At 40.5% G+C, this 144,179-nt stretch overlaps 3 protein-coding genes across 5 annotated transcripts; all 3 read right to left on the reverse strand.

Moving 5' to 3' along the window:
- Positions 1-7,909: 7,909 nt before the first annotated feature.
- Positions 7,910-36,944, reverse strand: FAM151B (family with sequence similarity 151 member B). 2 transcript variants are annotated; one of them, XM_080925255.1, is made up of 6 exons: positions 36,863-36,944; positions 32,979-33,104; positions 29,807-29,972; positions 27,331-27,548; positions 26,364-26,499; positions 7,910-8,382 (listed from the first exon to the last, which is right to left on the reverse strand). In XM_080925255.1, the coding sequence occupies exons 1-6, from the start codon at positions 36,885-36,887 to the stop codon at positions 8,229-8,231; spliced, it is 825 nt and encodes a 274-aa protein (XP_080781381.1). In that variant the 5' UTR covers positions 36,888-36,944; the 3' UTR covers positions 7,910-8,228. The 2 variants fall into 2 exon arrangements, with proteins under 2 accessions (XP_080781381.1, XP_080781382.1); XM_080925256.1 differs by lacking the exon at positions 36,863-36,944 and adding an exon at positions 36,299-36,380.
- Positions 36,945-39,785: 2,841 nt separating this feature from the next.
- Positions 39,786-81,387, reverse strand: ZFYVE16 (zinc finger FYVE-type containing 16). Of its 2 annotated transcripts, XM_080925249.1 has the most exons (18): positions 81,279-81,387; positions 72,243-72,351; positions 69,150-71,404; positions 67,820-67,916; positions 64,877-65,038; positions 62,438-62,580; positions 60,134-60,512; positions 58,529-58,651; positions 57,464-57,619; positions 56,594-56,818; positions 53,877-53,959; positions 52,693-52,797; positions 52,119-52,266; positions 49,203-49,283; positions 44,775-44,937; positions 43,678-43,783; positions 42,676-42,843; positions 39,786-41,226 (listed from the first exon to the last, which is right to left on the reverse strand). In XM_080925249.1, the coding sequence occupies exons 2-18, from the start codon at positions 72,310-72,312 to the stop codon at positions 41,065-41,067; spliced, it is 4,626 nt and encodes a 1,541-aa protein (XP_080781375.1). In that variant the 5' UTR covers positions 72,313-72,351; positions 81,279-81,387; the 3' UTR covers positions 39,786-41,064. The 2 variants fall into 2 exon arrangements, with proteins under 2 accessions (XP_080781375.1, XP_080781376.1); XM_080925250.1 differs by lacking the exon at positions 64,877-65,038.
- A 46,349-nt stretch (positions 81,388-127,736) lies between these two features.
- SPZ1 (spermatogenic leucine zipper 1) lies at positions 127,737-128,879 on the reverse strand (the record flags this gene model as incomplete). The annotated part of the gene is made up of 1 exon (XM_080924887.1): positions 127,737-128,879. One exon carries the CDS (start codon positions 128,877-128,879, stop codon positions 127,737-127,739), a length of 1,143 nt encoding a protein of 380 aa, XP_080781013.1.
- Between the last annotated feature and the right edge of the window lie 15,300 nt (positions 128,880-144,179).

Consider the following 144,179-nt stretch of genomic DNA (forward strand, 5'->3'; position numbering starts at 1 on the left):
TGAATTCCTTTCGCAGGTTTTAATATCACAAAGAGTGCTTGACCTCAGATGGTAAGGAGACAGTTTGGAAGGATATGTAAATAGAGTAATTCGTTATCAAGGTGGTATCAATAAAGATTTAAAATATCATTTTGACTAAGTTTTATTTCTCCTTCAAATACTAATAGCATTGCAACACAATTTCAAGGGAAATTGTTCCACACATGTACTTTAAATAACAGAAAAGAGTAATTTGTCATCTCAACATGAAAACACAATTTAACACCATTAAAACGGTGTTGAGCATCCCAAGAGTTTTTAACCTCTAGAAATCCTAAGCACACCTTAGATGCTCTGGTTGTTAGCGTCTAGTAGAGCTACTGCACCAGGCTTCTTCCTCCACTAAAGGGAATGAGTTGCTGGGCACCTATGATGAGGCACCAGTGTTTGCTACGGGAGTCTCTATATGAAATTCAAATATAAATGTGTAACACACACACACACGGATGTACATTACATACAAATAAATGTGAAACATACACACACATCTGGATGTACATTACATACAAATAGATGTTACAATTGCCGCAAAGTAATTTCATCAAGGAATGTTGCAGTAAGTATTAAAAAATAAAAATAATTAAGGTTTACTCTTTACCGGCCCTGTGGTCTCACCCCTCAGGCCCAATCCTGATACAGAGCCGCACACACTTCTGGTGCCTGGTCTGAGCTGCCACCATGGCCCAACTTGTCTGCGCAACTCCCTTCTCTGAAGGTTTTCCTCCGCCTGTCCTCTGCCTCTGTCCCGGGGTGTTTCTCTACCCCAAAATCCCACATAAGTACAACTCTTCAGCCCGACAGCTTTTCATACAGGTTTATATATTCAACTCTCAATCCACAAACACTCTACACAACAAGATTACATCAAATAGACAAAGATACAAACTGCCCTTCAATATAAGATATTAGACCTATTACATCCTTAATGTTCATAGCCATTTAATACCAGTCACTATCACCTGGATCTAGCTGGGCCTTTGGAACCTCCATTCTGCCATGACCTCCACCCTCTCTGTCCTTTGACCTCTCAGACCTCTCCTCTGTCCACCTCCCTTGCCCTGCCCAGTCACTGACTTCTTTATTTTATTAATTAAAATGGGAAAGTTCAGATGAAGTCACCTCTTCAGTATGTGACTAGGCAGCCCTTCTTGGGGAAGTGGAATTAACATTAAAATACAAACAGCTTCAGGGCAATCTACAAAGGAACACAGGGATACTCCTTAAACCAAATTAGAAAATTTGTATTACTGACCGGCAGCTGCATGGGGAACTTGCCCAAATCATGCAGCCCCCAGCCTCACCATTCTTTACCTTTTATGAACAACCCTACATCCTGCTTAGTAAGAACTATTAGCAGAAGCCAAAAAAACAAGGTCTGCCAACCATTCCCAGCAATGCTTTTCAAAGCCAACTCTCCATTCCTCCCTTCCTCCTTATCTTCCTCTTTCTCTCTCCTACTCCCTTTCTTCATCGTTCATTCTTTTGCACCCCACCTGCAACTCTCTGTAGAGTTTCCCTACATTTTTCCAGACTGACCTAAAACTTCTGGGCTCAAGTGAGCCACCAGCCTCAGACTACCAAGGAGCTGGGACCTCTGTGTTTGACTTAAAAGGTTGTTAATTTAATTTAATTTAATTTAATTCAAGGCTTAGTCCAATTGGAAGTCATGATTCTTAGTAGATTAATTGTGTTTATATCACCTTACTTAGTGCCAGTATTCTTTAGATCACATTTATTTTGTTTTGTTGAGATAGCTCAGGCTGGCCTTGAGTTGAAAACTCTCAAGCCTTAGCCTTTGAAATGAGGGAATAACAGGTATGTACTACCATATGTCTTAGTCAGGGTTTTATTGCTGTGAACAGACACCATGACCAATGCAAGTCTTATAAAGGACAACATTTAATCGGGGCTGGCTTACAGGTTCAGAGGTTCAGTTCATCATCAAAGCTGGAACATGGCAGGGTCCAGGCAGGCATGGTGCATGAGGAGCTGAGTTCTACATCTTCATCTGAAGGAAACCAGGAACAGTCTGGGCATCCTCAGGCACCTAGGAGGAGGATCTCCAAGCCCACCCCTACAGTGACACACTTCCTCCAACAAGGCCACACCTCCTAATAGTGCCACTGCCTTGGTGAAGCATATGCAAACCATCATACCACACCTGGCAACTATTTATTTTATTTTTATTTTTTGATAATTTCTTATCTACCCACAGCTGGCTTTTGGATCTATAGTCCAAGTTCCTAGGAGAGCCAGAGCACAGCAAATCTGTCAGATATGGTAGGCTTGCCTGTCAGCCTCCCTAGCTGACACCCTGTCTCTGTGAACCTTCTCTAAGAATCTACAATTCGAGGGAAGGAATGGAAAGCGTAGGCTTGGGAGGATGCACTGCAGATAACAGAAACCACTGAAGGATTCCACTATGCTGGGATGTAGGATTAAATCCACAGTGAGAAGCAGGCAGGGACGCAGCAGGTTCAGTGCATAGGATTAGGATAATCAACAACAAATAAATGAATAGACGGCTTCGGTTAATCACCAACTTGGTATAGTCTGTGTGTGTTGGAACTGCCAATGGGCCTGGATCATATGACTGGAAGACTATTCTGTGTCTACGACTGATCCAGCATTCTTTAGTCAACTGTGAAGGACCTGATTCTGAGGGTGGCATTCAAACCAAAATGTACACGTAAGAAGAGTTGCGGTTTGAATGGAAAATGTTTCCCATAGTCTCCTGTTCTGAACACTTGCTCTATAGGCTGGTGGCGCCATTTTGTGATGCTGGGACGTTTCCCAGGTGGGGTGTGGCTGGCAGAGAAGTCACGTGGCACACACTTTTGCAGGGGACAGTATGAGCCTTGGTTCTGGGTCACTGTCTACACCCTATTGGCTGTACAGGGGACAGCCACAGCCGTGTGGACCCACTGTCATACATCCCACCCCATGGTGGACTGAAACTCTCTCAGACCATGACGCCAAATAAAGCCTTTCCTCTCCCATTGTTCTGTGGGTGGTTTGTCTTGTTGATTCACAATGAATCAATGCAAGAAGATGAAAAATACAATAAAGAGTTTGCAAAACAGTTAAAAGAAAGTAAAAAGTGTAGTATTTAGGGGCTGGAGATATGGCTCGGCTGTTAAGAGCACTGACTGCTCTTCCAGAGGTCCTGAGTTCAATTCCCAGCAAACACATGGTAGCTCACAGCCATCTGTAATGGGATATGATGCCCTCTGAAGACAGAAATAGTGCAGTTATACATTAGATAAATAGATAGATAGATGATAGATAGATAGATAGATAGATAGATAGATAGATAGATAGATAGATTAAGATGTATTTAGCTTGAGAAGAGTATGTTGACATTGGCTGGCTGGCCTTATATACTGAAACAGATGATGATATGACTTAGCCTAGAGTCTTCTAAGTCTTCTAGTGCAATCAACATGACTAGAAAAGAAGCTACTAGAATATATCCCCCAGGGCTGCCAGTCTATGGAGAAGCTTGTCCTAGGGAGACAGAGGTGCCATTCCTGGAAACGTACAAAGAAGATGGCTGTGGGTCAGACACTCACAGGAGGGCCTCTTACTTCTAGAGTGCATAGGGGAAGTTGGATGTCGATTTTGGAATTTCAGTCACGTGCACAGACTTCTGCTTCGTTTTTTGTGCCCCCTCAGTGTTGGTTGGGATTGCACAGGTTTTGATTGGCCAGAAAAACATTTCAATCCAAATCAATTTTCTCAAATTGAAAAATGAGACCACTTACTAGCTGGTTCCTGCAATGTGGATCCTTACTGGGACCAAGAACTTGGAATAAAGGAATAGCTATTACTTCCACTGACACGTGGAAGCTGGTGGAGCAGTCTGGCAAGTGCAGATGTGAGTCTTCTTACAACAGGCAGCCATGATGGAGCAGTTTTAAGAACTACAAAATCAGCAGGAAAAAAGGTGGTGGAACAGAAGGACCTTGATGGGTAAAGCTCTTAAATTTCCATGGCCAGTGATAAAGTTATTTCAGTCTCACACAGGCTGGGGCACCAAAAGGTTGATGTACAACACAAGGAGTGTGTGTGTGTGTGTGTGTGTGTGTGTGTGTGTGTGTGTGTGATGCTGGGGATTGAACACAGGACCTTTCACACGCTATGGTTGTTTGAATGAGAAATACCCCCCACAGGCACAGTATTACAGTACTTTCTTCCTAGTTGGTGGTGCTGTTTGCTGGGTGATCGAACCTGCAGTCTTGCTGGCAAATGTCTGTCACCACAGGAGCTTTGAGGTTTGCCATTGAAGGTATGATGCTGCTGGCGGTCACTGTCATCATTTGCTGTCCCCATCAGGACTCTTGACTCTTTGGAGCTGTAAGCCAAAATACATCCTCCTCACATTGCCTTTGCTCATGGTGCCTATCACGGCAACGGAAGCGGAACCAACACACATTTGACAAGCTCTCTGTCCTGAGCCCACTTTTCCTTCTTTCCTAATCAGCCCTTGAGGAGGCAAGACTTTCATAGCCAAGTATCTTAATTAAAAATTTGAACTTTTAATATGTTCTTTCACTCAGAGAGAGAGAGAGAGAGAGAGAGAGAGAGAGAGGGAGGGAGGGAGGGAGGGAGGGAGGGAGGGAGGGAGGGAGGGAGAGAGAGAGAGAGAGAGAGCGCGCAAAGACCAGTCTTAATCTACAGCAGCAATGAAGCAGAGAAGGCTCAGGCTCCAGACATCAGGGACGAGTTCTCCAGCAAGCCGAGGCACAGGAACAAAGTCAATGGGAAGGCCCTGGGAGACTGACCGGCCCTTGCACACAGACTGTAATTGTGGACTGTGTGGGAAGTTTTATTGTCTAAGATTATGAAAAAATTTAAACTTGCAGTAGAGTCGACTAGGTTTAGACTTAGTGAAAGTTTTGTTCTTTCCAAACTGGTATGAAGGGCATCAGTGACACTCTGAGAAAGAAAGCTCCAGGTGGCTTTTCCCTGTCCTATGCCTGTCAGTCAGGCTCCGTGTTGGTCGCTCAAGTGCAAGCTTCTCTCCGCTCCTTAGTGGACTAGTTAAGGAGCCGCAGCCCCATGATCATTTCTACCGATTCTTGAGCCTCTTTCCCATCATCCTGCTTTGGGCCTTTAGTCCTCTTCTATGTGAATTCAGAGTCTCCTGGTTGGCTGTGCCTGCTTTCCTAACACTCCTAACACTTCTCTGCTTCCAAAGGGCTATATTCCGTGGAGAGTCCAAATGCCTCAGCGGCATCTCAAGGTTTCTTCTCAGCTGTCTGGGGCCTTCCCCACAACCGGGATGGAGTCTCAACATGGAGGCCACAGTGAAATGTTTGTAGAGTTTTGGTACATGGAGATAAAATGTTTGTTCTATTTCCTTGTAAGTAAGCCCCAGGAAACTGGCTAATGGGTATAAAGAAAAGAGACAGGCAAAGTAGAAGTGTAATATGTATGTAGCCACCATAACAGTAGCCCCAGTTCATCTGTGGGACATCAAACCCTAACAGAAGTCTTTCTTGGGCCAGCAGACTCATTTTCTCATTTTCTACAGAAAGAGATTGGGCCCATCTGAATCTTTCTTTTTAACACTCAACTATTCTTGCCCTTGCTCATGAACACATGACTCTTGTGACTCTCAAGACCTTGAAAGCTCCTCATAGGCAGGCTCACATCAAAACTAACAGGGAGAGGGGCACAGCACCTTTCTAGGAATTCACTAGATGCTGATCACTGGGAGAAAAAAGCTCAGGGAACTAAGATACCAAGCAAATCAACAAACTATTCCAAATTACTTTTAATAATAATGTCCCACTGGAGAAATCAAATCCCAATGGCTAATGAGTGGTTAGGGCACACTCACAGGACCAAAAGCAATTGTACATTTGAAAGGCTCTGAATTTTGGAACAATGAAACTTCTTATCAATGGCTCCTCTAAGGTGGGAGGGTCTTGTGAGTTGTGGGAATCAGAACTTAAAGGCTCTGGGACTAAGACACTGACACCCTAGGTCTGGGGAACGTGGACCAGTCAAGTACTCTGTGCTTGAACACCTTCCCAAAATTCTTCTGTGCATGTGAACAACCTTGTACAGAATGCTGTCCCATAATGCTGTTTTGTGACCCACAGCATCTTTCTATATTAGCAAAAGCTGAAAGGGCTGGCTTCTCAGTGCCTGTTAGCAACTGATGCACTTTTGTATACTGAGATCTGTAAAAATGCTATCAAAGTTGTTATGTATACCTTACAACACAGTAAAATGTACCGCTCAGTAATTCCTCCCCCCCATCCAAGCATGCATGGACATTTTCATGACTTCCCCAAACCGCACCACTGCCCATCCAATCCTCTACCCTGAGCATCCATCATTCTGACCTCTGCTGGGTGCTAGACTTTGTACAAATGGATCCACAGAGTGTGTACTCAGTTGTCCCGTTCCTCCTGCGCTGTGTTTACTATTATCCTGCCTGTGAATAGGCGGTTCACACTGTTTTGGGGCTGTGTAGTAAGACCATTATATTTAGCAGTTTCCTTGCTGATGGAAATGTGTTGTTTCTAATTAGGGGCTCAAGATATAACTGCCACCAACATTCTGTCAGAAGTCTTTTTCTGTGAACACAGGCACACACTCCCTTGACTTTACATTTACAGATAGAATGACTGGGTCCTAGGGCAGTTATCATCTTTATTAGATTCCTTTATTAAGACACCCCCCAACAAGTTGTCAGTCCTTACAGTGCCAGCCATTCTGAGACATACGCACTGTTCAATCACTGTACCTTAAATGGTCTTTCCTGGATGAGAGGTAATGCTGTCATAACCTTTCCAGAAAAAAACTTGCTTTGGGCATATAAACATTTTATTTTGTGGTGTTATCTGTTAGTTTTTGTCTCATTTTTAAATTCAGGCTTTTGGTTTGTGACCAGTGTATAGGAGTTCTTTGTATAAAAGAACAGTCCCTTGTCAGATATGTCTCAATGGTGCCTCTGTCTTCTTCTTCTTCTTCTTCTTCTTCTTTTTTTTTAAAAAACTTATTTTTATTTCATGTGTATGGTTGCTTTGAATGTATGCCTGTGTGCCACATGAGTGCAGTAGTTGAGGAGGCCAGAAGATGGCACCAGATCCTATAGATCTGGAGTTGCAGGTGATTGTGAGCCCCGAGTCCTAATTACAGAGCCATGTCTATGGTGTCTTCAATGAACAGTTTGTTAAAGTTGATTTATCTCTGTTTTCCTTCAGAGCCAGTGCTCCCTGCCCTCCTCAGGAGTCACAAGACCTCTCTACTCAAGTGCCTACTAGGCTCAGCTTTTAGGCCTAGGCCACGTGTGTTATTCAGTCATATGTGTGTGAAGCAGTGAGTCATCCCACACAAGTGACCATTCAGAACACACCCTGCAGCAGAACAAATCTTACAATTCCCTTTTATGTGATTTTGCTCCTTAGAACATCCCAAGTTCCTTTTGTGCCTTAATCTGAGTGGTAGCATCTTGAATGTCACTTAACCGTCATATACCATTGTTTTCTATTGTTTAAGTCTTTTAGGCCAGAAAGCTGTTTCAGCAGTGAAGCTTCTTGCTGCCAAGCCAACAAGCTGAGTTTGATCTCCAGGATGCATATGATGGAAGGAGAGAACCCATTCCTCCACACTGTCCTCTGACCTCCACACACTCACCATGATGACACACTTGCATATGCATACAACAAACAAACGCAGAAAAACTTCTCAAGAAAGTCGCTAAGGATTAGATAGAAAGAACTTCATTCTGGACAAATATATTGTACTTCTAATTTCATCCAAAAGTAGTTTATTTATTAATTTGGGTCTCTTTACAAAATTACTGTATGATGATTATAGAGACGTTATAAAGCTTTGAGACAGGGTATCACAATATAGCCCAGGCTGGCCTTGAATTCTTCATTTTCCTGTCTTAGTCCCCCGAGTCCCACATGCTACCATACCTATCTTGAACATTTTTTACTACAACTTTAAAACAATTTTATTGCAGTTGGTTAAAGCCATATACAGTTGGTTAAATGTACTACCACGAGACATTGTAAAGTCAGAGGAGGTGCACATAAGCATTCTGATTAAATAAATTCACCATAAACCAATAACTGCAATTAATACAGCCATCGATTGAGACCAAAGCAGCAAAGGATCATGAAACCAAAGAGAAAGTGATTTAGAAGATATTAAAAATTGTATTCTTAGACTTGGATTCCAATGGCTTGTTTAAATTCATAGCTTTGTGGTTCCAAAATATCATAGAAAACTTGGGTTTTATTAAAATAGTCTCGAATGTAAAGTAAATCTTCAGTGAGATAAATGTCATCTTTTCCAGTCCAAACAGTTAAGCTGTACCTGGATTAAAGCAGAAGTGAATAGGTAAAACGGAGAGACAAGAAACCGATGGAGAATCCCCCCACAGCTCCCAGCCCGCAGCACCAGCACCGTCTAACCACACTGCCCTGCTCCAGGCCTTCAGCAACATCAAAGTGGTCAGCAACAAAACAGATCCCCACTGCTGCTGTATAAATTATGTAATTTCTATATTTCAATTACTAGATGTTCAGTGGCTTAGAGACCCACACTGTAGCAGTGGAAATGAGTCATGTTTTGTAAAAGGAGCCGATGAAAGATTTTGCTGCTGATCAAAGACTCTGTTCCCCAAATAAAATTACGACTGTAAACCTGGGTCTGCTCAGTAGCCTGGTCAGACTGAGACGAAGTGCATGATGGGAAGAGACTGCAGAAGTGATTAAGTGTCACTGTCATTCCCAGCATGCAGTCACTAATGATGGCTCCACTATGCCTTTGAGGTCTTCTCATGAAGTGATAGGATGTCAAGAGATGTCATTAACCAGAGCAGGGTTGGTGAGAGCATCACTGCCAAGCCAGGAGACCTGAGCTCAATCCTAGAGACCCACTGGTGGAAGGAGAGAGAACCAACTCCTCCACAGTTGTCCTCTGACCTCTGCATGAACGTGTGAAGCAGGTGTGACCCTCACCACACGCAAAATACAAAAATAAAATGAAAAAAAAAAAAAAACAAAGGAGACGCCTTTAAAATAAGAATCTATTCAAAGTTTTACACGTGCTTTGTTTCCTTCTCACTGACATGGCTGTGGAGCTGTGTCTGGAAACGGGACACTCTCCAGGAACTGCACCCCCTCCCCCCAAAACTTGTGGGAATCCTGGAGAGAGCTCTAGGCCATTTCTGCTACTAATGACCACACAGGGTGAGTGAGGGGCGTGACTTGGTTAGGCTCCTGGGGAGATCTGAGCAGAAAGACACTCAGCAGAGGGAGAGGCTTCAGACATGGTTATCAGACGTGACGTGCAATGCACTGAGAATTTCAAAGGACAGTGCAGGTCACAGAAAACAAAGAGCAAACATTCACTTTTAATCCTATGTATTTTTTTCTCAGATGGAATTTATTAATTTATTTGGGTTCCATGGTAACGAACCTTATAACAAGACACAGATATGATCATTTAGGTTAGGAAAAGAATTTTCCAGGTCATTTCTGCCTCATTAAATAGCTCTCCATTTTATTAAAACTGAGATGTGATAATAAATAAGATTGTTAAAGGATATCTTAAAACTAGATTCATTTAAATCAATTCTCAGAATATATTTTTAAAAACATCTTTATTGTGAAAAAAATCACAGATGGTATATAAATCACAAATGTCGATTTTTTTAACCAACTATTTATAATTGAATGTCAATGTAACCAAAACACAAAGCAAGAAACTGGGTGGCCGGCACCTGGGGGCATCTGTGTGGCCCTGCTTTGTCACATCCTGTGCCTATATCCTCTTCTCTCAGCTGTTCTACATGATTATAACACTGCAGATTGGTCCCTAGCCTTCTCGCAGGAGATGGAGAAGTATTCTATATGTTCATAAAAGAAGAATTCATAGAGGAGGCAGAAAACAAGGAGAAGTATTTACACACTGAATTTTGGGACGCTCAGCTTCATACAACAAACATTAAAAGGCATGCAAGGTCAGGTAGGTCCTGCCCCCAGCAGTGGGGGGCCTCAGCACCCCAGTGTTTTCTAGGGGGCTCCTCCAGACTCTCCCCCAAATATCAAAGAAGTATCAACTCTAATTCATGCCATAGATCAAGAGATAGCTTCGGGATGTCTCTTGACTGACAGGGAGCAAGGACTTCTTGGTAGCAGATAAAATCTTTTCTAAAATCAATTAAAGTATAGGCCAAAAAGCCAGACCTAGTGAAATACTCCTAATAATGTATCATACTATACTGAAGTAGAACTATAAATAAGTAGCAAGAGAGACCACAGAAAGTAAGCAGACACTCAAATTAAATGTTGCACGTTTGTTATGAATTTACTCCTGAGGATGAAATTCATGACTTTTGTATCCTAGGCAAGCACTCTACTGGCATCCACAGCCCTAAAAACACACTTTTGAACGGACTGGAGGGAGCCAGTGAGACGTGGAAGGCAGTGGAAGTGACCAACAAAAAGAACACACAAAACACCACGATGCAATCTATAATAACATGTGCTAAGTCAAACAAACAAAGCTGTCAGAGCAATACATTTAGTAAATGTGGCTGTTTAAATAAGAACAGACCCGAGAGGCTCACATACCTGACTGTCTGGTTACCAGTTGGTGAGATTATTTAGGAAAGATTAGGTGTGGTCTTATTGGGAGACTCTCTCAAGGGAAAGTGGGCTTTAAGGTTTCAAAACCCATGCTGGGTACAGTTTCTCTCTCAGACCATGTTTTCTTGCCTGCATCCTGCCACAATGGTCATGGACTTATCCTCTAACACTGTAAGCAAGCTCCTGATTAAATGTTTTCTTTTATGTGTTGCCTTGGTCATGACATCTCTTCAAGCAACAGAATACTAAGATGGTAAAGTTACATAATGAAACAACATAAAAAAATCAGTTCATTTCTACACCGTGACAATAAATACAAAAAAAGAAAGTATTAAAATAATTCCAATTCAAGAGCATCATAGAGAAGGAAACAGGAATAAATTTGATACATGAAGTAGACTCTGTAGACTGAGGAAGATGAGAATAAATTAACACTGTTTATCTATCCTACTCAAAGAAACCAGCAAGGTCCTATCAATGTGCCTGTAATCATTGCTGCTCTGTTGCTGGGAAACAACACCATGTTCAAAAGTGGCGAGCTTGCTTAGGCGTACGGTCTAGAGGAACTAGAGCCCTTGCTTAGGCGTACGGTCTAGAGGAACTAGAGCCCGTCATGGTGCGGAGGGACAGCCACAGGTGGTAGACGCCAATGGAGCTTGACGTTAAGAGCTCACATTTCAACCACAAGCACAGAGCAGAGAGAATAAATTCAAAGTAGGACAAGGATTTATAATCTCAAAGCCTTCTTCAAGTGATGAACTTCCTTCATTAACTCTGCATCACCTAAACCTCCCTGAACATGCCCAAGACTTTTACAATTGTGAAGGGGAGAAATGAGAGCATGGTGAAGAAATACCAGGCCTAAGAAAGTTCAAAGCCTAGCAGGATCAAAACACCAGGCACATAGCTCCATGTCTGATATCTGGGCTTACAGAGCTTAGATGCCTCTGTCCCTGCAACAGGCATCTATCTTCTGGGCTAGTTCCACTCCCAGTGTGTGGCTCTTCTTGGTAGCTGTCTCGGGGGTCTAGCATTGCCAACATCTTGTAGTTTCTTGCTGTAATTCAGGCCCTACTTTCACAGGTTTGAGACTTTTCACAGCCTCTTGCCCTCTCTGGGCATTCACACACACAGATTCCAATCATAACCATGAGCATGAAACAGAGAAAAAACCCGATTAGAACTCTATAATCTCAACGCTCACATCTAGGGACATACTCCTCGCCAGGCCGCACCACCCAAACCTCCCACAAACAATACCAGCTGGAGACCAAGTGTTCAAGTACCTAAGCCTATGAGGGACACTTCTCACTCAAACCACTATAGTACCAATGATATTTTTATAGAAATAAGTCAACCTAAAGTTTAAATGGAACCATATAAAGATTTGGATGTCTAAAGACTCTCAAGCAAGAAGAAAAATATTGGAAGCATCACATTCTTGATTTAAACTCAAATTACAAAGCTGCAGTAATCAAAGCCACATGTTAATGTCATAAAAAGACATAGAACCATGAAACAGAGCAAGACAATTAAAAATAGGTCAAGAGATTTACTATTAAATATTAATATTCTTCTGTTTTAGAAAGTAGGAGTACTGACATTATTTCCTTACATGACAAAAGGCAGAGAGTATTAATGAAAGTGAGGCTGCTAAAAGCGACCAATCACTTAGATGGCTAAAGGTTTTCTTTCAAATAGTGTCTGACAGTAAAAGAGAAAGAGCTGCGGCTGCAGCATAATTCGAGTCTGCAGGGCTGGGAGCTCCCGAAGACTGACAGGACACACTCCAAGCACAGGGCAGAGAAAGAGAGTGGTCTTCAACATCTATGTGAATGTAAGACATTCAGAGTGTTTCCCATCTTAACAAATGCAAAGGTGACAACCAGCAGTGTAAACATCCAACAAGAAGTGTTGTAAGGAAGAAAAGGAAGGAATTACTAAGCCATAAGCCAGAGAAATAAATCCAGTCCAAGATCCTACTTAAAGAATTATCATCTAGTCTAGGAATGGGGAGATAAGATAGCCCAGTAGGTGAAAGGTGGCTTGTTTGAGACAGGGTCTCCCTATGCGGCCCTGAACAGGGACGCCCAGCACTCATGTAGGAGAACCTGATGACATAAGCATACTCAGCATGGGGTGGGGGAACAAACCACATCAGGGGGGCTAGCCAGCCTACCCAATCATAAGCACCGGTTCACTGAGAGACACCGACTCAGAAAATGTGGCAGAGAGTGCCTGAGGAAGACACACCATCACTCTCTGGCCTGCGGGTACATCTGCACCACACAGGTACACTTATGAAGATGTACACATGCATACACCACATGTGCAAACTACCTAGTGTAACCAAGAAACTAGTGCCAAAGCTCACTACATTAAGGGACTGAAGACGTGTAGGAAACTGAGACAGTAACTGACTATTTCAGTCAGCTGTAGCTAAATAATTTTAAATACACTGGCAAGATGAACACTTTTCTAAAAAGATGTAATTTCTGAAACTTGGCTTCTAAAGCCATTGAAACAGAAACAAATCAATTTCTAAACAATAAATAGAAAGGTTATTCAAGTTCAGCTTCCCCCAAAGCCTCAGGTTTAGAACATTTCACATGCAGGCCACGTTAATGTTATTTTCCATATCTCTGAATACATAAGAAAGTATGTATTTTATGAAATGCAGAGGACTCTCGTATCTAAAACTGGGGAACCAACTCACGCAGATGAACACAGAGCTGGCACTGAGGCACACATGGCAGGACTGATATGCAATCTCCACATGGGGAAGTGATGGGAGTGTAAAGCCGTGAGAAATAACACATACACATCCTATTAGTAAGCACAGAGGGAAAGACGACACTTGGTGAGGGCAGCCTGGACGGACCCTGCTGTGCAGACCTGGTTGGCCTCAAATGCATAACGATCTACCTGCCTCCGCTGGCCTGCTGGGACTAGAGACGTGTGCCACCACACATGGCCATGCCTGCTTCCGTAGGACCTGAAAAGGCACTTGAGAAAGCTGAACACCCACTGGAAATCGGATGCTTGTTTAGACTGGCATCTTTGAAGGATTTGAAAAGCCTCCACATTAACAATGCCCACGACCACTAATAATCGGACGCTTTTCTCAAATTCTCCTCATGGGCATTATGTCATCATGTGAGAGACTTTTTCTCCTGAGGCGTCCTGTGCAGTACAGAACACACTCAAGACTTCTGTCACAAGATGCCTCCTAGAATCCCTGCTACACACAGAAGTTTGGAGAACCTAGATGTCCTCAGGCATTATCTGCTCCAGAGTTAGCTTTTCCCCTAACTGTGAACCCTTGTTTTGGAAATACTAAACAGCATGCCCTAAAAAAGGGGGAAAGAAATGACAGCTCAAAAGGGAGAGAAAATACTGTTTAAAAAGACTATACCTTTTTTTGCTTTGAAAACTTGAAAACCAACTGAAAGCCATTTAAAATGATAAAAGTACTAGAAGATTTGGACCTAAGCATGTAGAAATAAAAGACCTTCCCATACATAGCTAGTGAACATTACATATACACCATATATAGGAAAGGCATAACAACAGCAAAGGACTAATTCAAAACAGTAACTCTAGGGGCTGCCGTGAAGCCTCAGGGGTTAAGGGCATGAATTGTCCTGGCAGAGAAGCGGGTTTCCGACACCCTTGCCTGCACACTCTGCAATACTCACACATGTGTGCTCCCATGTTCCCACGGTCCCTTGAGTGAACAGACACAGACACACACAGTCTTTAAAAACTCTTTTAGAACACCAGTTCATCAGTAATACAGACCATAAACAAATACAATAGGGATTTGTTAGTTTTTGGAGCTGGGAAGTGAGCTAAGGGCCTCACCCATGCAGCACTCACCAACCGATGGAGGTGATATCATGATCAGGTTTTGTTGTTTTAGCAACTTAGATAAATACCTCAAGGCTTTTGCTCTAATTTAAAATAAATAATAAATTTCCCACTTCTTCCTATCTCAAGCAGTACAAGGCCATTGGAGCTGCAACAATGACAAGGTTGTATAATCTCTATAATTAGAAGTTCGGGGATGAAGATGGCTCAATTAGCCTGCACAATGACAGTCACTGGATAATATCCAAAGCAGTGGCTCTGAACCTGTGGGTCAAGTCCCCTTTGGGAGTCAGGTGATCCTTTCACTGGAGTCACATGTCAGATATCCTGAATATCTGATATTTATATTAAAATTCATAACAATAGCAAGATTACAGTTAAGAAGTTGCACAAAATAATTTTATGGTTGTAGCCATCACAACATAAGGAACCCCATTAAAGGATTACAGCATTAGGAAGGTTGAGAATCACAGGTCCATAGTTTAATTTTACTTAGTTTCGACTCCCTGGCTATCCAAAGACACGCATGTCTTCCAGTTCCCACCTGTACCAGACCCGATCACACACAGCCCGACACCCCAGCTTGACCCCCCCCCCAGGTATTTTGACACAACCAGCTTCACAGGATCACAGGCTCACAGGAAGGAAAGGTTCCAACCATAGACAGGTAGGCAGATGACACCAGAGATAATCAGATAGCAAGAGGCAAGCACAAGAACATAAGCAACAGAAACCAATTTGATTTGGCATTATCAGAACCAAATTCTCCCACCACAGCAAATCCTGAATACCCCAACACAGCTATAAAACAAGATTCAGATATAAACCATCATTTCATGAAGATGATAGAGGACTTTAATAAGAACATAAATAAAGCCCCTAAAGAAATGCATGAGAACACAAGTAAACAAGTAGAAGTCTTTAAAGAGGAAATGCATAAATCCCTTAAAGAAATATGGCAGAACATACTCAAACAGGTGAAAGAATGGAACAAAACCATCCAGGATCAAACAGGTGAAGGACTTGAACAAAACCATCCAGGATCTAAAAATGGAAATAGAATCATTAAAGAAAACAAAAGGGAGACAGCCATGGAGATGGAAAATCTAGGAAGAGAACAGGAGTTACAGATGCAAACATCACCAACAGAATCCAAGAGATAGAAGAGACAATCTCAGTGGCAGAAAATACCATAGAAGACATCATCATAACAGTCAAGGAAAATACAAAAAGCAAAAAGCACCTTTATCTCAAAGCATTCAAGAAATCCGGAAAACAATGAAAGGACCAAACTTGAGAATAATAGGTATAGAAGAGAGTGAATATTACCAACTCAAAGGGCCAGCAAGCATTTTCAAGAAAATTATAGGAAAAAAAGTCCTTAACCTAAAGAAAGAGATGCCCATAAACATACATACAAGAAGCCTACATAACACCAAACAGATGGGACCAGAAATGAAATCCCTTCCTTCACACAATTAAAACACCAAATGCACAGAACAAAGAAAGAATATTAAAAGCAGTAAGGGAAAAAAGGTCAAGTGACAGAAAAAGAGAGATCCATCAGAAATATAGCAGACTTGTCAACAGAGATTCTAAAAGCCAGAAGATCTTGGGCAGATGTAATACAGACCCTAAGAGAACAAAAATGCCAGCTCAGGATACAATACCCAGAAAAACTCTCAATTACCATAGATGGAGAAACCAAGGTATTCCAAGAAAAAAACAAATGTAAACAATATCTTTCCACAATATGGAAATATGTGGAAAGACATTGAGGATATGAGGATAATATGGAGGATAATAAAAGGAAAAGCTCAACAAGGAGGGAAAGTACACTCAAGAAAAAGCAAAAAAAAAAAAAGATTCTTTTCACAAAAGAAAAACCTAGAAGAAGAGAAACACACAAATACAAATCCATCTCTAACAACAAAAATAAGATGAAACAACAATCACTGGTCCCTAATATCTCTCAACACCCATGGGCTCGATTCCCCATTAAAAAGACATACACTAACAGACTGAACACATAAACAGGACGCAGCATTTTGCTGCATATAAGAAACACACCTCAGGACAAAGATGGGCACTACCTCAAAGTAAAAGGGGAAACAATTTTTTTCCATGCAAATGGTCCCAAGAAACAAGCCAGAACAGCTATTCAAATATCCAAAAAAAAAAAAAAAAAAGACTTTCAATTAAAAGTTATCAAAAAACAATGGGGAAGGACACCACATACTCAAAGAAAACCATGATGGACTCTCAATTCTGAACATCTATGCTCCAAATGAAAGGGCACCCACATTTGTAAAAGACATGTTTGTTACTGAAGCTCAGAGCACACAGTGAACCTCACACAATAATAGTAGGAAATTTCAACACCCCACTGTCACCAAGGGACAGATCATGGAAACAGAACTAAACAGAGACACAGTGATACTAAAAGAAGTTACAAACCAAACGGATTTAACTAATATCTACAGAACATTTCACCCTAAAACAAAAGAATATACCTTTTTCTCAGCACCTCACGGTACCTCCTCAAAAATATAATCAAGCACAAAACAACCTAAACAGAGACAAGAACATTGGATTAATCCCACGTATTCTATGGGATCACCACAGACTAAGGCTGGTCTTCAATAACAACTAGAACAACATAAAGGCCACGTACTCGTGGAAGCTGAACCACTATCTACTCAATGACAACTTGGTCAGGAAAGAAACAGAGAAAGAAATTACAGACTTTTTAGAATTCAATGAAAATTAAGGAACAACATATGCAAACTGATATGACACAATGAAAGCACTGCTAAGGGAAAAACTCATAGCCTTGAGCACCTCCATAACAAAATTGGAGCAAGCGTACACTAGCAACTTAACAGCTCATCTGAAAGCCCTAGAACAAAAAGAAGCACATATACCCAAGAGGAGTAGACAGCAGGAAATAATCAAACTCAGGGCTGAAATCAACCAAGTAGAAACAAAAGGAACTATATAAAGAATGAGCGGGTTCTTTGAGAAAAATCAACAAGATAGATAAACCCTTAGCCATACTAACCTGATGGCACAGAGACAGTGTCCAAATTAACAAAAATCAGGAATCAAAAGGGAGACATAACAACAGACTGAGGAAATTCTAAAAGTCATCAGATCCAACTACATAAGCCTGTACTCAAAAACATGACAATTTTCTAGACAGATACCAACCCAGGTCCAAAGTTAAATCAGGATCAGAAAAACCATCTAAACAGTCCCACAACCCCTAAAGAAATAGAAGCAGTCATTAAGAATCTCCCCCGACCCCCACCAAAGAAAAGCAAGCCCAGGACCAGATGGGTTTAGTGCTGAATCAGAACACCTAACACCAATACTCTCTAAACTATTCCACAAACAGAAACAGAAGGAACACTACCCAATTCATTCATTCTATGAAGCCATTTACATTTATACCAAAACCAAAGATCCAACAAAGAGAGAACTTCAGGACAATTTCCCTTATGAATATCCATGCAAAAATACTTAAGAAAATTCTTGAATCAAGGACCCACCAAAAAGATCATCTATCAGGATCAAGTAGGCTTCATTCCAGTAATGCAGAGATGATTCAACACATGGAAATCCATCAACATAATCCACTATATAAATAAATTCAAAGAAAAAAAAACCCATATGATCATCTCATTAGATGCTGAGAAAGCCTATGACAAAATTCAACACCCTTTCATGGGTAAAAGTCTTTGAAAGATCAGGAATTCAAGGCCCATACCTAAACATAGTAAAAGCAATACACAGCAAACCAGTAGCCAACATCAATCTAAATGGAGAGAAACTTGAAGCAATCCCACTAAAATTAGGGACTAGACAAGGCTGCCCATTCTTTCCCTACCTATTCAATACAGTACTCAAAGTCCCAGCCAGAGCAATTAAACAACAGAAGGAGGTCAAAGGGATACATACTGTAAAGGAAGAAGTCAAAATATCACTATTTGCAGATGATATGATAGTATTCTTAAGTGACTCAAAAATTCCACCAGAGAACTTCTAGAACTTCTACAGGTGATAAACAACTTCAGCAAAGTGAATGGATATAAAATTAACTCAAACAAATCAGTAGCCTTCCTCTACTCAAAGGACAAACATGCTGAGAAAGAAATTAGGAAAAGGACATCCTTCACAACAGTCACAAAATATAAAATACCTTGGTGTGACTCTAAACAAGCAAGTGAAAGATCTGTATGACAAGAACTTCCAATCTCTGAAGAAAGAAATTGAAGAAGATTTCAGAAGATGGAGTGATCTCCCATGCTCATGGATTGGCAGGATTAATATAGTGTAAAACTGATCTTGCCAAATCAATCTACAGATTCAATGCAGTCCCCATCAAAATTCCAACTCAGTTCTTCATAGAGTTAGGATAATTTGCAAAGTCATTCAGAATAATAAAAAACCCAGGATAGGAAAAATTATCTTCAACCATAAATGAACTTCTGGGGGAATAACCATCCCCAACCTCAAGCTGTATTACAGAGCAATTGTGATAAAAAACTGTATGATATTGGTACAGAGACAGGCAATTAGATCAAAGGAATAGAATTGAAGACCCAGAAATGAATCCACACACCTATAGTCACTTGATCTTTGACAAAGGAACTAAAACATCCAGTGAAAAAAAGAGCATTTTCAACAAATGATGCTGGTCCAAACTGGTGGTCGACATGTAGAAGAGTGCCAATTGATCCATTCTTATCACCTTGTACACAGCTGAAGTCCAAGTGAATTAAGGATCTTCACAGAAAACCAGTTACACAGATTCTAATAGAAGATAAAGTGGGGAAAAATCTTCAAACACATGGGCATTGAAAAATTTCCTGAACATAACACCAACGGCTTATACTCCAAGATCAACAACAGACAAATGGGACCTCATAAAATTGAAGAGCTTATGTAATAAAGCAAAGGACTCAATAGGACCAAATGGCAACCCACAGATTGGGAAAAGATATTTATGAAACCTAAAACAATAAAGGGCTAATAACTAAGATTATCAAGAAGGTTGATTCCAGAGAACCAAATAAATAACCCTATTAAAAAGTGGAGTAAGAACTAAATAGAGAATTCTCAGCCAAGGAATCCCAAATGGCTGAGAAGCACTTAAAGAAGTATCTAACACCCTTAGTCATCAGGAAAATAAAACTCAAAACAACCCTGAGATTCCACCTCACACCAATCAGAATGGCTAAGATCAAAAATGCAGGTGACAGCAGATGTTGGTAAGGATATGGTAAAAGAGGAACATTCCATTGCTGATGGGATTGCAAGCTGGTACAACCACTTTGAAAATCAATCTGGTGGTTCCTGAGAAAACTGGAAATTGTTTTACCTGAGGACCCAGATATATCACTCCTGGGCATATACCTAAAAGATGCTCCAACATATAACAAGGACACATGCTCCACTACATTCATAGCAGCCTTATTTATAATAGGCAGAAACTGTAAACAATCTAGATGTCCCTCAACAAAAGAATAGATACAAAAAATGTGGTATATATACACAATAGAATACTCTATAGCCAGTAAAAACAATGACTTAATGAAACCACAGGCAAATAGAGGGAACTAGAAAATATCCTGAGTGAAGTAAACCAGACACAAAAGAACACACATGCTATGTACTCACCAATAAGTGGCTATTAGTCCCAAAGCCCACAATGCCCATAATACAACCCACAGAACAAATGGAGAAGGAAGACCAGGGTGTGAATTGTTCAGTCCTGCATTGTGGGAGGTGGAGGGAATGGGGGACCAGGGAGGGAAACAAGGGGGAGAAATAAGGGTGGCAGCTTCAGGATCTGGAGATGTGAGAGGGGTACAGAGGGTCAGGTAATTGAACAAAAGTTGTAGTAGGGGGATGAGGAACTGGGAATGGCCACCAGAGGGTCCTAAACACCAGGGACACTTGAGGCTCCCAGGACCCAATGGGGATGGCTTTAGCGGAAATATGCAGAAAAGGGGAGCTAGAACCTGTAGAGACCTCCTCCAGCAGATAGGCATGGCCCCGTTCAAGGGGTGGGGACACCCACCCATCTCGAAGTTTTTAACCCAGAAATGTTCCTGCCGGAGGAAGAACAGGGACAAAAATAAAATAGGGACTGAAGGGCCAACAAAAGACTGCCCCACCCAGGGACCCATCATTTCTGCAGACACCAAACCCAACCCTACTGCAGTGGATAAGAGGTGCTTGCTGACAGGAACCTAGTGTGGTGGGTCCTGAGAAAGTCTGGCCAGCAACTGACCAATGCAGAGGTGGATGCTTGGAGACAACTGTCAGACTGAGCTCAGTGAACCTGGTCGAGGAGCTAGTGGAAGGATCAGAGGAGAGAAGGGGGATTGCAACCCCATTAGAAGAACATAGGCTGGCCAGACCACCCAGTTCTCCCAGAGTCTGGACCACCAACCAAGGAGTGTACCTGAAGGGATCCATGGCTCCAGGTACATATGTAGCAAAGGTTGGCCTTGCCTGACAGCAACAGGAGGGGAGGCCCTTGGTCCCAGTGAGGTTTGATGTCCTATGGTAGTGGGATGCTAGAATGGTGGAACGCAAGAGTGTAGGTGGGTGGGGGAGCACTCTCAGACAGGCAAAAGGTAGGGGGGAGGGCGGATGTGAGATAGGGGACTGGTGGAGTGGGATAACATTTGAGATGTAAGCAAATGGAATGATTAATAAAAAAAATTTAAACTTATTTTGTGTCTAGAACAATGACAGTCATGGAATATATTTAATGTGTAATTGTACTAATTTTGTGTTACTTTTGTTAAGGCTGAAGAAAATATGCTATACAGTTTTCATAAGAGAAAAATCTAGGGTCTGAGAATGTAGTTCATTGGAAATCTAGGGTCTGAGAATGTAGTTCATTGGAGAAGTACTTTGTCTGGTATGGATTAAATACCCAGTACCTCCCTCCAGTCAAAGACACACACACACACACACACACACACACACACACACACACACACACACACACACCAAGTGTGTGAAGTGTATTTTAACGCCAACTGAAGATAGGTAAAGTATTTAAATGAAAACATATTTGTCTTTATTCACTAATGAAATGATACTGAATAAAATTCCAAATTGTCTTTTCATTGGTGATTAGTGTCCTTTTAGCTACTTGTTTTCAACTACTTCCTGTGACAAATACTCAGGGGATAAATTGAAGGAGAAAACTATTTGTATCCTATCACTAAAGGAGGCTTAGTTTCCACACTCTGCTAAGCCTCAAGCAACTTTATACACTGCATTTGAATTAGGGTTAAGGTTTTTCATACACAGTGCATTACATAAACTTACACATCCATGCATCATACATACATACAGATGTGTGCATTACACACACATACACATGTGTGCATCACACACACATATATATACATGCATCACACACACATGTGTGCATTACACACATGCACATGTGCGCCACACATACATCAACATGCATGTATTACATATGCATGCATCATACACTTATACATACATACATGCCTCACACACATATACATATGTGCATCACATACACATACATGTATCACACACACATGCACACATACACATGCAAAGGCCAAGAGAACTCCTTAGTAAAAATGACACAGTGGGGGCTGGAGAGATGGCTCAGCGGTTAAGAGCACCGACTGCTCTTCCAGAGGTCCTGAGTTCAAATCCCAGCAACCACATGGTGGCTCACAACCATCTGGAAAGAGATCTGATGCCTTCTTCTGGTGTGTCTGAAGACAGCTACAGTGTACTAATAAACAATAAATAAATAAATCTTTTTAAAAAATGACACAGTGGAAACAGCATGTAGTCCATGAACGTAAACGGATGAAATACAATGCAATTTCACACCCATGGGACACGGTGTCAAAATGACTGACAGACAGCTCAAATGAGAACCTAAGGTATATAGGATTATACTGACTTTTCCTCATCATTTAAAAGACTGTTCATATGCAAGCTTGTTCATACCACTTGAGAGCAACATTTTAAATGTTGGTAATTATGCTGTTCATGCCGCTAGAACTCATTACTTTAAAACCTACTTCTCAAACATTGTCTTTATGTGACATCATGGATTAACTGACTATTGATATTTCTCTAAGGCTTTATACTGATTCAGAATGAAGGATGAAAATAATCACTCATCGTTCTTGAAAATATTATCGCTATATTTTGTGAGACAGTTTACAATGGAAAAAAGACTCAAGCTTTAAAAATTATTAACTTACTCTATAGAATTGTCTAGGTAATTGAAATCACTTTAGGTGATGACTCTGCCATGTTTAAAACCATGGGGGGGGGGGGGGAGAGATGTTAATATATAATCTACCACTTTCAATTTGAAAGACTTACACTAAATATTTTTTAAATCTTCAGTTTCTGCATAACAGAAAAGAAATGTTTTTAAGTTCTTAAGAGTTCACAACAGAGCAGCCTCGCAATGTCTGTTGGTCCTTGCTAGACTGCACTTTAGGAGACCCATTTGGGTTATATTTAAAAGGCTTATTTCTGATTGTGGGCTCTCTGGCAGGTGTCTCTATGAATAGCAAGTTTTTCGGGAGATCAGACATGGCCTTTCAAAACCATCATGACAAATCAGTGGAAATGCTGCAAACTGCACACGGACGAAGCGCGGCCTTGGCCAGGTTTCCTCACAACCGTGGCTCTAACCTCACAGTGCTCCATGACCACTAAGTCTTCAGTACTGATGCACACAATTTGTTTATATTGTGAATGCTTCTCAAACAGGGATATAAGATGTTTTCAAAGGCTAGGGTTCTGTATAAGAATAAAAGTTTTACAATTTAATTTAGTGCCACAATTTAAATACTAATCTTTAAAAATTAATATAGTACGCTAGTTGACTTCAGAGTAATTCTTCAGCACTAATGAAAACAAAGAAAACTAGAAGCAGCATTAGTGATGTAATAAGAGTTAATAATAATGATGACGTGCCTGCCAAGAGAATGTCTGAAGCACTGCACACTGTAAAAATAATCATCTCAGGGCTCAAGAGATGGCTCAGTACTTAAGAACAGTATCTGCTCTTCCAGAGGATCCAGGTTCAATTCCCAGCACCCAGAAGGCAGCTCACTGGTGTCTCTAACTTCAGTTCCAGAGGATTCAACACCCTTACACAGACATACATGCAGGCAAAACACCAATGCACATAAAATCAAAAAAAAAAACTCCTCATTAGCAATACATCTTTTTTCTGCTTGTTAGTCAGGTTTGGTTTCAGCTGTCTGCAATGAAGACCCTGACTCATTATTGTCTGGTACCATCTCATGTCTCTCTTTTGCACACTGCCAGCTGTGACTACTCAAACAACTTCAAGTTTAATTCATCTATAAATATTTTATGACTCAGCTTTCTCATGCAAGAAGAAACATAGTTACTACAAGATCATTGTCATCTTTAATGTTCTTTACTTAACAGAATTATTTTAGAGATTTTTTTCCATATTAAAACCCCAAGCCTACAGCATGACCTATAACAAGTATTTAATCTTCCATTATGAGAGTATACAATAGTATATATTCAGCCAGTCTCCAGCTGGAGGAATTTGGAATGCTTTGAAACTCTGCTAGTCCTTCTCTATGCTTACTCAACTTCTCCTAAGTAGATAAGCCCTTATTGATCAAAATCCATGAGCCCACCCACTCTTCCCTTAAGGAAATAAATCAGTGTACATCTCTGGTTCACAACACAACATGCCTGCTTTCTCCAGTCTTTCCAGTCTGCTTAGGCATTAAACTGGGCTTTTTGACAGATGACTGTTAAAAAAAATTGTGTGTTAGAATTCTTTATATCTCTCTGACATGTATCATGCTATTATTGTTACCAGAATTTCTAATTCTTGTGCATTCAAATATAGCAAAATTATCTTTCACGGCTTCTGGATGTGTTACCATTAACATCAGAAAAGACTTCTGAAACAAAATTAAAAAGCTAGCCCAGGGGCTAGAGACACTGATCAGTGGTTAAGAACACTTGCTGCTCTTGCAGAGGACCCAGGTTCAATTCCCAGCCCATATGGTGGTTCACAATCATCTGTAACTCCAGTTCCAGGGAGTCCGATGCCTTCTTCTGACCTCTGTAAACACCAGGCATGCAGGCACTACACATGCACACATAGGTAAACAACAGTCGTACACATAAAATCAAATAACCCTTTTTAAAAGCCATCCTGGTCTGTTCTTCCTGCATTAACAATTCAATATCCACGTGTGTTTGGTGGAAACGTATTTGGCAAAAAGAATAATAAAGGCTGTAAGCATAGCCTTTCCCAGATAGTTAACTGCTTCTGAGCCAGTCACTAAACCTTTGCTTTGGAAGCTGTGATGCCAGCTTGTTCCTACTCTAAGTTCTGTGACATCTGGGCTTTCTACTGGCCCCAGAAAGTACTACCCAAACTGCCTTAATATTTGTATCCTTAGAGTATACTTCAACATTTAATATATGGTACAACTAAGTTAAATCTATTTACTTTAAGATTTTATTGTTAAGTATGTATATGTATGTATGTGTATTTGCAGGCATGTACAGATAAGTACACGTGCCCTCAGAGGTGTGATCCCCTGGAGCTGAGAGTCACCTGACATGGGTGCTGGGAACTGAACACAGGTCCTCTGCAAGAGCAGTGCATGCTCTTAGCCATGGGCCATCTCTCCAGTCCCCAAACTACTGTATTTTTATATTATTAGTATCAGTGTGTGTGTGTGTACATGGATACATGCCATGGCTCATGTATGAAGGATAGAGGACAGCACTGTGGGGTCAGTTCTCTCCTTCCACATTTACATGGGTTGCAAGGCACGCGAAGGCTTTCATGGCAAACACTGACTTGCTGAGTCACCTTGCCAACCCCAGTTAACTTCTCATGGATATCAAACAATTGAAATTTTGTGTGAAAAGGATTTCTGTAATGGTAGTGTTCAAAGGCAAACTAGCCTTTTTACTTACAACTGGAAGATGACCACCTTCACTGGGAACTACCGTGTGCACCAACCGGAGAGCGGGGGGTAACACCATGCTCTTAAGGCCTGCTGGGAAGGGGTCTGTGTGCTGACCTATCAGTTCTCATTCCTTCACTCTCTACCCACTGTCCTTTGATAATTAGTGTATTGTGGCCATTTATTCTGTTTGACACAGAGTCTCGTGTGGCCCAGGCTAGACTCCAAGTTCTTCTGTAGCTTAGGCTGACCTTGAATTCTTAATCCTTCTGCTTCTGTTCCCCAAATGCTGGGCTTGCACACACACACACACACACACACACACACACACACACACACACCAGCACACTCTGAAACTCCATGCCCTTCTCCCCACACCTTACACTGGCATGGTGATAAGTGCTGGGGTTGGTCTGCTAGTGCTATGTATTTAAATATAAACTGGCCCCCAAGTCACGGAGCTCCTCATGTGCACCACACTTTAATGTTAATCGGTTAATAAATGGTTAGAGACTGTGACTGGGCAGTCGGGAGAGAAAGGCAGAACTTGAGGATGAGTGGATGCCTTGAGAAGAGACCAGAGGAGGGGGAGAGGAAGGAGAGAGGGGACAAAGGAGGAGGGACTGCCATGAGAGGAGGTGGACCACAAGCACATGTCCAGGAGGTACAGCAAGTAAGGAGGGACATACGAACGGGATACAAGTTAGAACAGCTCACAACCTGCTCAATCCGGGCCTACAGCTTGTATAAAATAGCAGGATTATGTGTCTTTTATATGGGCTAGCTATAATAAATGATTCTTGTTACAGATGATTCATACCTGTTCGATTTCGTCAAAAGCCAGAGCAACTGAGAACATGACTGCCTCACTAAGGCTGCCCTGACAGGGAACGTGACAGGCTGGGTTAGCTTGCTGCATACGTGCTCCATCTCTTCCACCATCGACCAACTGTAGCCTGAAGTAGAGAGAAAGGAATGTGCATTTGTGATTGGAATCTTGGAAGTCAATTAACTAAAAACCAAACTACCCAGGAAAAGACATCTCTACAAGTAATTTACATATGAGTTCCTACTCCACACATTTTCCACTGAGCTCAGAGTGAATTAAAACACCACAGTACAAGGAAAATATTCATTGTATTTATGTATTTCATGATGCTGAGTGGAACCCATGGTCTTGGGCACGCTAAGTGAGTAGAATATCATTAAGCCACCCATGGTAGTTTGAATAGGAATGGCCCCTATAGACTCATGTGTTTGAATGCTTGGTCCATAGGGAGTGGTACTATTTGGAGGTGTGGCTATGGTGGAATGGGTGTGGCCTTGTTGGAGGAAGTGTGTCACTGTGGAGGCGGGCTTCAAGGTCTCCTATGCTCCAGCTACATCTCCTGTGGCCGTCTCTTCTGCTGCCTACAGATCAGGATGTAGAACTCTCAGCTCCTTCTCCAGCACCATGTCTGCCTCTCTATAATATTTCCTGCATGAAAATAATGGACTAAATCTCTGAACTGTAAGCCAGCCCCAGTGAAATGTTCTCCTTGGTCATGGTGTCTCTTCACAGCAATAGAAACTCCAAGACACCACTGAACAACAACGAATGTTCAGGGACAGAGCTGTGTTCTTCAGCCACATTTATGGAGCTCCTTCCTGCCTGAAAAGCTCTCATGTGCTTGAGCTAACATGTGAATTTGTTTTATTCCCTACTGAACAAATGAGTCCAGAATATTTCACACATTCACAAAGACCAATTTGCTATTTGCTCAAAGCAAATTGACTAGAATTATCACCTTCATTGACTTTCTCAGGATGCCACCCTGTGGTCCAACCCAAGGAAAAGGTCACGTCTGGAAAGAAGGCTGTCACGGTGTCTAGAAAGGCGTTGGCATCGACTACTCTGCTGCTCCCATTTGGCCCAGGAAGGACATCCGCATTCATCCACACAGGCCGCCGCAGGTACTGCTTCACACTGTCCAGGAACAGCATGGATGCTCTGACAGCTGCCAGACTGAGAAAGAGTTTGTCACCAGAAAGTCCTCCCACACTGAGCTCTTCCTGTTCTCAAATTCAACACCAAATACAAACACTCATATGGGAACAGAGGGGACGTCTAACAAGTACCCTACCTCAAAGTATTTATACTTCATTTCCATGAAAGGAACTTACAGATTTTACAATGATGTGAATAACGCCAGTCCCTATGGACCACACGGCCGGGTCACTAAGTGCAGTGACATGAACGTTCTCATGCCAGCCACACTCAGAAGTAGGAGGTGCAAGTGGGCACGCTCTGACAGGGCTCCTGCCACTCCTCTTCAGCCTTTGATAAGATTGACTCCAACACTCACCATCCTGCGGAAGGAAGGTCTCTTTCCTTCACGCATGATTAGGGAAACTTGGAGACATGCCTAGGAAGACTAAAACCATATCCTTGGGACTGCAGAGACTGCTCAGTGGTTAAGAGCATTAGCGGTTCTTCTAGAGACCCATGTTCAGTTCCCAGAACCCACATGGCAGCTCACAGGCATCTGTAGCTCTAGCTCCAGGGCTTCTGACACCTTCAAAAGACATTCATGCAGGTAAAGTACCAACAATCACAAAATAAAAAATAAATTTAAAAAATGTATTTCCTAAAGCTAGTACAAACTCGGATTTTTTTATATATTGTGAACATTTGCCTCATACTAACTTTGCAGTATGTTCTAATCTTCTGGTTTGTCTGTCTTCACCTGGGTCAAGCTTGTTCTCTGTCCTCAACCTGGCTCTGTTCAACTGTCCTGGGAGAACTGTCTTCTCTTCTCTCTGTGCTGTTCTCTCTTACATAACCTAGCTTCTCTCTCTTCTCATGAGAGTTGGGCATATCCTGTCCTGTCAAATCTTGATTTGTCACTTTGCCTCTTAATTAGACATTACTTTGGAATGCAGGTACTTCCTCTACAAAGTAACCTTACCTTCATTGTTTGGGCTTAAAGGTGTGTACTAAGAGTATGCTTTATTCCAGCCAGAAGGATGGACGCTGTATGAGAAAGAGGGGCATTCTGTATTCCAGCCAGAGAAGCCACATTGCTGCATTAAAATCCCTCTAGAACTCACCAGCTACAAAACTCTTTGGTCTCCAGATGATTCTGTGACTCAGTCCTCGTCCGTGTGGACTCCTGTACATCCAGGTTCTACAGTCACTCACCATGACCACGTGACAGGGTTAGTTAGTAGTCCTGCAAGCTTTTCTAGTCCTACTCACTATAAAGTCTTTCAAACGTTACCTATGTGTGTCATGTGGGTGCAAGAGTCTGCAGAGGCTGCTTTGCACTACCTGACATGGGCCCTGGGAGCTAAACACGTGTCCTCTGATAACTGCTGAGCTCCCTCCAGCCCAGAGATAACTTCACACTGAGGTATGATTCAAAGATGGGGTGAACTTGCCACCAAATCTAGGTCTGAATGGCAGTGGCCACTGGAGCTTGTGATTGTCTGTTCTGTACCCCATCAATTCCAGACATTATAGCTTCTTTATGGCCAAATGACGTAAAATATCTGTGACAGACACTGGAGGGAAATGACAGTTCTGCTCACATAGTCAGTTCCTGCAAAATAGTATTTTAAAGGATGCTTTGATTACTGAAGACGGTTTTAGACAGGTGTCTTTACTAATGTAAAGCATCAGAGAGAGTTTAGCCTGGTAGAGAAAAGCACCTTCAGTCTGACATTCTGGGCTGTGAGACATTCCTTTGCAAAAGTTAACTTTAGTCTTACAGGTCCTCAAGGAGCAATCATAGCAGGATGTCACTTTAAGTCTACTCTAGAAACACATAAAGGTCTAAATTTTCACTTCGGTTTGGATAAGGTATAAGAATAGGTAGTTGTCACTAAACAGGCATGTTCTCTCCCTACAGACTCATGTGAATGCTTGGCCCATGGGGAGTGGCACCACTAGGAGGTGTGGCCTTGTTGAAGAAAGTGTGTCACTGTAGGGATGGGTTTTGAGGTCTCCTATGCTCGAGCTATACGCAGTGTGGCACAGTCTCCGTGCTGCCTGTGGATCAAGACGTAGAACCGTGTCTGCCAGCACACCACCATGCTTCTTGTCAGATGGTAATGGACTGAACCTCTGAACCTGTAAGTCAGCCCCAATGAGATATTTTCCTATCTGACTCTTCGCAACAATAAAACCCTAACTAAGACAGTAGTCACAGACAGAGATGCATATTTTAACGTTCTCCCTGTGCATGAATTCTGTAGCAACATGAAGCATGTTTGAAAAAGTACCTCTTGAAGTCCAACTTGATGCCCTTGTTGCTCTTCATGACCTCAGCCAGCCACTCCTGAAGAGTGTTATCACTGCTTGTCTCAGGAGGATGGGCCATGATTGGCTGGCCATGCTCTGACCCATCACTAGGGAGAAGGACATCAGCCTCTATCATGTGAGCAGCACCTGCCCAAGTAAGAGAGCTTATATTACTGCAAACAAGGAACTTCAAGAGAAGCACCTCAGTGCCCATGTAAGAAAGAAACATGGAGCAACCGTAGAATGCCAGGCCCACATGCTATCCTTACATACCATGGCTTCTCAACCATTATCCTGCCTACAAATCTTTTCTAGCATCAAGCAAAGTGAACAAAGAAAGGGAAGAGACGTCTATTAAGTATTTGCTGGTAACAAGAATAGACTATTTGAGCAGAGAGAGTCCCTCAGAGCTGCTGCTTCCCTAGTAGTATGGGCAAGGCTCTGGTCCTACCTCTAGCACCACACACACACCCCTGGGCACACAGACACACAAAATCAGTCATAGACACATGCATGCATTATCCTCCTGATATTCAAATCCATGGACAGACACTGTTCATATCTGACATGCTACATAAAAATTAATGTCTTTGATTTAAAGCTCGGCTACTTTTCAAAGGCGGCTTGTTTTGTTGGAGAGGTTATCACTGTGTAGCCCAGGCTGGCCTCTAACTTGCAGCTGTGCTGCCCCAGCCTCCCAAGTGCAGAGACAGCAGGTGTACACCACCACCCTCAGCTTTGGATGTGTGCTACCAGGAGAGAAGCAGAAACAGACATCAGGCAGTGGATATTGTTCTAATAAACCCCTGAAATACAGCATCATCACTGGGATGTACGGAAGCCTTAAAAAGGTAAGGAAATTTTCATGGAAATAGACAAAGCAGCATGGACATTTTCTGTAACTTGAAAACTGACGTCATAATTTTTAAATTTAATTATATGTATTTATAAATATATTTATTTATATTATATAATAAATATTTTAATAATATTGTATATTATTTTATAATTTATGAAAATAGACATATACATTAATATATATACATATATATACACACATACGCATACATATCTGTGTGCATGCATGTGAATGCCACAGTGGCAGAAGACTGTGTGTAGGGCCTGGGTATCACATTTAGGCTGTCAGGCTTGGTTGCAAGACTATGCACATGCTGAGCGATGTTGGTGGCCCTATCTGTCTTATACAACACTATCACCTGTAGTAATGGTAGGAGATCAAGAGAACACCAAGTAAACGTGTGGAGCTGACACAGGCATTTTCGAGGGGATGCTCAAAGCGTCACCTGTGAGCACATGTAGCCTGGCACCTAGTAACACAGACATCTGGACCTTAACCTCGTACAGCCCATGAGAGCATCCACAAATGGCCAGCCTTGGGAAAAACAACTTACACAGTAAAGGTTACCCCTTGTCAACATGCGTGACAAGTGTTCATGGTCTGATGGTCAGTGTGGGGACGTGGCTCTTCTGGAAAGCTGTTGTAGCTGCACATCAACATTCACATGCAGGGTTTTAGGGATATGCTTTTAGCTCTTACATGGCAAGCAAAGGAATGAGAGCCTATGCTGGGTTCAAACCTGTGCAGGCATCCCACGGTGAAACTGCTCCCTCCCTGATTCTTGCAAAGAGGACTTTACCTCCTCCCTCTCAGGGGTACCATCCTATCTCTGGGAATCCACTCGCTGCTTTTCTTCAGTGTATTTCAATAAAATCTCTCCTTGTCTGTCCAGGTCTCTGATTTCTCTGACCACATGTGCTGCTGGCCTCCTATGTGCTAGTTCACAGGGCAAACAGTAAAGTAGCAGTAAAATAGCAACCACTCAAAGGTTTACTAGCTTATGAGTAGATAAAATGTGCTCCTTTGTGTACAAAAGGATGCAGCGGAGATCCATGCCAGCATATAGCAACCTCAGAACCACACTCATTAAAAGGAATACCAGGGACAAGGCAAGGCGGTGCATGGGGGTGGGGGGGGCAGTCTGACTGATGCCAATGCCTCTGTGGTAGGATAGCCAAGCCTGGACTGGGATGCAGCTCTGTAGTTCCCTCTTCTTGGGAGGCTGAGGTAAAAGACAGGGTTCAATCAGTCTAGACTACAGAGAAATGTTTAATGAGAAACAAAAAGATGAGCTGGCTAGCTAGAGGGTTCAGCAGATAAGAGCTCTGGACTCTCTCACAAAGAACTAGAGTTCAATTCCAAGCACGCACATGGCGGTTCACAATTGTCCATAGTTCCCGTCCCAAGGAATTTAACACTCTGTTCTGGCCTCTGGGCACCAGGCACACTCATGATGCACAGATACACAGATACACATGCAAACAAAACACTCACACACATAAAAATTAAGACTGAAAAGTGCAAAACAAGATAGAAAAGTAAAAAGAACACTGAGACACAGCTTAGTGGTGGTGCTCGCCCAGGATGCTCAAGGGCCTGGAGTCAACATCAGCACCGCAAAACACATGTTCTTGGAAAGAAGGCAGTCAGTATGAGGACAGCAGGTGCTCGGCTGTGCCAGGAACTGGAAAGCCAGCAAACACTAGCAGAACCAGGGCAGGCGAATATGAAGACATAAGCTAGCTTGCACAGGGTTTTCAGTTAACTAAGATGGTTTGAAGGCTTCAAAATAATAGCACCTACCCTTCACATGGAAGCTAGGACATGAAGCAGCGGTTTAGCAGATGAGTGTCAGACGGTTACTTGTTTCACCCTGACGCTAGGACAAATGGCACAGCTTAGTTGAGAGTGAAATGAGCCTAATAATCCCTAACTGCAGCAACCATCCCAGGTCCAAATTTTAGAACAGTCTGTTTCCAGAGCCAAGCGCCAGCAAGAGCATCCACACAGCTGCTGCCCACCCTCCAGGGGAACCACACACTCTCTTCTCTACTGACTCTGGCAGACTGGCTCCCAGTCCATCCAAATCACAGCTCAGGACATTCTGCTTGGATTTCAAAAAATATACTCAGTTAAATTGAAGTAGTTAGCTATGGTAGCTCATGCCTAGAATACTAGAACTTGGAAGGCTGAGAAAGGAGGATCACAAGTTTGAGGCCAGCCTGGCATTCATGTCAAAGAGTGTTTTAAAAGTAAAATAAAATAAGAAAACAGTTTATGTAGAAGCCACTTACTCTTCAGCGCCTCATTCATCTGAGACTTGTGGTTGGCTGCATGGTACCAGAGGATCTCAGCGCCATCTTCTGCCATGATCTGACTGTTCCTCAGGAAATATTTCAGTATATTTTCACTCCAGGATCCTAAAATAAAATTAGTTACATAAAAGAATACTGGTTTTGATGAGGGATTTTTTAAGGTAGATAGCATGATACTATGAGACAGAACAGTGGGAAATAGTTTGTATCCTGAGATAAATAAGCTACCTGTCATCTCAGATAGCCATTTTTAAGCGTGTGTGTGTGTGTGTGTGTGTGTGTGAAGAGCAGCTAGCATCTCATTAGCATAAGTGTCACAGGCATCTTCATTGCCCATTGTCTCACAGTGCACATCCCACCTCTAGAGCCACTCATCTGCTCTCTGTCCTTTGACCCACACTGCCTCCTCTCTCCTAGGAACGGCCAATGCTGTTATCTCTACGTCTATATAGTTGAAAATGTCAAGCTCTGCAAGTAACGAGATCATGCAATATTTTTTATTTCTGTGGCTAGCTTATTTCACTAAACACAATAATATCTTCTGGGCTCTTATGTGTAGCTCCTAGCAACGGCTTTATGAGAGTGGAAAACGATTCTGATAACACATACCATATCTTCTCTAGCCATTAGTCTGTCACTGTAGTCTCTTGGGTGGCTTCCATGCCTTGGATATTATGAATATTCACAGACATTCATTTACAAGGCACTGGTTTTCTTTCCATGGTTGTGTGCCCAGAGGGGGAAAATTCTGGGATTACAACATTAAATTGTTTGTTTGTTTTTTTAATAAAGGGCAAAAGATATAATAAGGTAGAAAAAAAAGCAAATTGAGCTAGGAAAAATAGATATATGAAACATAACATATGGTGTGATGTATGAATCTTCAACCTTCAGACCATGAGCGCTTGAACTCAGGGCAGCAGTCACAGATACTAGTAATGCATATGTCCGCCAGTTGCTTAGAGCAAACCAGGTTTCTCTAAGTCTTATTCAGTGCTTTGCCTAACCTCCTTGTGTGCAAAATATTCTGCCCTCTGCCAACTTTTGGCTTATATCTGCCTGGCAACAGTTAAAAGCCTAAAAAAAAATGCTATTACACATTAACCAATAAAATATCAGGAATAGTAGGGAGTTTGAGAGATGGCTGTGTGGTTACCAGTACTGGCTGCTCTTTCAGAGGACTTAGGTTTGATTCCCAGCACCACCATGAATTCTCATAGCCTTCTGTTAAGTCCATTTCCAGGGAATCAACTCCCTCTTCTAGCCTCCATGGGCACTGCATGCTTGTGAAGTACAGACTTTATATGAAAGCAAACACTCACATGTATAAAATAAAAGTGAAGAGTATATATCAGGGTAATTACTCTTTGGTCAGAAAACAGTGCTTCTTTCATTTTGAAATAATTCACTTTGATCCAAGTGTATGTATCTCTCGTAAGCATGGCATTACTTTTAAGATTTATTTTCCGTGTGCTTTGTTCACCACGTCTGTGCCTAATTGTCTGCAGAGACCAGAAGACAGCACCGGGTTCTAGAACTGGAGTCATGGACAGCTGTGAGCCACCAAATGGGTGCTGGGAACTAAACCCAGGTCCTCTGCAAGTGGTTGTAACTCCTGAGCAAACTTTCCAGCCCCAGTATGTTGGTAGTTTACACACCAGATTATAAATCACTCCTTTAGTCAGAAAACAAAGGATCAATAAAGATAATGTCTGACATCTTCAGCAAGTGCTTTCCATAAAGGAAGGAGAGTTGGCTGAACACAGGGAGTGTGCCTGCCCCCAGCACAGGGCCCTGTTCACATATGCTAAAGCATGCATGACCATATTGGAATATTCGATTTAGCCATTCTAGATGGCACATTAATTCTTAGTTGTGACAAATGCCAAGTAAAAAAACAATCAAATCACAATATACATTCATGGTAAAAAAAAACAAAAAACAAAAAAAAACCCACAATGGTTGTGGCTTTACACACTTGAATCACACATTTCAGGAGCAAAGAAAAATTAAGACAGCTACTGAGATGCCTTCAGCATCTTTGAGAACTTACGTTTTCTTTTTTAGATTTCATGAAAGTAAGGGCATAAGATATTATAATTTCAAATTGAATTTTGGGTTGTTAATCAGATATAGGGAGATATTTATATGAGTGTATAAATTTTAATAATGAAGTCCTTATAATTCTACAGAGAGAAAGGCCTTCTGAACATTTTTAACCCGGAATTGCTCTTGTCTAAAGAAAACACAGGAAAAAGAGTAGAGCAGAGACGTGACATGACTGAGATGTAGACGTTAAGGTGACGTAGCGAGAACTCAACCAATTATTCTGTCTTGAGAGGTGCAGAGAGAGACCCTGTGCACCAGGACCCAGGAAGGCAAGAACATTCAGCCACACCTGGAGAAAAGCAGTCTGTTAACAACAGGTGCTTTTAGCCCTTTGAGATTTGATTCAGACAAGAGAACTGAAAACAGCGGCCTGGTGGTAGGTGGCTTCGGCTCCAGTCAGGATGCCCCTTTCGTGTTAGATGTCCTTAAGCCACAGTTAGCTTGTTTCCTTTGTATAAGAAACACCTAAAGCACTAAGGCTTTTCTCTACACTGTGCACTAAGGAAGGGACTGCCATTGTGTTCAAGCGTGGTGTGCCTGAGTGTGAATATGCACGTGGAGACCAGAGGACAGTCACAGATGTAATTCTTTGAGAGCCTTCACCTCGTGTTTTGAGAAAGTGAGACTGGCTGACCTGGAGCTTAAGAAGACAACTCTGGGTGACTTGCTATCTACTTCCCCGAATCCGCCTGCTCCCATCTCCCCCAAGTGCGTTCCTGTACCAGGGTCCCTGATTTTCACACACGTTGTGTGGATGGAACTCTGGTCCTGAAGCCTGTAAAGCAAGCAGCTTTGCACATGAGCTCTCTCCAGCCCCTCCGTTGTGATTTCGACACCTCCCTCTCCCTCTTTGGTGGGTCTCATGGAAAGAAATACCTAAGAAATTGATGTTGAATTGGTTCACCGTGGGTTAGGAGGGGAAAAGACTCACCTTACCACATAAATATGCACCATAAACATTTACAGAAACTTTCTTAAAATCCACAGTACTAAGTATGAGGGAGGCCCCCAACCTTGGGACAACCCACTCTACTCCCTCTTTGGAGTTCGATAAATATAAGAACAAAAACGTTGGAGAAAGGTTTGGTCAGATCTGGGAGAGAGGCAAAGATGATCAACATGTAGTGTTTAAAACCTTCAAAGGGTTAACGCAACAAAAAAAAAAAAAAAAAAAAAAAATTAACGCGTACGTGTGTGTTAAAAGGCAGAAGGTAGGAAACTGCAGAGATGGTCCAGCTCTTCCAGAGATCCTGAGTTCAGTTAGTTCTCCAGCAACCACATGGTGGCTCTCAACAATCTGTAGTGTGATCCGATGCCCTCTTGTGGTGTTTCTGAAGATTGCTGCAGTGTTCTCATGTAAATAAATGAACAAAATCTTAAAAAAAAAAAAAAAAAAAAAGGCGGAAGGTCAAAGATAAATGGTAGTATATGTGGTATGTATATAAGACCTTTCTGGAAGGATCCACCCAAAAACATATACCAGGAGCCTGAGGAAAAATGGGCTGATGGTTGTGAAGGAGTATAGAATTTACGGAACCATTTTAAGCTTTTAATAACAAAAATGAATTTTCATTTTGTATTTAAACAATCGATTTACCCTAAATTGTTCCTATCTTTGTCACACGGAGGTACTGACACCGGCCTTGGTAAAATCACTCACCACTAGAACACTCCGCATCCCACAGATACTGACATTTACAACTCGAATAACCGGGAAAGGAGTAGGTGGTGCCCGCGGAACCCTCCATACTTACCCGGGCCCCCAGCACATGCTGCCATGGTGACGGACAGACGCCGCGGTCTGCGCAGGTGCACAGGGTTGGCACACACACGGGTTGTCTTACTGGCGGAAGCCAGATGACCTGACCGGAACCTCTGAGCTGGGGGGGGGGGGGGGGGGGGACACAAGAAGTGCGCATGCGCACCGCAACTGCTGAGCTTGGGGGAGGGAGGGAAGCGGGGATTGTGGCAAGAGAGGGTGTGGGTTGGGGGAGAGGACTGCGGGGCACATTTCCCACAATGCAGAGGTCCAGTTCTGTTGTTGAGCCACCCGTCCCAGGGTACCGCGGGCTGCAGAGCTAGAACACAGAGCTGACAGCACAAACAGAAGTGGTAGCCCAGCCCTTCAGAGGTTGAGCGGCATTTAGCCTCAGCCAAGCCTCCATAGTCTCTGGGTTTCTTCCAGTCCAGAGAGAAAACATTATAGCCCCGTTGCTTTATGGTCTTTCATTTTCTAATTGTCTCTTCACATTTAAATTTACTTTAGAAAAAGCATAAAGCACACACCTCTCACCTTAAGTAAGAGTTTATTACTAAAAACAAGTATGAGTGATAATCGTCCTGGAACACCAAATCGGTTGTCCCAAATATATTGCATAGTTTAGTGGAGTTTTTTCCTGCTTAAGAAAGTTATATATCATGGAAATTTTCAAGTACTTTGGTGGAACTATCAGGTATGCAGTTTACAGCAAAGTGAGGGCAGGTTTCGGTTGCTATTCGACGGTTCTTAGGTTTTAGGCTGGTGGTGTGCTAAGTTAACACATTCCAAAAGTTTTCACCTAGTCATAGGACATTAGGTCAAGGGAACTAAAAACTGCAAAAGATTTGATGCTAGAACTTCAACATGCCAACACGCCCTGGAAGTTCTAACCACTCACCTTGTCAGTAGGGAATTGTACTCCTAAGAATACAGGCAAGATTTCTAATGGATTCTTGTTCCTTTCTACAATTATGATCCTTCTTACCAATCGCTGAGTAAAAAATGCCCAGAAAGAAGCAACGGAACTTTTATAATCCTAAATATAAAGTCAAGTAATTAATGTGGTATGACCTCAAGATGCTACATTTGTGTAAGAAATGTCACTATGATAATGGTACGGATGAGGCTGGAAAATTAAAAATAAGTCACTGTGTATGTAAAGGAAATCACTGTCAGGGAAGTAGCTGTGCCCTGTGCTCACTGCAATGTTAACTCATAAAAGCAGTCAAAAGGGCTGGAGAGGTGGCTCTGTGGTTAGAGCACTGACTGCTCTTCCAGAGGTCCTGAGTTCAAATCCCAGCAACCACATGGTGACTCACAATCATCTGTAATGAGATCTGATGCCCTCTTCTGGTGTGTTTGAAGACAGCTACAGTGTACTCATAATAAATAAATAAATAAATAAATCTTAAAAAAGAAAAAGCAAGACAAAAAAATTAACCTAAGATTCACCATCAGATGAATAGACTAGATAAAATGTAGCACAGGCCCATAATAAAGTTCAGGGTTTGTTCGTACAGGAGACCCTGTCCTTTGTAACAAGGATGAAACTGTCATATGTTAGGTGAAGGAGGAGAGGCACAGGAAGACCAAGGCTGCATGATTTCACTTCTGTGCTGACCTTGACAAAACCAGTGGTTGCTGGAGCTGAAGGGCAGAGAGGAAGGGGGCACTGGGGAGATGTCAGGAACAACATTTCAGGTAGGAGAAATAAATTCAAGTGCTCTCTCACACAACATAGTAACTCCAGCAATCCCAATGTGCACTTTAAAAAAGAGAGGAATAAGACCTGCTGCTATTACCTCCGAATTTTACACAAGATAAAGATGACGACCTGCTGAGGGTTTGTGGTGGAAGAACAGGGTAGATCCTTGCAGGTGGGATCTGCACAATATTTAGGACCATAGTTTCCACTGCTTCTGTCTGAACAAAAGCATCTAAATTTCAGAAAGGAACAAAAAGTAACACTACTAGATTTTCATGTTTCTTTTTGCTGAATTGTGCATATCTTGAGTCAAACATTTTAAAGCTGTTCAACAAAATATAAAATCTAGAATGAGTCAGAAGTTTCTGTTTTATTTCAAGAAAGTCCTTTATCACTTGAATCATATTATCAAAATTACTCTATTAAGAAACTTCTATGAAACAACACAGAAACCTAGGTTGTCAGGAACCTACCCAACTGTCAAAGTAAAACTTTTGTTAATCAATCATAAGGTGTGGTATTTGGTCTCTCTACAGCATTCTTGGTGTTTCAGATTCCAGGCCCAATGCCCACTGTGCTGCAAGCTCCTCCTGAGGTACACATGGGCATCTGCCAGTCAGTTCTCACACTCACTCAAGGGTCATTTGTCCACCGCAGCAGTTAAAATGTTCCTATATGATAATTATCTGTTCCATACATCTAGCTCCAAAAGGAATTAACTTACTATTCAACTGATGAAACCTGATAATGGTCCTTTTTTATACATAGCACACATACACAGCTTACTCAATAGATATATAAAACAAGATATATTCTATCTCATATTTCAAAATGCAAGAGAAACTGAGTTGCATTAAAAGTCTTAAGACCATAAAAAGATCATTATAGATTGACTACAAAGAGCCAACCGATTTCTTCACGAAAAAGTCAAATTATGATCAAGTAAGTGTCTGCAGTCAGAAAGACTCATCTCCAAAGAATGCTGTTAAATGTGCCTCTAATGTTTTAGCCAATTTTTACTGACTGTAGACACTATGAAAACAAACTCAAAGTTACTCTATCACAGAAGACACTTCCACTATTTGGTAAGTTCAATACTGATAAAATGTGCAGCTAGACTACAAAGTACACAATCTACTGAAAAAGAAACAGAATATGTAAACAAAATGAGCTTGATAAATATCTTTATATCACATCATTTCACTACGTTTTGTCAGTCATACGTTGCCATTTTATTCACTATCTGTAACATTGCACATCACTTGTGGATATTCTCCTCAAATATTTGTCTTTGGCTGGTCCAAGTGTGATTCAGAGACTCATGTGACTGGATCTATAATTTGCAATGCTTTATAAATAATCTTTACACAGGGCTATTTAGTGTGGCCTCTTTTTCTTGATAAATACAATGTGTTTTTAATATAAAAATATACTTCACATAATAAAAAGGCATCAAAACAATGATTACATTTTATATAAGTTAAATGACACAGTTTTCTTCTGCTCCTTGAATTAAACAAGAAAGCTCTATCACACCTTTAACTTTATGTTAAGTTAAATATTCCATTATAAAAAATAACTAGCATAGGAAGAATTTAAAATATGCAAAAGTATTAAGTTTGCTGAAATTTACACTTCATACATTGATGTCAACCGTGGAAGGAAAGGAAACCTGATTTAGGTTCCAGTTATTGCTACACAGTGACTACTTCATGGGTCATCCGAAGAGTGTTAAATACAGTAGTGTGCTTTGTAAGGAGGGGAAATGCACTGTGATACAAAAATATTACCTATTTATATATTAGCAAAGATTTATAAACACATTCTAAATCATACGTTGCTATGGAAACAACAGACTTAAATAGAGAAGCAGAAAGTCCTGAAGCACCCGCAATTATTTTAATCAGGAAAAATGATATATTTCTATATATGCATATGCATATGTAATTTGAGAAGAAATAAAGGCAAAATTCTAATTTCAATCAAACAGAGTTTGCATGTAATCATGGAGGTAGGTCTCCATTCCATGTATACAAATACGTTATCAGCTTTATTCAAAGAATTGTAAATCTAGGATCTTGAAACTGATCTTCTTTACTGAAATACATTTTTAAACAAGCTTCAAAACCAGTATTCCCATTAGCATACACACAAAACAGGTGTCTCCTTCATTAAAATCATATATAAAGAGGTCTAACTAAGTGCAGATACTTTGGCTTAACATTTAAGTTACACAGTAAATACTATAAATTTTAAGTTAGAAGAAATATTTCTTCTTTGTTCTTTTAATAAGCATAAAGCTATAAAAATGGTGATTCCTTAAATTTTTAGGTACTTAAATATTATGCTAATGATTTTTAAAAATCATTCCTACCTAAAAAGCAAAAGTATGTATTTCAGTTACCAAGCATTTAGTGTTTGTGGCATTTCAGTTTCAGTGCTGGGATTCGTCTTAACAGATCAGTCTGCAACACAGCGCACAGCACATCCTCTCACTCAGAGAGGTTCTCTAAAATGAAGAACGTTAACTCGATCTCTAGCGGCATGCTGGAGTTGGAGGTCCTGCCGTGGATCACAGGGATCAGAGCACTGTCGAGATCGTTTAGGTAATGCTGAGGCAGAAGTTGGCCTTCACAGCCTGCCTGAAACTCAACCTGGAAAAAAAGAAATCTTGATAAGGTAACCCTAGAAAATTAGCCCTGTTATGTTGCTTGGCAGATAAATATGTAGTATTTTTGAATATTCAGCTTAAGAATATTAGTAAAATAATGTTATTTTCAAATATATATTCTCCCATTTCAAATATATGTATCTCCCAATACATAAATTATAACATTATAAATATTGTCACTACTTTATATTTCAGATTTCCTTTCAACTAAATACATATGTAAATAAGGTCTGAATGTAACTTAATTTGAATTAAAAATGAATTTAAAAAATCAACTTACCATGTTTCAAATAATTGCAGTACTGTTTTCTGAGATGTATGTGCAATTGGGTATATGTGTGCATGTGTGCATGCAGTTGTGCAGCTGCATTCACCTTTGTGCACAAGTCAAGTCATGCCACTAAAGTTTCCACTGAGGCTCCACCTTAAACAGATCATTGCAGCTACACTGAAAACAGCAAGGCCAGGGTCTTGCTCCTGTGCCCGCAGCAGTGGTCTACAGGCTACACTGTTGTACCCAGCTTTGAAACGAGTGCTGAAATGGGTACTGACGCTTGTGCGGCACATGCTTTACCTACTGAGCCACCTCACAAGCCCTGAAATACTATTTGACATTAAGATTTAATTTTACTGAAGTTAATATTTCTATACAGTTAATGATAAAGGAATTTACTCAGAGTTTACTCAAGTAATACTCATCCCGAGTTTCCTTGAAAAGGGGTTTTACAAAGAAGTAATGAAAACAAATGCCTCTTTTCAGGAGGAAGCAGGAGTAGAATACATCTTGCTGGAGAACCAAACTAACATATCAATTCCTGTTTAGAAAACCAATTCTAATGAAGAAATTTGCCTTGAAAATCTATACTTAATGTCAAAAGTTACAAAATATACCCAGCAAATATTCACTAGACATTCTGGGGAAGATAGACAGCTTTTCCACGTAAGAAGATCACTGTTAATTTGAGAGTCTCACTGCTAAACAGACACCGTAAACACATTAAGGTAACAGCACACACCCTGTTGAGCCATGCAAGCGGTGGAATGATGTGGTTTCTGCCACTGGAGCAGACAGCAGGGTAAGTGTTGATCATCCCTACCCACTTGAGGCTCCTTGTATAGTTATGCACATATTTTCATGCTTTCATGCCTTGGGTTCCATTACCAGCACCACAAAAACAAAAGAAAGAAAAAAAAGGAGGCTCTCTTTTCTCAAAGGGTTAGATAAAAATCTTGATTTTAGGAGCAGCAAGATGGCTCAGTGGACAAGTCTGACAATCTGAGCTGAGTCCCTCAAACTCAATGACAGCAGGAGAAAAACAACTCCCATGAGTTATTTTTGACTTCTACAAATATACTATGGCCCACACAACCCACATACAAGTATATTTTATCAATATAAATCTCAAAAGTACATCACAGAAGTACGTCTTACCATGTCAGTGTCAATGGAGACTCGGAGTCCAATTTTGTTCATTCTGTTACTGCTCAGAGTTCTCAGGTGAGGGCACAGGGCAGCACTACAAGCCATGGCAAGCTCTTTCGCAAACTGGTAACTACTTGATAAAATAGTTACATCTTGGTCCTTTAGGAAGCAGAACACCTGAGAATCAATCAAATTAGGAATTAAATCATGACTGTAATTAAAGTAACAAGTAAACTGAATTAAAACAAATAAAAAAATCCAACTACTGCTTTCAATTCAACTTTAATAAAATTCCAACATTAGATCTTTGAAATCAACAGCTGAGAGCATTCTGTATCTACAGCCTGAATATGTGTGATAAAAAATCTAAATCAAAGATTACAGATCATAGAGGTGGTCCAACTATTTTTGCCCCAAGTTGACTTGTGTCAATGAAACCCTTGTTAATTCAGTTCAGAACCAGCACAATAAGAACCCGACCAGACAGAAACAATGTTCACGCTCTGTAGCTGCTATGCCACTCCACATACGACACCAGAGGGTGACAGAACTGCCACTTGACTGCCGAGAGGACACAGGGCTGCAGTCTAAGAGGCTGTAGTCAGTACCTTCACAGTTCTTATTTCACAACAGAGAACGTGTCAAAATGGTTTTCTCACACAAGTGTCAATAAAATCTTTTATAGCAAAATAACAATATAAAAATGCCAATTTAGCCAGGTGTGGTAGGGACATAGATGATCCCAGTACCTGGAAGGCAGAAGCAGGTGGATCTCTGTGAGTTTGAGGCCAACCTGATCTATAAAGAGTTTCAGGACTACAAAGAAAAACCCTGTCTCAACAAACCAAAAATAAATAAGTTAATTAAAAAGTCAGTAATTATTAGCTGTCAGGAAATCTGTTTCAATGTGAAAAGTGTCATGGGCTGAGTATGCAGTATTTTCAAGTACACAGGACACACATGCACACTGTCCACACACAGCACATCAAGCAAAGAGACCTTTTTCTATACCTCAGTGCATTTCACAGTCTTCTCTTCAGTTTCAAAATCTGTTTCCAGTTTTATTTTTTCACTTGGAAATCCTTCTAATGATTTTCCATCTACTGAACTGATAACACTGTGTAATAAAGCAAAGTACAGTACAATTAGTATGATGGTGTTTGCTATGAAATTGATCATTAAATTTGGAAAATGAAAAAATAAAGTCAAAATTTTATAATTAAAGTAGCAACAAATATCTCAATTGTATATAAAATAATCATTTATCACAATTCCTTGATTATTATAATCTTTTTTTGTTATAATCTTTTTATCTGGTAAAATATATCTCCTTTTTCATATGTCCTGTTCAGACCTAGCTTTAATATACTGTAGTTTCCTAGAAGCATCTCACAAATTAAAAAGCAGTCTTCTGGAGTTCCATGTCACTGATCTGACAGGCTGCAGCCTACTGTGCAGACAGCTCTGAGTTTGATCCCCAGCACCACATAAACTGGATGTGGTTGGCACAGGCCTTTACACTAGCACTCAGGAGGCTCAAGCAGAACTTCAAGTTTAAGGCCATCCTGTCCACATATTGAATTCATGTCCAGCCTAAGCTACATGGCAAGACCTTATTTCAAAAATCTATTTTGGAATTGTTTCCTTGTTCTTTCTTCTAGACCCACAATCCATCTCCAAGACTGAGAGATTACAGGTAACTGAACAGAGGAGCAATAGTGGTAACTGCTAAGGCCTCTACTGATAACATCATTAAGTCTCACTACATTACAGGGAATTAACAAAACTCAATCACCAAAAGGAAACCTTATTTATTTGACAAATATGTGTACCATATATCAGAAAGTTTTGCCTTTCCTTAGTTCTGGACAAGCTACCTAGTTAATGTTTTAAAATCAGACCCTCCCTGCCAAGTTGATAGTTCATTATAGCTTCCTGCCCAAGAAAACTTACAAGTCTGATTAGTTACATGCTTAAAAACACATATTGTATTAATTGGAATATAAACATTAAAGTTAATATCATAATTCTATATTCATTTATTAAATATATCATTGTATTTAAGGGGTGTTTTTATCATCCCCTTCCATTAAGTAAGAAATTCCTACCCTTTGTTTTTCCTTTCTTCCGAATCCACCCAACAGATGTCCACATACTCTCTCAGGTCTACTGCATCGACTTTCCCACACTGAATTTTAAAGTCCTTTTGCTCTCGTAGAGCCAGCCGTAAGCCATCCATGGTCTCTGGAGTTATCTGTACCATTAAGCCATCTAGAAATGAGAGTTATGCTTCATACTGAGTTTGTCAAATTTCAGTATGTGTGCCAAGTAACAGAATTTATTATTAAAATATTTTTGGTTCAAGATACAAGTTTTTAATATCCTTTGTTAATCATTTAAATGACTCTTTTTCATTAGGAAAATAAAACTATTTCATAAAGCTAAGAATTATTTTAAGGCTCTGCAAATAAAGACAGTAAGTTAAGCTTTTTAATTACAGTAAAACAAAAATATCATGCCCCCATGATTAAGTAAAATTTATCCTAGAGATGCAAAGATGATTATACATATGCAAATCAATAAACACCACACCAACTGATGGACAAAACCTATCTATGCATTAATCATCTTTCAGAAGAAAACACTCGATAAAATTCAACATCCATTTATGAAAAAAAAAACTTAATAAATTAGGTCTGGAAGGCTTAGAAGGAATGTGGGGCAAGCCCAAAAGGGAAAGCGAGAGCATTCCTTTCACTACTCTTGGCAAGCACACTAGAGTGTTACTCAGACCCTAAGTTAGGAGGAGGTGAGAAAAGGATCCAAATAGGGAAGAAGGTAGTCTAATTGTTCATGTTTACAAACTGTATGAATCTGGCAAAAACCAGTTAGAATTGAACACAAAATCAAGATACAAAATAAGGAGCACTTGCTGACAAGTCAGACAGCAGTCCTTCTCACACCAATAACAAAAGGAAGACACTTAGTGAAGAAACCAGATGATTTCTGCAGAAAAATGACAAAATACCAATGAAAGACTTGAAGATACAAGAAAGTATAGACATGGCTATGTTCATGAGTTAAAAAAAGGATTGAAATGGTCAAAACACTGATGCTATCCAGAACAACTACAGATTCGAAATGGTCTCTATCTAGTTACCAATGGCGTTTCTACAAGGACAAGGAAAACAAACAAATTCCCAAATCCTAAAACTCTCAGGAGAGCATGAAAGATCTGGAATAGCTAAAATAATATAAAATAGTAAAAAGAGACTGATTGAGGTGCCTTAATACCTCATCACCCCCCACATACTACGAAACTATAAAATCCTAAGAACATTAAATACACACACACACTCACACCAGAGCAGAATAAATCACCCACTTAAGCAACCTGATTATTAACAAATGTGCCAAAACATTCACTGTAGAAAGACAAAAGGATAAACAACGTTTCAATTAACGAACAAAGTCTCAATAAATGGTGCTCTAAAATAAATGGTGCTCACTCACACTAGGTCCCCCTCTCTCACTATGTACAAAATCTTCTCAAAATAAACCAAAGGTCATGGGTAAGACCTTAAAATATGAACCTACTAAGAGAAAACACAGGGAAATTATTTAAAACTTATGCATGAACTGGACTTTCTCTGTGGCTCCTAGAATCCTAGTACTCAAGAGTCTAAGAAAGAATATACAAGTAAAAAGACAACCCAACGCATAAGTAACAGATGTACATCAAATTAAGCCTCTTCTGAGTAACAGAGGAAAGGAAGATTGCAGACTAAAACATGCGTATCAAGAAAGTACCAAGGAAGTACTGCCCCCAGCACTCTGGAAGCAGATGTGAGATAACAAGTTTGAGTCTAACCTTGACTACAAACTGAAACCTTGTCCAATAAAATCAAAAGTTGGTTAAAAAAATTCACAAATGATCTGATGACACTATTCTAAAGAAGGTCTAGAAGTGTCTAAGAAATATTTAGTAAAACTACAATGAGAAGCAGATAAAACAATCATATTTCTTCATTCAGGTCAGAATCATCATCCCACATAAAACAAACCAAATGCTGGGAATTGGCCTGGGCTTCAGCACATGCCAAGCCAGTGCTCTAGCATGAGCTACATTTCCAACCAGAAAAAGAAACTATTATACACTGTTGACAGAAATGCCATTATGGAAAATAGCATATGAGTTGTTCAATAAGCCAAAATTAGAAATACTTTATGTTCCAACTATTCATCTACTGGATGTACGTTGAATTAAATTAAATAACTAATCAGAGTTAAGCTGGACATGGTGGCAGAAGTCTGTGACCCCAACACTCAGAAGGCACAGGAAGAGGGCTGAGGATTTGAGCTTAGCCAGAGCTACCATAATGAGCCAATGCTAGCCTAAGATAGCAAGATCCTGTCTGAATGACCTCTAATGTTCTCCTCCAAGAGAAACAACAAAAATATAAAGAGAGTCAAAGATACTTCCACATCCTCTTATTTAGTGCTATCCTAAATAGCCACAATGTTAAATTAACCGAGGTGTTTAAACAGATGAATAAAAAACATGGTATAGAGAAATAATGTGATATTATTCAGTCAGAAAAAAAAAAACCTCTGAAATCCTGTCATTTATAGCAACATGGATAGAACTAGAGGCAAGACATTAAATTAAGTGCACAATCACAGAAGGAGAAACATCATTTGGTTCAAGTCACATGTGGGTGCTATATTAAAAGAGTTACTTTAACACACGAAAAGAGTTAGGGAGGATAGGAAGTACAGACAGAGATTAGATGACGGCTACCATAATACAAGTACACACCAAGAATGCTGCACATGTAGAAAGCCAACTAAAATTCACAATTCATACTTTAGAAAGAACGTGCAGAAGAATCTCAAGTTTGTTAGCTAACACAAAGAAATAACAGGGGTTTAAGTAGATGAAAATGGTGGTTACCCTGACTTGACCACTATACATTCTATATGTGTTCCAAATGATCAAAATACCCTCTATATAAATATCAACAACTATGTTACTTTAAAAATGAAAGGGGAGTCTACAATATGTAACATATAAACTACAAAGCAGTTAGAAAAAGACAGTCAATAGAACACAGGCTGTGAATGAGTATCTCACAAACAAGATAATGCATTCTACAAATGTGAATAAGATGTTCTACTTGCTAAGGGATAAGAAATATGACCCTATTCAGAAATATCTAAGAGACTCACCAAATTAAGTAGAGTAATAATACCGTGTCTGGAGACTATGTAGACTAGAGAGGAACATAACAGCCTAAGGGTAATGAGGATCCGAGCAATCACTTTGCAAAATCATTTAGAAAGTCTATGAAACTGAACATTTACCAATCTAATTGGCGCCAGAATTCCAACCCTAGATATATTATTAGCACTACTGTTTGCCATAAATAATGATCTAAAAATTCATCAGATGAACAAATTGTCACATATTCACAAATATTTAAAGGCACTGCAATTGAACAAGCTAAGGTTACAGAGTATGGATAAACTAGAAAGATAAACAAATTCCATTTGTAAATAATTCTCATTCTTAATAAGCATAATGAAGTAGCGTATTGTGTAAATATACAGCTTGAGGTTGGGGATGGTGATTCCACCAGAAGTTCTTTTATGGTTGAAGATAATTTTCCCTATCCTGGGTTTTTTATTATTCTGAATGACTTTGCAAATCTTTCTAACTCTATGAAGAACTGAGTTGGAATTTTGATGGGGACTGCATTAATCTGTAGATTGATTTGGCAAGATCAGTTTTACACTATATTAATCCTGCCAATCGATGAGCATGGGAGATCACTCCATCTTCTTCAGTTTCTTCAGAGACTTCAAGTTCTTGTCATACAGATCCTTCACTTGCTTGTTTAGAGTCACACCAAGGTATTTTATATTATTTGTGACTGTTGTGAAGGATATTGTTTCCCTAATTTCTTTCTCAGCCAGTTTGTCCTTTGAATAGAAGAAGGCTACTGATTTGTTTGAGTTAATTTAATATCTAGCCACTTTGCTGAAGGTGTTTATCAAGTTTAGGAGTTCCCTGGTGGAATTTTTGGGATGAGTCAAGTATACTATTATATCATCTGCAAGTAGTGATATTTTGACTTCTTCCTTTACAATTTGAATCCATTTGACCTCTTTTTGCTGTCTTACTGCTCTGGCTAATATTTCCAGTACTATATTGAATAGGTAGGCAGAGAGTGGGCAGTCTTTTCTAGTTCCTGATTTTAAGAGGATTGCTTCAAGTTTCTCTCCATTAATTTGATGTTGGCTACTGGTTTGCTGTGGAGTACTCTATCTGCATGTACACCTACCTGCGTACCAGAAGAGGGCACCAGATAGCACTATGGATGATTATGAGCTGGCATGTGGTTGCTGGGAATTGAACTTCTGGAAGAGCAGCTAATGCTCTTAACTGCTGAGTCATCTTTCCAGCCCCACAAATATATTTATTCAAGGTAAAGAAAAAAAAAACAACTTTATATTAAAACATATGAAGCTCATACCTTCAACTATGCTGGATTTTGCAAGAAATCCTGAAGATGTTTTCAGAGCACCATTGAATACCACAAAACTTGCACCTGTCACTGATAACAAATAAGTTATATTTTAATCTCTCCATCCTCTGCTGTATTTATTACTCAAAATGTAGTCTATGCATTTCAAATATCTGACAAATGTTATATTCATAACACATTAAAATAGAATAAGAATAAAAATTAAAACAAAATCACAACATTAGATAAAATATTGGACTACTGTATTATTTAAAATGTTTATGCTTTTGTTAATGAGGGTGTCATGAATCAAATTCACTGCGGGTGAACATAAAATACATAAGCCCCTATGAGGAGAGTGATTAAAGTACTTTCCTATGTGAGCATCAAGACCAGAGAATCCCTAGAACCCATGTAAATCCTGGATGGGTGTGATAGCCTTTGAAGGCAGAGGCAGACCCCTCAGACCAAGACAGCTAGTAAGACTAGCCATATCAACAAGCTCTGAGTTTTACTAAGAGACCCTGTGTGGTGGTCTGAATAGGAATGGCCCCCAAACTCATATGTGTGCGAATGCTTAGCCCATAGGAAATGGTACTATTAGGAGGTGTGGTGTTATTGGAGTAAATATGGCTTTGTTGAAAGAGATGCATCACTAACCAGGTGAGCATCGAGGTCTTATATGTTCAAGCTAGGCCTAGTGCAGCAGTCTCTTGCTGCCTACAGATCATGTAGAACTCTCAGTTTCTTCTCTAGCACCATGACTACCTACATGCCACTATGCTTCCTGTCATGATGACAATGGACTAAACCTCTGAAACTGAGAGCCAGATCCAATTAAATATTTTCCTTTGTAAGAGTTGTAGGGGTCATGGTGTCTCTTCACAACAATAAACCCTAACTAAGGCATCCTGCTTCCCAAGAGTTCTCCACATGCACACCTGTAGAAAGAGTATCTTGGGCATTGTTTGATCCATCACCTGTCAAAAAGCAATGGCTTAGGAAGGAAATAGGAGGTGGGACATCTGGGAGGCAGAAAGAATTCCGGGATAGAGCTAAGTATAGGAGATTCTCCTGAGAAGATGTGAGGAGACAAACTCATGGAACCTGTGCACAGGTAAACATCTACATGGTAGAATGTAGTTTAAAATAAATGGGATATTTTAAGTTTTATCTAGTCAGAAAAGAGTCTAGATACATGGCCAAAGCATTTGAGTCTGAGTCTTATTTCTGGGAGCCTGGAATTGGAAGGAAAAATTAGCACTAACTTCTACACACATGTTCCTACAGACATGCAAAACATGTTTGCATACACAAACACCACACAAATAAAAAACTGAAAAAGAAAGAATGAAATATAACACTTGACAGTAATTTCACCCCTAGAAACATAACATGCATGTATACAAGGTTATTCATAGCAGCATTTTTGTAAGTAGCTGAGGAATGGTAACTATGACAACGAGATAGTTAAATGATAGATGATTACCAAATGGAAAGTTACAGAGTGAAAGTTCTTCACTAACATAGAATAATCTCTGAGATGTATTAAAAAACAACTAAGCAAGGTGAACAATGGAACATGTGTCTCAAGTTCTCTGAAAGATGTATCTTGAGTGTATGTACACGGATGCCCCGTCCCTGAATGTGTATACTATATGAAGTCTCTGAAGAGACACACAAAACAGCAAACTGGTTTGTTGCCCTTTAACAGGATGCCTAAGTGGTTAAGGGGGTACTTTACTTCACCACAGCATAAATACAAATAGTTTTAATCTCACCACAGTGTAAATGTCCTATTGACAATAAAGACTTAAAACTCCATCAATTTACAGGCCATGAAGATGGAATACTCAGTAAAGAACTTATTATACAGGAATGAAAATATCAGTTCAGATTCTCAGCCTTTATGTAAAAGATTAAATGTGGTGCTCACAACTGTAATCCCAGCTGAGTTAGAAGCAGGAGGGTCCTGAGGGCTTACTAGTTAATAAGTCTAGGTGAACTGGAAGGCTCAAATTCAGCAAGACCCTAGCTAAAAAACCAAGGTAGCAAGAGAGTTGAAAACATCCTATGTAACTCTGATCTCCACATGTACATATGCACACATGCACAAGCACATACACAGATCTCTTAAATTTTAATGACAATAAGGTCAGTTAATGGTATGAGGCAAAGTTTAAAGTATAAAATCAAGTCTAAACCCTATCTATGCAACCTATATATTAATAAACAAGAAAATATATTAACATATCAACAGTGCCCTTGTTTTGCAAACCAGAAGAGGGCATTAGATTCCCTGGAGTTGCAGTTACAGGTAGCTGAGAGCAGGTAGGTACTGGGAACCAAACCCAGGCCTCTACAAGAGCAGAGAACACTCTTACGTTCTGAGCCGTCTCTTCAGCCTCCACTTCTTTTCATTGCTTTTCAAAATGTATTACAGATGGGTATACAACATTACCTTTACAATTGGAAGAAAAGGATCAACAGTGAGAACATCAGGCTATTTTAATGTTATCCTGTAATGATATGTTAATATTATGAGCTGCTTAGCTTTCACTCAACTTTCAATTTGTCAGGCTGTTCACCACAAGTCTGGAATGACAGCAGCTACTGTCCTGAGGTTCCTGTCCAAGAGGCTGCTACTCCATCACCTTCATCATTCTCCACCCCAGTCTCTTGGCTTTATAGTTCTTCACCTTGTCTACCCTGTGCCCTCCCAAGCAAAAGGAGCTGAGCAGAAGCTGAACAAATGTGAAAACATCTCACTCCAGAGAGAAATGACTGAAAGTCAGAAATTAAAACACAAAATAGAAACAATTTTCGATCTATTATGTATGCAAGCTGAAATGTTTAGCATAATGTAATAGGTAATTGGTGTCTGTTTTTCTTTAGAGGGCCTCTTGTGAGGGCATCGTAACTTACCTTTCCTTGGCTGACCAGTGGCACTGTTGGCCTGAGTCTGATAAACTCCGTCACTCTGTACACAGACCAGATGAGAATCTGCTTCTGTACTGAAACTAGCTCCAATACTGATGACATGCTCATTAGAAGAATTTATTACCTTCATTACCTGAGGGGGAAAACACCACACTGTTAAGAAACTTTTATACCTAGTCTAGAAGTAGTATTACTCATTAACTCATAATTACCAAGCATTGGTCTGAACAACTCCTTGAAAATTTAATACAGATAGATAGATAGATAGATAGATAGATAGATAGATAGATAGATAGATAGATAGACAGACAGACAGACAGACAGACAGACAGACAGACAGACAGTAAGTAGATAGGTAGGTATGGCAGGCAAGAGGTAAAAACCTCAATAAATAAAGCAATTTTAAAAAGAATGAAAAACTGAGTCAAACAAATTCTCTATTAACAAATTTTAAAAATATAAAAACACGTTGTTATGAATTAGAAATCCTGACTCAAAATAAACATAGAAACTCCTTTGTTCAAATATCTTTAGATCTGGACAGCACATGAATACTTACATCGCTATACTTTTTTCGAGGTATTTTTATACAGCTTTTCCCCATTTCCATATGAATCAACAGCTGATCGATGTTATGCAATGTATATTGGTAATTTCGAAGATCCTACATAAAATGACCAAAGTTCCATCAACATTTAGCCATCCACAAAACACTTCCATCAGCACCTACAGTTAAAGTCTTCTGACACAGTCCTATCAAAATGCTACACAGACACTTCCAGCTTGAATAACAAAACACCTCTCCTCAAGAAAACCCCACAAACGAATCCTTCCAACTACTTCTCAAAAGTAATAACAAATATTCTCAGAAAGAAGCTTACAGTGTTTGGAGACTACTCCCCTTTCCTGTTACAGCTCTCCCAAAGTAGAAGTCATTTCTGTATAAGTCCCACCAAAAGCTCCTATGTTAAAGTATTCACTTCCAGTGCTCTGTGGGGTGAGGTGGAATGTCTAGGAGCTAAGAAGGCCTCAGTAGCTGAGGCATGCCCTTGTAGGGACTATTAGGATTCCAGACTCTTTCTGTTTCTTTTTCCTTCCAAGTACTATGAGATGAGTAGCTTCTTCCACTAAGCACTCCCTCCAAATGCTACCACAGGCCTAGGACAACAGAGCCATGTGACCCTGACATGACTCTTTGGAAGCCATAGCAACAGAAAACTATTCTCTTCTCTTACAAGAGAGATTATCTCCCATGTTTTGAAAAAGTAACAGAAAACTGAGAGGCTTCAAGCTAGCTGTTGAAGATAATTTGAAAATAGATCTACTCAAACTTCCATATAACAACAGCATGGCAGGAAGGGAACCTCAGAGATCACCTTATCCATGTTTCCTACTACAAAGGAGAATGCCAAGATCAGAATTTGTTCAAATTCACAATGCTGGTTTACTTTACTAACACTTTTACTCAGCTTCATTAATTTCAGAGGTTTGCAAGGAAGTCTCCATTTACCTACTTCAATATGCAAGAACAAAACAGTACGGGGAATAAAAGGCAATCAAAATTAAGGACACCTAAATTAGGAGACACTGTATTCTAAAAAGCAGAGCTCATTTATGTTAAGTGGTTTAGGACTTAGAAATGTGCCTTCAAATACCAAATACTCCAAATAAAGTGGGTGAAATATACTAAGTAGACATCTGAAGAAACTGTATTTAAAACAACACAATAGTTCAGTTACTTACAACAAGTAAGTTCATAATAGTATGTCCTATTTCTCCAAAAAGAGGTTTCCTGCCTCTCACACTTGTTAGAGGAGCAGGATATGCTGCACATGAAAAAGAATAATTGGTTACTATCAACAACAGGAAGTCCAAAGTTTATTATTTTTATTTTCTTTTTTCTAACAAAAAGTACATACAAACATCACTTAGTCAGTTATCAGAGAAAAGTAAAAGATGCCTATGCAGCTGCTAGATACACTAACTGGAAAGCTCACACAGACTTCCTATTTATTCCTGTAACAAGCATGGGTGTCTACGCCTTACAGATAAAAAACTGAAACAAAGATAAAACACACTTACTCACTTACCTTTCCAGCTCCAACGCATTTAACTTTTTATCTTCTATAAAACCATTGTAAATAATATTACAGTCAGTCTATGAATACAGGAAACAGTCACTTCCTAACCATCTTGCCCTTATAATCTCCCCATTCCCTCTAGAGAAACATCCCTGGATCCTGAGGCATTTTGCAGATGTGTCCATTAGGACTTAGTGCCACAACCTGTATTTGACTGTGGTTTTCTGTAAGTGATTCTTTCAGTTTCCATGAGGTTTCCTTAAAGTGGCATCACTACAACACTTAACGGCAGACATAAGCACAAATATTCAGGGTGCAAGTAGGGGTCATTCTAGTTAATAAACTTTAATAAAATCCCCAATGGGAAAGAAAAATTACAATAATTGATTCAACCCCTACAAAGGTTTTCTAATTTAAAAAGAAATACAAAAGAAAAAGTAAAACTTAGCATTTTGGTCTTTCCTTTTGTGATGCTGGGAATTGAACCCGGGGGCCTTGTACATGCGAGGTTAGCAATATATAAGAGAAGTATAACCCTAGTCCCCAAACTCAAGACTTTAAAGAATTTACACTTAATATTAAGTTGTGGTAATTAAAAATGGTAATTAAAAAATTAAATTTTGACTTTGATGATAGGTGTCCCTTACTATTTAAGACAAGTATTTGATTCTATTATTTTAAAAATTACTTTAATCTCATATTTTGTGTGTAATCCTGAGAATTTGCAGCATTTTACTCTGAGCCAGTGTTTTCTCTATCCAGCCCAGTCTTTTGTTGCTGATAATAAAATTTGAATGTTGTTTTCATTGAAGATTAGGACAATATACTAGTTAGCCATCAACCACTGTGAGGCATATAATCCACAGGTGTGTAATTCAACAGAAGCAACTAAAAATAGTAAGAATGGTTTTCTTACAGTGAAGCTTAGAAGATCATGGAGCAATGAGGATCCTCTCACAGGAGTGCAGGGCTGAAACTGCAAAGCTGTAATAGTGAGGGGCTGGGTCATCAACATTAACTAACCTCAACAACTATGTCTTACAGTCTGCTAGACCTTAGACAGACCTGACACTCAAGTTAGTGGTGCTCATGCTGTTTAGATACAACTTGGATTCCTTAATGGAATCTATGGAACATTTAATAACAAAAGTTAAAGTCCCACAATTACGATGAAAAGAAATAGATTTCTTAGATCAGCAACCACCTATTTACACATCATTAGCCAACAAGCCACAGCCTGTTCAGTGTCTTCAGTATAATTACCCAATTTCAAGGGATGCCAATCACTCATAAAAAGACGAGGTTAGAAACTCAGCATTTGCATAAATCATGTCCTTTATAGTTTTCTTGACTTTAATACTAATTGTGCTTCTATCAGTCTAGACAATTTTCACAAGTGCTCATTCTAAGTAGAAATAACTTATTTTTCCCAACACTAAATTGTCTCTAAGATAATACATAATAAATTATTTAAATCAAGTTCCTCATAGTTAAATATAATTTGCTGCATGTAAAACAACAACAACAAAAAAAAAAAAAAAAAAAAAAAAACTACTTTTTAAAAAGCCAGGAATAAAGGTACAGCGTACCTTTATAAAGTGTAGCATTGGGAACAATTTTGAAATGACAAAAGTAGCCATCTATAAAAGTCTGACCATTATGATAGTGCCAGAATCTTAATCAATGTCTAAAGTAAGCACATAAACACACACACAAACTTATATGTAGGTGATGTATTGTATAGTACTTCTGCGTAATTAGGGAACTGTTCGGATGTAAAAGTTAAAGTGAGAGATGTAAAACTAAGGAAATGGAAACCACCATCTCTAAACCACTTCTCTAAAAGTCTTCATTCCTTGACTTCATCAGCAAGTGTTACAACAGTATTACACCTAAAGTCACCTGTTTGTGTGCAACCAGGGGGACACTAATTTGTCTAATAGGTAGTTAAAACAAAACTATCAAAACACATGATTTTATGAATACTTTAACAAAAGTAATAATGTGAAGAACGTTGTTTGCTTTGAAAGAGTCAAGCTTATAGCGTCCACAGTGAAGCAGGAGACTCGGGAGACTGAGGGCATCTGATCAGCTTCACAGTAAGTTTGAGGGCTGAGAGCGGCTTCTGTTAGGAAACCCTGTCTCAAGAAAATTAAATTTTAAGGTAAGTTATATAATTTATGAGCATCCTAATAGCTCATGAAACACCATCTTTGTCACACTAACTTGGTACAAGAGGACTGTCTTGAAAATTTAAAAATACACCAAATCAAAAGTAGTTCTATTAACCTAATAAAAATGACTTATTTCCCTGAATCTACTGCTTTATCTTCAGTATATTTGAAAATACAACATCTGCCTAGTTGTTTTCAAACTTACCTTTGTATTCTGCTCCCAATCTCAACATTAAACGCATAGGGAAAACCTTGGCCCAGGGAATCTCCAGCTTCTGGATAAGAATGCCACAGAGGAAAGGGTTCCGTGGGACTGGGAGATCGTCGAGTTTCTGAAAGGTAGGTGTGATAAACAGGAACCCTCCATGATCCTTGCTATTGAGAAAACTCTCAGTAAAGGTCAGATTGTCCAAGTTTTCTATGTACTTTCCTGAAAATAACATTATTAATAAAAATATTTTAAGTTGTGTACTATTATTCTGATGAAACATTTTGAGTCTGACTGTCCCAATAAACATTTTCTTAAAAAAAAGCAACACAAAGATCTTTGTAGTTCTTGTTGTATTTCTCCTCTTAAAGAAGCCTCTCTTTGGACTGGTAGAATAACATATCTCAAGAATGCCTAAGGACCTAGGTTCACTTCATGGCACCCCAAATATATTAAAAACGTAAAGTGGGGAGCTGAGCCCCTCCTGGGGATTGGGTTGGGGACTATTACAAAAATCTGAAAATGTTTCCAGTTACATCGTATCTTAATTTTTTTCTCCTTTGTGCATGGCAATAAGAAAAACTACTCTCCTCTCCAATGTAATATATATGTACTTAGATACATCTAGAAAACTAAGGAAGCAAAGGTATTTCCACTTATAAAATTAAAAAAACTACATACAGACATTCATCACATAAAAGTCTAGATTTAAAGCAATCAATGGTGGTTAAGCTCTTTGTAGAAACCATCAATTACTGCACAGAATAAACTATCAGTACAACTAGCAGAACTAAGATAAAGCCGTTAGCTACTTTTCTAGCCCTGAGTCTCAGCAGTTCAAAATAAAATAGTAAGAAAGTAATATACCTTTTAAAGCATCCTTATATATGGTGATGAATAGTCTAAAGATGTCCTTAGGAACTGTATCCTCATTTGGCAAACATAGCAACAGGATAATAATTTCTGCCTGTCCCAAGCCATGCATTCCATTGGTTGAGAAGCACCAATACTTATCTGAGGAATCTTGAGGAATAATGACATACAACTATAAATGTCAATTTTTATTCATTTAAAAACTAGAATTGCTTTTGTCTAAAGCACAGTTTACCCAATTTTTAAATTCTCTTGATGAAAAACCTTGAAGCACTTAGGATCCACTCATCCCAGCAGACAACAGTCCCAGTAAGCACTGGGGTAAAGGGTGCACTGACATGGGGGGCAGAGCCTGCAGAGCTGCGCTCGTTTCCGAGGGGAAACCATAGACGCGTAACTGAACAGTGGGTTATCTATGACTGAGAAGGATCTATGTCCTTATTTCCTTTAATTAGGTCACGTCACTGACACAGCATTTGAGAAGCAGAGTACAGAAGGCTGTGTCAGGTTTGAGGACTGCCTGATTGACATAGCAAGTTCCAGGCCAGCCACGGATAGGCACCGAGTCCTTGTGTCAAAAAAACAAAAAAAGGAAAAAGTCTTTATTGCTACCAAATTATGATTTCATTTGCCAAAGTTTAATTATCTAAAAGATAACGGGCAGCTATACACTCACTAAGCATCAAAATGTGCTTCAACTGGGCTGAGAAGGCAGAATGCTTGGCTCCTACCCAGGAGTGCCAACACTGAATCCCCAAGGGAGAGAGGGGGAAGGGGCGGGGTCCAGAGATGGGGGAGAAGCAGGAAAAGGGAGAAGGAAAATGAACAACACAAAACCAACACAGCTAAGCTGAGTGTGCTGCAATCCCAGCACTCAAAGACAGAGGCAGGAGAACCTCAAGTTGGAGGCCGACGGCTGCTTCGTCTGTATCACATTTGGCTGAGAAGAGTGTGTGCAAGGCTGTTTATTTTCCCCATTTGTCAAGACGCAACATGAAAATATCATCACTTTAGATACCTTTACTGCAAAATAATTAGAAAAAAAGAATCTCTACTTACAAAACACCAACTTGACATTCACAAGTAGGTTTGCATTTAGAACAAATGTGGCAGGAGGAAATCCTTCGCCTTCAAGAAGCAACATGATCTGCTCATGAGATGGATGTTCTTGTACTACAGGCACTAGACAGCAGGAATATATTAATCAGGACAAATAGCCTCTAAAATATGCTTGCAATAAAAATGTATAAATCTATCAAAAGAATTGAAAACAAAACCAAATATTTCTTTCTAACCACTAAATGCCTAGTGAATAGATACAACTCTTATATAGAGACACATTCAATTGCCATTTATGTATAAAAGTTTTGTACTTCTCAAGTTGTAAAACACTTTTTTAAAAGATTTATTTAATGTATGTGAGTACACTGAAGCTGTCTTCAGACACACCAGACAAGGGCATCAGATCCCATGACAGATGGTTGTGAATCACCACATGGTTGCTGGGATTTGAACTCGGGACCTCTGGAAGAACAATCAGTGCTCTTAACCACTGAGCCACCTCTCCATCCCAAACAAACACTTTTATCAAAAGTGGATTCTAGGGTCTGCAAAATGGCTCAATGGGTTAAATCACTTTTTATGCAAGCTTACCTATAGAAGGGAACAGCCCAGGCTCCCAAAGCTGTCCTCAGATCTCTACACTCACGCTGTGGCACACACCCACAGTCCCACACATCACACGTACATTACAGTGTATCCTAATGTCGGAAGAGTCTACATTCAAGTTCCCCATGCTGCTTGCTACCATATGCAGATCAGTGACATGTAGCCACAGCAAAACAAAATTTACAACCAGTCAGAAAATGTGCAGAATATTCCAAGAACAGAGCTTAAAACACTTTTGTCTCTAGAGGTAAGCTCACAAAATGTCTCCTACAGGCAACAGGTTATTAGTAAGCTTCTTTTCTCCACGTTGACATGCGTACAACTGTCCGTGTTGTTTCAGGGTGTAGTATAACGCTTAGGGCAACAGGCGACGCTGAGGGATGCTGAGGTTGGAGGAGTCACGGTAGACCTAGCTCATCCACTGTCTCTTCACGAAGAAATAGAGACCCGAGGAGATCAACTAACATGTTTAAGGTCATACATGGAAAGTAGCAGATGATGACCGAAAATTCCAAGTTTTGTCATTGAATTTAACGCTATTTCTTTCGGAATCATGCTTCTTTAAAAAAATAATAATAAAATACAAAAGCTCAAAAATAGAAACTCAAAATAGAAACATTTCTGATGAGTTTCCACATTGTGTTAAGACTTTAATTCATCCTAAATCAGAGACTCACATGCAATAAATGACTCAAAAATTCAAATCACTTTGGATTTGTTTTGTACAAATAAGACTTTCTATAAACTAAATTTATCACCCCTTACATATAGCATAACAAAAATGTTTTAACTTTAAAAATGCATTTTATACACTAGAGACAAAATTCATGTTCTTTTTAAAAGTTCTTTTCCTTAGAGCAGATATAGTAGCTCACACTGTCCTCTCACCATCCTGGTCTACACAGCGAGTTACATGGTACCACAAAGCTGCACAGAACTTGTCTTTAAAATGACAAACTAAGGATTCTTTCTCAATGTAAGTAGCTACTATCTTACCTGATCCATCCTCTCCAGATGTGGCCAGAAGGGGAGGCAAACCAACATCATCGTCTGGCAGAAGACTAATGTTATTGCAGACACATCTGGCAACACCACACAATAACCTGTAGTCTGAAACGTTAGCAATAGGCAAACCAGTATTAGCAGGGACAACAGTAGGAGTAGACGGTTCTTCATTGTCCACAAAAACATCATCTTCTAGTATGAAAGGGCCAGGCATGGGCAAGCCTTCAGTGCCTGTGCTCCCAGGCAGTCTTTCCACAGGTGCAGCTTGACTAACTGGACTCTGAATTATCTCACTTCTTATAATGTCTCCTATACCGCTGTTTGGTTTGCCCACCATAGGAGAATGGGCGTGATCCACTTTATTTATCATCTGTAAAGTTAGAATAAAAAAATTAACTCAGTCCACATTCTCTGTTCAAGAGTGAAATGTTGACCCCCATAACCAAAAATATTTTAACAAAAATAAAAGAAAGCAATATAGGCTTCTAAAGTTGAATTTCCCAAGAAATGAAGGCTATTTTGCTTGTTCCAGTTCAGAGTCTACCACATTAAGAAGCACAAAGGTTTAGTTAATGACCGTACCTACTACATCACAGTGACCAACTTAGCTCAACTCCAGGCTTTCTCCTCAGCCTGGAGGCACGGGGGAGAAGAAAAAGGAGGATAACAAATGAATGGCTAGGGAGCAGAGTAGGGAGGCCACAGTAGCAACCCTGGGGAAAGCTACTACCAAGTCATCTTCTAAGCCTCTTTCTCTTTCAGACTGTCCAGAGGAAACCTTAAGGGGGAAGAATTCATGACAACAATGTATTTACTGGTTTGTTTTGTTGGAACAGTGACTGAGAACAGGTGTGAGCTAAGGACTACGCCACCTTTCCTAACTCAGCCTATCTACAAAATCTACTCAACAACTTTCACTTGCAGATGGTATAGATCAATGACTTCTACTTATACCTGGTACAGCTGTGAAAATGCAAGCATAAATAGTATCACCAACAAATACTTTCCTGAATGTATAGAAACCATTAAGTTAATATTAATCTAAATTATGATTCTCAAGTTGCAGTCCAGAGAATGCTGAAGTCCACAACATCCTTTCAGAGGGTCAATGAGGTCCCAGATTTTCTTCATAAACCAACAGAATATATCACAACATACTACACATGGAAGCAAAACAATGCCACTCTCTACTGACTGAAGTGATCTGGGTTTTAAAGTATGATCTACTGGCTTATATAGTATAGATAGTTTATAAATAGTTTTACTTTTTAAAAACATATTTATTTATTTGTTTGTTAAGATTCATTTATTTATGTATTATATACAAGTACACTGTAGCTGTCTTTAGACACATCAGAAGAGGCATTAGGATCTCATAATAAATGGTTGTGAGCCACCATGTGGTTGCCGGGAACTGAACTCAGGACCTCTGGAAGAGCAGCCAGTGCTCTTAATTGCTGAACCATCTTACCAGCCCCTATTATTCTTAATTAATAAATATTTTGAAATTTTTTCTATCTTAGTTTTAAAAACAGTAATTATAAATACATGTAATCTACATAACCTATACTTTAGGGTTCTCTTTACATTTAAAGCTTATGAAGAGGTTCTGAGGTTTTTGTTTAAAAATTGAGAATCATTGCCTAAAACTAATATTTAAAGGGGTAAAAACCAGGGCGGGAGAGATGGCCTGCAACTACAAGTGCTTACTGCTCTTACAGAGGGCCAGAGTTTGATTACCAGCACTCACACCGGGCTCCAGCTCCAGTAAATCCAATGTGCTCCTCTGGCCTCTGTGGGTATCTGCACACACATGTATATACTCACAGAGACAGAACACATAAGTTAAAACTAAAATAAGGTTTTTATTTCAAAAAAATTAAAATCTATTAACAATGTCAGTCAAAGCATATCTCAGATTGACAGGAGCCAGGCTCCATAGTAAAGCAAGTATGAATACAGAAAAGCTATGTTCACACTGTAGCCCAGCCTGCGAAGTGGGCAATAGCACTATATCTTAAGAAAAGTTCACATCTTTATTACAAACACTTTACTGCAAAAAATGCTAATGGATAATATGAGTTGTTGGAAAACTGAGGCCAAGCAGACCTGTTCCAACAGCACTTCCTACAATCTCCATCTCAGAAATAATAGAGTTTGCAAGGTACTATAGAGGAAGCAAAATAAAGGAAAACAGGCATATATGTTTTTTCTAGGCAAATTCAAGGCATCCAAAGGAGAAGCACACTAATAATGAGGTGAGGAATTCTGATTTAACTGTGTTAGATTCCTTACTGTGGGTGCATCAGGTAGGACAGGACTAAAGTCATCAGGACATCTTTTACTTCCAGATGATAATTTCGTAGTATCTGCAACTTCACCATTCGGCAGTATGCCATCTGCAAACCATACTCTCTTCTGTTCTCTGGAACATGGTCCTAAGATGAGTTGGAAAGGTGAGTTGGGTTATTTGGCAATACAGTGGTATTACAACACCAAATATGTCTGTTAATGTTTTCAGAATCCTGCTATTCACCCACAAGTCCTATATTTTCAGAGAAGCCAAGGAAAATGGATTCTCTAATCCATATATCCTGAGAAGAATCCATGGCTATCTAATCCACACCAAGAGAGAGCACCAGAACAGTTGTGGCCACGGGAGTATGATGCTCTGAAAGGAAGGGAGAACCTTATACCTTATGGATAGTGGGGAAGATACAGGCTAAAACAAACCACCGAGGAAATGACTCAGAGTTTCTGAGGTTTCAGTCCAAAGAGGCTTAGCTCCATTTCCATGGCTTGTTACATGATGAGGAAGATACAGCAGGGCAGAGCTGTTCATCTCAGGGTACCCAGGAAGTGGACAAAGACACAGTAAGAAAAAAATAACAAAAATACTTTCCAGGGCCCACCCCAGTGACCTACTTCCTCCAACTAAACCCCACCTTCTAGCTTTTACCCCTCCTGAAAGGTCATGGAATTATGAAGCGAACAATAGATTAACTCACTAATTAGCCCAAAACCTTAAAAATCCAGTCACTTCCCTAAAGCCCCATTGTGAACAATGTACTGGGGACCAGGCCTTCAGCCTTTGGGGGCCACATTAGATTCAAACTGTAACAAGCAGTTACAGAGTACACCTTAAGGGTTGAGTAAGGTACAGGGTGAAGAACCGGACCAGGGTCTAGAAGAGAGGAAAATCACACACATAACAAGACAGAAGTCTGAAAAGAAGTATGAAACTGGATCACTTATATATTTAAGAGGTATTTTTGTATTTTCATTTAATATACAAATAGCAGCACTAGTTCTTACAATATGGGTCACAAACCTTACTAATATGTATTACCATTTCTCTCAAATCTGGAGGAAATGTTTGTTTAAAAGCAGGAAGACCTATTTTTGTGTTGCTAGACAAAAAAAGTTACAGGAATTAAAATTAGATTATTTTAGAAAAACATAAAAGCCTAAGTTTCATGTCTACTTTTTAAAATGGAGAAAAAAATGTAAAAGTTAGAATTAAGTACAAGTATTTATAACATAGGTGGGTATATTAAACAAGGTACCTCTCTTACATTTACAATAGTCTGACAATAATTTAGATTATCTATTCAAGAATATACAAATCACTTTAGACACAAAGTTATTACCATTAGGGTTAAAATACACAATTTCATTACTATATCTCTATTCAGATAGGATTATAAATAGAAAAACCACTGAGCAATAAGTGCCCCCCCAACTCAACTGTCAAAAGAATCAAATTTATCTTTAACTGATATTTACAGGTATTTTCTAAAATGTCACAGCCTTTGCTTCCAAACAATGTCTGCAAATATATACTGTCCTTGTATGAGACTGAAATGGCCATGAACTAGAACAAACCAGCAGATAATTCAAAGGTTGAAAAGAGATGTTATGATAGTGCATGTCTGTAATGTAGTGCAATGACTCATGGTAGGTTACTGGAGTTCAGAAGCTTGAACTAGCTTGAGACTTAAATATGAAAGACAAATACATAAACAACAGTTTGTTATTGTTACATACAATTATAGAGAAGTTTTTAAAGAAAGGGTTATTTACTGGTTAGCACTAGAAGCCAAGCCCCCATTCTATACTGTGCTCTTACATGTTAGGCTGGAAGTCTGGAAAGTACAAATCCTAACCTTGCCTTCTTGCTAACTGGCTGTGGTCAGAATATGTCAGGGGTAGGGACTGGTGGGAAAGAGAGGACAAATGCAGACAGGGATGAGATTCTTTGTGCCCTAATTTCTGCTAGGATTCCTGGAGCAGCAACACCAGCAGCACCAGCAGCACCAGCAGCACCAGCAGCACCAGCAGCAGTTATGTTACAAGCCCATGACTTTCAGCACTCCTAACATTAAGTCTAGAACTCTCCCTCAGTCATCTGAGCACCAGCTGTAAGAGACTCCTTAATGCTTCCAATATTTGCCATATGGCACTTTCCCAGAGGTCACAGAGCTTTAGCCACATAGTACTTTAGCCCCCAACACCATATCCTTTCATCCCCCAAATCCTAGTGGTGGTGGCTGCTTCCTGCAATTCTGCGAGTCTGAGACTCCTAAGCATATCTCCAGTCTCTGTCGTGCATGACTTGCAGAAGTCCCCCGACACATAAGTGATTTCTCTCTTTGGTTTAGATCCTGACTACTAGAGTATTTCTACTTAATTAGCTTATTCTTGGTGTACACCACAGCAGCTTACTCTGGTTACCTTCAGCATTTGGTTGTTTCAGTGCTGAGATGGGCAAAGCTGTAGGTGAAGGTGTACTGGATGTCTGGGTCTCCTGAAGTGGCTGGGCAGTGGCACATTCATTAGAATGATTAGACTTAAGACAAGGACCACCTGGACTCATCATCCTCTCAAATGCCTGAGCTATAAAGGGAAGAATAATATTAGCAACTCATGCTTTGAACTTCCTAGTAAGCTATAATAAATATTTGATTTTTCAAGTTATAAGGAGAAAGAAAGAAATAGCCAATTAAGAGAAAGTGGGACTTGGCAAAGATGTCCAAGTGACTAGTATTTAGTTGGCAGCACTCCACTTTGATAAGCTATAAATGAGTTGTTTCAATATTTTTAATTACAACTTGTTTGCTTGATATCCACTATAGAAAATCATCTTTATTAAATACAAGTGTCTGTTTTTTCCTTTTACTCCTAGGATCAACTAGCAAAATACCCTAGAGTAAATCTTTAAGACCTAAATGATTATTTCCTTAATCCTCACTTTAAAGTTCTTAATGGCTTTGTTTGTTTGTTTGTTTGTTTTGACAAGGTCTCTCTGTGCATCCCTGAATGCCCTGGAACTCAGGCTGTACACCGAGCTGGCTTGAATTTAAGAGATCTGCTTGCTTCTGCCTCTCAAATTCTGGGATTAACAATGTGCATCACCACCCCCAGCTTTTACGTTTTATGACTTTCTAACTAGAGAAAAACTTTAAGCTGTCTAAATGACAGGTCCTGTAGGCTCCACATTCCTAGCCTCATCTCTCAGTACAACCCACTGGCTCACTATGAGCAGAGACCTGAGCCTTTGGCCTTCAAGCTAAGCAAGTACAGCTGTTGCTGTCTGCTTTTCCCTCTGCCTAGACTGTTCTCTCCACAGGTTCTCACACAGACCCAATCTATTTCTTTCAAGTCTCTAGTCACATTTCATATTATCATAAAGCATTATTATGGCCATCAACTAATCAGTATCTTGGTACATTTTAACTTTAAATTTAGGGTATTATTACCATCTGATAGCCTCTCTGTTTACTATCCATTTATCTCCACATTAAAAAATTCCACTGTCAGCAGAACATCTATTTTGTTCTCAGCTGGAGTCCAGAATAGAGACTAGCACCTCAATACTACTAAGTAACGTTGCAGTAAGGAAAGGGAATGATCCTAGCAAGGGTATTTTCAGCACTTCTCCTGACTGAATGACTGTAAACCATCACTGCTTCCGTCTTCCTTACTGTCCTGGAATGACAGCGCTCCTCATCAGAAATCCTCCACTAGCTAGTGAAATCCACATACATGTTTACATTCTAGATCCAAATCTACCTGACAGTATTCACATGCTGTGAAAGCTCACGCAATCCCGGAAGCTTTCTCAACACCCACAATCTCTACTCCATGTTTTATTTCACCCCTTTACTAAATGCACCTCACAAACTTTGAGTCAACTTTTTCATGTCTCATAATACTGTTTACATGATCACTTCAGTCCATTTCTAGCCTATAGTTGACATTTTCTTGTAATATATAAATCATTGATAGTTTCCTAAAAGAAACTATGTAAGATACTGAAATACAACAAAACAGGTTATCTAATAAATTCACTCCACGACACATTCTTCTGTGTGCATATTGATGGGAATTAAACGTGTGGTCTTGTACATACTAGGCAAGCATTATACCACTGAGTAACATTTCCATTCCTCTACAGTATATCTTTGAGAAACAAAATCTCAGCATCCTACAAAGTCTCTTTAATAAGCATATCCTCCTTTCTCTCTCGCACTCTAGTTAGAACGTCTCTTCCAAAAATTTGATCCATTAACTCCAATAACTATGCCTTAATTTTAAGTAGGAACTTTTAGGTAGGAACTTGCTGTAAATCTGAATTCTAGCAAACTGCTTGGGCTGATAGCTATGGAAACAATGCAAAAAGAAAAACAATTATAAGCGTGTAGCTTCTTCATAAACAATGGCAATGACATAAAAATATTTTTAAATTATATTCTAATATCTTCCAGAGTATAGGTCAACAGCAGGGCTAGACCAGCTTACCTCAGGCTAATAGACTCACACCAGAGCTTTTTGGAGAATTGCTGAAAAAATTTATCTTCATTCAAAAGAGAAAAACAAATTATTATCAGGTATTTATTCTCCTGGCTAATAGGAGCTAGTTCACAGGCCTGGTCAAAAAAAAAGGGTCAAATAATTTTTGTTGGGAATTAAATGGTCAACAAATCTTTAAAAATGCAAGAACTACTCAAAAGAACAGACATGTATCTAGAGGTGAAAGCACACTATCACACACACACACACACACACACACACACACACACACACACCCTGTGGGAACTCAAGACCATCAAGACCACTGCTGAAAATGGGAACTAGCTAGAAAGCCAAGAAACAATTGGAAGCACACATATGTGACATTCTAAAACTAAGAAAAAAAGGGGAGACCAAAATGTGCACACAGCATGGTGTCCTGTGAGTTTATAAAATCCTGTGCAAGCCTTTATCTTCATTCTCATTTCAGGCAATTGTCTAACAGGTAATAACTAAGACCATGCCTTATAGCATTAATATATAATCCAATATGGTGGCTACTTTTATGACTGTCCCTATTAAGATGATGAGGGTGACAGTGAGGATGAAATAGTAGGCAGATGAATACAGCACTTAGGGACTTGGTACCTAATAAAGGGTAATCAACTGCCACCCCAGAGCCTGAGTGCTTCCTTTCCAGACTGGTAGTATTAATTGTGAGAGTAGAACAGAAAGAGAAACCAAGCCTTGGGATGTCCCACCTAAGCCAGATAAGTCAACACTAGGTCCTTGCCTTAAGAAAATAAAGAAGTTGATCTGTCACAATCGGGTTATTCTTAATGTACATTCATTTAATGGAAGAAAACATCTCAGGTTAATACTCACCTTTATTAATAGTCTCATAGCAGATTACACATACTCTTGCTTCCTTTTCCAGATACTGAAGCTTACATTTCCTGTTACAACAGACACCACAAAATACCTATAAAGAATAAAGTACGATATCTGTTTTTGTCTCACGCATATTTAAACCTAGTAGAGACAAGGAGATAGAAGCTCAAAACCTAATCAACTGAAACTTACTTTGTTTATTCTATGATCCATTTTTTTCTAATCACCACAGCCATAAATATAATTATTTAATGATCTTTAAGTACGAAAGTTAATCTTGACTGTCAAGGTTAAATGGAATGAGAAATATCTAGTTCTGGGTATGTTTATGAGTGTGTTTCAAGACTAGATTGGCAAACAGAATGACAACTAAGGGGAAAGACATACCCTGGATTTGACCAGCACTGCTCAATAGACTGAGGCCCTGATAAGCAAAAGTGGACAAGCTGTGTTCTTCCTGAACAAGTGTGTCTGCTGTTGCTGCCATCATTTGAGGACAACAAATCCAGCTCCTTCAGCCATGGCAATGACTCTCCAGGCAGATTCCAGGCCTTCAGCATCAGACAGGACTGCACAATTCATGGTCCACCACCTCCACCAAAGGCTTTTAGCTTCCTGAACTAAGCAGCTACAGCACTATCTGCCTCTATAACATGCAGGTAACCACTTTTGGAATAATCAGCCTCCTAACATCAAATTTAGCGAATCTCTTCATAATTGTGCGTACATGAATTTATATATAAAAATGTATTATAATTATTTTTCTAGAGAACTTGAATATGATATTTTTATTTATATGTTATCTCTGAAAAGAAAACATTTTAAACCAATTATGTTAACTGAAAGGCAATAAAACATTCTTCAATAAATGTCTATCATTTAAAAAGCTTCCTGTAGCAGTCCATTGTTAATAAGTTTGCCTACAATTTACAAGAACCTGGATTTCTTAAGTAGGAAACTATTTTGCTATGATAGAGTAGTTTGATCTGAAACCAACATGAAGAATACTAAATAAAAAGCATGCCAGTCTTTAAAGACAATTTCCTTAAAATTCATAGAGTGTCTTTACTATCAACTACAATCAGGACAGAAAGGCATGGTGTTCTTTATAAGCCACTGGCTCTCTAGTGTTTTCCTAGGCAATGATCAAGAAACTGGCTACAAATGGGTCCTACAGTTAAGTATTCGAGGACGAGAACTGAGGAGGATCCACTCAGCTCTTGGAACATCTAATTTATCTATGTTTGAGAGCACAGACACTTGAAAGGACAGAAAAGTAACCAGGACCACGGAAGAATAAACGGCCAGGGTTTCCATGACTTACTTTCCCACATGCTCGGCAGTGGTGTCGCCGTTTTGTAAAGGTGAATCTGACTTGGCAGTTCATACAGTTTGGAGCTTCTGAATCTGGAACCCATGTAGGTTGTTTCTGGCCCAAAACCAAGCCTTCTTTGCGTATATTTTCAGGCAGAGAATCCTTGTTTTCAGTTACAAAACTGGATCCACCTTCAAAATTACTTTCTATGTCAATGTAATTGGAGTTGAAGCTAACTTGAGAATCGGGTATAGGGTCTGCAGGGCAAGTGGATGCAGCAATAGCATTTGCTGTGCTTGGCTCGCTTTCCGGCACATCTAGAACATCTGGTTTACTCAGTTCCTTTGAACTCCTTGTTCCTGGTGGAAGACTAGGCAGCTGCTTAGGTCTAGCCCCTCCAACAGCTTGGGTGTTAATACTGGGGACTGGCAATTCATTCCTTATGTCAGACTGACTAGTAGACAACCCTCTTTCCGTTGGAATTGTGCTTTTTTCTCCTACAGAAAGACCACTGTTCTCTATTGTCTTTTCTTTATCTGTTGTTTCACAGATCACAACACCTCCGTTTTCACCAGCACCTCCTGCTTCAGCACTGAGTTGCCTACCACCAGCATTCTCATCATTTAATCCTTTCATATCTATCCGATTTATCTGCAACTGTGAACCATCTACATTTTCTCCAAAAGATATAGTGTTAGAATTCTGAGGACACTGTTCCTTCAGAAAAGCATCAAGTTCAGCATCGCTAATCAGTACGCCACTTCTCATGCTTTCATCGATCTTAAAGTAATCCAACTCTTGCCCATCCATATCACTGTCGGGAAAAGTGAGACCTTCACATCCACCGGGAGACTCTGGGACACTCGCAGCAGGGGGTGCCATTTGGGACAGAGCTGGTGCAGTAGAGCTGGTGTCCTCAGGGTACTCCAAAGACTCACTACCGATTATCATCTCTTCAGGTTCAACCTTTCCATCCCCTTTCTTTTCATTTGCTGGCTGAAGAAATATGCTCTTACACTTTTCCTTCTCCAGATCTGTCTCCCCATCTAAAACACTCTTCTTCACCTCTTCACGTACAGTCATTGCATCATTGTTCTGACCTCCAGACTCATTAGGAGGTAAAGTATCACCACACACATTATTGTCAATCAACGATCCACACAAAGACCCAGACAATGAAAGACAGGACAGTGAAGGGGACAGACCAACACATGAAACATGTAAAGATGAAGAAGAAACGTGGACTACATCATTATTAACTTTAAGGTCTAAATGTCCTGAGTCATCTGTTACAGTTTCTTTCATGAACACAGTGCTTCTATTTTCCTGGGAGGAAAAGTCAGGTAACTTGAAATCTTCATCTTTTGAAGCTGGGTCACTTGGGGATATCCCTTCATTTTTTGGAAGTTTGCAAGGCATAACAATTATGTTACCTCCTTCTTCTAAACACTCTGTATTATTGACTGCTACACCTACTTTCTCTTCTGCCAAACAGCCATCATCTTCTAACAGTTCACATGGCAGCCTCTTGTACTGTGGGCTATCTTTGGTATTAGACATTTCAGAACTTTGTTCAGTCAAAGCAGATGGCATGTCAAAATCAACTGTTTCAAACTCATTAGAAATCACTTTATCCTTTAAATTTTCTGTTCTACTATATTTATAAGAATCAGAAAGTGCCATGCCTACTTCTACACCCAATTCTTTGATACTGCTAACATCTCTGCTTTGTACACCAGCATTAATGTTATTCTGCTCTTCTCTGACAGCATTACTACCACAGTCCACCGATGAAACAGCGTGAGGATCTGAAACTGAAGACAGATCCAATCCAACCATAGCCTCTGAAACCAAAGATGAGTCTAATGTGATCAAAGCATCTGCAGGAGACTTAGAGTCATCTGGCAATAACTGTCTAATGTCCTCCTCACTGTTGGTGGCATGTACTAAGTTACCCGTGTCACTTATCAGGTCACAGACAGGCTTACTACATCGGCTCATACATGAAGGTTGGATCTCATCTGAAGTACTAGATTCCACAGAAGAAAGAAGATCAAGTCCCACTACATTCTTTTCACTCTGTCTCGAGGCTGACCCCTCGTGCATTTTTCCTTTGAGAAAAGTCTCACTTGCTTCACAGCATGTTCCTGAGGCACAACTACTGATGCATCTTTGGGCCTCTGACAGTAAAGCTGGCTGTGGAGAGGCCGAGCACTGGTTAAAAGCACACACATCCTGCACACCTTGGAAGTACTCTTGTTTATCTAGGGGGAAAAACAGAAACACAAAGTTACTCAGATGACCCAAATCAAATAAAGGTTATAAAGATATGCTTTTAGGACTTCAACTGTCCTAGCTTTACTTCTCAATGCAGTTGTCACAGGTGACAGACACATAATCAAAAACTCAGCTGCACCGTAAACCCCACCAGAAGAGGCTGACGAGCAGTCTTATCTTCAGCTGCATTTGTTCCATCACTGTCCCAATTAAATTCTGTAACTGGACGCAAGCTAGAGAGCCATCTGGGAAGGGGAACCTCAATTATGAAAACATCTCCCAAAGATCTATACGCCAGTCTGTGGAGCATCACTTTTACTTCGATTAACAGTTGATGAGAGAGGGCCCAACTCACTGTGGGTGGTGCTAGGTTGTAAAAAAAAAAAAAAAAAAGCCAGGAAGCATTACTCCTCCATGTTCTTTGCTTCCGTTTTTGCCTTGAGCTCCTGCTCTGACTTGCCTTCAAGATGAACTATAGACTATATACTGTGAGGTGAAACAAACCCTTTGGTCATGGTGTTTTTTCATAGCAATAGAAAACCAGCTAGGATAGCCCCCCATTTCCTAACTTCCTTGTGAGGAAATACCATGTCTTACAGTAGTGACATTTCATTTTACACAGCTCAATCAACTGGTTTTTAGCCTCATCAAGATTTTCTTCTAAGTTTATATCTACAAAGTAACTTTTATTTTTGACTATAAAAATAAGCTTAAAAATAACAGGCACATTTTTGAAAGAACACAACAATGTGACTAAGACTGAAATCAAATTTTGCTAAGGAGACATTTTAAGAGTCTAGTAGCAAAGTAGAAAAACCAACAAACCTGGGTTCTGCTCAAAATCATCGAGAAGTTTGTCCAAGTCACTGACAGCTGCTTTAAAGTAACTGTCCATCCTCCCTGTGTGCTTACTCAAAATGTAATTCTTTTATGTCTAGAAAATAAAAAGTGCAATATTATATTTACTTTCCTATCATACAAATATTAAACCATCCATTTCTATCAATACAACTTTCAAAGTAGAAACAAAAATAAAATTAAAGAATATTTCTTTTCCATAACTTAGATAGAAAAATGGTCTCTACATGAAAATGACATAAAAGTCAACCTTTACAACACAACATCTGTACACACAAGCCACTGTATGTGGGAGAAAGGTGATGTATGTACAAAGTATGAAAGTGGAGACCAAAGGAGGACAATGTGTATCTCTATCACTCTCTACTTATTGACTTAAGACAGGGTCTCTCATTGAACTGAAAGCCTACCATTTCAGCCAAATGGGCTGGCCAGCAAATTCCAAGGATCTACCTGCCCCACAAAGTTGAGAGTTATAGGTACACACAGCTATGTATAGCTTTACCATGTGTTTTGACAAGATCTGTGACTGTGAAGTAGCTGAGGCAGAAACTCAGGTAAGCTTGAGACTCTGCAAGAATCTACCAGTGAGCAACAACAGAAGGAAAGAATTCAAGTTAGGTGGCTCTTTCTCACTTAAAGAGACAAATGACCATCAAAATAATGAAAGGCATACAGAACTGAAAATAATTAAAATAAAATTTAAAGACCAAAAAGTCATAACATTAAATTCAAAACCAAAGCATCCCGTCAACTGGAGGGTTACTAGGGGACTATTACTCTAAGAATTAATCCTTCACTTATTTACAGAATACACTTCCAGATAATACAATAGTTATTAAGGGAATATTCTTTAGGTAAGAATGAATGAATGAATGAATGAATAAATAAATAAATAAACAAACAAACAAATAAATAGATAAATAAACAAACAAATAGATGCAGAAGGACTTAAACTTAAAAAAATCTTTTCATAGCTTCTAATGTAATAAATGGACTAAGCAACTGTTGCCAATGAGTGTTAAGGTTTCAGAGAAAAAGTCTGACAGGGAACTTCATAATGTTAGGGTTGGATAACTTCACTGCAATCCAGTGAGCAGTTTCACCATCAATCACGTGGAAGGACAACCTCACAGAGAACATGAGCCTGAATCTAGTCAAACCTGAAAAATGCACATTTGCAAGAAACCCAGTCATCTAAAGACAGCTAAAGGAGATTTGAAGAACAACAAAAACCAAAGCAAGCAACTATGTAAGTTAATACAAGAAACAGAAATAATGTTCTTCCAGCAGCCTATGGTGAATGACTAGTTAAATATAAAAGAAAAGAAGGACAGAAGGAAGGAAAGAAGGAAGGAAGGAAGGAAGGAAGGAAGGAAGAAAGGAAGGAAGGGGAAAAATTACTTTCAAATATTAGCAAGTACTGTTTTTTGAAAAGCACAATAAAGCAATGCAAATTTTGTAAAAATATATACAAACAAAAGGATAGAGATAATTAAAACATTCAAATGTTGCCTGGAATACAGAATGAACAGGAGTGAAAATAAGGTTTTTAAGAACTAACCATGATTGAGAGGCATGACCTAAGGCTTCAGATGATTCAGAAGTAGAGAGCACAGAGAGATATTAGAAGTACAGAGAAAAAGAACACAGATATAAAATAGAATGTAGAGGTCCAATCCTAGAACGAGTATAGTGTTCCTTCCATAGGGATAAAAAGCTTGAGAAAACTTCATTTGAAGACAATGTGAAAATTTTTTCCCAGAATTCATGAAAAACTCAATAAATAACAATATATTATACCACAATAAAAAAACAGAAATTCACATTTTTAAGTACATTATAGGCAAATAACTAACTCCAAAGATAGAGCAGCCAGAGAAAAAAAGGGTCATTTTCAAAGTTACAACAATTATGCTTATAACAAGATTAAACCAAAGTATATTTCAGAAGTATTCTCAGTAACAATATATGGCATCCTGATTCAGTAAATCCTGTTAGCTCTGGTTTCCACTGTCAAATACACGACTACACCATATGCACAGAAATGTACACAAAATACACACAGAAGGCAATGAAAGGAGTTTAAAGGAGACAAGGCAGGAAGTAAGGAGACGCCAAAGCATATTCTGAGAGAAAGAAGCATCTATGCAACAATGAAACAGGAACACAAACCACAGGGAAGGAACATATGGGGAACAACAGATGATCACAATGTCAACAGTGGAAATCTTCAAAAATTGAAGAGGCTTGAGGGACACAGTAAAAACAGTTCATTCATAAGACACACTAACAAGATTAAATGTATTTTTGTTAAAAAGAAGCAAAACTTGAAATCAACAGTTTAAACTTCCAATTTGGGAAACTATTGAACAAACTAAATTAGAAATACAAATAAACTGAAAACTAAAGAGTATTAGAATTATGGCTACAATCTACCTTATGAGACATTCATTTATGTATTGTGTTATATTTGTCTTTTGTTCTTTTTTAAAGTTATTTGTTTGGTTGATAGAGTCTCATTTAGCCCAGAATGCCCTTAACTCAATATATACCCAAAGATAACCTTGAACTCCTGACTCTCTTGCTTCTACCTCCCCAGTGCTCCTGTTACATACAGGTATACACCACGACTTGGAAGGAATGAGTTTAAGTGGTTTCATTCACAATTGCCAAAAGATGGAAGCAACCACAACCATGTGTCTTTGGTAGGCACATGGCAGAATAAATAAACTATGGTGCATATCACCATTTAGTGAAATCTGTTAGCAAGCTACAAGAGCACAGGAATGATCTCTAAACATGTGTGTCAATAAATAGAAGAATCTATATCTACTCTATCATCCAATTATGTAGCATTCTGGGAAAGTAATGCTACAGAGATAATGAACATACACCAGTGACTGCCAGTGTCTTGGAACTGGGGAGAGCTGGAGAGGGCTAAAGAATGCAGTAGATGTTCCATGGTGATAAAGTTACCTGTGTAATACTAACATGATGAACTGAAAGAATAAGCACTTAAAAATATCCATGTAAGTTTATAGCACAAAACACCTTTCAATGCACACCTGACTAAAGACAAAGACTTATAAAGTCAGGGATCCCAGAAGAAAATACTGAATGCACCAAGCGTCAAAACTTATTACAAATGGATGAAACAATGCCCTAACAGGGAATGGAGAAAAAGAAAAAATACTGACTTTTGGAAATAAATGTTTAAGACTAAAAGCGAAAACACAAGCAAAGTACTCTCCCTTCCTACAGCAACTACTTACTTTATGTCCATGCAGAATATTATTTAAGTAAATGTACTTACTACATTTACTGTATCCTCTGATACAGTAACATTCTGGAATTTAAACTTTCAAAGGAGGGGGCTAGTATTTTGTTCACTCACAGACTCAATGTCCTCCCCCCCCCATTTTTTGTTATTTTATATGTATAGGTGTTTTGCTGCACATATCTTTACGTACTACATGAATACCTGAAGAGGTATCATATGCCCCAGAACTGGAATGAGGCACCATGTGCTGGGAATTGAACCCAGGTCCTTTAAAAAGTAGCCAGTGCTCTTAACTGATCTCACCAGTCCCAAGTTCTGTGTCTTTATCAGTGCCCACTATTTGAGGTATGCTATCGAGTGAACACAAGAGTTTCCAGAGAAAAGCAACAGGATTGGTTATCATTCTGGCCTTAGATTTATCAACAGTAACAACAGAGCAAATAAACATGGGAGCCATGCCTCTAAAATTCTTAGTTACACATGAAGCCATCAAACAAATATGAGGGTTGAAATATTGTTTAGACATACTGAAAGATGTGTTTTACAAATTACAAATACTCAGGAGACTCCAAAGAAGGTAAAGACTTGAAATCTAGGAAACAAGCTATTCCATATCAGAGAGAAACAAAAGGAATGCATACAAGATCATAAAATGGTAGCCCAGGAAAACTGCAATATAGCAGACCAGAGACAGAAACATGGTGCGAGAGATCTTAGGAAAGATACTGCAAAACAATGACATTATTGGATATATTTGAATCTACTCAGAGGTGAATAGCATATCTTGTCTGAGGGGTTAAGAATCCCAAAGAATACAAAGTGTACATTAACAAAAAAGTGAGTTGGGAGTGGCACAAGCCTTTAATCCCATCACTCAGAAGGTAGAGGAAGGCAGAGTTCAACACCAGCCTGGTCAACAGAGCAAGTTCCAGGACAGCCAGGCCTACACAGAAAAATCCTATAATGAAAAACAAAAGAAACGAACAAAATATAAAATGCAGGAGAGGTAGAGAGATACAATAATTAAGGTTATTGTTATTCTAGGAAAGCAGTAATTACATAATGATATAAACACAGAATAACTCAAAGTTAACATGTAACTAGCTTAAGAATACCAGGGGAGAGAGTGTACACTGCAGTGCTTAAAGAGAGGGTGGATGCAGCAAATCTAACCCTATATCTATATCTATCTATCTCTATCTATCTCTATATCTATATCTATATCTATATCTATCTATCTATCTATCTATCTATCTATCTATCTATCTAAATATATATATATATATATATGTGCCTACACTAGAGTAGGGTCGCAGTGAAGAGGAGATACTAGACTACTAAATGTGCTACTTAAAGGTCTGGAGGTTAGAAAAAATTGAAGTCGTCAGACTCAAGCTGTTTGTCTCAGTTTTGAGAGAATTAGTCTTTACTGCCCTATGGCATCTAACTCTAGTAACAAATTAACTTCATTCCTAGACATTAAAAGTATTCTTTGTATCATCTATAGAAGAATTTAGAAATAGTTGCTGAATCATTCTCTGTGTTCTATGATTCAAACAGGAAGCCTAGACTTGAAGAGTCTACTCAACTCTGGAGAGTAGGATTCTGGGTAAGAGCAAGAAAGGGTAAGTGTGTTATTCATTATAAATAACACGTATCATTTAATTTTAATGTATGGTATGGTTCCCCACTCCTTCTGAAAAAGGATCTCATTGTACAGCCCTAATGGGCCTGGCACTTGCTATGTTTATCAGGCTAGCACTGACATTAGACATCTGCCTGCCTCTGCCTTCTGAATACTAGGATTAAAAGTAGATGTATCAGTCTACGTATCCCTTTGACAAAAATAAAACGAAATATAATGGTGAAAAATTGGCCAGGAGTGATGGCATATGCTTGTAATCCCAGTACTCACAAAACAGACAGGAAGATCATAAATTCAGAACAGCCAGTCTGACCTACATAGCAAATTCTAGGCTAGCCAGCACTATATAGTGAGACACTGTCTCACAAAACTAGTAAATGAATAAGTACATACAGTTTTCACTAGCAAAAGTCAGAAGACTTTAAAAGCAAACCAAAGATTCCATTAAAGGACATCTATTTGCAAAGTGTCTCAACATAACAAAACACTACTAAGCATAAGTATTTGAAGTGCCATAAATAACAGGAAACAATACAATTCAGCAATTAAACAGACTGTACTTTGTGGTTAATAACCTACTATAAATTAAAGAAACAAACAAAATATATGATACACTTTCTACATCTATCTTATGTATGATACACTAATGTTTATGTGGAGAAGCATTGATAAGATTTGCTTTTAATCTCATGCATATGAGAATGAGCTTTATTTAATTACTTCTATGTATTTATTCATGAGTGTGGCTGACAGAACTTCCAGCAGCTAATTCTGTCCTCCATCATGTGTGGAGGGGTCCAACCCTTCAGGCTGTCAGGCTTTGGCTGCAGGCTCCTTTACTCATTAAGTTCTCATGCAAGCCCAACAATGACTTGAGATAGTTTTACTAACTTGACCATTTAAATTCTCTTCAGATTTCCAAACAAATTTTCATAATATTTACTTTTAAAACGATTTAAAAAGTCTATTAATGGTTTTCTTTAAAAAAAAAAAAAAAAAGGTAACAACGAAGACGATGAGGACATGAAGAGAGACTGAGGTAAAAATTAAACTGAAAAATAGCTAAAGAACTAGAAGTCTTGGAGGCTGAAACAAGGAGAAGGCTGGCATTACTGACAGATTCCCACACTGGGGGGCTGGGTAGACCAATGGAGATACACTGACCATCACAGGCAACTCAAGCAGAAAGAAGGGAAACATTTTCTGGACTACCTTCAAGTACCTTGAGAATATCCTGGGGAAGATGTCCAAGAAGCTGTTGAATGTAAGGACCTAGAATACAGAGGATTCTGAGATAAAGATTTAGAAATTGGCAATGTAATGCTGTGAATGGAAGTGTACTGGCTGGTTTTGTGTCAACTTGACAAAAAAGCTTGAGTTATCATAGAGAGAGGAGCCTCAGTTGAGGAAATGTCTCCATGAGATCCAGCTGTAAGGCATTTTCTCAATGTGATCAAGCTGGGAGGACCCACCCATTGTGGGCTGGTAGACCTGGGTTCCATAAGAAAGCAGGCTGAGCAAGGCAGGGGAAGCAAGACAGTAAGTGACATCCCTCCATGGCCTCTGCATCAGCTCCTGCTTCCTGACCTGCTTGAGTTCCAGTCCTGACTTCCTTTGGTGATGAACAGCGATGTGAACATGTGAGCTGAATAAACCCTTTCCTCCTCAACTTGCTTCTTGGTCATGATGTTTTTTTGCAGGAATAGAAACCCTGACTAAGACAGGAAGTGACCTAGGAAAAGATACTGACTATAAAAGCCTGACATTAGACAACTAATGGTCCCCAAACCTGTCTGCATAAAACTATGTCCTGGGTTACACAGACTCTGTAGAACTATCCAAAATACAATGCTGAAAGAAAATCACAAAACTCTGTACAACATCAATCCATTTTCCACAAAAATTGTTAAAATAGTATTAGCAAAGGGGGAATATGGAGAAATACTAAATTAAATCTACTTCAGGGATATGTAATCCTTTCAATGCTAAATTATATAGCTTTACATCTTACTTTAAAAGACAAAAAAACATGTATTTTATAAATGGGGTAAAAAAAGATAATTTTATCATTTTCCTTAAAAATGATATAACTTATCCTTACAATATAAAAATAACAAAAATCTGTTAGAAGGTAACTGACACTCGACTATAAGTGGGTATAAAAATTGTATGGAAAGAGTAATATGATGATGAAGAAAATGTTCAATGTATATTAGAATAATTAGAATTTAAAAACATCCAATTTTTTTATATAATGAAGTATTTGATATTGGTATGAGTTCTAAGAAAGAATCTCAACAGCTGGGGAGAAACAATGGTACAGCCTCTCAGGCAAACATTGTAGAAATAGTAGAAAACAATATATAGTAATAGTGTGCAGTGGAGGAATCCCAACTCTCTCTTTAAACTCAAGAAACCAAAACTATTGAAAAATATGCAGAATCTTTACCAATGATTAGATGAAATATTTCAAACAACAGATCTGGGATACAACAGAAAATCATGAAAAGAATCCAAGTTAACTTCTATGTCTATCAAAATATATTTTAAAGAGGGAACATAGGTCTATGGCCTAGCAATTCACTAACACTGTGCTCAAGAACACAAGGAACTTTCAATGTTGCCAAGTTTGTAAGTAGGAAGTGCAACACGTGACTAGCTTCTTTAATAAAAAGTTAAATTCGTTTTCTCATGCTTTGCTGAGAAATCCTAAGTAGAGTCTTCCAGGTCTTCTAGCCACGTAACTATACAAAGACAGATTTTCTTTAAGTGCTTTAATCTAAACAGGACAGCACACCAAGATGAACTAAGAAAGGCAAGAATTCTGCTGTCTTCTGACTATGACAAGCATTAAAGTAATGTGCATCTTTAAACAATACCAAACCTAGTTTGGAATACAGTTGGCTTTCCATGGAGACATTTAGTTAGTGCACCGATGCTTTAACTTTTATCTTGCTTTATTTTTGAGACAGCAATTTACTGTGTACCCCAGGCTGGCCAATGGCTCAATCCTCCTGCCTCCATCATTTGCTGGAATTACAGTCATGACCCACCATGCTTCACTGTACTTCTATTTTTAAGTGAATATGTGAAAAAAAATAATTTTCTGAGTTTCAATTCCCAAAATAGCAAATATTCTGCATTAACAATTACTTTTTCCTCAATATTTTTCAACTTCAATCAGGATGGGGTACTATGTGAAATTGATATTATGGTTGGGGATTTAAAAAATTAGTTTTATCTATGAGGTAACTACTTTAAAAGACTGGTTTTGCTCATATAGTGTGTATAGTTTTTTTAAGTAGTAGGTATAAATGTAAGGCTTTTTAAAACCTGAGAAAGGCCAGCAACACCCGAATCATCTTAAGTTTAAAATGCAACAGGGGCAAACAGGACAAAGAAAAATGTCAAAATGTTAAGCGGCTGGTTACTTTTGCATGGTGGAATTGGTAACCATCTCATTCCTGATTTCTTCCTCTAATTTTTAAAATGCTTGCCACTAAATGTGTAGTTTAATATCAGAGAGAAAGAAGTTCCGTGAAAAAGCAGCCAGAGCTCTACTGAATCAAACCACTGAACTTTTTGCCAACTCAAGAAACGCCAAACTCAGACGTGTAAGTGACGGCACCGGATGACATCACCAAAATTACTCTTTGAATTAAAAAGATGAACTTAATATTCAATTTACAGGCCAGTTGTCTGACACGTCTAACCAAGAACTGGGGTCTGGAATGGAACAACTTGCAATCACGGTCGTACAAACAACAGGTTAGCCTTTAAAAAGTTAAGGTCATCTCTTCAGAGGCACCAAAGACAAGACAGCGAGCGAACACTGGGGCATCCGTGAGACCGAGGAGGAGGCGGCGGCGACAACCGGCGCTGCGGGGACTCCCGGGGTCCGGGACGGCCCGGCCCGGCCTACGATGGGGTCGGGTCTCCGCACAGAGCTCCGGGCGGCAGGCGGTCCCGGAGGAAGGCGAGGCCAGGCCGTCACAGCCCAGCGAGTCCGCGGCCGCCCCGCCCCTCCGCCCGCAGTTCGCTGAGGAGAGGCCGGTGGCGGCTCCGGGACTCTTACCTCCCCACACCCCGCCGAGCTCTCTGGGACTCGACGCGACGCCGCAGTGAGGCGTGAAGAACGACCGGGCCACGACACCCGGGACAACGCGACGCCTACCCAGATCTCGTCCCCTGTCGACCTACCACAGAAGGGCGCAGGCGCAGAAAATGCTTTACCCGCTGCCACGCCCCCTCTGGGAGCCTTGAGCTCTGCGCATGCGCGCTGCTCGGGTCCGAGCCGGGGCACAGGGGCGCGCCGGAAGTGGCTGAACAACTCAGCTCCCCGCTGCAATCCTGCGCTCGGACGTTCTGCTGCTGGCCTCAGAAGGCAACTCTTGCCGCGGCTCTACTTACTCCGCGTTCCGGTTTGCACCGGCCAAATCAAGCGGCGGACACCCTTTCACCTCCGGGCTGCTCCCAAATGCCCGTCCCAGCGCGAGTGGGGCGGCCGACCCCGCCCTGCTCTTCTGGCTGTACTTCTGCATTTCCAACCCCCTGTAGCCTCCAGTGCAGCTGCTGTCTAAAAACAGAAGCCAACTAACGTCTCAGGAGGAGATGCGGGCGGGACGCCACCCGTGTTCGGCCTTCATCATTTTCACCACAAGTTTTCTAAAATTCAAAGCGAAAGAAAATTGGTACCCCAACCTGCTTGGGACAGCTGGCGCGCCTAGGCGTCTATCTCTGTGATTGAGTTGTGCTCGGAGACTTCACAATCAGAACTCACAGCCTCAATTCAGTAATTGGCATCTATAGTTTATCTTTCAGAGATTCTGGATCTCTAGTTCTGGTGATTCTAAACTCTGAAGTGGAATTGTGTGATTTTTAGATCAAGATCAAAACTTTTCGTTGTGTAAAACGATAGACGTGTTCTGTGATAGACAATACAAGGGATGCCTTGCTTACATTAGCTAATTAACATTAAGAATAATTCCACAAAGTACAGTGCGTATTTTCTTTTATACGTTGGACACTGTTCACAGATAAAATGGGGCCGTCGTCTTTTTGGAACCCTTAATTCAGCAGGAGTTCGTACATACTAATTAAGGGCAAAAGTATTTATATAATACAGTGGAAGGACAAATAAGAGTTATTTTAAAATGAACAAAGCACCTACACTTTAAATAAAGTATATGCAAATCAATTCACAAGATAGCATAAACAGCACATTTTATTCATGTTCAAACTTAATAATAACAAAGCAGAAGCAGTGTATTCTCCATAAATCTACTTTATCAATTTGCTTAATTTATGGCTGAATTCCATTGGTGAAAATAATGTGGATATTCTCGTGCCCTGGTGTGGATATAAGTTAGGACACATAAGGATAGAAAGTAAGACTTCTGAAAGAACCTGCTTAGTAATCAGGTGCAGTAGCACAAGCCCCCCCCCCGCCCCCCATGTAAGGAGAAGCAAGGTGAAGACAGAACTTCCAGAGGAAAATGATGAGGACCTAAGAGGGAAAGCATCCTGTCTTTCTCGCCTGCCTCACTCCTATTATTGGAACTATGTTCTTTGATATTGGAACTATGAATCCAGCCCCCTCTTCTCCTTCCCCTTTCACTCCCTGAATTTGAACTCTGGTTCTGTCTTAGCTTGAGCTTTGGGGCTGAACTTGTGATAGAAATAGTGTGTAGCCTGAGACACCCATGTAGCACAATTGAATGGGAACGCCAGTGAATCCCTGATGTCCCCATTGACTAACTCCTTTTGGTGAATTGTTGGATTCTGTCCATGTTGGTATGACAGTGCCCTATGAATATGGCACATCAACGGCCTGCGGGCACACTTTTAAATGGACTTTCTGGGGCTGGAGAGGTGGCAGGTAGCAGCCCCGGCAGCTCTTCCAGAGGATCCAGATTCAAAACTCACATGGCAGCCCATAACAAACAGGGCAGAAAACACCATGGGCACACAAGCTGCAGAGACATATCACAGGCAAACAGGAAAAACCCTTCTAAAAGCTTACTTTGTGAACATAAAGTCTTGACAGCTATTCTCTGTGACTATTGCCTTAGAAATACCGGATTTCTTGTTTTTGTTCTGGTTCTTTTTGTTGTTTGTTTCTCAAGGTCTGATCTAAAATATCAGTAGTGCCGAGGTTAAACCAATGCTTCCAATGTACTCTCAAGAATGCTTTACAAATAGGTATCATTAATTGACCACCTACTGCTTTTTAGCGCTGATCTGTTAGATGAGACAAGCGTTTCCTAGGATAAATAAACACTCTCTCGCTCAGCTGTGAACAAGCCTAGAGCTCAGGAACCCTACCTGGACTTAAGAGTGCCTGCCTAAGCTCAGGAGCATGTATCTTCAGAGGGTTCTTTCTGAACAACACATTGAAGCGCACACTTCCTGCAAACAACCTATCTCTCTTTATACAGTAGAGGATTTTGCATCAGCTGCTTGGAAAATAGCTTTTCTTCAGCTCTTGCAGGGCAGTTATAAATTAACATACTTAGAGAAAATTCAAACACCCAAAATTTCATTGAGTGTGCATTGAAATCAATGACAAATAAACGAGTAAGAATAACATGAGGATTTCTTAATAAATCTTATTTCAAAAGAATCTGTGCCTTCTGGTTTCCACCTGTGTTGGGATTCTGTAAACCCTACCCCTCAGTTTCCTGGCAATAGCCAGGTATGTTCCGCCCCAGTGACCTGACACTATAAAAGGGGCTGCTTGCCTTCTCTCTCTCTTGGCCTCTTGAAGCCTTGCTCTCCCCCCTTTACCCCTCCTCTTCCCCTTCTCTCCCCCCCCTGTCTCCCTCCACGTGCTTATGGCCAGCCTCTACTCCTCTATTCTTCTCACCTCTCTCTCTCTCTCTCTCTCTCTCTCTCTCTCTCTCTCTCTCTCTCTCTCTCTCTGCCTCTACTGCCCTCTTAACTCCCCCATGACTTGAATAAACTCTATTCTGTACTATACCATTGTGTGGCTGGTCCCTCAGGGGAAGGGATTCCCAACATACCCCCCCCCAGAGGCATCTCCCTTGCCCCCAGGCTTTGCCACACCTCCATGGGCCATATCCCTCCCCCAACTCTCTTCATCCTTTTCCTAACATTGGTGCAGAAACCCTGGATGTCATCGTCATCTTTTAACAACATTGGTGCCCTGTTACTTTTAACAACAACCTGTGCCTGGAGTTGACCCGGTGCCAGAGCACTCTGTACATAGATAACACTGGAAGAGGGTCAGTCTCACAGGAAAACTAACACATCTGAGAGCACAAGTGAGACTACCAACTCAGCACAAATTCCTGCCCCAAGAGGAACATGGCCAGAGCTCTAAGGACATGGGAACAGAGAAGCAGTTCAGGACAGGATTGTTCTAGTTTCTGCCTGCAACTGGAGTTAATCTGGTGCCAGATCACTCTGTACATAGACCCTGCTGGGAGAGAGCTGGTCTCAGAGAAGTGCTGACACACCTGAGAGCACAGGTAAGACCAACACTTCTGCTCTGAGAGACCCAACTGGAGCCTTCAGGACACAGGAGTCAAGAAGCAATATGGAACAGGATCCTTCCAGTTTCTGTCCACACTCTGTGCCACAGCTCTCTCTACCCAGACCCTGCTGGTAGAGAACTGGTACCCAAGTAGTGCTGACACACAGGCTTACAGGAGGATCAAGTCACTGTCAGAGTCAGCATGACCACCTAACACCAGAGATAAGCAGATGGCAAGAGGCAAGTTAAGAACCTAAGCAACAGAAAGCAAGGCCATTTGGCATCATCAGAACCCTCTTCACACACCACAGCAAGTCCTGGATACACCAACACACCTGAAAAGCAAGATTCTGATTTTAAAATCACAACTCATGATAATGTTAGAGGGATTTAAGAAGGTCATAAATAACTCCCTTAAAGAAATACAGTACAACACAGGTAAAGAGAAGCCTTTTTAAAGAGGAAACACAAAAATCAATAACACAGATGAAGGAATTGAACAAAACCATCCAGGATCTAAAAATAAATAGAAACAATAAAGAAATCACATAAAAAGACAACCCTGGAGATAGAAAACCTAGGAAAGAGATCATGAGTCATAGACGAAAGCATCACCAACAAAATACAATAGATAGAAAAGATAATCTCAGGGGAAAAAGATACCATAGAAAACATTGACACAACAGTCAAAGAAAATGGGAAATGCAAAAATCTCCTAGCCCAAAACATCCAGGAAATCCAGGACACAATGAGAAGATCAAACCTGAGGATAATAGGCATAAAAGAAAGCAAAGATTCCCAACTTAAAGGGCCAGTAAATATCTTCAACAAAATTATAGAAGAAAACTCCCCTAACCTAAGGAAAGAGATACCCACAAATATACAAGAAGCCTACAGAACTCCAAAAAGATTGGATCAAAAAAGAAATTCCTTCTGTCACAAAATAGTCAAAACAGCAAATTCACAAAACAAAGAAGAAATATTAAAAGCAGTAAGGAAAAAAGGTCAAGTAACTTATAAAGGCAGACCTATTAGAATCACACAAGACATCTCAGCAGAGACAATGAAAGCTAGAAGATCCTGGGCAGATGTCATACAGATCCTAAGAGAACACAAATGCCAGCCCAGGTTACTATATCCAGCAAAACTATCAATTAACATTAATAGAGAAACCAAGATATTCCATGACAAAAACAAATTTACACAATATTTTCTACAACTTTATCTCTACAAAAGTTAATAAATGAAAAAATCCAAACCATGGAGGGAAACTATACCCTAGAAAAAGCAAGAACGTAATTTTCTTTCAACTAACCCAAAAGAAGATAGCCACACAAACATAATTTCAACTCTAACACAAATCATTGGTCCCTAATATATCTCACCACTGATAAACTCAATTCCCCAATAAAAGGACATACACTAACAGACTGGATATGTAAGGAGAACTCAACATTGTGCTGTATACAGAAAACACACCTCAGTGACAAAAACAGACACTACCTCAGACTAAAAGGCTAAAAAATACATTGCCAAGCAAATGGTCCCACAAAACAAGCTGGAGTAGCCATTCTAATATCAAGTAAAGTCAACTTTCAACCAAAAGTTATCAAAAAAAAAAAGAAAAGAAAAGAAAAGAAAAAGAAGGAAGAACACGTTATATTCATCAAAGGAAAAATACACCAAGATGAAATCTCAATTCTGAATATCTATGATCTAAATGCAAGGATACATGCATTCATAAAAAAAACTTTAATAAAGCTCAAAGCACACATTACAACTCACACAAGAATAGTGGGAGACTTCAACATCCCACTCTCATCAATGACAGATCATAGAAACAGAAACTAAACAGAGACACAGAAAAACTAACAGAAGTTATAAACCAATTGGATTTATCAGATATCCATAGAACATTTCATTCTATGACAAAATATATCTTCTTCTGAGCACCTCATGCTACCTCCTCCTAAATTGAACACATGATCAGTCACAAAACAGGCCTCAATGGATACAAGAAGATTGAAATTATCCCATGCATCCTAACAGATCACCATGGACTAACACTGGTCTTCAATAACAACAAAAACAACAGAAAGCCCACATACACATGGAAGCTGAACAAAATCAACTCAATGATAACTTGGTCAAGGAAGAAATAAAGAATGAAATTAAAGACTTTTTAAAATTGAATGTAAATAAGGAAACAACATACCAAAATTTATAGAACACAAAGAAAGCAGTACTACGAGGAAAACTAATAGCTCTGAGCACCTCCAAAAAGAAACTGAAGAGAGCATACACTAGCAGCTTGACAGCACATCTAAAAGCTCTAGAACAAATAGAAGCAAATACACCCAAGAGGAGTAGATGGCAGAAAATAACTAAACTCAGGACTGAAATCAAACAAGTAGAAACAAAAAGAACTATACAAAGAATAAACAAAACTAGGATTTGGTTCTTTGAAAAATCAACAAGATAGATAAACCCTTAGCCAGACTAACCAGAGTGCACAGAGACAATATTCAAGATAACAAAATCAGGAATGAAAAGGAAGACATAACAACAGAACCTGAGGAAATTCAAAAATTATCAGATCCTACTACAAAAGTCTATACTCAACAAAACTGGAAAATCTAGATAAAATTAATGATTTCCTAGACAGATACCAGGTACCAAAGTTAAATCCGGATAAGATAAACTATCTAAATAGTCCCATAACCCCTAAAGAAATAGAAGCAGTCATCAAAAGTATCCCAACCAAAAAAATCCCAGACCAGATGGGTTTAGTGCAGAATTCTATCAGACCTTCATAGAAAACCTAATATCAATACTCTCTAAACTATCCCCCCAAAAATCCAAGAACACGTCAAAACGATCATTTACCATGATCAAGTAGGCTTCATCTACCAGGGATGTAGGGATGGTTCAATATATAAAAATCCATCAATGTAATCCACTATATAAACAAACCCAGAAAAAAATCACATGATCATCTCACTAGATGCTGAGAAAGCATTTGACAATATTCAATACTCCTTCAAGTTAAAAGTTTTGGAAAGACCAGGAATTCAAGGCCCATACCCAAACATACTAAAAGCAATATACAGCAAACCAGTAGCCAACATCAAACTAAATGGAGAGAAACTTGAAGCAATTCCACTAAAATCAGGAACTAGATATAAAATTAACTCAAACAAATCAGTAGTCTTCCTCTACTAATAAGGTAAACATGCTGAGAAAGAAATTAGGGAAAGGACACCCTTCATAATAGTCACAAATAATATAAAATACATTGGTGTGACTCTAAACAAGCAAGTGAAAGATCTGTATGACAAGAACTTCAAGTCTCTGAAGAAAGAAATTGAAAAAGATCTCAGAAGATAGAGTGATCTCTCGTGCTCATGGATTGGAAGAATTAATATAGTAAAAATGGCCATCTTGCCAAATCAATCTATACATTCAATGAAATCCCCATCAAAACCCATTAAGTTCAATCAGTGTCTCCTGAATATGTATGGGTGCATGGGTCACCCATTGAAATATGGGAAATCTACCTTTGGCCACACACAGACAAGCATGATCCCCTTCCCCCAAATGCCCAAGCAACTACCAACTACCAATAGCTCCTCAGTAAGAGATGGGTCAGGCAACACCTCCCAGCCCAGGCAGGTTCAGTTGGATTGATCTTGTGCTGGTCTTATACAGCTGGTGTAAGATCCTAAGTGCAACAGGCATGTCATACACAGAAGTTTCCATCCTTCAGCCCTCCCCACCATGATCTAGCTCTTACATTCTTCCAACCTCTTGTCATTCCATGTTTCTTAAACATTGGTCAAGGGGGAGGAAAGTGTCTCATTTAGGGGCTGAGTACTGTTTCTTCTCAGCGCTTGGGCCATGCACACATCAGAACATTGCCTGTTGCCTGTTGCAGAGAGAAGCTTCTCTGGTCAAAGTCGAGAGCAGCCCAAGTCTATGGGTAGAAACAAATATGAAAAGCACGGTTTGACAGTGTGATCATTTAGCAAAATATCATATGAGTTATATCCTCGGGCCTATAACATCCTAAACCATGAACCTTCCAGCAGGATTACAGTACTGGGTATGACAACTTCTCCTCTGGGGCAGGCCTCAAATACAACCAGAAAGCAGTTAATTGCCCAGTAACAGTCTTACCTTGTCAGTAGCCCAATAATATAAGTTCTGAAAGCTTATAGTAACTGTGACATCACATCTTAGTTATATCATCTCTATACATGTATATATAACTCATCTGCATGATATTTATCCCCCAACCACCCTCCCTGATCTGCCTTCTCACCTCTTCCACTGGCTCCCTTCCTCTTACCAAATAGTCCCTTCTGTTTTCATGTATGTCTTTAGCCTAGACTATGGACACAGAGAAAATAAGTAATATTTCTCTTTCTGAGTCTGTCTTTTTTTTTTTCAGCTTAATATGTCCATCTTTAGTTCCATTAAATTTTCTGAAAATGGTATAATTTTGTTCTCTTTTATGGCTAACTAAAACTCCCATCTTGTCAATATACCACATTTTCTATATATCTGTTTTTCTTTAAAATTTTTTGTTACATTTATTTTACAGTTTTGTGTATGTGTGTAAGCAGGTGCATGGTGTGGGATGCACGTGTGTGTCAGAGGAGAGCTTGTGTAGCCCATGCTCTCTGTCTACCATGTAGATACCATGGACTTAACTTTAGACAATCAGGCTTGGTGGCAGATGACCTTACTCACTGAGCCATCTGTGGCTCCTGCGTATCTGCATACCATTCATCTGCTGATGAGTACTGTGTGTAAGTACACACATGGCAAAAGTGTGTGTAAGTGTGTATGTGTGTGTGTGTGTGTTGTAATTTAATGACAGCATCAAGAAGTACAACTTCACAATATAATTAAGTCATGAAGACAGATCTCTCACAGGTACAGTCAGCCCACACATACATTGTTTTCAATGCTTGAGTTTTTTTCCTCTTCTTCCTTCTGCCAAGTAAGAACATCAAGATTCAAAGAAGCAGGCCTTTATCAAATATTAAACATGCAGGCATCTTGTCTTTAGAAAGCTTCTCACTATAGCCAGTCAAATTCTCTTTCATCTTCTCTGTTAATTAAAATGAAGAAGAAACTTACACATGGACTACGGTATTAAATAAAACACCAATAACAAAAGAACCTGGCTTGGGTTCACATTACAGATACAAGTTCTCGAAGTGGCTTCCAAGTAAGCCTTGAACTTGTGATCCTCCTGCCTCAGCCTCCCCTGTAGGTTTATATTTTTTAAAAACCTAGTTTAATATTGGTACTTAAAAGCTTTAACCTCCCTTCTAGCCCACTACCCACCAGAGGTAGTGGAAAGAAAAAGTTAACAGGGCAAAGGAGGATATAGCTCTGTTTAGAAATAGTTCTTTGAAGCAAATCCAATTTGGGTTGTCAGGATGTCAGCAGCGGCTGCTGGATCCACTCACAAACACTTTTCATGAGTCAGCAACAGCTCTGCCAATTGGCGCCAGTTCTTGGAAGCAGCAAGAAGCTGCCAGAACACAACCAGATTTTTTTTTTTTTTTTTTTTTTTTTTTTTTTTGGCATTTCTCTCTATGAAGTCATGACAAAGGATGACCAACAAAAAATGGCAAGGTGAACCAATGCCACACAGCATTGTCAGCACAGATCAGTATCAGCAAAGCCCAGGAATGGCCACTAAAGAATGACAGGGTGAAACAATACCACACAGTGTTGTCCACTGTCTGTTGGGTTATATTTACACTGTTTCCAAGCATCACATCTCTCAAGCATCTACTCTAGCAAAGCATCACATGCCTTTTCTAGGCTGCTTTCAAGAAAACACTGTGTCTCTATTTTCACCAAAACACCCTCTCACATATCAGCTTCAGCAAAAACATCCTCCAACAAGACAGTTTCCAGAAAAATATCACATGACACAACCGGGTCTCCGAAGAAACCAGAAATTTCCATTCAACTCCCCAGTGTTGGGATTATAGGTATGTACTGCTGTGCCCCACTGAGAAAATACATTTCTGTTCTTTATAAATTACCTAGTGTCCAGGGTTCTATCATAGCACCACAAAAAGAGTAAGACCATGTTAATGCTTGGAAAACAGCTTCCAAAATCAAGGCCTCAGTGGCAGCCTTAGAAGTAAACTTTCTGTCTGACTTCTTCCTTCCTCTGTCTCGAAATTCTCTGCTCTCCTCAGGATGAGTCACAGAAACAGAATTCCTCTTCCCAAAGAGTAGATCACTTTGGGGGTTTAAATGAGAATGGCCCCCAATATGATTGAATGCTTGGCCCTAATTTGAAGAAGCTTAGAGGGTATGGCTTGTCACTCATCTGACTTTTGTTTTAGAGGTGTCCCTCAAAAACCTTCTGATGGTCAAGCAAAGAATCACCCGTTTCTTCCCTAGCCCCAGTTATTAATGCAAAAGTAATTAACATGTTGGTGACCATAAGAACTGTTTTAAAGAGGTATAGAAAATTTTGAAATGAAATTAACTAACATGTGAAATATGTTCTTCCTTTGTGTGGTGAATTCGTGAGTGATTATTTCTCCCATTTCTTTATTTCTAATTTTCTTTTTAATAAAGGTCTAATATTTTAACAAAGAAATGCTGCCTTTTTAAAATAAAAAGTGTGTGGGGGGTATATGAGCACATGTGCATTCAAATGTATTTGGGTTCATATGTATGTGCAGCTGCATGTCTACATATGTGTATTGAGACCCTAAGCTGATGCTGGATATTGTTTTAGTCAGGGTTTCTATTCCTGCACAAACATCATGACCAAGAAGCAAGTTGGGGAGGAAAGGCTTTATTCAGCTTATACTTCCACATGGCTGTTCATCACCAAAGGAAGTCAGGACTGGAACTCAAGCAGGTCAGGAAGCAGGAGCTGATGCAGAGGTCATGGAGGGATGTCACTTACTGGCTTGCTTCCCCTGGCTTGCTCAGCCTGCTTTCTTATAGAACCCAGGTCTACCAGCCCAGGGATGGCACCGCCCACAATGGGCTCCCTGCCCCCAAGTTGATGACTAGTTGAGAAAATGCCTTACAGCTGGATTTCATGGAGGCATTTCCACACCTGAAGCTTCTTTCTTTTTGATTAACTCCAGTTTGTGTCAAGTTGACACACAAAACCAGCCAGTACAGATATCATCTTCAATTGATTTCCATTTCATTTATTGAGGCAGGCTTTCTCACTGAACCTAAGCTCACCAATTCTGGCTCTTCCAGCAAGCCAGCTTGCCGTGGGGAGCTAGTGTCTCAGCCTCCCAAGTACTAAAATTAAAGGCATCTATCTACCCTACCTGCCAGGCTATGAATGGGTTCTGGGTATCTGAACTCCACAGGTTTGTGCAGTGAGTACTTTATTCACTGAGCCATCTTTCAGCCTCCAACACTCTCATAACAAGTATTTATTGCTTGAGGACTAGGGGTGAAGCTTAAGCAAGGAGCAAGAAATACAAAGATCAAATAAAAAATTATTAAATTCATAATTTATTTACCAATATCCTCACATTCATCTCTCAGTCTCTATATATGATTGTGTCGTAGAGTGCCAGAGCACATGGCCCGACTGGATGTATGAGCATTCTATCTTAGGGGTAACAGCCAGGCTCACTCATCCCCAAGGCTTAAGACACAGGTGTTCCTAGGAAGGAGATTCTTAGGGTTCTTTGCCAAATGCTTTTCATTCTCCTGACTTCTGGGACCATGATGACAGCATAGTTCTGTCCTCTTGTCACTGGTAGGGATACAAAATTGATCCAGGCAAGTCAACTGTGAGCATGAATGGGGTGTGTCGTTTCTAGGTTGGATTTTTTTTTTTTTTTTTTTTTTTTTTTACTCAACAAAGTAAGGTCATCCAGACTCTACTTTCCCCGTAGCACAACCATGAAGACCAGATGTGGCTGAAACCTCAAAAGCCTAAGGAACAGAGCAACAGGAAACTAGTCAGTTGTCACGTGCCTCGGGGACCCTGGAAAGTATTCAATGGTAGCCATTTAGCTTAGTTACTGCAGCAAAAAAAAGAAACCTTCGAGGTATCCCTTGAGATTTGAGGGTGGCTCTTTAGAAGGATATGCTGAGTCAGTATTCACATGAGTGTATCCATGGACACACTGTTTACTAGTGTGATATTTTCCCTCTCCAAGTAAATTACCAATGCTTTTAGTTATTATGACTTACAAATATATTTCATCATAAAGAAGTGCCTCAGAGAGACAGGTAAATTCTTCTATTGTGCACCATGTGAATCATTTATAAATGGAGAAATACACTATGTTCTAAATGTTTAAATCTCAAAATTCATATGATAAAATACTATTTTCAAGACTGGTGGTATTAGGAAGAAGGCTTTGGGGCATCATAGGATTAGGAGGGCTTTGCTTTCATAAAAGACATCATGGCAACATACAGTAATGAGTCATCCATGAAGGAAATGGGCCCTTGCTAGACCTTGCCAACACCTTGGTCTTGGATCTCCTGATATCTAAAACTGTGACAGATAAAATTTTAATATGTGGTATTTTGCTATAATTTTCTGAAAGGACTAAGACAACAAAGCTTACCACTCAGTTCCACTAAGCAATAGCTCATGGCCATAGATCGTATTTCATCTCTATAGATAGTCATTCATTCATTCATTCATATATATATATGTATATATATATTTTTTTCTCTATGTGTGTCTGTCTTTCTCTCTCCCCTCCCTCTCTTCCTCCCTTCCTCTCTCCCTCCCTCTCTCTCTCTCCCCCACCTCCCTTCTTCTCCCCCCACCCCATCCCTTCCTTCCTCTTCCCCCTCCTTCTCTCTCTTCCCTCCTCCTCTTTCTGGTTGAGAGGTTGAGAGTGTTGTCAGGAATCTAGTCCAGAGCTCACATATACTGTGTAAGCCTCATCAAATCTCATTTTTCATATCTTTTCATTGCTAGATTTTTAATGTGGATTTAAAAGATAGACAATCTTCAAAGTAGAAATAACAGCACAAAACACCCAGAGTCAACACCATCAATTCACTTTTGTTCCTTCAATATTTATTTATTTATTTATTTATTTATTTATTTATTTATTTATTTATAGAAATGAAGTTCACATAGGAAAAGGAAATGAAGCTTAACCATTCATTCACCAAGCGTTTCAGGAGAGTAAGTTTCTTTTTTCTCTTCTAAAAAGAACCCATGCTGGGGACGTGGCTCCATTAGCATGTCCCCAGCACCACATAAAACAAACAAGATTAAATCCCAGCATTTGAGAAGCAAGAGGATCAGAAGTTCAAGGTCATCCTCAGCCAGTTAGACTTCAAGGCTATTATTAGTCTTTGCCTCAAATTTTTTAATTAAAAAAAAAGAAAAGAGACCAGTGGTGAAGTAGTTGGTTTAACTATGTGAATATATTTACACTCACAATATTAAATGTGGACTCGAGAGATATCTCAGTGGTTACCATTCTTGCAGAAGACTCAGGTTCAGTTCGAAGCATCCACGTCAAGGTGACTCCCAACCTTCTGTAACTCCAGTTCCAAAGGATCAGATGCCCTCTGACTTCCAGAGGTACCTCCAGAGAAACTCATGCAGCCTTACATACATATAGACAGACAGACAGAATTTAAATATTAAATGTGTTTCTAACCCATAATACTAAATCATTTCTCGATTTTTTTGTAAATGTATCTAAGATCTTTGCCATTCTTTTTACTATTTCAAATGTTTAATACCATAAAATATCCTGTCATATCCTTTGCTACAATTATAGGAAAAAATGTAAATCGTCAAATATTAAATTTAAATAAGTTTACAAGTTAGTTATAATTCTGATGTTAGATTTCTGCTTTTTTATTTTTCTAGAATTCATAAAACAGTTTGAATGAAGGTCCTTTTCCAAATTCCTGAGTATGTGTGAGAGGGTGGGGGGATCTTACTATGTAGGGATATTGTCCTGGATAACCTAGAACTTACTCTATAGACCAGGCTGGCCTCAAACTCACAGAGATCTACCTGCCTCTGCCTCCCAAGTATTGGGATTAAAGATGTGTGCTTTTACCCGGCTCTTACTGAGTATTTTCATATATTAAAAGACAGCCATAATATAATTTTTCTACAAAATTGCAAAAATATAGATGTAGCATATTGGCATGCATGTGTGCAAGCCTTGTTTGGAAGCTGGCACAAGGAACCTCACCAGAGCTCAAATGCTACATGGAATCGGCCTTACCAGGCACCCAATCAGAGAAGAGGCAACATTTGGTCACCCAGCTCTACCACCAGGAGCCTTCGAAAGGGAGCCAGAGAGAGAAAACTGAAATTCCAGTCAGAGGAATGAAATCAGACACTCTACTTGCTAGTCACATTAATAATGACACTTTACAGGAACAAGCTCAAGCCACAGCTAAGTTGCTGTGGGGTCACCAGCAATAACAAACTTGAGCAGTCCTCTCTTTTCTACACACAGAGCAGCCATGCATATGGGTTATGCTTTTTTAAAAGTGTACACTAAATATGGAAAAGAAAAGCACCACCTACTCCTTCTAAGTTCTTGAGTGAAGGCTTTTCGAGAAGGTCTGCTGTGATGGGCCACTGTATAATGGGACCACACAGCACATTTCATTAGGTGACATTTGTTTCCTATTCAGGGTATCCCTATGCCTACTTCCCTCCTCATACAAGGACTCTCGGACAGGATTCCAGTCTTAATTCTGTTACTGTTCCTAAATCAGATTTTCTCCAGTGAATTGCTCTTAATTCAGTGGTGGCCGTGTTGTTTCTAATACAGGACAGAATTATTCTGTGTGATTTTCTTTCCTTCTTTCTTTCTTTCTTTCTTTTCTCTCTCTTAAAAGGGTAAATTTGGTGAAAGACTTAGGTAGATCAACAAGTGTGAGACTTAAACAATATATGTTTTCTTTCCACCATAATATCCAGAAGCTATGAGCGTTGCTGCCTAAGTCCAACCCCAACTTAGAAACCTACTTGCTTGCTTGTTTTAATGCCTATGGCTGCTATTCCAAAAGTCACCTCAAGATCCAACCTGGTTGAATCTGTTCCTGTAATTACACCTCAGCCTCAATGAGCAAAAGGAAGGATAGAAGTGTGGCATATATAGAAAGCATATGATTATATATGAGTATGTGGCACATACTCATAAACCGTCCCTTAAGGAAGGGTCTGAAGCTGGTACAGGACGCTCTTTGCTTAAACTTGCTGGCCTGAATTAAATCATAGGGTCATATGTCCATGAAAAGAAAATCGGGTGTATTCGCTACTTTTCTCTTCTCTGTGACAAGAGAGAAGACAAATCCAGCTTAAGGAAGGAAACATTTGTTTGGTCTCATGGATTGAGGGTGCGGTCCATTACAGCAGGGAAGGGCGTGGTAAATGGTGGGAGGAGCCTGCGCATGCGGTCCCTGTGTCAGTCAGCAGAGAGAGATGAAGGCTGGTGTTTAACTCTCTTCCTCCTTTCTGTTTGGTAGAGGGACCCCAGCCCATGGGATGGTACAATCCACATTCAGGGTGGGTCTTCCCACCTTCTTAAACCTTTCTAGAAATACTCTCTCGGATGCCATGTCTGCTGGGCGATCCTAAATCTTGTCGAGTTGGCAAGATTAACCAACATACTTCAGCACTGTATTTATTTTAGAAGAACCTGAACCCACCTGAAAATTTCAGGGTATCAGGAGGAAATGAAGCCTTTTCACATATCCTTTTTTTGAACCACGGTGCTACAGGGAGCTTCTCTTGCAGAAAACATAGGAATATTCTACCGAAACGCTTGAGCCTGTGTGGGATGGGTGCAAATCCCATAAGGCTGTCTTCTCAGTCTCACAGAATATACCGTTAAGGGTTACATCCAGGGACTACTCATCTATGAAGTCAAACAAAAACTCCCATACATTACCCACAATGCCTGCTCTTCAAGCCCATTTTCGTGAAAAATGTCTACTCGCCACTACCCCATTTGCTCACTTATTCACCCCCAATCCTCTGCCAAGTAGATTCTCATCACAGCTCTGCTTTCTTGCAGTGACTCCAAGAAGACAAATGATCTTGTGTCATTTTCCTTGGCTTTCTCAGCACCTGGTGAAAAGGAAACTTGAGACACCTTGTCCCGTGGGGCTTCACTGTGCCAAATGCACTTGCAGAATCCCTTTGTGAACCTTTGGAAGCTGCTCCTCCATTGAAACTCCTAAGGACAGACCTCCTCACAGGTCTCTTTCTCTTCCTTAGGATCTCCACACAGGTGAGTTCATCCACAGAAGCCTTCTGTTAGTATCACCATATGCAAATGGTTCCCAGGTCCCTCTTCTAAGCCTGGTCCATCGAATTAACAATCTCACAACAGCATACGGTGATTAGCACAGTATCGTCTGCAAAACTGAAACTCAACAGCTATCACTAACGGACAAACTTTCAAATCCTACTGAAAAGGTAAATGTACAGAGTTTACTTTCCTTGATAAACTTAGCATTGTTGTTCATAGTATGGAATCTAATAGTACATTATTCCCTGAGGGAGAAACAAAGCATTAGCAAAATCTCATCTCAAAAGCTCGGTGTTCTGTTTTGGATCCAGTCTGGTTCTTCCAGCATTCGATGTACTAGGGGACTGGATCATTTGCTCAAGGCGGGGACTATGCTGCCTTTTTCTGAACCATGACCCTCCCACCACACACACTGAGACCATGACCCTCCCACCACACACATTGAGACCATGACCCTCCCACCACACACATTGAAACCATGACCCTCCCACTACACACATTGAGACCATGGCCCTCCCACCACACACATTGAGACCATGACCCTCCCACTACACACATTGAGACCATGACCCTCCCACCACACACATTGAGACCATGACCCTCCCACCACACACATTGAGACCATGACCCTCCCACCACACACATTGAGACCATGACCCTCCCACCACACACATTGAGACCATGACCCTCCCACCACACACATTGAGACCATGACCCTCCCACCACACACATTGAGACCATGACCCTCCCACCACACACATTGAGACCATGACCCTCCCACCACACACATTGAGACTGTGAAGCTTTACTGACCTTGTCCCCAGTTAATCTCAGACCCTCAACCCTAGCTCTCACACTGTAATTACTTCCTAGGCTTTATATAATCTGCTTCTTCAGCCTTGCTCCTTGGAGTGCGACACCTCACTCATCTCTAGATAAGTTCACCTCGAGCCAGGAGGTTCCCTGTCATGCAGCCCACACTTGCTACAGAACCAGGTCTTCCTTTGCTGTGTCCTCTGTTTCACATGTGCTACTCCACCCTTTCCACTTCCTCCAGATGGTTTGTTCCCAAATCCCTTTCTCCATGAGATTGCCCAGTCCACCTTGGCTGCCAACCCTAGCGCTTTATATGCGTTATCCCAGCTTAATACATGTTCTCTTAGGCCTACAAATGGTCCTCCATATCCGGGAGTCCTACATCTATAGAATCATCATACAGCAGATTGAAAATAGACAGGAAAAATTTTCTTTAAATAAAATGTCTGACATAATAATAAAACAATAATGGAAGCATCAAACCAGAAAGTCTAGTTGCCATGACAACCACATTCCCAATTTGATGCTAAGGCTGGCAAAAACTCAAACTAGAGGAGAAAAAACAAAATGTCGTTTATTTATGGCATAAGAGATAAAAATTATGCATTCTAGAATCCAACAGTTTGTTTTGATTTTAACTGTGGTTCGTAACCTTCAAAGTTAACTCTTTCAGTTCTGCTCTTTTCCTATTTCTATTCCCAGAGCAAGAAACATAGGAATAACATTTAACCAAGACCAAGTACTGGGCTGGAGAGATGGCTCAGCAGTTAAGAGCACCGACTGCTCTTTGAGTGGTTTTAAGTTCAATTCCCAGCAACCACATGGTGGCTCACAACCATCTGTAATGGGATCCGATGCCCTCTTCTGATGTGTTTGAAGAAAGCAACAGTGCGTTTTATGTGAATACATGAAATAAATATTTTTTTTAAAAAATTCAAATACCAGAAAACAAATTAGAAGTTACCATCACTACACCAAGGCAGTTTGGGGGCAACCCAACAGGAAGATTAAATGATCAGACACTGGGAAGGTGTCTTGCACAGATCTGGGCTTGCATGCAGCCTAAGGAAAAGCACAGATTAGCACGTGTCCTTCTCACACTGATGCAGGCCACACCGAGCCTCTGTGAGCTGGGCTTCCCTGGTAGTCAAGTCTGACCCTGGAGTAGCCCACAGCTAAGCTCAGGCATTCACCAGCCCGGATCCCACACTGCAGAAAGAGCCTGATGCTGACGAGTGGTAGAAATGGAGGGTCTGTGTGGGTTTGAGTTCCTTATTTGGGTGAGGTGAACCAGACTGGAACTGTTGGCAGGAATTTGTCCTAAACAGCTTGCCTCTTTCCTTTTGCTCAGGAAGCCACTGGCCTTTCATGTTTGCAGAAGCATGTCACCCATCCATCTCCTAAAGTGATACACAGAATCCTAACAGCTGACCTCTATTACACAGCATTCTCAAGACTCAACTCTTGGTCTCCTTTCTCCCGTCCAGACTGCTGGGACCTCGAGTCACTTCTTTCTGTTTCTGCCACCGTGTTCGCCTTCCTTTCCTCTGTGGTGGCCTCTCAGCTGACCTTCAGCTTCTGTTCCTGTCTCTGTCAAACTCATTCTTCAGCCAGAAGCCAGGGTCATTGGATATACAAATGGGACCGTCTGACTCCTGTCTGAACCTGACAAGGGCCTGGCATAAACATCCAAACAGCTTGGATTTCCCAGAATCCACCACTCATCCTACAGTCAATTATTGAACAGTCCTTGCCCTGGCCTTGAACGGCAATGCGGACACATTTATTATGTATGTTAGTATAAAATATCTATTTTAGTCTTTTTACCATGCTGTAGGATGCAACTTCTGATTCTTATGCTTTTAAGATTTGTGCTTAGTTTTCATAATTCAATGAAGAAATTTTGGGCAGAATTTTCACCTGATAAGTTTTTAGGAGTAATTTTTACAAGATTTATTTTTAACGCTGTGGGTGTGTGTGTGTGTGTGTGTATGTGTGTGTGTGTGTGTGCATTTGTGCATGCAAGTGCTCAAGGAGGCCAGAAGAGGGAGTCAGATCCCCTAGATCTGGAGGTACAGGTAAACTGACTAACATGGGTATTTTTGGAACCAAACTTGAGACCTTTAGAAGAGCAGGAAGCATTTTCAACTGCGGTACTGTCCCTTTGGCCCCAGCAAATTTATTTTTACTATTTTTCTAAGTAACTCAATGTGCAGGGTTTCAGAATGTTGGCTGATAAACATTTAATGTAACTTTTAAGTATAATTTGCAACCAATAGATTTTGATACATACACCGATATATTTTATAGAATGTTTTTCTATAAGATATGGTTATTAGAATATTCCTGGAACTTAGAAATACTCCAAATTAGGGAACTTCTTGGGTTATCACACCAACTAAACTTTTAAAAAGGATTCTTAATATAGGTTCCTTTACATTTCAACACAAACTAGCTTTTTACAAAAACAGTCAACTCCTGGTGACAATCGGGTATATCTTGTTTTTCAGTATGGTTGCTGTTGTTGGGGGTTTTGCTGTTGTTGCTGTTCTGTATGGGGTTTTGTGGAGCCCTGGCTGGCTGGATTTATGATGGTCCTCCACGCTCTGCCTCTCAAGTGCTGGGATTAGAAATGTAAGCCACCATGCTAGGTCCAAGATATGTTGTTAATAGTACATATTCTTACATATGATACTGGATTGAGCCAATGCAACCTAGGTTAACAATGTAGTCATGTTGGATGATTCAGTGGTAGAGTACTTGCTTAGTATATTAAGGTCCTGGGTTTGAGCACTACAAGAAGGATGGGGGTGGCACACTCATGGTCATGAATAAAACACAGCACTCTGAGATGCTCTGACAGTGTTTTTGGGGAATTTTTTTTTCTTCCTACTGTTTGCTTTTTAATACGTGTTGCAGTCTCTTTGACTTTCAATGTTTAAGCAAGTAGCTAATTTGTCTTTCATTATCCAAAAACAGGTTTTTTGCTATGTACCAAATGTGTGTAAAATTTTAAATGTTAAAGTATCATGGTGCACTAAAGACGGTATAGCCACATTGAGATAAAAATAATATAATGTAATAATAACTTGCCCCCAGTTGCTTATGATTGGTAAATAAAAAATGCCAATAGCCAATAGCTGGGAAGGACAGATAGAGACTGGTTTTTGGAATTCCCCAGGCTTAGGAGGGGAGGGAGGAGGAGAGAATAGAGGAGGAGGAGGAGGGAGGGAGAAGGGAGAGGGAAGGAGACAGAGATGGAGACAGAGATGAAGACAGACCCACCATGCTGGGAGATATGAAAGGGATGTGAGTGTGAAGGAGAGGAGAAACACCAGGCCTGAGAACAGTGCAGGGCAGAAAGGCATGGCTGCCATGTGAAGGAGTCAGAAGAGTGTGGCCCCACTGAATACAGAATGTAGAGTTTAGTAAGTAATAACTCAGGAGTATTGGCAGGAGGTAAATTAACTGCATGGAGGTTAGGCAGTTGCGCAGCTATTGGGCTGTTTAAAACACATAAAAATATAAAGGCTTTGTGTATGCATCTTATTCAGGAATGTAAACCCCTAGTGGGTAACAAACCTGATGCAGGGATTTATTTTTTAAAATAATTATTTTAACAGTGGTGGTTTGAATATAGTTGGCCCATCAGAAGTGGCACTGCAAAGAGGTGTGGCAGTTTTGGAGGAAGTACGTCACTGTGGGAGTAATCTTTGAGACCCTCCTCCTAGCTGCCTAGAAGCCAGTCTTCTCCTGTCTGCCTTTAGAACAAGATGTAGAATTCTCAGCTCCTCCAGTGACATGTCTGTTTGAACACTGCAATATTTTCCTGCCATGATGATAATGGACTAAACCTCTGAACCTATAAGCCAGCCCCAGTGAAATGTTGTCCTTCATAAGAGTTGTCTTGGTCATGGTGTCTGTTCACAGCAGTAAACCCTAACTAAGATATTGGGTACAGGTGCTTTGCCACTAATCCTCAAGGAACAGAGTTGAGTCTCTGGTGCCCATATTGTAAAAGGAAAAAAAAAATAACCAACTCCTGGAAGTTGTCCACTGACTTCCACACTTGCACCACTTGCACATGTACCTCCATATATGCACATACATGAAAATAAAGAAATGTAATAAAAATAAAAACATAAACAAACCTAAGAGGAAAGTATAGTTCACTCCTATAATTCCAACACTCGGGAGACTAAGGCAGAAGGATTGCTGTGAGTTCAGAATAGATCTGGGCTATGTAATATTTTCAGGCCACCCTGGGCTACTGTGTAGGATCCTGTGTTTAAAATCATCATCACCAACAACAATAACTACAGAAATTTGAAGAGTATTTGTTTCTTTGAATTAGCTGTTTTCTTATAGAACCCAGGTCTACCAGCACAGGTCTACCCACAATGGGCTGGGCCCTCCCCCTTTGATCACTAGTTGAGAAAATGCCTTACAGCTGGATCTCATGGAGGCATTTCCTCAGCTGAGGCTCCTCTCTCTATGATAACTCAAGCTTGTGTCAAGTTGACACAAAATAATCAGGTACAAACTTGTAAGGTTTCTCCTGGCTTTCAGGCTCTTTAACCCCTGAGTACGTAGATGAAGCATCTTCCAACACCCCTGCCAATGGTGCTCAGCCACACAAACCTTGCCCCAGAGACATGGGCCACCTCCCCAAGGGCTTCTCCTCCTATTGATGCCAGACAATGCCATCCTATGCTCCATGGTCATGTTGTTTTATCAAGGTAAAGAAGTAACTAAGACAGACCTGACCTCTGGTTCTTGGCAACAAGAGTGAATGTTCTTAACTGCTGAGCCCTCTCTCTATTCCAGGAATCATTTTTAATAGAATACTTTGTAGCATTGATCTGAAGTTCATTACCAAAATCGCATCCCTAAGATATATGCTAATGGGTTAAAAACTATTTGAATTGGGAAGAGCTTTTGCTTCCACTATCATAGCTACAATGCTCTGTAAGGACCCACTGAAAGCCCAGTGAGCTTGTAATAAAGAGAACTTGTTTCTTTCTCATGGATTTTGTGTCTATTCATGGTGCTCTAGAGTGGACCCACTTGGCCTTGGGCTCCAATCTGTAGGTAGGCTTCAACTGAGTACCTTGATTTTCTTATCTTCCTTGGATCCACATACTGTCCTCTAGGCAAAAATTGGAAAAACAGAGACCAAGCCTGATTACTTATTTCAAGTACTTACTTTACTTAAAAAAAAAAAGACTTATTTATTTATTTATTTATTTATTTATTTTTAATTTATTTAATGTATGTGAGTACACTGTCATTCTCTTCAGACACACCAGAAGAGAGCATCGGATCCCATTTCAGATGGTTGTGAGCCACCATGTGGTTGCTGAGAATTGATCTCAGGACCTCTGGAAGAGCAGTCAGTACTCTTAACCACTGAGCCATCTCTCCAGCCAAAGCCTTTACTTTTGAGCTCACTTATTTTCATCTGCCAAAGGCAATCATATGCATAAGTACAAGTTAGGGGATAAAAAAGTACACTCCCAATACAGGGTCATACAACCATATAAATATAATAACAGGAGAGTGTCTTAATTAATTTTATCATTGCTGTGACATAAAGCATCTTAAGGAAGAAAGGGCTTGTTTGACTTACAGTTCTGGGATGTACAGTCCATCATGGTGGGGAAAGCATGGCAGCAGGCATGGTCCTGGGAAGTACACTGCACACTACTGAAGAAGAAAGGTAGTTATCAATGTCACTCAGATACAAGCCTTGCTATCTATGACCCACATGCAAGACATACTGGTGCATTAGTGGTAGCAATGTTATGGGAGTAACCAATCACTTTCTGATTTGATTTAAAGTCTATTGCATGATAGGGAACACAGATGTGACCCTGCTAAAATGGCCAAGAGCCTTAGACTAGATAGGTCACGGGCCTACAGGAAAACCTACTACTGTTATTCTGCCAAAGGAACATAGCAATAAAATAACTCCTGAAGACAGAGATCAGATCAGTGCCTTATCCAGCCCTCCATCAGAGAAGCTTCTTACACTAGATGGGAATTAATGCCGAGACCCAACTGAAGAGAGTGGAGAGAATGGGAGACTTGGGCATGCTCAGTCCCAAAGGAGATTTCCATCAAACCCCTCCCCTTAATGCTCAGGAAACTTGTGGAAGAGGAGGAGGAAAGATTGTGGGAGCAGAGGTGACATATGACTCCAAGGAATCAGTGTCTTCCAGACACAATCTAACTGATGCACACACAAACTCACAAAGACTGTGCACAAGACCTGTACAGGCTCAAGCCAGATGGGATTCCAGGACTGAGAAGACATGGTTCCCACTCATGCCCAAGAACCTGTCTGCAATTGATACCAGCTGGTAAAGTTTACCCCGTTTATCAACCACACTTCAGGGAAGGCCCCATACCCAGGAGTAGTTTGGCCAATACAAAGTGAGCTCAATAGTATTTTGCTTTGTGGGGGCTTTTTTTTTTTTTTTTTTTTTTTTTGGTCTTAGTCTTTTGTTTTTGATTTTTTTTTTTTTTTTTTTTTTTGCAGTTTGTTTTTCCTGTACTCTCTCTCTCTCTCTCTCTCTCTTTCTCTCTCTCTTTCTCTCTGTCTGTGTGTGTGTATGTTGTTTCATTTTTTTTTTTTTTTTTGAAATCCGAGGAAAAGGACAGGAGGTGGGAAAGATCTAGTAGGAATTGAGAGCACTTAACCAAAGTATATTATATGAAAAAAAAATGTAAACTCAAAACTCCACAGACATGCCCTCTGGCCATTCTGATGGAAGCAGGTTCTCAACTGAGGGTCCTTCTTCCTAGGTGATTCTAGTTTGTGTCACACTGATGAAAATTAACCAACACAGAGATATTAAATAATTTTTAACATTAATGCACTTGCTTTAAGACATATTTAGGTTTAGAAAAAATTGAACAGCACACAATTTCTATATACTTCTCCCTGACCACAGACCTATTTCATTTCAATAGGAACCTTTTTGCTAAAATGTTGGAGCCAAGTTTATTTCATTTCCCCCTCAAATATTCCCACTAGAACCCTACCTCCCTTTTCCTCTCTCTCCTTCTCTGCACACACACATACACACACACACTTATATACTCACACACAGTCTCACACACACATATACACTCACACACATATATACACATATACACTCACACACATACACACACACACATATATATATACACACACATACATACATACACTCACACACACTTAAACATACACACACATACTCACACACAGTGTTGACTAAGAAATTTATGTAAGAAAATTCAACTTGGAACTCAGCAGCGTTATTAATACTACTGCTCTCTGAGATTTCCTTTAATAATCTACAAATGTTGTCATTTATTTCCCCATTCAGGAAACGTGGCATTGTTTATTTGGGACCCTGGGGCAGAAAGAACTGATTCTGCTCTTAAGTAGAAAAGATTATCTCATTACACAACAACCATCTGCAGCTATGACCTCCAGTGACCTCCTTAGTTATTTTGTAGATGTTAAGTGATTTAGAAGTTGTATTAGTCAGGGTTCCCTAGAGCCACAGGACTTATGGGTAGTCTCTATATAGTAAGGTATTTGTTGGTGACTTACAGTCTGTGGTCCAACTCCCCAACAACGATCATCAGCAGCTGTGAATGGAAGTCCAAGGATCTAGCAGATGCTCAGTCCCACGAGGCAAGCAGACAAAGAGAGATAGCCTTCCTTCTTCCAAAGTACATCCCCAGCAGAAGGTGTGAATCTGGGACTTACTTTGTCCCAGATGACCTTGAACTCAGAGATCTCCTTGCCTGAGTGTCCTGGGATTCATAGCCTCTATACCTCAAGATCTCTATGCTGAGATCCAGGTCAGAAACTTGTATCTGTCAGCCTCAAGATCAGGATCACAGGTGAGCCTTCCAATTCTGGATTGTAGTTCATTCCAGATGTAGTCAAGTTGACAACCAGGAATAGCCACTACAGTATCTCAGATAACAGTGAAGGACTGTAGACTCTGTGTTTGAACTGAGTCTGATCAGATGTCAGTACTCATATTTCATGACAAAGGGTTTAAAGATTTGGTTTACTCATTATTAGACTAAGTACTCATTAGAATAAGTTCTCATTAGTAGACTAGTACTTTGGCATCCCCCCTTTCGGCTCCCTCTTGCTTGTTCTGATTTTCTTTTTCTATTGTCATTTATTCGTGTCAATTTTAGTACACATTTAGATTCTTTTCCTTATCAATTGTTATGTAAAGGCCACTGGGGCCAGTTTTCAATTATGTAAATAAACTGTTCACTCTTCTTCAGAAAGCCCAACTATTTCTGAAACACCGTTGTTCCAAGTCAGGAGGAAATCTAAAAGATTCTTAAATTTTTTCTTTTCAAAAAAAAAAAAACTTCACTAAATAAATCATAACTTCACAAAAGGCACGAGGCAGTACTTTTGCTACCGTTTTTCAATATGTCAATTTCAAAGGTATGTAGCAGAATCAATTTGAAAAATACAAAAATATAAGTACACAAAGTGGTTTTTTATCTGGGATTTTTAAAATTACATTTTCATTTAGTGTGTGTGTGTGTGTGTGTGTGTGTGTGTGTGTGTGCGCGCGTATGTGTGTGTGCACGCTGTGGGACATGTATGGAGGTGAGAAGGCAACTTGCAGGAGTTAGTGTTCTCTATCCACCGTGTAGGATAAGGGATCGGACTCTGATTACCAAGATTGGCAGCAATTGCTACTACCCGTTGAGCCATTTCACCAGCCCCACCCCCATCCTCCACGCCCCCCCTAGGGGTAGGCAATTCTCAGTGGTGTGTGATCGCCTTGCTTGTATTTCTAGGGCAAAGCATGAATCTTAGCTAAGTGTTGTCATTTTTACATCCATACATTCTGCCCATCCATCCATAGTTACCTTCCGGGGGTGTCTTGATAGCTGGTCTCTAAGTAAGATGCCAACCTCCTAGAAGAACAAGGTTTGGAGGTCCACAGGATTTCTTCTCCTTTCGGTCTCTCTGTGTGTGGCATATCAGGCAGAACTTAGGTCCACTGCTCTCCAGTTCCCTTCGCTGGCTCTCCGTCCTCCCCACTCCCTCCTCCTTCTTCTCCCCTCCCTCCTCCCTCCCGTGTTTTCCTGCTGTGGGAGCAGTAGCTCATTCCTGCCCTTTGTCAGATCTCCCAGCACTTCTTGGAAGTCCCCACATTGAATTTCTTCTATAGAAAACCTCAGTTCCATGTTCTTGACTAGCTGCTGTCAAATCCCTGCCTTATGCCGCTAATGGCTGCTCTGGTTTCCTGCTGCACTGACATTCCTCCAACACAGGACTAGTGTTCGCTTGCTTACATATCTACCCTGGGGCCTGAAAAATCAGTCTCTACCTTCTGTGAAAGTACAATCATTTTGGAATCCCACCCTAGGTATTTTGTTTTTAAAACCAGAAACAAAAGCATCTGTTTTGAAAAAGCTCTCTAGCGGGCTGGAGAGGTGGCTCAGTGGTTAAGAGCTCTGACTTCTCTTCCAGAGGTCCTGAGTTCAAATCCCAGCAACCACATGGTGGCTCACAACCATCTGTAATAAGATCTGATGCCCTCTTCTGGTGTGTCTGAAGACAGCTACAGTACTTATATGTAAGAAATAAATCATTGAAGAAGAAGAAGAAAGAATAAGAAGAAGGAAGAAAAGAAAAAGCTCTCTATCAAATATTGCCTCTGAAATATTTCCTTGGTCCATCACCACAACCTCACATGACTCTGTCTTTATAAGAGGAGAAAGCGAAGGCCCCATGATATTAAGTAACAAAATCATATAGTTGGTGGGCATTAAGGCTTGGCTTTACACCTGCCTCTGTATGGTTAAAGGGTTTTTCCATGACTTCGGTTTGGTGCACACGAGCATTTGTGAATCACTCTCAAGCACTGTGTCCAAAGCAGCTAGATAGGAGCATTGCGTTGGCCTCATGCTGTTTGTATTCTGATGTTAGAGCCCCACCCCCACCCCGCGGCGAGCAGTCCATCACGAACGCAGGTGATGTCATGTGAACTTTCTCCCCATTCTAACTGGTCAGTAAAAGGCCTGTTGGGGGACCCAAAACTGTTGCCCCAAAGAAAGTCCTGCCCCCAGGTAATTGTGATTGGTGAATAATAATACCAGCAGCCAATAGCTGGGCACAAGAGAAATAGGTGGGGTCGAGTTTTGGTGCCCTTGGAAAATAGGAGAGGAGAGACGAGAGCAGCACAGGAAAAAGGAGAAACCAGCCACCGTGGAATGGAAGAAAGTGTAGGAGAGGAGAAAGGAGAGCCGCCATGGGCTGGGGGCCCGAGAGAACATGGGCCGTAGGGCTGCCTGGTTGGAGCTGAGCGATGGAACACAGTGAATGGTGAGTGACGGCTTGGGGTAATCAATAGGAAAGTAGATAACAGCATGGAAGGCAGGCAGCTGCCCAGCTGTTGTGTTGCCTGGGGCATATTTAAAATATAAAGGCTGTGTGCGCTTTTTATCCGGGACTCGATGATCTCGGGTGGGTAGAAACCTTGCGCCGGGATGATACCATTTTTTACTACAGGAACCCATGCAGGGCTGAGGCTGGCATAGCAAATGAAAATTAAAAACAGAAAAGAGGGGCAGAAGTTCACTAGTTGTTTTTCCAAGAAGACTCGAGTTCAAACCCTGGCACCCACATCAAGAAACTGAAATCACCTGGCGCCTCGGTGATTGTTACGGTAATAGGAAGCTGGCCCATGGACCGTCTAGCTCCAAGGGACAACCTCTTCTGGCCTCTGGGGGCAGCTGCACATGTATTGCATATACACATAAATACATAATACATAATTTTCAAGAGCAGGAGAGAAAAATGATCAATTGTATGTGAAGTAAACTATAAAGCATAGCCACACCTGCTTCCTTTACATCGTTCAGCAACAAGGTGCAAATCCTCAGAAACGTAGCGGTCCTGTCTCCCAGACAACACTTCATGTAGGTCGGTACTCTGGACCTGTCTCTGACAAATGAACACTTCATATTGCTTTCTCCCTGCTGCCTGGCATCCCTATTGTCAAATCCCTTCCAGTATTGACTGGCTGCTGCTTTGGTGACGCCATTGAGATGTGACTCCTTTATCACGGTTTATTTCCCTACAAAGCAGAGTTACAGGAAAACAAGTTCTGACTTACACAAATGCGATTCCTTCTCTCAGTACTCATGAACAGATAATTATAAATGTCTAGCTTTTAAACAAGCTCCTGCCATTTCATAAGGACATTCTATTTCTCATGGTGGACTATGCCTTCTAAGGTTGTACATGTTCTCATGTGAAACACCTTAAAATTATTTACTAGACTACCATTGGCTATAAGATGTATCAGTTACAAAATGAACAGGCTTGTTTTATATCATTCCAAATATCATTGAGATACTTCTAGAAAAAAAAAAAAAAAAAAAAAAAAAACCCTGCTCTAACTTTCTAAAATTGACTGCAGCCTCTAAGAAAATTAGCAAATCCTTACTTATCTGAAGATTCTTTAATATAATGATATAATTATATATTTTATATATTATATGCTTGTAATTGTATATCACATATATAATTAATATAACTATGTAATTATAATTGTTTTTCATACCCAGAGTTTGTGATGCACAGGTCACAGCTTTCTCCTGGAATCTCGATACTTCTTGTTTAATTTGGTTTTGGGGAAAACTTCATTCAAATCCTCAGTGGTCATCGATCAAACGGAATCATGCTTCTCATTTTCTGGCGCTGTTTCCACATCTTTGCTTCTGATCTTTCTGAGAATCATGAGTTCAGCACAGTCACCTCCCTTTTCCTCAGTGTCTACGTGTTAGGCACTGTGGTTGTTTACACTGTCTGGATAGTGTATTTATCCTCTAGCCCAGGACTCTTAAGGCATTTGTCCTGACTGGTCTTGTGTGTTGGCTTGACTCAAGCTAGAGTCATCAGTGAGGAAAAAGAAAAAACAATCTTTGTTGAGGAAATGTCTCTATGAGATCCATCCAGCTTTAAGGCATTTTCCCAATGATTAGTGAGGGAGGTTCCCAGCTCATGGTGGGTGGTCCCATCCCTAGGCTGATGGTCCTGGGTATTATAAGAAAGCAGGCTGAATAAGCCATGTGAAGCCAGCCAGTGAGCAACACCCCACCACCACCACAGCCTGTTCTGTGATGACCAGCAATTCGGAAGTATGAGAATAAACCCTTTCCTCTCCAACTTGCTTTTTGTTCACGGTGTTTCATTGCAGCAATAGAAACCCCACCTAAGACAGCGCTGAACTTCTTTTCTAAGTCATCTACAATCCTGCCTTGGCCACACTGGCTTTGCTGCTTAATTAGTCAGTTAGTTGGCTGAGGTTTCCGAGGATCTTTTTATGCTGCTTGTACTTGGGAGTGCAGATAGTTCTGCCAGGCATTAATATGTAGTACCCAGTGTGTAAACGATTGATTATATAGTGTTTGAAGGCTTATTTTTCCCGAGGTGCTATAACACACACGTATTCACCCCAGAAAGGGAGCTTAAAACAGAATAAGCTAACAATGCTCCAAACTCGATTGGGTGAGTCAGTGAGTTACTTTTAGTTAGAACTATGTGCTGAGTAAGCCCTTTCCTCCCTAAGTGCTCTTTGCTCCTGGTGTTTTGTTGTAGCAACAGAAACCCTAAGAAAGGCACAGAGTTATAAGTAGACTCAGCTGGGTTATGCGAAAGCTCACCCAATGTGGTGATGACTTCAAAGGCTGTGACCTTAGGATATTCCCTCTTTATGACTCTGTTGCTCAAACTCTCCCTCAGCAGATGTTCATCCCTTTTCTAATGCCCAGGAGGGGCTGCTATTCTCTTAGATATGTGACCTTTGCTTTACTTACTAAGACTTATGAGCCCCACCCAATCCCCTAGAGAGAATGTTTTAGTATAGAGGAAAATGCCATATAACACATGACACTTGTGTTTTTAGCTTTTAGGGTTTGTTTTTAGTTGTTTCTTCTTCTTCTTCTTCTTCTTCTTCTTCTTCTTCTTCTTCTTCTTCTTCTTCTTCTTCTTCTTCTCCTCCTCCTCCTCCTCCTCCTCCTCCTTTTTCCTCCTCCTCCTCCTCCTTCTTCTTCTTTCTTCTTCCTCCTCCTCCTCCTCCTTCTTCTTCTTTCTTCTTCTTCCTCCTCCTCCTCCTCCTCCTTCTTCTTCTTTCCTCCTCCTCCTCCTCCTTCTTCTTCTTTCTTCCTCCTCCTCCTCCTTCTTCTTTCTTCTTCCTCCTCCTCCTCCTCCTCCTTCTTCTTTTTTCTTCTTCCTCCTCCTCCTCCTTCTTCTTCTTTCTTCCTCCTTCTCCTCCTCCTTCTCCTCCTCCTCCTCCTTCTTCTTCTTCTTCCTCCTCCTCCTCCTCCTTCTTCTTCTTTCTTCCTCCTCCTCCTCCTCCTCCTCCTCTTTCATATTGTTTTCCTTAATTCCTTTTTGTAGTTGCATAATAGTATTCTGCTGTCATTTATAATTCGTGGTTTATTTTGGTAACTGGATTGGCTCCAGTACTCTCCTCCTTTAAGAAATATTCCCCAGGGTGGGGGTATGTTCAGGGGGACCGCTACCCTCTCAGAGGAAAAGGGGATGGGGAGGGGCTGTGTGAAGGGGATCAAGAGATGAGGGGACCTCGATAGGGATGTGATATGAATAAACAGAAGGAAAAAAAGAAAGAGAGAGAGAAGAGGAAGAAAGAGAGAGAGAGAGAGAGAGAGAGAGAGAGAGAGAGAGAGAGAGAGAGAGAAAGAAAGAATTATTGCATGCTACCAATTGGGAATCATGAACACCAAGCTAGAATCCTTCATCTACAATGGTGTTCTACCTGAAAAACGCTACAGCGACAGTCACACAAAGTTTGAGGGAGAACCAACCAGTATCTGATTTGACTTAAGGTCCATCTTTCAATATGGAACTCACACCCTGCTCTACTTGGGTGACCAGAGACCAGATAGCCCAGGGACCTGGGGTAAAACCAAATAATACAGGTAAAAAAAACAATAAACAAACAAAACAAAAAAACATAATGATAAAAATGATTCCTAATGATATTCTGATATATTCAGGGATCAGTCAGTGCCTTGCTCAGCCAGCATCAGAAAAGTTTCCTCCTGTAGCAGATGGGAACAAACACAGAGACCCACAACCAGACATTACAAACACTCCGACCTAAATAGGATTTCTCTATCAAATCCCTCTCCTCAGAGCTCAGGGAAACTCACAGAAGAGGCAGGAAAAGTGTGAGCTCCAAAGGGGATTAAGAATGGTAGGTTGCTGTCTTTATGCAAGGGGGGCTGGCACAAGGCCTGTGATAGGACAGTTTGTCTTATCTAGGCAGGGACAGAATTTTGGAAAGAGGGGAGAAGCCAGAGAGAAGAAGGAGAGAAGACAGAGAATGATGAGGATGTGACCCAGATCCATGTGGCCTTAATTAGCCACAGGTAGATATGAATATTTATAAGGGATGGATTTGTACAGGATGATTTGTCTTGTCTAGATGGGAAAACTATATCATATCACTTGGCTCTGAGTTTATGGTGTGGATGTTTTGTGGAGTGTGAAATTTACTGAGAAAATCTGAGATAAAACCATAGCTTAATTACAAGTTTCTGGAGTTTTGAATTTGTCAGGCTCGTTGCAGTGTGGGAAGAGTTTGTGGCTGACCCGCTGCTGGGAGAGAGACTAGCGAGAGGGCAGCCACTGCTGAGATGAATATATGTTAGTTCTTTATGGCCCACCAGTCCTGGAACTATCGTGGGAGAGACTGCCGGGGTCAGAGAGTACCTGGGGGTAGTGTGGCATGGTGACACGCTGGGACCAGTCGCTGTCCTTTTAATATTTACCGAAGTCAAGAACACCAAGAAAACAGGATCTTTGAAATCATGAACAAAGCTCATATAAATTCACGGAGACTGAAGCATCATGCACAGGGCCTGTGTCTGTCTACACCAGGTCCTCAGAGTGTATATTATGACTTCCAGTTTAGTGTTTTAAGGAATTTCTATGTGGGAACAATTGGGTCTCTAATTCTTGTGCCTTTTCTTGGACTCCTATCTTTCTGTTGGTTTATCTTATCCAATTTTGATATGATAGTTTTTTATTATCTTATTGTATTTTACTTTGTTACATTCTATTATTATTTCTTAGAAGCCTGTTCTTTTCTAAAGAGATATAGAAAGGGAATATGTCCAGATGGAAGGGGGAGGGGAGGAGGGGAGGAGAGGAGGAGAGGATGAGAAAAGAAGGGAAGGAGGGAGGAGGGGAAGAGGTAAGAGGAGTAGAGGGAGGAAAAATGGTAATCAGGACTAATATATATAAGAAAAAACATCTATTTTCAGTAAAAGAAAGGGAAAAGAAATATGCAATGGGTGTTGAGGAGATGGCTCTGAGTTTGTATCCCCAGCACCCACATTAAAAACCAGGTACGGTGGTGTGCCCTTGTAATCTTAGCACTGGAGAGGCAGAGACACAGATCCCTAGAATCTGCTGGGACATCAGTCTAGACAAACCGGTGAGTTCCAAGTTCAGCAACCAATTGTGACTTGGTGAGAATTGTTTACTTCAAAAATAACGAGGATGTGAGTTTGGAATTCTAACATGACTGAAGGCCTGATGGTGTGCATGTGTAATCCCAGTACTGAGGGAGTGGAGACGGGCAGATCCTGGCCAACCAGTCTAAACCAAATGGTGAACTTCAAGTTCAGTGAAGAGACACTGTTCCCAAAAGTACGGTAGACAGTCTAAAGATAGTAAAAGTCAACCTATGGCCTCTACATAAGCACACACAGGTGAACATACCCCACCCCCACCATGCAATATAAAAAGATAATTAATACCTCCATAAAAGTATTTGTTTATTGGCATGTGCACATGAGTGTGTACACAGGCGTGCAAGTACATGAGTATGTTGTGCATGTATACGGAGGTCAGAAGTCAATCATGGCTCTCCCTTTCAGGAGCAATCCACCTTGTTGTTGGTACAGGGTCTCTGTCATTGTGCTCAAGGGAGACTGTTAGGAGACATCATCAGAGGCGCTAATAACTAGCAGGTCATCTTTCTGAGATAAATCCACCTTGGATTAGAAAATACACCTCATATTTACTCCAATAGGCAAGACCCAGGAGAAATTCATTTTAGGAAAGAATCCTGCTTTTAATATGCTTTTCCTGTTATTATTAAATATAGAGCTATCACTAGGCATTAGCCCCTCCTTTTGAGCAGATCTCTGTAGAACAACAAAGCTATACTCTGTTATTGTGATGCTATATAGACAAATAGACAATAGTGCTATAGAATTTCCGATCTGATCCAAATAACTTTAGGAAGAAAGTTTTTAGAGATGGTCTTAGTTGCTAGAAAGATGTAATAAACATTAGCATCAAGAATAGAATCTTCCCACTTCTCAGAATAGTAAGTAAAGGCTACATAATAAGAAATACAATGAGCTTTCATAATCACACTAAAAGGAGAAATAGACTGGGGACAATTTTGTGTTCAAGGATAGACATGGGTGTGCAATATGATAGGGCAGGTCATATAAATAACAGTTACTTTGAACTTTTAATGAGTATATTATAATGAAACACTGCTTTGAACTTAACTGCAACTCCCATTCTATGTAACATTTATCTCTGAGGTAATTTTCTAAAGAACGTTTAGTCTAAGAAAGTATAAAGACCAGAGAAAATAAAGAAAGCCGTTGGTTGAATGATTTGGCTTGAGAAGCTTTTCCTCATCTACCCATCCATCCATCCATCCATCCATCCATCCATCCATCCACCCATGCACCCATCTGTCCATCTATCCATCCACCCACCCATCTATCCATCCATTCATTCAAATGTATATATTTGTTGGTCTATATGTTTGTGTGTGTACACATGCATGAATACTTGTAGAGTTGATTGTGGCAGACAGCTGGGCCTGGCCAGAGTGTGAGTGTATGAATGTTTGAATGTATATGGGTCTGTGCATATTTGCTTGAATACAGCATCTAAATTCTTTTCCTTCCCTTCCTCTCTAGTTCACAAAGAGTTAACCAGTTCATCCAGAGAGGTTTCTGGCTGATTCACCAGAGAAAGAAGCACCAGCAGTGAATCTTTTCATTTATCCCCTGCTGTTTTTTTTTGTTTTGTTTTGTTTTTTGTTTTTGTTTTTGTTTTGTTTTGTTTTGTTTTGTTTTTGATGAGGTGCTTAAACAGTTTCTTGCCTCAGAGGAACTCAGACCAGACAGGCAGGTTAGCTAGAGCAGCTAAGCGACTTAGATAGAATACAATAAATAAATAAATCTTTAAAAAGAAAAATGTATTATTATTATACAGCAACTCTAAAATCTCATGAGACCAGGTCTTACCACCCCTGACACTCTTTCCCCTCCACTGCCTCAAGAACCAAGAACAAGAAAGAACATCCAGCCCGAGCTGCTTCCTCCCACTCCCCCTCGCAGGAGACTCCTATGCACCCAGAAAGGTCCTGATAAGCCTGGGACTAGAGTTGAATCTGGTTTAGCTTTGAGTAAATGCCAAGAGTAGAAAGGGGACTTCTACAGGAGACTTAGGCACAGGTCTCTATTACAAACCCCACCACCACCACCACCACCACCACCACCATGGCAGTCCTTGAAGAATGAGACAGTCTTTGATTGTCCAAATTGTTTTATTTATGGTGGATAAGGATGTATATGTCTTACTCAGGGTGAACCAGGGATTAAATACCTTTTGCAGGAAGGAATGTCCAGGAAGGGAGGCTCACTGTCTAAACACTGGCTATCCAGTTACCACATTAGCATGAAGAACCCTGGGTTCTGTGCTACATGACCAGCATGTTTTATGGTTCTATGTTATAAAGGTCATCTTAGTGGGGTGTCATTATTACATGCTCCAGGACAGGAACCTGGTCCAGAGCTAGTTCAAACTCCCGCTGATCTCAATTATGAGATTTATCAGGGTTCTGAACCCTGGTTCTTCTGTCTGACAGCACAGTCCACTGCCTCACAGATCCCTCACTGAATCTTGGGGTTTGCTGACTAGGCTAGGCTGGCTCATCAGCAAACTCAGAAACCTGACTGTCTGCTTCCTCAGTGTGAGATTACAGCCATGGCTCTGCCACTATGCCTTGATTTTTACATGGGAGCTAGGAATTGAACTCTGGACTTCATAGTTGTGGCAGACCATTTTACTGAGTTATCCTTGTTTTTTGGTAAAGAATGTCAGAAACAATTAAACATTGTATTCTATATGCTCTTCCTAGGAGTTTTACTTCAATTTTAGTAACAGATATTCATGAGTTTAGACTCAAAACCATATTAAAATGATGTGTGCAATTAGGAGCTTTTGTTTCAATGAAAAAGCCACAAATAACTAAACTTCTCAAACTGCCTATATCAATGTCTCAAAAATATGTTCAGACACTGATGGAAAAGAGCTGATGTCACAGATGTGCTGACATACCTGGGAACTCAGGTAAAACCACCATTTCTGCTCTGTGAGTCCTGCCTGGAACCCTCAGGACAAAAGAACAGAGGAGCAGTATGGGACAGGATCCCTCAGGTTTCTGTCTATGCCCTGTGCTGACCCTGTGCCACAGCCATCTCTACCCAGACCATGCTGGGAGAGAACTGGTCTCCAAGTAGTGCTGACACACAGGATTTCAGAAAGGTCAAGCTACTGTCAGAGTCATCAAGATCAAGTAACACCAGAGATAAGCAGGTGGTGAGAGGCAAGTCCAAGAACCTAAGCAACAGAAACTAAGGTCACTTGGCATCATCAGAACCTAGTTCCCCCACCAGGGCAAGTCCTGTACCCCAATACACTAGAAAAGCAAGATTCTGATTTAAAATCACAACTCATGATGATGTTAGAGGACTTTAAGAAGGTCATAAGTAACTCCCTTAAAGAAATACAGGGCAATGTGGGTAAAAAGGTAGACGTCCTTAGAGATTTACAGAAAAACACGAGCAAACAGGTGAAGGAATTGAAAAAAACTATTCAGGATCTAAAAACAAAAATAGAAACCATAAAGAAATCACATAGGAAGACAACCCTGGAGATAGAAAACCTAGGAAAGAGATCAGGAGTCACAGATGAAAGAATCGCCAACAGAATACAAGAGATGGAAGAGAGACTCTCAGGGGCAGAAGATACAATAGAAAACATTGATACAACAATCAAAGAAAATGCAAAATGCAAAATCTTTTAACTCAAAACATCCAGAAAAATCTAAAACACAATAAGAAGATCAATCCTAAGGATGATAGGTGTAAAAGAGGGTGAAGATGACCAACTAAAAGGCACAGTAGATATCTTCAACAAAATCATAGAAGAAAACTTCCCTACCCTAACAAAAGAGATGACCTTAAACATACAAGAAGCTACAGAACTCTGAGTAGATTGGACCATAAAAGAAATTCCTTCCATCACATAAAAGTCAAAATAGCAAATGCACAAAACAAATAATATTAAAAGCAGTAAGGGAAAAGGTCAAATAACATACAAAGGCAGACCTATCAGAATTACATTAGACTTCTCAACAGAGACTATAAAAACTAGAAGATCCTGGGCTGATGTCACACAGATCCTAAGACAGCACAAATGCCAGCCCAGCTACTATATCCAGCAAAACTTTCAATTAACATAGATGGAAAAACCAAGATATTCTATGACAAAACCAAATTTACATAATATCTTATCACAAATTCATTCCTTAAAAGGATAATAGATGGAAAATTCCAAAGCAAGAAGAAAAACCACACCCTAGAAAAAAGCAAGAAAGTAATCTTCTTTCAAATAGCCCAAAAGAAGACAACCACACAAACATAATTCCATCTCTAACAACAAAAATAACAGGAAACAACAATCACTGGCTATTAATATCTCTCAACATTAATGGACTCAATTTCCCAATAAAAAGACACAGACTAAAAGACTGAAGGAGGACCCAACATTTTGCTGCATACAGGAAACACACGTCAGTGACAAAGACAGACACTACCTCAGAGTAAAAGGTTAGAAAACAATTTTTCAAGCAAATAGTCCCAAAAAACAGGCTGGAGTAGCCATTCTAATATCGGATAAAATTGACTTTCAACCAAAAGTTATCAAAAAAAGATAAGGAAGGATACTTCATACTCATCAAAGGAAAAGTCCACCAAGATGATTTTGGTGACTTTTGCATATCTCTACTCCAAATCAAAGAGCATCTACATTCATAAGAGAAGTCTTACTAAAGCTCAAAACACACATTGACCTCCCACAATAAAAATGGGAGACTTCAACACCCAACTCTCATTAATGGACAGATCATGGAAACAGAAACTAAACAGAGACACAGTAAAACTAATAGAAGTTATGAACCAAATGGATTTAATAGATATCTATAGAACATTTCATCCTAAAACAAAATATATACCTTCTTCTCAGCACTTCATGCTACCTTCTCCAAAACTGACCATTTTAATTGGTTACAAAACTAGCCTAAACAGATATAAGAAGATTGAAATAATTCCATGCATCCTATCAGATCACCATGGACTAAAGCTGTTCTTCAATAACAACAAAAACAACAGAAAGCCCCCACACACATGGAAGCTGAACAATGCTCTACTCAATGATAACTTGGTCAAGGAAGAGATAAAGAATGAAATGAAAAGACTTTAGGATTCAATGAAAATGAAAGCACAACAAACCCAATGAAAGCAGTACTAAGAGGAAAACTCATAGCTCTGAGTGCCTCCAAAAAGAAACTGGAGAGAGCATACACTAGCAGCTTGACAGCACACCTGAAAGCTTAGAACAAAAGGAGGCAAGAGGAGTAGAAGGCAGGAAATAATCAAACTCAGCAAGTGACCAAATAGAAACAAGAAGGACTATACAAAGAATCAACAAAACCAGGTTCTTTGGGAAAACCAACAAGATAGATAAACCCTTACCCAGACTAACCAGAGGGCATAGAGACAGTATTCAAATTAACAAAATCAGGAAAGAAAAGAGAGACACAACAGAAACTGAGGAAATTTTTTTTAAATCATCAGATCCCACTACAAAAGCCTATACTCAGCTAAACTGGAAAATCTAGATGAAATGGAAAATTTTCTAGACACATACTAGGTAGGTACCAAAGTTAAATTAGGGACAGAGAAACCATCTAACAGTTTCATAACCCCTAAAGAAATAAAAGCAGTCATGAAATGAAAAGTCTTCCAAAACAAACAAAAAAACAAAAAAACCAAAAAAAAAAAAAAACCCAAAAACCAAGGACCAGATGGTTTAGTGCAGAATTCTATCAGACCCTCCTAAAGGACTTAATACTAATACTCTCCAAACTATTCCACAAGATAGAAACCTGAAGGAACACTACCCAATTCCTTCTATGAAGACACAATTGCACATATATCTAAACCACACAAAGACCCAACAAAGAAAGAAAATTTCAGACCAATTTCCCTTATGAATATCGAATCAAACATATTCAATAAATATCTTGCAAAATGAATCCAAGAACACATCAAAACGATAATCCATTATGATCAAGTATGGTTCATCCTATGTATGCAGGGGTGGTTGAATATATGGAAATCCATCAATGTAATCCACTATATAAACAAACTCAAAGAAATAAAAAACATATGATCTTCTCATTAGATGCTGAGAAAGCATTTGACAAAATTCATCACCCCTGCATGTTAAAAGTCTTGAAAAGATCAGGAATTCAAGACCCATACTTAAACATGGTAAAGGCAAAATAAAGCAAACCAGTAGCTAACATCAAACTAAATGGAGAGAAACTTGAAGCAATCCCACTAGAATCAGGGACTAGACAAGGCTGCCCACTCTCTCCCTACTTATTCAATATAGTACTCAAAGTCCTAGCCAGATCAATTAAACAACAAAAGGAGGTCAAAGGGATACAACTTGGAAAGAAAGAAGACAAAATAACACTATTTGTAGATGATATGATAGTATACTTAAGTGACCCAAAAAATTCCACCAGAGGACTCCTAAACTTGATAAACTTCAGCAAAGTGGCTGGATATAAAATTAACTCAAACAAATCAGTACCCTTCTTCTACTCAAAGGACAAACAGACTGAGAAAGAAAATAGGGAAAAGACACCCTTCACAATGGTCCCATATAATATAAAATATTTTGGTGTGACTCTAACCTAAGAAGTGAAAGATTTGTTTGACAAGAATGTCAAGTCTCTGAAGAAAGGAATTGAAGAAGATCCCAGAAGATGGAAAGATCTCCCATGCAAATGGACTGGCAAGATTAATATAGTAAAAATGGTTATCTTGACTAAAGTAATCTACAGATTCAATGCAATCCCCATCAAAATTACAACTCAATTCTTCATAGAGTTAGAAAGAGCAATTGCAAATTCATTTGGAATAACAAAAAAATCCAGTATAGAGAAAACTTCTCAACCTTAAAAGAACTTCTGGGGAAATCACCATCCCTGACTTCAAGCTGTATTAACAAGCAATTGTAATAAAAACCTGTACAATATTGGTACAGAGACAGGCAGGTAGATTACTGGAATAGAATTGAAGATCTAGAAATGAACCCACACATTTATGGTCACTTGACCTTTGACAAAGGAGTTAAAATCATCCAGTGGAAAAAAAGGACAGCATTTTCAACAAATGGTGTTGGTCCAACTTCAGTCAGCATGTAGAAGAATGCAAATTGATCCATACTTATCTCCCTGTACAAAGCTCAAGTCCAAGTGGATCAAGCAACTCCACATAAAACCAGGCGCACTGAAACTAATAGAAGAGAAAGTGGGGAAGAACCTTGAACACATTGGCACTGGGAAACGTTTCCTGAACAGAACACCAATAGTTTATGTGCTAAGATCAAGAATTGACAAATGGGACCTCAAAAAATTTCAAAGCCTCTGTAAGGCCAAGGACGCTGTCAAAAAGACAAAATGGCAACCAACAGATTGGGGAAAGATCTTTGCGATTCCCACATCTGATAGAGGGCTAATATGCAATACATACAAAAAAACTCAAGAAGTTAGAGTCCAAAGAATCAAATAAGCCTATTGAAAATGGGGTACAGAGCTAAATAAATAATTCACAACTGAGGAATATTGAATGGCTGAGAAGTATCTAAAGAAATGTTCATCATTCTTAGTCTTCAGGGAAATGCAAATCAAAACCCTGAGTTTCTCCCTCACACCAGTCACTATGGCTAAGATCAAAAACTTAAGTGACAGCAGTTGCTGGTGAGGATTCGGAGAAAATGGAAACTCCTCCCTTGTTTGTTGGGATTGCAAGCTGGTATGAACACTCTGGAAATCAGTCTGGTGGTTCCTCAGAAAATTGGACATTGTACTACCTGAGGACCCAGCTATACCACTCCTGCACACATACCAAAAAGATGCTCCAAGATACAACAAGGACACATGTTCCACTATGTTCATAGCCACCTTATTTATAATACCCAAGAGCTGGAAAGAACCCAGATATCTTTCAACAGAGGAATGGATACAGAAAATATGGTACGTTTACATAATGGAGTACTAAAAATAACGAGTTAATGATATTCTTAGGCACATGGCTGGATCTCGGAAATATCATCCTGAGTGAGGTAATTCAATCACAAAAATACACCCATGGTATGCACTCACTGATAAGTGGATATTAGCCCAAAAGCTCGGGAAACCCAAGATACAATTCACAGGCCACATGAAGCTCAACAAAGATGACCAAAGTGTGGATGCTTTAGTCCTTCTTAGAAGAGGAAACAAAAATATTCTCAGGAGGAGACAAAGCTTGAAGATGGAAGGAAAGTACATCCAGAGAAAGCCCTGCTGGGGATTCAGCTCATATACAGCCACCAAACCCAAACAATGTTGCTGATGCCCAGATGTGCATACTGACAGGAACTTGATACAGCTGTCTCCCGAGAGGCCCTGCTAGAACATACCAAATACAGAGGCAGATGCTGGAACATACCAAATACAGAGGCAGATGCTCGCAGCCAACCATTGAACTGAGAACTTCTTAATGGAGAAGTTAGAGGAAGAATTGAAGGAGTTGAAGAGGTTTGCAACTCCATAAGAACAACAGTAGCAACCACCCAGAATTCCTAGAGATTAAAGCACTATCCAATAAGTACACTTGGAGGTACCTATGGCTGCAGCTGCATATATATCAGAGGATAGCATTGTTGGGCATCAATGGGAGGAGAAGCCTTTGTCCTGCCAAGGCTTATGCTGCAGTGTAAGGGAATGTCAGGGTGGAGAGGCAGGAGTGGGTGGGTGAGTGGGTGGGTGAACACCCTCATAGAAGTAGGGGGAGGGGTGATGGGATAGGGGGTATGGAGGGGAATCCTAGATAGGCGATAACATTTGAAATGTAAATAAAATATATCCAATAAAATCAGAAAAAAAAGTGCAAATGAGAAGAGAGAACATGGGTTATCTTAAGGATAAAACACATTAATGATTAACTCTGAGTCACCAATCAGTGTCACATCAAGGGGGAAAAGTACATAAATAAAAACATCTCTCCTGACATCTGGAGCAAGTCCAGATTTGAACTGTGTACTTCCGAGTCTCTGCGTCTTCCATCCTCAGTCAGTTGTGTGAGTCTGAATCGCTGTCTGCCTAACGGCTGAACTGTGAATCTGTCCTTGTGTGTCTGTTCCCTAACAAATGCTTTCCCTTGTCTTTATTGAACCACACAGAAGGGGGGAATGGAATACTTTAAAGAAACTTTTACAATGGATAAAGTCACTGACCTCAACTGATCCCAGCAGACCCAGAAAACAACCAGTACCACAAACATGATTGTTAGTCAACCAAACTACACAAATGTTGCATACATCATGTCTGGTAGATTTTAGGTTTCTTTCCACCTCTACGTTTGCTGCTTTCAGCAAATGATACACACACATTACCCATGGGTCAGGGGCCTTGAGAGTTCATAATTCAAGGTTATGGCTCCACACTAGCTTAGGTTGTAAAAGCTGATTTTGTGGGAAATCCAAGGCAAACAGACTGAGTACACATTAGGATAGCCGTCTTCAGTGACTTCAAGGTTAACCATTAGCTTTAGTGTGCAGTCCAGCAAAAGTTCCAGTGCCCTGGAATGTACTTTTGAATATTTTATTGCCACAATAAATTTACAGCTCCCCACTTAAGTGTCTCAGTATGTCCATGGCTGAGATATACTTGTATAAAATACAGTCACCACTCAGGATTGGCCCTGGGTCATCCCCGAAACAGTGGCTATTGCCAATCATTGATTAACCCAGGACTTTTCGATTCAACTTATGCACATTGTAAGCCAGGGAAGCATTGGCTTCTGCCAGAACACATAACCATTTATATCTATCAGAGGTTTGTGTGAGTGTTAACCTGATCCGTTATCTCTACAAAATAGCTAATATATTTAGATCCATTTAACAGATTAAAACACTGAGGCTTGGAGAGGTGTAAACATTCAAGATCATACAACCAGGAAGTAGCAGGGCCAGAATTTCATCCAAACTTTTGATGCTGGTGTGGATGGTTCTCTGTCCCTCCTTTATATGACTTACTTCCAGCAGTGTCTTGTGTGTTCCCCCCAACATGTGCTGTAATTCCCCCTTCCTCAGAATCTCTCCTGCTTATGTTTCCTTTTCTAAGTCCCATTGCACACCCCACCTATACACCCATATCTCCAAGATTTATATCTGGGCAATATAAATTTCTGCCTAGTATTTAATTAAAGACCTTTGGCCTTAGGGGTTTTTTGTTTGTTTGTTTTGTTTTCTTTGAAGATGGCCTTCTTCTGTAGACTAGGCTAGATTGAAACTCATTCTGAAGCCTAGACTGGCCTCCAACTCACTATAATCCTCCTGCCCCAGCCTCACAAGGGATGCCAGATTAAATTAAAAACCTTTATTGTGGCATCAAAAGAAAAATCTTTTATCTCTAATGTAATAGAAAAATAATATTATCAAGGATAACTTTGCTTTTTTGCTTCAAATGATTTTCCCTGTAGTTAAGTTTTCTCAGTCACAGGTATTGGTTTGACTTATTAATTACTGTCATCCATGAGGCTACAGTTTAACTTTGGACCATTTCCCCTTGATCAGTAATTGAGAAAAATGCCTTACATCTGGATCTCATAGAGGCATTTCCTCAGTGAAGGCTCCTTTCTCTGGATGACTCCAGCTTGTGTCAGGATGGCACACAAAGCCAGCCCATACAATGTATGAATTTTCACCAGACCTGCATCACCCACAGTAACCTCTACTAAGGTCCCATGTGGGGGCCTCAGTGATGGAGTGCCTGCTTTGCAGCGCAAGGCTGTGTGTTGAGTCCCCATTTCAAAAATTTCCCATTTTACTGACTCAAATAGTTCAGTTAATGCTCATGTTCATGAATTGTTTTTCACTTGCCAAATGTTTTTTTTTTATTTTTATACTACCTTATTTAACACTACCCTAAACATTCCTACATTTTGTCTAAAACATTTCTCACATATCTACCTATCTGTCTGTCTGTCTGTCATTTGGTGTTGGGGGCTCAGGGTCTCGGTGTGTAGTCCAGAAGCTCTGACTGGCCTTCAGCTGGCTGTGTAATACAGGGTGGCCACACATTCACTCTTCCTGCCTCCACCTCCCCAGTGCACGTATACCAACACTGCCTTCAAACACTGCTTATTCTGAGACAGAATCATACGATGTGCTAGCTTACAGTGTGCATTTAGTTTATAATGTTAAATAATTTTAGTAGGTACTGTTGACAAGCCAATCAGCTGGAGTCAGAGAGCTGTTTTCTGTCAGCCCATGAGTGAAGTCGGTGACTGTGGACAGAAAACCTGAGCATTGCACATCTGGATCTATCCTGACTGTAAACTAAGGAGATCATCCTGATTTACCCATATTTTCACTAATCTATTTACTTTTATTGTATATGAATTGGTGTTTTGCTTGTATGTATGTCTATGTGAACGTGCTAGGGCCCCTGGAACTGGAGTTATAAACAGTTGTAAATCTGAATCCTCTGGAAGAGCAGCCAGTGCTCTTAACCATTGATCCATGGATTTCTGATTGTTCTTTAGTTGAACAGATGACAGAGGACTCATTCTGAGGCTTGTACAAAATGAACTACTCTACAGGGCAAATATTAAGGTTGGTGCCAGCACACCCTCGTGTAACACTAACGTGTTGGGAAAGTCACACTGCTATCTAAATCACAGCTTTAGTCTGAACTTCTAGTCCAGCCTCTGTCTGATCTTAGGGGCCTACAGAACTCAGTCGGAGAACAGGGCTCTAGAGAAGTAGAACACCGAGCAAGCATCCCTGGTTGGAACTCAAGTCTCCAGCCTCCCAGACAAGACCCAGCTTTTCACACTGTTACTTTCCATCCACGATTACAAAAGATGGTGCTTTTCAGGAAAATTCTGACTTGCGGTGAAGATAAATTATGGGAAGTTCAAAGTCACCTTCAATTACAAAAGGAGTTCAAAGCTAGCTGATACTGTAGACCTTGTCTAAAAAAGAAAACATGGGGATGAGGGGGGGGTGGAGAGATGACCGGGCAAATTAAAAGTACTGACTGCTCTTCTGGTTTTGGGTTTTTTGGGGGATCATATCCACCCATGTGGCCACTCACATCTGTCTGAAAAAAAATCTGACACCCTCACACAGATATAATACATGTAGACAAAACATCGGTACACATAAAAAATATAAACAACAACGACGAAAGAAAAGATAGAAGCTAGGCAGGGTTCCCAGCAGGATGTGGGGCAGAGGCAGATTTCCTTGACTTTGAGGTCAGCCTAGTCTACTTAGTGAGAGCCTATCTAAAACAAGTAAACAATCATAGATAGCATTTGGATTCAGCTTGATTGTATTTGAGGGTGGAGAAATGGCTCGGAGTTTAAGGTTGACTGTTGCTCTTCCAGAAGACCAGAGTTTGATTCCCAACACCAAGATTGGGTGGCTCACAGCCATTTGTAACTCCAAGTGTGATCTGATACTCTCTTTTTGCCACAACCATACTCCTCTTGTGAGGGGAGGTGCTGATAGGTCTGGTTCCCTAATTGGTTCTTGATTTGGTCACTAAAGGAGGCCGGGAGCCAGTTGCTGGCAGAAGGAACAGATGGCACTTCCGAGTCCCAGGAGAAAAAGGAGACGGAGGAAAAGAGAAGGGGGGGCTGGCCAGGTTTAGGAACAAAGCACATGCAGCTATCATGTGAGGAAGTCAAGGTGAATAGCCAAGGGGGTCAGCTGGCCGACACAGGCTAGCTAATGAGCTCAGGCAGGAGATTGTGCCCAGCGACTGTGCTACTTGGCACATTCTAAAGTAACAAAGCACTGTCGAGTGTTTTTCATTCTGCAGAGCAAAGGTGATGAGAGAGAGAAGGTGAGTCGGTAATGGCAGCTTGGTGAAGCTGAGAGAACCAAGAGTGGGGCTGGTGACAGACGATCTTGGAGCGCTCTGGGAGAGCCCAGAGCGCTAGCAGAACTCCTGGGCAAAAGCAGTGTGTCTTTAAAATTACACACAACACCCTCCTCTCTGTCTGTCTGTCTGTCTGTCTGTCTGTCTCTCTCTCTCTCTCTCTCTCTAACACACACACACACACACACACACATGTCTTTATAAACAACAACAACAAAAAACTAAAGAAAACAAAAGGTAAATCATACACTATGAATCTTTAAAAGTCACAAGTTACTAAAAACATGTAAAAACCCAAAACTCAGGGACCATATTAAAGCACTTAGAAGACAGGCATATATTTACAAAGGGCGATAAATATTATTCCATTCCCAGTAGCTGGCCAACCAAAATGAAGTTGATGGTATCATTGTAAACTCGCTCTCTCGCTGTATGTGTGTGTGTGTGTGAGAGTGTAATATGTGTGTGAGCGTGTGTTTTATTGTATTTTGCTTGTAATTTTAGTTTCTATTCTTGTTTTTGTGTGTGGGGTTATGTTGCTTGGCTTTTGCTTGTTTGGTTTTGAAAAAGGGAAGGGGAAGAGGGGGGAGAGAGAGAGAGTTGAGGTGGGGGATGTAGAAGGAGTTAGGAGAGGTCTAAATAATGACGGGTGGCTTCGCTTGTGATGTCTGTTCAGCACTCACCCAAAGCCTGCTCCACCTCCAACCCCACCCGCAGCAGAAAGCTACTCACTCCTTCCACTTGGGTGAGGAGAAATTTTGCGCCAAAAAGGAAGAGTCTAAAAACACCTCTATGCTTCTGTTCAGGTTACGCTGTCCTTTCCCAGAGGCTTCGGCTCCCCAGTGTACCCTCGTGTGTGGGCTGAGGGGCAGAAGAGAACACCGTCCCGGGAGAGTAAAGGCAGAGCTAGAGTTAGGGACAAAAGCTGTCTGGAATGCTTTAGCACTGTAGTTTTCCTTTCCTTAGTTATTTTTCTCCCTTAACCCCAACATATTCCACACAAGCATAACAGGAAAACGAAATACGAATCTGAAAACAAGCTTTAAAATATTATAGTTAGGGTCTGGAGAGATGGCTCAGTGGTTAAGAGCACCGACTGCTCTTCCAGAGGTCCTGAGTTAGAATCCCAGCAACCACATGGTGGCTCACAACCATCTACAATGTGATCTGATGCCCTCTTCTGGTGTGTCTACATAAAATAAATATTTTTAAAAATTAAAAATATATTACAGCTAGACCACTGTAAGTACTTCCCCTTCTGAAACCTCCTATCCTCTAGATATGGTTAAAGAAATTAGAAGAAACCAATAAATTAATCAAACAAACGAAGTGCTTTCCTTTTATTCTTGTTTTTATTCCAATTTTCACTTGGTCAATGATCATACAATGGTTATTAAGGCCCAAACTTCTCTATCTACTGAGATAATATGGCTTCCTCTTATCCTATGCCTCCTCCTTGGTGGAATCAGAAGATCTACCCTGGGTCGATGACAGTTTTAGCTCAAGTTGGATCTGCTTGCTTCTGGTGGCTTCTACCGAAAGCTGCTAACAGTTCTCCTTTTTCCCACAAGAGATTTCTTTGCAACGCGGGCGTTGAAGCGGTTATTCCGCGCCTTCTTCGTAAGGCAATCATCCGGGCTCCTGAAGATCTTTGGTTTCCTAGCAATCATGCCTTCCATTGACCTCCCGGTCCGCTTGGAAGCGTCCATCTTCTCTGCTTCCGCGAACTTCTGACATTTCCTGTCCTGCTCACCGGACATCTGCAAAGGCTTCTCCTGTCCCGGTGCCACTTCGTGGAGCTGGAACACCCTGAGGATGTCTACCCTCTGTTGTAGGATCTGACATTCATTCTCTAGCAGGGCTGCGATCAAATGCAGCGAGTGGGTGTCGTGGCTCAGCTTCTTCACCTGCGCCTCTAGCTTCTGCTTGGTGGATAGTTGGTTGTTGTTTGGGGTTTGCAGACAGACTCGATCGTCGTCAGCGGTTTCTTTGATGTCTTTCTGGCATTCCTGATATGACCTCATCAGTTTGCTGAGCTCGTTATGCTGTTTACTCCAGTGATCTGCTTCCTGCAGTAACTGCTCCAAGTTGTTCCTGAGTTTTCTGTACTCTCCATGTAAGTGAAGGGATCCATCCCGTCGTCTTTTCAAGCTCAGCTGCACGCCATCAAAGCCTCTCTTTTCTTCTGAATTGTACAGATCCCTTGCAAACGTTTGTACCATGTTGTTAGCACTCTGGTTTTCCAATAACATCTCCTGCTTCATTGTATTCTGTTCTCTCTCTGGGTCGAAATTTGTGAATAGGTCATCTTTAAATTGTACTTTATTTCTCTTATTAACACCTCTGACGTTAAGTTCTGACAGGTCTTCAGGAGTACAGGCATCATCAAAAGGCTTCCCATCTGTAGTCTTCTCTTCAAAGCCTGCTATGTTTTTAAGAACGTCTTTAACGTCTTTTAAGAGATTGCTAAACTTCTGTACCTTCCCCCGTCTTCCTACTGGACAGATACTATTCTTTGGTGCTGGGATGAAGCCGCAGCAGAAAGTGGGGAGTGATCCGATTTCAAGGAGGGAAATGGTGATCCCAGAATTCGGTGCTTCTTCCTTAGCACAAGGAGTAAGGTTGGGAGATGGAGAACGGACAGGCATCTCAGCTGAGCTGTCAGTGTCCGCCATCGGGACCCGAGGAAAGCAGAAAGCCTTAGAGATTCCAGGAAGGACAGATGGCAGTCTCCTGTGAGTTGGTGGAGGAGATGCAACCAAGCAGGAGTTATGGACCAGAGTCAAGGACTGAGACCAGGGAGATGGTATTCAGGGAGAAGGTTACATCTCAGACAGCCCAGGGGGAGGGGGTGGGAAGGGAACCAGGAGCTGGAGCTCCATCTCCCTTCTGCTAGGCTTCTGGTCTTTTTTCCCAAGACCCCAGCACCTAGGTCTTTATTCTGTCATTGCCTCTCTGAGGCAACACATTCTGTTTCCTTTACATCACAATGGAAGTCCCTTAAACTCCTGTCCCACAACCCAGACACCACAACCACCCTGTCTTAGTCAGGGTTTCTATTCCTGTACAAAGCATCATGACCAAGAAGCAAGTTGAGGATGAAAAGGTTTATTCATCTTACATTCCACAGTGATGATGTTCATCACCAGAGGAAGTCAGGACTGGAACCCAAGCAGATCAGGAAGTAGGAGTTGATGGAGGGATGTTGCTTACTGGCTTTCTTCTCATGGCTTGCTCAGCTTGCTTTCTTATAGAACCCAGGTCTACCAGCCCAGGGATGGCTCCACCCACAATGGGCTGGGCCAGGGATGGCACCACCCACAATGGGCTGGGCCCTCCCCCTTGATCACTAGTTGAGAAAATGCCTTACAGTTGGATCTCATGGAGGTGTTTCCTCAGCTGAGGCTCCTTTCTCTGTGATCACTCTAGCTTGTGTCAAGTTGACACAAAACCAGCCAGTACACACCCTTACTCCTCCCACATAAGACCTCTCCACATGCCTGCCCCTCTCTTCTCTACTAGGCTCTTCATTCTAAGAGCATTACAGTAATTTCCTACCTTATCCTCCCACCCCTAACCTCACCACGCCATGCCACCCCACCCCACCCCACACCACACCACACCAACTGCAACCACAGCATACTTCTCTTCCTGCTGCCTGAAGATCCAGATGTAGAACTCCGCTCCTTCTGCACCCTCTATGCCTGCATGTCACCATGCTTCCAGCTGTGGTGACAATGAACTAGAGCAATGAAACTGTAAGCCAGCCCCAATTGAACGCTTTTTTGTAAGAGTTGCCATGGTCATCATGTTCATAGCAATAGAACATTGACTAAGACAGGATACAAAGCAGAACTCTCAAAGTGCTCTCTCTTTAATGATTTCTAGGATACTAATGTCAGCAATCCTTTCATTCCAAAACATTCTACTGAGTGGTAAGAGGATATTGGAATAAATCAACAGCACAGTTATAAATTAGCTCTCTCTCCTCCCCTCCCTCCTTCCCTTTCTCCCTCCTCCCCCCTCCCTGTGTGTGTGTGTGTGCAATAGGGAAGTAACCCAGGGCTTCTATATGGTGCATGAATGTACCACCTCCAAACTATATGTCCAGGCTCCAGTTGGGAGGCTTCTAAAAATGTGGCACCTTTAAGATAGGTTTTTCTGGATGTATTTCTTACTCTTCGAGTCAGTGATATGAAGCTTGGTGATTTCTCATAGTACCTGATTATAATGACAATGTGTTTGAAACAACTCAATCCAATGAGGAGCTATATTTTTTAAAAACGGAATAATCGGAGACTTGGGGGGATGACTTCATGGGTAAGAGGAGCTGCTTGGAAGTTTAAGGACCCAAGTTCAAGTCCAGGTTCTGACGTAATCCTGGCACAGTTTGTATGTGCCTATGGGACTGCTGGGGTTCAGTGGTTACCTCCAAGATAGTGAGAGACCCTTTCTCAAAGGAATAAGGTAGAACATAATTAATTGAATACAACATGTCTTCATCTGAGCTTGCACACTTAATGGGCATGTGCACCCTCAACTCCCCTTCCGGGTTTCCTTTGTGTTCTCTATTACTGTATTCTGCTTTACTCATAAGTACCATCTGAGGCAGGTTTTGTTGATTTGCTTTTGGGGGGGTTCTGTTGTTTGTTTACCATCGCTTGTCTAGCATCCATGACACCCTGAGTTTGAACAGAGAGAGATTCCATTGCTGAAACAGGAAGCTCTCACTTGAGCGAATCACTGTGAAGATATGCAAAGGCCCTGCTCCCCTCATACACTTGTAGGGATTTTATCTCTACGGGAGAATCTAGCCTATTGTTACACTGTAGTTCTACTGGTAAATGCCTTTGTCCCAAATCCTTTTGTTTCTTTATTAGTAGGAAGCATTTAGTGAAGAATCCAATTATTCATTCAAAATCATGTATCTACACAAGCATGGATTTATACATACTTAATAAAATTATTTGAGCCTAAACTCAATACTATTCGACTGGGGTATATAAATGAACTTGCTGTAAAAGATCTTAGTTCAAATCCCCTGCACCTAGGTAAAAAGCCAGAGATAGCCATGCATGCCTGTAACCCCAAAATTAGGAGTTGGATACAGGTGAATGTTGAAGGTTCTCTAGCCAGTCAGTCTGGCTGAAAAGGCAAACTTCAAGTTTGATGTGAGATCCTATCTCAAAAAAAAAAAAAAAAAGGTGGAAAGCAATAGAGTACCCCAAGGTTTTCCTCTGGTCTCTACAAAGTCATGCACCCACATATTCTATATACAAGTTCACACCATCATACCACACACTACCACCACCCCACTACATATACAGGCACATACAAACACACCCATGCAAACACACACACATACATACTCCCTCTCCCTCCTCCACTCCCCCCCTTTAGTATCTATGTTCTTGTTCAAGTCCCCAGGGGTAATTTGAATATATCAGAGAAAGTTTGATAAAATAAAAACATCTTTGTTTTAGGTAGTTGTTTTATAGTTTATGTGTATACATTTTTGTGTGTATGTATCATGTACATGCCTAGTACCCTCAGATCCTGAAGAGGCCAGCAGATCTGGAATTGAAGCCACCCTGTGGGTGTGGGGTGTTAGCATTTTATTTAAGCTCTGCTCCACAGTTACCTGGCAACAGCCAGGTATATTCCTGACTCACTACAAAAGGAGCTGCTTGCCTCCTCCTTTCTCTCTTGCTCTCTTGCCCCTTCCCCGCCCCCACTTCTCTCCATGTGCTAATGGCTGGCCTGCCTTCCTCCCTCTCTCTCTCTCTCTCTCTCTCTCTCTCTCTCTCTCTCTCTCTCCCTCTCAACTCCCCTCCCCATGCCCTGAATAAACTCTATTCTATACTACACTGTCCTGTGGCCTGTCCTTCAGGGGAAAGGGAGATGCTTCAGCATGGGCCCTCGGTGGTACCCCCTTCCCCATACCTGACTACACCTCCGCCAAACATTCCTTTTCCCCTTATCATTTTATAAAACACAACATGGGGTACAAACCTAAACCCTCTACAAGAGCAGCAAGTGTTCCTAGGCCATGAAGCCATCTCTCTAGCCCTCCTAATAGTTTAAGGGGGAAAAAAAAGTAGTATCTTATTGATGACTATCAATATGGTTATTAGGTTTGTAAGGGATGCTGCAAAAAGTGTCATTTTTTAAAAAGGCCCTGGTGTATGTAAAGAATGAAGAGGGCATTGGATCCCATGGAATTGGAATTATAGATGATGTATAGATGGAATTTTATACATTGCCCTGTGGGTGAAATGTCTGAGACCAAACTTGGGTTCTCTGCAAGAACAGCAAGTGTGCTTAACTACTGACTTGTCTCGTAAGCCTCTGCAAGGTATCATTTAAACATCTTGACTTAATTGTAACTTTAGATATTATCACATATTTGTATATAGCCATTTTATAGAAGAGTGTTTCTGTAATTGAATTTCTTATTTAAAATATTTAGAAGACAGCTGTAGCCTGACACATGTCTGAACCTTTTCTTCAACAGGTGTTTTTACCACCAGGTGGTGCTATGAACCTAAGCCATTGTAATTGGCTGAAGATGTCACAGACTTACTCTTGTAGAATCTGAGACATGTTCACTCACAGATTTTAGGGCTCGGGAATGTCAGTTCTAAAGGACTTGACAAAGTTAGGAAGAGTTGTGATGGAAAGTCTGGGAAGGCAGGTGCTGTGGGCAGGAAGGCCACAGGAACATTTTCCACACCAGTGTTCTGCAGGGACAGCAGATTTCCGCATTGCTGGGACTGGCTCCTCTTGCATGGCTGTTGGCAAACAAACCTATAGAATGCAGACAGCAGGTCTGCAGCAGAACATTTCCAGAGTAGAGAGAGACTGTCCCAGGGACTTCCTCTGGGAGCAACAGTTGGTATTTGCAGAGATAATTATCATCATCATCATCAAAAGCAAAACCCTTACACTACCGACAGACTTTGAGCTCTTAGAGTCTGGCCCAGAGACTTGTGACATCTTAATCAAATATTCAACGCAAGTTCTTCATGATGCATGTAGCCTCCCCACTCCATACCTGAAATGGCTAGTCTCGAAGGCAGCTGACCACTGCTATAAACTACTACATGGGTGGATGTGATGACCCCACTACATACAGGGGCTTATTGCCAGGCTGGGGCTCACATGGTAGGAGGACGAACTGACTCTGGATATTTAGTTGTCTTCTGACTTCCACATGCCACAGACAGACAGACACACACACACATATATACATACACTCACACACACTATGAAAAGTGTAATAAAATCTTAATGAACTATGTAGCAAAAGAGTGTGATGCCCACTTCTCTCTTCAGAAATGGACCATCACACAAATGGGACATGAGATACAAGCAAGAAGTTCCCCTAACTGTCATAGAAGAGTTCCCATCTCTCTGTGACAGTGATAATATGTAGGTGTGCATGTGTGTGAATCATCTCTATCTGAGAATGAGCCCGCCATCTCTCTTGAGGCATATATGTTTTAAGTCTTTTTCTAGCAGACCTTGTCTGGTAAGTAGATTTATTCCCTGCTGGGGAAGGAGGGGCTTTCGCCATCCATTCTCAGCATGACAGTGTTCACTAGTTAAATAAAACCTGAGTTCCAGGTTCTGGAGAGATGGACAAAGGCAGAGAGTGGTAGAGGACACACCTGATTGGCCTCCTCTGTGCCCCTGTGCACATCTACACACAAACATGTGCACATATGCTTGTACATATAGCACCCACATGTAAACCACACTCACATGCGTGAACATATACAAAATAATAATGTATCAAAAGAAGTTATTGCTTACATGTGACTAAAGCTCTAAATCACAAAATGTCCAAGCTCTCCGATTTCTGCAGATAAACTGCAAACACTGTTCTTGCTTTGACTCCATCTGACTCCTCAAACTGTGAGAACATGCCTTCTTGCCCACCTGCATTAAATAAAGTTTCTCAAAGACGTTCTTGCTGGTAGACCCAGAAGTTGGTCTCAGCAGCAGATTAAACATCTGGCCACTCCAGACATGTAGGCTCAGAACTGGCGATGGTGCCCGGCAGCCTGACCCAGACTGCCTTAGCTGCTTCTTAGTCCAGTAGGGTCAGTAAGAGCAGCTTGCTCAGTTGCTGTCTCCCACAGATCCTCAGTTCTCCCAATGGTTCCATGGGGGGGCATGATACTGAGCACTGAGTCTGGTATTTAATAAGTACTAGTTAGTTCTGGGTTTTCTTTTATTTGTTTCTTGAGACACGCTCTCCCTCCCTACACCTTGAACTCAAGTTCCTCCTGCCTCCCAAATGCTGGATCACAGGACTGGGCCCCTACTCTTGACTCGGGAAACTGGACATGCCCATAGTTATTTATTTTAAAAGACATTGTAAAATAATATAATTGAAAGGAAATTAAATTCAAGGTCTGGTAATCTTGTTGCTGGTTTTTGGTATTTTCTTCATAGTATATTTTAGTCTTTAATAATTAAGACCTTCCACAATCTGACAGTCTCTGCAATGCCGAATTCTCTCTTTAAGGAGAAATAATGTTTCCTATACTTTTCTTAGTTTTAGTTGTCTGAATATGATTTGTTTAGGCTATCTCTTATACAAGGAGATGGAATGCTGGGTGAACAGACAGAAGTATCTTGTCACTTGTTAGCTAGGAGATTTAGGGCTTAACTGCCTTCTCAGGACACCTGAGCTCTAGAATTCACAGTCATTAGCAAAGCTGTAACTTATTTTGTATAAACACCACGGTGCCTGGGACTGCAGAACCCCGGAGTGTAATTAATTCTTGTGTAGATACCAGGGCCCGGGGAAGAGTCCATGCTCTCACATAGGGGGAATGGGGTGAAGAGGTCATTGTGTGGGGCTCAGGCTCCTGACTTCCTGACTGCAGTGAGTGTTGGGTGAGCTTTGTACTCAATTCTTCCCAGCTCCCGACCCTCTCCCTATAAAAACCCCCAGCTTTCAATACCTCTGTCTCCTGCGTGAGATACGTGTCGGCCCAGAGCTCCATCATTAAACTACCTCATGCTTTTGCAGCAAGAAGGTCTCTCATGTTTCATTGGGTAACCCTGTGTCCCAAGACTCGAGTGGGGGTCCCGAAAGGGGGTCCTACATAATGTGACTACAGTTCTTCTTCCACTCAGCAACTGCTGTTGGTGCTGTTTGTGGCAGATTGCCCTTATCGGAATAATTCTCAAAGATGCTGCTGCTGCTGCTGCTGCTGCTGCTGTTGTTCAGGGCAGCCACCAAAGACATGCTTGTAGTCAACTGGTTTCCACACAGACTTCCTCAGATGCCTTGGATGACCATGTCCTCCATGTTTGTCCAGCTCTGTGGGTGTGCTGAGGATGCTCTCAGTACTTCACTTGCTGCTGGACACCTCAGGCCTGAGACTCGGGTCTTCTGGTTTTATTCTAGGAGTCCGTGGCCTTGCAGCTGTGGCTCTAAACTCTGAGAAACACGTCTAATACACTAAGTTTTCCATACACTGCTTCCTCTCTTAGGCTTTTGTTACCTCCCATTTGCCCAGCCCCTCCACTGCCTTGAGGCTGAACAGGTTAGCTGAGGCAGTTTGCCTTGAAATGAGTCATGCCTTGACTCCTCTGACATCCCACACATTCCCAGCAACAGGTTGAAAGTCTAATTTCTATATGTACACAAGGAAACTTACTGATGTTCTGTAAGCTGTTCTTTGGAAATAAGCAAGTCTGCCTATGTGTGCCGTTGCCTCGTAAACTGGTGTTTCATCCTGACTTTTCCAAGACAATACAGCAACAGCAAAATCAAAAACCTTATTTTGTCTGCTTTATACAAACCTCATAATATAAGACAGACAATATATACACAATTCTATGTGCGTTGACTGTAGTTTTTCAGGAATCAGACATAAAACGATCCCATCAAGTTTTGCCTAATTGTAGGCAGACATTAGAAAAGTATCTGAAGCTGACTTTTAGAACAGTGGACCTATAATGGGAGAGCAGGGAATCATCAACAGAAAGCCTTATTTGTGGGGGACATTTTGCTTCTACTAAATGTACTGCCAAAGTGGCTGCTTTAGTCCATGTAGAAAAGTAGTCCAAGATAGAGCGTTATTTAGCATTTTGGGTCTAAATGAAGGTGAATGAAGGGCTCCTACTGTAAAAAGAAAGAAACTAGATAAATATATAAGGAGCGATAGGAAAAAGAGGCAAGCAAGATTGTTCAATTCCAAAACTACTTCCTACGAACTACTTAATTTGTATTATTAATGGTTCCATATCACATTTAAAATTAGTCACTGTCACGGTCTTCAGAAGCTATCACCAGAAGAGGGCATCAGATCCCAGTACAGTTGGTGCTCCTAACCACTGAGCCATCTCTCCAGCCCATTTCTTGAGTATTTTAAATGGCCACCTAGGACTAGGCAAAGGACTGTCCAAGGACTGGCTCACTTCAGCTCACCTGCTTTATAAGCAAGCATTAGATTCCTCAGGTAAAGGTCACATCAGTAACAGTAAAGACCTTTGCTAGTGTCAAAGGACAGGTCAACCAGCAAGCTTGGAGTCGTAAGCCTCTCTCAGAAATGTTCATCATGCTCTGCCCGAAGTTTGGGTGACATCCCCTGTGTATTTTTTATTGTTTCTAAGGTACAGGTCTTGGAGCAAGTGAGGTCTGTCTCAGGTCAGCAGCTTGCGCCTTCCTCCTGGTGGGAACCCAGGTTTCCTTCTGTTCCGTCCGGCCTGCACCACGATGACCTTGCTCAAAAGAGAGAGAAATCTAAGATATGTTTTCTGTGCTTCACCCTCCACTTCGAATTCTGATTTTCTCCAGCTGGATGTTTTGATTCTTCTTCTTCTTCTTTTTTCTTTGTTTTTTAAAAATTCTTCCTGAAAAGCTTTATTGGAAGAGTCCAGTCTTTCTTCTGAGGCGTTTATGAAGGGTATCTGCTTTCCCGTACTTTGTGTTCGTTTTCCAACCAAGTTCTGGCTTAGCACAGCGAGCGAGCGAGACTGCGTCCCACTTCTGTTTGCAGTCTGTGCGGAGCTATCGAGCCGACTTCCTCCAGTCTGGAGTGGAAATGGCCTTTCATCCTTCTTCAGCTATTGTCAACAAAGCTGCCTTTTGTGAAACGTTAGTCATCTGCTTTTAACGTCTAAGTCTGGTCACCTGCCAGCAACTTCAGCTGCACAAACCCTGTTGCTCAGAACTTGAATTCCATTTTCTTTGTGAGAGTACTTGCTGTGTTTTGGAAATTTCTGACAATGCTAAATTGGCTCATTGCGTTCACTTCAGTCTTCTCCTGCTTCTTATAAATATTGGAGTCTCTCTTTAAATGCACACGCACACACACACACACACACACACACACACACACGGCTAAGATTGAAGCACATTATAGAACATTGCATAGCACATGTGAGGCTTGGGTTCCAGCAGCAGCAATAATCATATTGCTTTTGTTTTGTTTTTGAGACAGGGTCTTCTGTAGCCGGGGACTCAGTGTATTGCAGAAGATGGCCTTGAACTCTGGTCTTCCTGCCTCTACTTCCGGAGAGCTGGAATTACAAATGTGCTCCACTATGGCTAATGAATGTGCTGCTGGGGTTTCCTGCACGAGAGGCAAGCACTCTACCAACCATCCACACTAAGTTACAGTGCAGCACAAATTTAACATACATTTAATTTATAAAGATTGTGTAGTGAGATGGATCAACAGGTAAGGAGTTTCCCACCAAGCCTGGTAACCTGGGTTCAATTCCTGATACCCGCATGATGGAAGAGGAGAAGTGTCCCCTACCCATCTGCCATCCAACTTCTCTCAGTTGTCCCTCTGACCTTCACATAAGTGTTATGATACACATGCATATATAACTTAAATTGTGTATACAACTTTTTCTGATATATGTACATTCTTTATAATTACTCAAATAAATTAATAATGCATCCAATAGAACCATTGCAGTAAACTAGGTTCCCAAAATTTATATGATTTGGGATTTTTTTTTTAAGTCAGAATATTATCTAGCCCAGGTTGGCCTCAAACTCATCATGTAGCCAAAGATGGCTTTGAACTCCTGACCTCCTGCCTCCACCTCCCAACTGTTGGGATTATAGGTGTATACAACCATGCCTGGTTTTGTTCCTATCTTCCTATACTGTAGATCCAGTTTGAATTATAGAATTTGTGTTTGGGGAACCCAGCTTCCCTCACTTACCATAATGTTTCATATTTATATTAGTATTGTTACATTGCATGATTTGCTTTTTTTTGGTGCTGAATATAACTCCACTGTGTATACATCTAGTTCATCCATCCATCATCCATCCATCCATCATCTATCCATCATCCATCTATCATCCATCCATACATCATCCATCATCTATCCATCCATCATCCATTCATCATCTATTCATCCATCATCCATCCATCATCCATCCATCATCCATCCATCCATCATCCATCCATTCATCATCCATCCATCCATCATCCATCCATCCATCATCCATCCATTCATCATCCATCCATCCATCATCTATCCATCCATCATCCATCCATCATCTATCCATCCATCATCCATCCATCATCCATCCATCTATCCATCCATCATCCATCCATCCATTCATCATCCATCCATCCATCCATCATCCATCCATCCATCATCTATCCATCCATCATCCATCCATCATCCATCCATCTATCCATCCATCATCCATCCATCCATTCATCATCCATCCATCCATCCATCATCCATCCATCATCTATCCATCTATCCATCCATCCATTCATCATCCATCCATCCATATATTCTTAGGTTATTTCCATCCCTTGGTGTTGTGAATAATGCGGCAGTGAGCATGGGGTGCTTGTGGTTTTATGAAATTTTGATAATTATTTGATTTGAATATATACCCAAAAGTGGGATTGTGGGATGTTTTCTTTTAAAATAATTTTTGTTTTAAAATGTGGGCATAGTTGTGTATGTCTTTAATCCCAGCATTTAGGAGGCAAAAGGTAGGAAGGTCTCTGTGAGTTTGAAGCCAGCCAGGGCAACACAGTGAGTTCCTATTTCAATGTATAAATAATAGATATTGCACATATTTATACAAATGCATTTTACTCATCTCCATCTTCTATTCTCTCCAATTCCTTTTAGTGCCCCTACCCATCTGTCACCCAACTTCATGTTGTAGTCCTTTAAATTGTTTTTTAACTTCATACATGTTTACTGTATATCTTGGTCATTGTCTTAGTTAGGGCTCCTGTTGCTGTAATAAAATACCATAACCAGGGGCTGAAGAGATGGCTCAGTGGTTAAGAGCACTGATTGCTCTTCCAGAGGTCCTGAGTTCAAATCCCAGCAACCACATGGTGGCTCACAACCATCTGTAATGAGATCTGATGCCCTCTTCTGCTGTGTCTGAAGACAGCTACAGTGTACTTATATATAATAAATAAACAAATCTTTAAAAATAAAGTAAAAAACAGACAAAAATATCATAATCAACGCAACTTGGGGAGAATAGGGTTTATTTGGCTTATACTTCCACATCAGTGTTCATCACTGAAGGATGGGAACTCAAACAGGACAGGAACCTGGAGGCAGGAAACGATGCAGAAGTCATGGAGGAATGCTGCTATTGGCTTGCTCTTCTTGGTGCACCAACCTAGGACTCCTCCCTCATGAAATTCCAATTAAGAAAATGCCCTTCAGGTTTGCAAATAGCCCAGTCTTTCTGAGACCTTTTTAAAATTGAGGCTCTCTCATCTCAGATAACTCTAGCTTGTGTCAGGTTGACATAAAAATATCCAGCACAATTGATTCCTGTAGCTGCTTATATTCTCATGCTAATTTGCCCCCCTCCCTCAAAACTGTTTGCACATAGCTTCTGGAAACCTGCCCCCAGTTAATTCTGGATTGATAAATAAATATGCCAGCAGACAAAGTTGGGGAGTAGAGAGACAGGAGGGGTTTAGGCTTCCCGGGCCTGGGACCATGAGAAAGAGTAATGGGGGAGATGGAAGAGTCCATGAAATGGTTAAGAACATGCAGAAGGAGAGCTACCATGAAAGAAGAATGTGCAAGAGGAGGAAGAGGAGGAGGAGAGCCACCATATCAAAGGCAGACGGTTGCTCAATTGGGTCAAGAGCAGCCAAGCTGGGACATAAAATGAGTAGATAGGAACTCGAGTCATAGGAGAGTGATCCTAATAACAGGAAGATTAGGCAGTTGCCCAGCTATTGAGCTGCTTAAGGCAAATTACAATATAAGGGCTGTGTGTGTCTTTCATTGGGAAGCATAAACCATTAAGGCAGTAGTAGCCCCGTGCCAGGATTTATTAAACTATTTCTACTATAGATCCCTTATCAACTTTATCACACAAACACATCCCTGTAACAATACAGTGTGATCCGCAGGATCACACATTAACACAGATACCACAACACAAGACATTTTACGATCTTAAAAATTTCCAAAGTCTTAGAAATTCACATGTTTTAACAGTTGTCTGTTTAAAAATATACCATCTCTTTTAAAATCTAAAGTCTCTTTAAAACTCCAGGTTTTTTTTTTTTTAAATTTAAATTTCTTTAGCCAAACATGGCGGCACACGCCTTTAGTCCTAGCTGGTACTCGGAGAGGCAGAGGCAGGATTGTGAGTTCAAGGGCAGCCAGGGCTACATAGTGAGGCCCTGTCTCAAAATGAAAAAAGTTTCTCAACTATGGGTCTCTGTACAATTAAAAATAAATACTTTCTTACTTCAAGAGGGAAGCACTGGGAAACAGTCACAATGCTGAACGTAGCAAAACCAAAATCAATGATATAAACGAATCAGTGACCAATATCTGTGATTCACGGGTCATCTTCTGGGCTCCTCCAAGAAGCTTGGGACACAGCTCTGTCCTCTGCAGCGCACACAGCTTGTCTTCTGGGCTCTCGCTGGCTCCCCTCCACTGCTGCTGCTGTTCTTGGTGGTCGTCAGACTATCCAAAGTGCTAGGGGTCCTCTGCTGCAGCTGTGCTGTACTTGCTCTCTTCAGGGACTCCAAGCCTCTGTTTCTTTGCATAACCGCTTCAGTCCTGGGCCTTCCATTCCTACCGAGGCTGCACCTTCACCAATGGTCTCTTCTGGCCTCTCACAGTGCCAAGCCTCGGTTGCTCTCCATGGCCCCCTTGTGCCTTCAAAACCAATACCGCCTGGTGATACTACCAAGTTCTGCAGCCAGCTCAAGGTCCAATGTTCTCTCCTAGAACACTTCACCTCAATGACGCTGGTTCCTTAAGCTCAGCTGATTCTTCAACCTAGCTAACCTGCATGTCCTGTCCAAGGCTTTGTTTGACTTTAGGGGGTTCACTCTCCTGTTTATCACAGCTGACACTTCAGCCCCAGCTGCCCAGAACCACACACCCTTAACTCAAAATATACAGTGACCCCGAAAATCTTCAACATTCCCTCCAGAACTTCTCAAGCCAGGCGCTTAAAACACACACACACACACACACACACACACACACACATACACGAGAGTGTGTGGCACTTGTATTTTGTTCCTGGGCAACCTCACTTATGTTTGTTTTTTGTTGTTGTTGTTGTTGCTGCTGCTGCTGTTAAGACTTTCCCCACGCCCACTCTTAGACCATTTTGTGCCCTTATTAAGATTAGTAGATCACAGGTATGGGGTTATTTCTGGCCCTTATTGTACATATTGGATACTAGCCCTCTATCTGATGTAGGATTGGTAAAGACCTTTTCCCAATCTATTGGTTGCTGTTTTGTCCTATTGAAAATGTCTTTTGTCTTACAGAAGCTTAGCAACTTTATGAGGTCCTGTTTGTCGATTCTTGATCTTAAAGTATAAGCCATTGGTATTCCGTTCAGGAAAATTTCCCCTGTGCCTATGTGTTCAAGGCTCTTCCCCACTTTCTCTTCTGTTAGTTTCAGTGTGCCTGGTTATATGTGGAGGTCCTTGATCTACTTGGACATCAGCTTTGTACAAGATGATAAGAATGGATCAATTTGTATTCTTCTACATGCTGACTGCCAATTGAATAAGCACCATTAGTTGAAAATGCTGGGGTTTTTCCCCCCATTGGATGGTTTTGGCTTCTTTGTTAAAGACCAAGTGAACATAGGTGTGTGGGTTCATTTCAGTTTTAGTCCATTGATCTACCTGCCTGTTTCTGTACCAGTACCATACAGTTTTTATCACGATTGCTCTGTAATACAGCTTAAGGTCGGGGATAGTGATTCCCCAGAAGTTCTTTTATTGTTGAGAATAGTTTATACTATCCTGGGTTTTTTATTATTCCAAATGAATTTGCAAATTGCTCTTTCTAACTCTATAAAGAATTGAGTTGGAATTTTGATGGGGATTACATCGAATCTATAGATTGCTTTTGGCAGGATGGCCAGTTTTACAATATTATTCCTGCCAATTCATTAGCGTGGGAGATCTTTCAATCTTCTGAGATCTTCAGTTTCTTTCTTTAGAGACTTAAATTTCTTGTCATACAGATCTTTCACTTGCTTGGTTAGAGTCACACCAAGGTAGTTTATATTATTTGGGGCTATTGTCAAGGGTGTCCTTTCCCTAATTTCCTTCTCAGTCTGTTTGCCCTTTAAGTAGAGGAAAGCTACTGATTTGTTTGAGTTAATTTTATATCCAGCCACTTTGCTGAAGTTGTATGTCAAGTTTAGGAGTTCCCTGGTGGAATTTTTGGGATCACTTAAGAATACTATCATATCATCTGCAAAAAGTGATATTTTGAGTTCTTTCTTTCCAATATGTATCCCTTTGATTTCCTTTTGTTGTCTAATTGCTCTAACTGGGACTTCCAGTACTATATTGAATAGGTAGGGAGAGAGTGGGCAGCTTTATCTAGTTCCTGACTTAGTGGGATTGCTTCAAGCTTATTTCCATTTAGTTTGCTATTGGTTACTGGTTTGCTGTATATTGATTTTACTATGTTTAAGTATGAGCTTTAAATTCCTGATCTTTCTAAAACTTTTAACATGAAAGCGTGTGGAATTTTGTCAAATGCTTTCTCGGCATCTAATGAGGTGATCGTGTGTTTTTTTTTTTCCTTTGAGTTTGTCTATATTGATTACATTGATGGATTTCCATATATTGAACCATCCCTGCATCCCTGGGATGAAGCCCACTTGATCATGATGGATGATCTGTTTGATATGTTCTTGGATTCGGTTCTTGAGAATTTTATTGAATATTTTGCACCAATTTTCATAAGGGAGATTGGTCTGAAGTTCTCTTTCTTTGTTGGGTCTTTGTGTGGTTTAGGTTTAAGTGTAATTGTGGCTTCGTAGAATGAATTGGGTAGTGTTCTTTCTATTTCTATTTTGTGAAATAGTTTGGAGAGTATTGGTATTAGGTCTTCTTTGAAGGTCTGATAGAATTCTGCACTAAATCTATCTGGTCCTGAGCTTTTGTTAGTTAGGAGACTTTTGATGACTGCTACTATTTAGGGGTTTTGGGACTGTTTAGATGGTTTATGTGATCCTGATTTAACTTTGGTACCTGGTATCTGTTTAGAAAATTGTCCATTTCATTCACATTTTCCAGTGTTGTTGAGTATAGGTTTTTGCAGTAGAATCTGATTTTTTTTTTAATTTCCTTTGTTTCTGTTGTTATGTCTTCCTTTTATTTTATGATTTTGTTAATTTGGATACTGTCCCTGTGCCTTCTGGTCAGTCTGGCTAGGGGTTTATCTTTCTTGTTGATTTTTTTTTTTCAGAGAACCAGCTCCTGGTTTTGTTGACTCTTTGTATAGTTCTTTTTTTTTTTTTTTTTTTAATTGTTGTTGTTTCTACTTGGTTGATTTTATCCCTGAGTTTGATTATTTCCTGCCGTCTACTCCTCTTGGGGTGTATTTGGTTCTTTTTGTTCTAAAGCTCTCAGGTGTGCTCTCGAACTGTTAGTGAATGCTTTCTCCAGTTTCTTTTTGGGGCCACTCAGAGCTATGAGTTT

Source organism: Micromys minutus (genome assembly GCF_963924665.1).
Source record: "Micromys minutus genome assembly, chromosome: 11".
NCBI classification, from domain to species: Eukaryota; Metazoa; Chordata; class Mammalia; order Rodentia; family Muridae; genus Micromys; species Micromys minutus.

Bases quoted from the DNA above. Each gene is read 5' to 3' on its own strand.
- FAM151B (XM_080925255.1), bottom strand. From the start codon at position 36,887: ATGGCAGCATGTGCTGGGGGCCCGG. The intron at 33,105-36,862 runs GTAAGTATGGAG...ATTTTATTTTAG, and splicing joins AGCATGTGCTGGGGGCCCGG to GATCCTGGAGTGAAAATATA. The intron at 26,500-27,330 runs GTGATAATTCTA...TCTCTACTTCAG, and splicing joins TCCTGAGAAAGTCAATGAAG to GCTACAGTTGGTCGATGGTG.
- ZFYVE16 (XM_080925249.1), bottom strand. From the start codon at position 72,312: ATGGACAGTTACTTTAAAGCAGCTGTCAGTGACTTGGACAAACTTCTC. The intron at 71,405-72,242 runs GTTTGTTGGTTT...TTTTCCCCCTAG, and splicing joins TGATTTTGAGCAGAACCCAG to ATAAACAAGAGTACTTCCAA. The intron at 44,938-49,202 runs GTATGAGCTTCA...TCTCATTTCTAG, and splicing joins AAAATCCAGCATAGTTGAAG to ATGGCTTAATGGTACAGATA.